At 39.0% G+C, this 144179-nt stretch overlaps 1 protein-coding gene across 1 annotated transcript; it reads right to left on the reverse strand.

Moving 5' to 3' along the window:
- Nucleotides 1-20472: 20472 nt before the first annotated feature.
- Nucleotides 20473-117378, reverse strand: LOC150085763 (uncharacterized). Its single transcript, XM_090374686.1, has 4 exons — nt 117082-117378; nt 93459-93568; nt 63935-64134; nt 20473-22296 (listed from the first exon to the last, which is right to left on the reverse strand). The coding sequence occupies exons 2-4, from the start codon at nt 93520-93522 to the stop codon at nt 20473-20475; spliced, it is 2088 nt and encodes a 695-aa protein (XP_090230812.1). The 5' UTR covers nt 93523-93568; nt 117082-117378.
- Between the last annotated feature and the right edge of the window lie 26801 nt (nt 117379-144179).

Raw genomic sequence — 144179 nt, forward strand, 5'->3', positions numbered from 1 at the left:
TTTTATCTCCATTACTTAGTTCTTAGTAACCCCCCCCCCCCCAGACAAATTTGTAGGTAAAATCAACAAATACAAAGTTATCAACAATTACACACAAAATACTTTGCCAAAGGAATAAGTTTATTATCACTGTTTATTTAAAAAAAAAAAGTCAACAGCAAACATGTCCAACTAATTTACATAATATTAGATATTTTATCCTTCATCCGTCATAAATTTTAGTTTCTATTTTTATTTATTTTTTATTTTCAGACAGGTCCAACAAGAAGAAGAGAGGAGTACCATCGACACGTTTCAAACAGGTGGATCCTTTAAGGAACTTCACTACAGGCGGACCTCGATTAACGCGATTAATTCGTCCCGCAAAACGGAAACGCGTTAATCAAATATAATAGGAAAAATTATAATTGGTCCTTGACCTTCTGGAATGTCCATAAAGAATTTTAAAAATACCTTTTAAAAACCTTAAATGTATATAATGTAAAAGATAATGAAAATAATTATGGAATTAAACGTTTATTGCATAAAACAGCAGTTCTTAAACTGTGCACTGGAGAATATTTAAAATTTGTGAGGGAAACACAGCGATACTCGACATCGGTCGGACACTGCGCGAACTACTAGCACGAGGTAGTTCACAGTTTCAGCATTTCTTATTAAGTTGTTTGGACCTAACTACTAAACGAAATTGTTAGGTATTTCTTTTGGTCTGGGTGCGCCTTGAAAAAATTACTGAGACATTAAAGGCACCGTGAACCGAGAAGTTTTGGGGAACCTCCGACATAAAATACACAATGAAGAAATTACTGTTGCGGAAATATTTGAACAGTGTTGACTTTCTCTTTTCATCAATCAATTTCCGATAGCCGACAACAATCTTCTCTGGGTCCTGGCGAAATAAATATCGCATAGAACCTCAAACTTTTCGTTTGAGATTCTAAGCGATACGAAAGATTTCATCTAATTCTTTTACCGCTATCTCCTTCGCGGTAACATTTTCATATGGCTCATTTAAAAATTTGAATTTTTAAATGCAACTCTGCATTGACTTTATTAGCAGGAGAGAAACGTCTTTTTCCGATGGTTGATGGAACACACCGAGGTGGGCAAGGCAAACGTTTGTTTATTGACCATACGACTCGCGGTAAGCTTAACCCGCGATTCAAATCTTTTTCAACTATCGCATAAAAATATTGCGTTAACTGGAAATTTGCATCGTGTAAAGTGAAAATTGGCATCATTTTTCAAATAGCGTTAACTGAATATTCGGTTAATCGAACTCGCGTTATGCGAAGCCTAGTTGAATTTTTATTTTTCAGTTAGGACTGAGAACAGAAGACACCATCTAAATAAAAAAAATAAAAAAAACCAAAAAAAAAAACCACACAAATCATTACAGGTATACTTGGGAAGACTTCAAAGAAGCAAGCACACCATTTTAGAACACCTTTAAGAATGTTGAATGTTCAGCTGTATATGCATTCACGTTTGGAGAAAAAAAAGGGACAAACACAATTTTCACTTTTCAAGAGCAAATGGAGCGTTTTCAAGAAAATTAAACTTTAAGAATATTTAGGTATAGAGATAATTTCGATGCTGCTACATTAGTACTAGTATACGTTACTAGTCAAGAACCTGTTATGGCATCATGATTCACAACCAAACTATCACTTTTGTAAGTTATAAAATCGATTTTAACTGTAGAATTTCAATGTAGAAAGATTCGCTTTAGTATCTAACACCCAAATACTGATTTGGAAAGTCGAAAGTGCATCTCCCACCGCAAAGTCGAACTAAAAATCAAACCGATCCAGTCCTTTTCAGTGAACACCTATGAATCATCTCTTGCATAACTATTGCTTGAAGTCACAGATATTTCTGTAGCTTCTTCTCAAGGAATTTCAAGTTTGAGAAACTTCCTCTAATCCCTTTAGATATGTATGATCATCTTCGTCTGAACTGACTGTAGTCATCTTCATCTGAACTGACCACAATCACCTTTATCTGAGCTGAGGTCAACTTTTGTTCTTATTCGAACAGTGTAGAAACTATTACTACAGTTTTACTACTATTTTTACTACGTATTACTACAGTTTCATCCACACTTTCTTTGGTAATCAAATAAGTATTGTTTGGCCTATCGTCGGTGGGCAGGTAGTGGTTTATTATGCCTTGTGTGTTTATTCTTTTTAGTATTATTACTAAAACCAACTGGAATCTCACGTATATACTGGTGTTCAAATAAAGTGCATCACCCCTTAAAATTGTAATTGTCCAAATAACGTAAGTATAGGGCAATATTTCTTACAGATTGCATCAGATGAGTTTGACACACGTAGGTGATCACGTAATGTTGCATCAGCTGTTACTTTCAGCTATATAAGCAAGCTCTGCAAGAGTTGCAGTCATTCCTTTCTTGTGTCAGGATGGCGAGTTACGTGCGGTTGACGCCAAGAAGAAAGAGTGCTATTGTTTTACGTGAGGAAGGATGTTCTTCGCGTCCTATTGCTTATAGAGTCTTGTAATCAGTCGACAGTGAGCAGATTTCTTTCCCAACCAACAATACTGGTTCTGCTGATAGGAAAAAAGGACGCAAACGAGTCTCTACTCCAAAACAGGACCGCGTTTTGATGTGCTTATGCTTTAAAAACCGTAAAGCTTCTTCGTCTGAGCTGAAACGAGAATGGGAAGAATATACACGAGTGATACAAGTGCAGTAACAGTCTGAAGACGCCTCTTCAAAGATGGACTTGGAACCCGTCCTAAGAAGAAGCCCCTCCTCACACAAAAAAAATGAAATTGGTCTAAGGAGCATGTCAAATGGAACCCCGAGCAGTAGAATTCAGTTTTCTTCTCGGATGAGAAGAAATTCGACGTGCATAGCTCTGATGGGAGGCAAACGATTCGCTGGAGACTTGGTGAAGAATACCATCTAGACTGTATGGTGTCTACAGTGAAATTCCCTGCTAGCCAAATAATATGGGAGTGCATTTCTTATCGCGGAGTAGGTCACCTGCAGTTTATAAAAGGTTCCTTAAATGCCAATGGATACCTGGCTATATTGGAAGGCAAATTGCTGCCAACCATTAGAGACCATTTCAACCTGCCAAGTAACTGCATCTTTCAGGGCCATTGTGCTCCTTGACTTCGGGTGAAAAGTGTAAATAGGCACTTACACTTTTAACAAATGTAATGTGTTTACATTTGTTACAGGTGAAAAAATGGTTGGAAGAACGGTCCATTACAACACTTAGCTGGCTAGAACAGCCCGGACCTGAATCCTATAGAGAACTGTTCTCGTATGGAATCTGCAGTTGTCAGAAAGAAATCAAAGACCCTTCTCGAACTTCAGGAAGCCATAATTCGTGTTTGGAACCACGAACTATCGGTTGATTATCTTCAGAAATTGATCTTGTCAATGCTTCGACAGTGTGTTGCTGTCATCAGGGCCAGAGCCGGTTCAACTAAATATTAGTTTGCACCTGGTGAACTTTTCATTTTGTTTTCCATTTAAAATTATAAACTGAAGCAAATTGAGGGTTTCTGATAGCATTTCAGGCATAATTGTCGTGTTTACCAAAACCGTTTATAAAGGTTGCAAATGCTCATTTTGGAATATTTTGAGAGTACCTATCAAATATTCCTTAGCTTTGTCTTAACTATTATTTATATCTTTTATTTATATTTATATTTGTGATGGTAGTCATTAATGTAACGTAGCATCGCGAAAAAGAGTTAGAAATGCGAAATTCCTAAGTGATTCTTTCTTTAAACACCAGCGTATATTTGTTTGCCCTGTTGAACTGAAGTAGGTGGTTAGATGGAAAGGTTTATTGTGGGTGCTCAGATTTTTGGAAAGTATTAGAGAACTATTCCTCTGGAATCAGCAGTAAGGCTAGCAGTGATGCTAAACCATAGCGGTGATTTGGCATGCACATCTGATGTAATTAACACAGCATTGGAACCGCTGAGGGTTAAGGCGAATACCAGGTAGTTTATGGACTCTTCAATATCTGTCAGTGGTGGGCAGTAGAGGGAGAGCAGGTAGAAGGAAAGAGAGTAATAGGTAACTTGAACACGTTGCAAATTTATTGCAGAGTGCATTACTAACCAGGATATCTAGTTGCCTATTAAATCCTATAGTGCAGGGTTTTGAGTTCACAACAGCAGGTTGGATGATTTTAGCATAAATTGGGTGTCCCATAACTTTATGTATGTACAAACTATTATATTTAGGTCACCCGGGTTCAAATCGCGTCATCTACGTGATTTGGACCCGGGCCTTTTCCACCCGGGTGTGGGAGGACGGTGACGATACCACTGTGCTGCGCGCGCAGACTTTAGGTATGTACATTGGTGGTCAGTGTTTTAGAGACATGGTTTTTGGATGCAGACCAGGTCCACCGAGTGGTTTTCAGCTGCTGGTTGGATGTCATCCGCCACAGTGATGGCGGATGACATCATATTCACATCTATGGGCGTTAATCTGCATCATTTTCAGTTGAGATTGCTGCTGTCTAGTGCTTGTAGGTTGATCAGTCAGGATCGTGTTGGTTTGGTTTTGAGAGAGACTATCTGAGGTTGAGTTATTGTTTGGGCGTTCATTCATCAGCAGTTCGGAGTTTTACTAGTTCAAGTGCTCGTTGGTATTCAGGGTAGTCCATATCCCTCACAGAGTGTCCTTGCTCGCTGTGCCTACGCTTAAAGTTCGCGCAACAGGTGGTTTCATCCCTGAAGGGGCATTCCGCAAACACGTATCCACCACAGGCACAGTGCCTATAAGTTGGGGATGAGTGCAAGCAGTGCTGAGAGGTATGCCCATAACCTAGACATAGGAAGCATTTTGTAACTACTGTGAAAGGCCTAAATTTATGGGCGCTACAGCCGATGAAAAGACGGTCCAAGGACATGATAATTTTAAATAATCTTGGTGAAAGAGAGAGGACCTGGTGGGTGTATGAGCTGGTTTTAGCTTTAGTTGTGAACCTAAGGGTTGTCTCCTATTTAACTTCTTCAAGTGACCATTATTAGCTAGATTTTTGTAAAACAAGAACTTGTCCTGAAGTTATATCATACACCAGCACTGTTGTATTGGTGTGCTTTGGGGGAGGGGTGATAAACACACTAGCTGAGTGGAATTAGGTAGCTGCAGAGATGTTATCCAGGTCCTTTTCTAGTACCTTCAAGGATGACTCCTCGGTTCCTTATTGGTCTTAAGGATTTGATCTTCACTGACTTGACATTATTTTTGAGGTTGATCTGGACCATTTCCCTCACCTTCCCGCTGGTTCTGAGTTGTGAATCCTCAGGGCCCGGACGTAGTTATCAGATCGGGTCTTCTGTATGGGGGCCTTAAGACAATGAGCGCTTCCTGTAGTTGAACTCTTGACCGCAGCGGTGTAAAATTTAGCTGATGAATTTTCAGCTAGATAGGACACCTGCTTGTGGTCAGCTGGAAAAGCTTGAAGCTTCTAGAAGGTATCAACCACATTTTTCAGAGTGTCTATGCATGATATAAGTTCGTCATTCACAGCTCGGAGCTGCCCATTTTCAATTAAAAGATAAGTTGTAATGGAGATCACGTCCAGAGTTCGTGGACGTGATTTTCGGTTGACAGTGGAGACCTGTTGCTATCATTATTTAGGTAGGCTACCAAATTTGTGTGTGTGTGTGTGTAATAGCACTCAAGCTGCTGTGGCTATAGTGCGCCTCCAAATTTTTGTGTAGCAGAAACTGAGGAGGGTGGAGCTGGAGTTGTTGGAGTGGTTGAATCAGTGGTAGTCCTGAATTCAGAAAGGGTTAAAGTGTTTTCGGACCTTTCTGGAACACGTCATGATTTAGCCAAGGAAGATGTCTTTGTGTGTGCTAGGTGCACAGAGTGTCAAGAAATTAGGCGCCAACTCAGCATTCTGATGGGCGTCTATAAGAGTTTGAAGAGTAGAGTAGATCCCTCAAAGAAATTGAAATGGGGGGGCATCAAGCTCTCAGCTGCCCATCTCAACACGACCTAATTCTTGTGCATCAGGCAACTTCAGGGCAAAATGCTCTGGTCCCACGGGAGCTAGTTATTGTCGGTGACTCTGTTGTCAGGGCGACGGGATATATATTGTGCAAAAAGGATAGGTGGAATAGGACCAGGGTATGTCCCAGAGGCAAAAGTTTATGACGTTTTAGAGCAGATATTATATTTTAAAGGCCGGATCACAATGTATACGTTGGCACTAATGATATTAACAATAGGAAATCTGCAGACCAACTTAACCACGCTTCTGTAGGCAGGAGGAGCAGTGCATAGCGCACACTTCTTGATTATACCGGGGTGTGAGCCCGTGACCACCAAATACGGAGGATGCGGAAAGGTCAGGGAATGAACACCGCATATCCCGAAGCAATATGGCCTTAGTTGCTAATTCTCCTAAAAACCAAATAACAAACAAATAAACAAACGACTAACTTAACAAGTACAAGTCAATGTTGAAAAAAAAGTCGCGAGTTAGAGTTAAATTTGAAAGTGTCTGCAATTTTGCCCAGACACGATAGGAGGGAGTATATGACGAGATCCTTGTCAATCATTTCGGCCCTGGAGAGATTGTGCAAAGCTCATGGGGTAGAATTTTTCTCAGCTTAGTCTGTGCTTGTTAACAGGAGAGATTGTTTCTACAGGGGTGGGATACACTAAAAAATAGAAAGGATGCAAGAATATTTGCTGTTGCTATCGAGGCAGTGTTAGGTGGGTCGGAAAACTGCTAGCTCGGGGGAATTCACAGACTAATGGATTAACGGTAGCCACAGGCAGAGGTGAAAGTTGTTGTTGTTATGTGGGTTGATGCTGCATAGTTGCTTTGGCTATAATGCGCCTACACATTCATTTCTTATATAAAGAAATAAGTCAGTTTCGTAAAGTTATAAATGATTAAAAAATGCAGTTTGCTTTAGGATTTTGAAAAATTCAGGCATATTTGCGTCGTCTCCAAAGTTATTGTTTTACCAAGATTAACCAAGGGTAGCAGGGTTGAAGTTCTGTCTTGTTTATAGTAGGAGCAGTCAATGAGAATGTGTTTAACAGTCAGATTTATATTACAACGTGGACACTGGCAGATTGTCCCCTGTGAGTAAATAAAGATGGGTCAGATAAGTATGTCCTATTCTCGTCTTGATGTGCGGACACTGGAGTGCCAAATTTTCGGATCATGTTTAAATTGAAAGATTTTATTATTAGTTTGAGAGTGCCATATTGCTGCCCATTCTGACAGGCATGCAGCCTGAATGGTTAATGCATAGTCTGATAGCGGAACAGGGATATTTGTGAAGTCCAAGGTAGTGGAATTTTGTGCAGCTTTATCAGTTATTTTATTGCACAAAATACCGGAATGTGCTGGAATCCAGCGGAAGGTGATCAGTTGATGACTTTCTTCAATTTGTAGTAATATGCTTATTTCGTCTAGATCAGGGTGAACTTTATGTGAGGAATTACATAAAGCCATGAGTGAGCTGAGGGAATCAGTGTAAATAACAGATTTTAAAGAACAGTCATAACAGATTTTGTAAAGCTAGTTTAATTGCATGTAATTCAGCTGAGAAGATACTGAATTCAGAGGAAGGGATGCTGAAATAACGGTACCCTGGAACACAGCAGCTGCTTCAACGTTTGAATTAGATTTAGAGCCATCTGTATAAATTGAGGTAAAATCAATAGTTTTGATATTTGATGCTTGTAAAATGTTCTTTCCCCATTGGCAGAGGTAAGTGTCACGAGTAACAAGAGGCGGAGAAGCCCATGGTAGTTGACTGCAAGTTGCTACCTGTTGTACGGAATGGATTGAAACATTGCAAACTTACATCAGTTCAAGAAGGCGAAGACTAGTTGGCTTTACTGTTAGGTTTATTTCTGAAGAGGTTTTCTAACTGTGGATTGAACAGGTATAACTGAATGGGATGCGAAGCATAACTTTGTATCTTAACAACATTTTATCTTGACAGCATACTTAAATAACAAAAGTTAGTGGGGCTCGTGGGCATCAATATAGAGACTATGTGCTTGCGATATCTGAATGCACCCTTCTTCACTAATGCTGGTGTCCTCCAAGGTTCAGTTCTTTCCTCCACTCTTTTCCTCTTGCATATTAGTGACCATTTTCCATTGACCGGAAATCCTATCCATAGTTTTGCCGATGATAGCAATATTGCATCCCAATTTCCAGTTTGAGAAATCTTGCCCTGCTCAATCAGCTTCAACTTTTCGAATATCCGCTACCAATTCCTTAAATGCCGATCTCCAGGTAATTCTCCAATGGGGCAAAGACAACTTAGTTGATTTCAATCCTTCTAAAACTCAGTCCTGTCTTATATCTCGCAAAAAGGATTCTTCTGCTCCTATGCTCATCTTTGGTGACACTCCGATTTCTAGGAAAGATAATATATCTCTTTTGGGGATTACTCTGACTTCTTTCTTGGCACAAGCATATTACAAATATTGCTTCCTCTGCATCTAAAAAACTTGGTTTTCTTTTTCGCTTTCGGCGTTTCTTTTCTTCCAAACAGCTGTTCACTCTGTACAAATCACAAATTCGCCCTACCATGGAATATTGTTCCCACATCTGGGGCGGTGCACCCAAAACTTCTCTCAGGCTTCTAGATTCCATTCAGAAGAGGGCAGTTAGGTTAATTAATGATTCATCTCCAACAAAGTCTCTTCACTCTGTCTTATAGACGTACTGTTTCTGCTGCATGCCTTTTCTACAGACACTTCCATGGGCACTGTTCTTCTGAATTGGCTTCTATAATTCTCTCTCTCTCTCTCTCTCTCTCTCTCTCTCTCTCTCTCTCTCTCTCTCTCTCTCTCTCTCTCTCTCTCTCTCTCTCTCTCTCTCAAAACAATCCGAACACGTGCCGCCACCAGCCAACTTCCATTTACTGTCCAACTTCAAACTCACAGAACCAACTTTTCATCTTCCTCATTTATTCATTCAACTACCGTTTTCTGGAACAAACTTCATTCATACATTTTTCCTGAAAATTACAGTCTACAGAAGTTCAAGTCTAGTGTCAACAAATATCTTCTTTCGTCTTCTCAACCTTCATCCCAAGCACGGTACTAAGTATTATAGGTTCTAATACCTCTTGTGTTTGAGGTTTTCATAAACAAAAAAAAAAAAAACCTACAAGCTCCAGACTGGAAATGCCTGGTGTCGATAATTCTAACCAACCAAAAATGATTAGAAGGGAAGCGCATTGCAATGACATGCCCAAAAACAATTAAAAAGGAAGGCATTGCAATGACATGCCCAACTTTCTTGTGATACACTCCCTCTCAACCCAGCCTGTGGGCAAGTTATCCGTAGATATTTGGAATCCATAGCTGGAATAAATGGTTAAAAAACTGCAATCCGGAGATCTCCTGATTGAAACAACCAACTCAAAACATTCTAAGTGGCTGCTCATACCAACGACATTTGGTGGGTTGCCAATATCTATCACTCCCCACAATACCTTCCTCGAACAGTGTTATCACAGTGTGGGACCTACTTTCAGTAACCGAAGAGGAACTAGTTCAGGAACTGAGCATTCCTGAACTATCAAAAAGTAATTAGCGCCAAACGTATAATGATCAAAAAAAAGATGTAAATTTTGTTCTAACACGATCCTTCATTTTAACTTTTAACACCCCAGATGTGCCATCCACAGTAAAAATTTAAACTATTTAAACTGCGGAATTCAGCCTTATATCCTGAATCCCATTCGCTGTTTTAAATTCCAGAAATATGGACATTCTCAGTAGACATGTAGAGTTGATGCCATTTGTCCTATTTGTGGTTCCAAGTAGCATTCACAAGCAGTTTGCCCCCAACTGTAAAGAAAGTCATCCAACCTTCTCTAAATCACGTGAAATGTGGAAAACAGGGAAGAAAATACAAAAATATAAATTAGAACATAAAGTTACAAAACATGAGGCACGCAGACAAGTTATGGTGACTATTCCCAATCGTTCTTATGCATCTCACACTCGAAGTTCTCAATCAACAGCAGCTCAAACATTACGTATCAACACCACCCAGCATATCTCTAATTAACTGGGTTAATTAGAGATATGCTGAATAAGCTTAAAATTTCCCCAAATAAGACCGGTATGATGCTACTGAGAGGAAAACTTGATTATAACAGGCCATCCTGACTGCGGATAAACAACAAACAAATAACCCTAGTCTCGCAGGTAAAATATTTAGTACACTATCAAACTCTGGAAAAGGCACATCTCAAACCAAAACCAGCGAAGCAACCAACACTCCAATCAGCATCCCAACTGACATTATGACAGTCCCGCAGAACAAAGAAAAACAGAAAACTACAAAAGACAGCAAGCAAACTGAATCACCCACCAATAGTATGTAAGTAGATGTACACTCAGATTATGAGGAACCCATACTAGAACTTCATGCAAACAACACTATGGATACTGGACGCCTCATCTTCTCAAAAAAAAAAGAGTGGAAAAAATGCTCCTCAAACAACAAAAGAAAAAAATTTAAAAAAATAAAAGTAATAAATAGATAAAAAAAAATGTACAGTTAAACTAGCTGGTATCAATAACCACTGCAATTAGCCATCGTTTTCTAAACACCTGCCTACAATATTCTTGAAAAACCAAATAGTGTTCTATAGAAGACAGCCACACAGCCTCAAACCCCTGTAAAATCCGGCTGTAAATTTCTTAATATATCTCTAAATTCGTCGTATAACGGACAATCATATAAAATGTGATCCCAAATTTCAAGGCTACCACATGAAAAATGGCTGCTCCTCTAATCTCTCTAATTAACTGGGTTAAAAGTACAAGTACTTTTAAAAGTAAAGTACTCTAATTAACTGGGTTGTTCAAACTCTGGAAAACTCTTGAAATAACTTATTTCTTAGAGAGCCATATCCTGTAATCAAATATGAGGTCTCCATACATGGGTAAAACCATCTATTCTGTTTATTATTACAATTAAAGCCTACATTAGGGATAAAATAGATATGTCGTTCTGCCAGTCAGGCTACTATCCCAACGAGTTTGCCAAGTTTCAATTAATTTCAGCATAATATTTTTCTTTTCCTGATTAATTCCGACCGTCAAATCGTTAGTAATATAAATGATATCTGTCTCCCTTTAAGCAAAAAATAGCAAAATGCTCTGTATAAGACTGCCAAATCTAATGGAACAGTTCCTGCAATAACTTGCAGAGCATAACGCTGTTTTGCAAACCTTCAATATTGTCAATAGCATAATTATTTGGATGGATATTAGCTTCTGTCTAAATTTCACTTTATTTATTGAAACATACCAAATCGATGCACCGTATTTCACTATTGGGAGAAATATAGCCTTGTAATAAAAGTTCAAAACTCTTTTGCCTTACCCCCAATCTTTCCGAGTGATTCTCGCAATAGAGGCAGTATAATTTTTAATCGGATTACTCAAATGCTCCAAGTGAGGTGTAAAAAACAGTTTATCATCCAAGATTACTCCTAAATATTTTACCTGCAAGACTAGGGCTATTTGTTTGTTGTTTATCCGCAGTCAGGATGGCCTGTTATAATAAAGTTTTCCTCTCAGTAGCATCATAACGGTTTTATTTAGGGAAATTTTAAACTTATTCATAGATGCCCGTACTACCAGATCACTCACTATTATTTCTAATCTGGCTTCAATCACCGTCCGAGATTTACTGGACACACATAAGACCATGTCATCAGCATAAGCCACTTTATGACAAAGAGGATACTCTTTTAGCAACCACTGGTTTAATACCAAATTCCAGAATATTGGTCCTAAGACTGAACCTTGTAGCATGAATCACATTGTGGACAGCCCCTATTAGCATTTCTACTAAAAATTAAATGCTGTGATCTTACAACGATTCTCCTACCTGTAAGGTAGTTCCTAATAATGTTGTATAACACATTTGGGCATGACAGACTCCTTAAAGCTGAAACGACACTTTGATACCACACAGTATCAAAGGCCCCCCCCCCCCTTCGAAATCTATAAAGAAGGCCATTACATACCTTTCATTAGATTCTGACTATAGTTAATGAAATCACTTATTGCGTCTTCTCTAGAACATTTTTCTAAACCATACTGATAATCAAAATTCAACTTTTTATCATTAAACAATTTTTCCAGCCTTAATAATATCAGACACTCAAATATTTTTTCTAGCTTAGCCAATAATGAAATGGTCTATAGGCACGTGGATCTGTCATCAATTTACCAGGTTTTTGAATTAAATGCCCAGAGCCTGGGCAGTGTTCAACCGCCAGAAATCATCTGCAATTGAATAATATTTAAATGCATCCCTACGAAAAGGCAAATCGTTTTATGACTCTCCACACAGGAATTCCTAAAACACTGGATCTTGAACTGTGGATGAATCACATTGCACCGTTCTCAAACACTGTGGCCCAAACATATCCAGGCAACTTACCAATCAACAACGTCCCAACTGATATGCTCGCCACCATTCGCATCACCAGGAAGTAGCTTATAACTGCTATAAATGGATTGCTGCCTACCGCAACTGCAGGCTCCGACCTTGTGCCACAATTCTATACTATGTGGAAGAAGTGTTGTTTAGGGTAATATTAAGGTTAATATTAGGATAATATAAGGTTAATATTAAGGTTTAAGTGCATTAAAAATATTATATGTACTCAAGTCATCAGGCTAGCTAACATTTGCAGTAACCATTTATTGTTCACTAATGCTATACAACTACTTTACAATGAGCTAATTAAAAACAGTATCCTATCTTTTTTATTAGCTAGTTTTAATATTGTTGCTCAATTTATCAGACATACATTTGGTTATATTATTCTTTCATCTGGTCAGTTCTAGTATTTGTACAGTTGTAATATTTTATGGCTTGGGGAGTAATAACTTCACATGATTTCCTATGAAAAGATCTTTTGGTTCTTTTACTCACTAAGTTTTTCACTTTTCTATTAACATTTACTTTTATGTTTAACAAAATACATCAAAATCACATAAACGGTAATTATAAGTTACTGGCCTTTATGGAGACTTTTATTAACAATTCATATCTTGTTTTTAGGTACTGATGCAAATAGTTTATTTACAACTTATACACCGATGAGCCAAAACATTATGAACAGCGAGCCGTACGCAAATCGAAACAACTGCAGGTGAACTACGGCGTTGACATTCCTCCACCACAATCGTCAAGTACGCACCAAGTGTACGAGAGAGTTGAACATTCTTTGTGCTCTCTCTTCTACTTCTTGGGGTGTAGACCGGTGCACTTTACTCCGTCTGTATCATGCACTCGTTCGATCAAAAGATTATGGGTCTCAAGTGTATGCATCTGCCCGACAAAGCGTCCTTCGGTGGCTTGACGCCGTTCACCATCAGGCTATCCGTATTGCTACTGGAGCTTTTAGAACATTTCCTGTCCAAAGTCTTTATGTCGAAGCCAAAGAACCATCTTTGTCCCTTCGCCGAAAACAGTTGTCTCTGCTGTACACTCTCAAGCTTAAATCCCTGCCAGACCATCCCACGTGGACACCCGTTTTTGAGTCACGATGGGAAAATTTGGACAACACTCGTGAGATGGCAAATCGTCCAGACTGACCTGTCTATTCAGAAATTTGGACATCACAATAGACAATATTGCCCCACCACCTAGGCAATCCCTTCCACCCTGGCATGCTCGTATTTTCACCTGCAACTTCTCTCTTACCAACTGGAGGAAGGATAATACTTCGTCTGCCGTCTACCTGTAGCTCTTCTCAGCACACCGATCTAAGCTTTCTGACTTCTTGTGAGTCTTTGCAGATGGTTCGACGTCAGAGATGTCTGTTGGATCTGCAGCTGCCTTCCCAGTGCTACGATATCTGAGCAGATCCCTGCCGAATGCAGGATTTTCACTGCTGAGCTGCATGCAATTGAACTAGCCTTGGACCACATACAAGCACGCCACTACCAAAAATGCGTTATATACTGTATACTGATTCTCTCGGTTCATTTCAGGCTTTGTCATAGACGAGACGCAGTCCTCTCCCATTCCTGTCCCGGGTACAGCAGAGGATACATTTCCTTTCTGAACTGGAATTTGATATTCGCTGCTGCTGGATCCCCAGACACATTGGGATCATGGGAAATTATTTGGCAGACTCCGCAGCCAAATCAGTGACCGTTATAATTCTTGTCTGTTAGTTCCCAATACAGACTACAGGCAAGTAATACGGAAGAAACTAGTTCCCAATGGTAACACTCTTGGCATGGACAGAAAATAAGTTTTACAAGATTAAGCCTGTAATCGAACTTTAGCCATTTAGTCTGTACAGGGACCATAAAGAGGAAATTGTTGTAGCTCGGCTCCGCATAGGTCACAGTCATCTGACGCATGATTTTCTGCTGAGGGCTTTTTTTCATTTCATTTTCATTTATTAACACACGACTGTACATACATTCTTAAGATACATATTAATCAATTTATATACAAAATTTATACTCTTATATATGCTGTAGCCCTTGTGCACATATGCATGTGTGTGTGTGTGTGTGTGTGTGTGTGTGTGTGTGTGTGTGTGTGTGTGTGTGTGTGTGTGTGTGTGTGTGTGTGTATCCTGGTACGAAGAGTAGCTCCTAGACATAAGCCCATCTCCACCTATTACCCTGTGATAGCTCAGAACCTCTGCAAAACAGGCCTGAAAAAAATGTTGTGTCAGGTCATTTCGCCACCAGGGACCAACCAACACCTGGATCAACCATTCTGTGTGTGTGCTATACTGCACAAATCTCGCACCCACCGGATGAAGCTGAGGGCTGATGACTGTCCTATGTGCGAGCATTGTGACACCATTTTAATATTGAAACGTATCATTATTGACTGTCCAAAATTTTTAAATGCACGCCGTTTGTGTTTTAGCGCTTTTAGCCATCTGACTGAGCCTTATACACCCAGTAAGATTTTAACTGACAAGACAATATGTCCGTAATTTTTAACTTTTTAAAAACTACAAAGCTCTATACACGTATATAAATGTTTTTTTTTAATAAGCATTATGTATATTTCTTTTATCAGATATTATTTTTATCTAAATTTACTTTCCTTTTAATCATTTATACATATTGATATATTACTGTTTATTTAACCTGTATCTTATTTAAATATTGTACTTGGTGCATCATAGCCTTAGTAGCCCATGCGCCATAAAAACCAAAACCAAACGAAATCCCTTTCTGTGGCGTACTTGTTCATTATTACTTTTGTTTTAACCATATTCATCTTTAATCCAAAATCCTTACTAACCCCGCATAACTGATTAAACTTTCTTAATCAGTTATGCAGAGTTAGTAACTGTAATTCTTCGGGATCGTGGCTTATGATCACAATTTCATCTGCAAATTGTAAATGGTTTGGGTCTCTCCATGCACATTGACTGCTCTCCTTTTCGAACTCCTTTCTCAATTTTAAATTTGCTACTGTCTTTATCTAGTCTAATAAAGAAGGTAGCATTCTCATATATTTTCTTCAAAATCATAATGTATCGGGTGTCTATGCCTTGCCTTTCCATACCCTTGTCTTCACACAGTACTACTGGTTAAACATTTGTTCGCCAACCACAACACATTAGATTTAGCACAGACTGATGAAAGAGAAAACATTAATCCACGTGACAAATGCAGCAAACTCCTGCTGCAATCAATGCTGAACTTGGTATGTGCGATTTTGCTCCTAAATATATGAAATGAAAAAAATAAATAAATAAATAAGAAAAGACAAACAAACACTCGCCTTCAGCAGTGGGAACGCACGATCCCCACACACAAGAAAATGAACGCCCATACCCATCAATGAATGTACACCACTTTTATGATAAAAAGATAGTTAATAAAGTAACCAGAAACTCATTACCTTTCAAAAGGACATCAGCACTTCTGAACGTCGCAAAGGATAGTATTTCAGTTATTAACCGCTGCCCAGAAAAATGTCACTGTACAGTATATCTCTATACGATTCGAAGCAGACAGAGGATAACAAATAGAGCTCATAATTATAAAGTATATAATGTAAAGTGACCAGACGTCCCGTATTATGCGGGACAGTCCCGGATTTCAGTCGTCTGCCCCGCATTGCAAACTGTCCTAGAAAATGTCCCGGATTGGACATTAAACATAATGCAAATCATTTGCATTAAATAATAAATTTTCTGTTTATACTCCGGGACGACCACACGGTCAGAGGAGTTCACAAGGTAGACAGAATACATGAAACAGCACCGTATTCAGCAGTCACGGGCTTGAACCCGGGTCACTCAAGGCACGTGAACTTATGCACCCGCGGTCCTGACCACTCGGGAACCAATGGTACAACGGAAAGAGTTTTTTCTGTAATAAATAAGGTGTGGACGTCAACAGAAAAACAACTGATCATAGAAACGCTTTCAGCGTTTCTATGATCAGTTGTTTTTTTGTTGACGGTATGATCAGTTGTTTTTTTGTCCCGGAGTATAAACAGAAAATTTATTATTTAAGTATATACAGAAATAAATAAATAAAATATATTTATTTATTTCTGTATAGTAAAAATAAATAAATTTAAAATTTAAATTGAAAAAATAAATAAATTTTCTGTATATACCCGGAGTATATACAGAAAATTTATTATTTAAATTAAACATAATGCAAATCATTTGATTTGCATTATGTTTAATGTCCAAACTACAAGTTAAGTGCAATTTTGCTAATTCTTGTGAAGGATTTTACGATGAAATAGCAAATAATGAAGAATTATTAAAGAAAAATTCACTCAGCAGAAAAATATATGTAATTATGTTATTTAATTTCTCTTGTTTTTATTGTTAAAAGAAGTATGTATTTTTATTATTAGTATTATTTCACAGAAAAAAACCTAACGTTTTTCACTAAACAAAAATGAAAGTCGATTAAAAGCATGACCCCTCTAATAAGTGTTTTTTTTTTTTGTTTTTTCCCCTTCTAATAAGTATTTTTCTCAGTTTGTCTTTAAGGCAACCTTCTGTTCGTCATGTAGCATAACACAAGGGGTACCTTTCCTGACTTAAAATATAACATTTCAAAATTTTAATATTTTTTAATATCCTATACATTATCTTTATTATCTTATTTTTATTTGGTCTAAATTCAAAACATCGTTTTAAATTCAAAATGAAGACAAATTTTCTTCAAGAGAAAATCACAATAAGTTTGCATTTGTCCAATTTACGAATATTAGGGGGTCTGGATCACACAAGTTGTCTGTCCAACATGAGGGGTACCTATACTGAATTTCAGCCTTTGTGTAAAAAAAAAAAAATATATATATATATATATACTCAAAAATATTGGTACAAACGTTTAGGGGAGGTAGGTAACATCTAAAGGAATGTGAATCGCATAGGAACCCATAACCGGAAACGTCACCGTAAGTCGGTGCACGGCGCTGTTCATCAGTTCGCGAGAGGGAAAATTTCTGGTTTACTCATTCAAACAGTAGTCGCCGCACGAAGAGCATGCATCGATATACGAACTGTGAGCTGGCAGACATGCACCTAGTGTATGGATTAGCAGAGGGTCCACACAGTGTGCGACCCCATGCGGCACAACATCGCTTCGCAATAAATGTATGGGCAGGTATGGTCGGTGACTGCTTAGTCGGCCCATACCTGTTACCATCCCGCATGAACTCGCTAAATATCGGATCTTTCTTGAACAAGTTCTACCAGGGTTACTTGACGATGTTCCAGCAAATGTGAGGTGCAACATTTAGTTTCAACATGACGGGGCGCCTGCCCATTATGGAAGGTGTGTTCGTGACCATTTGAACAGGCGTTTTGGGCGTCGATGGATTGGCTGTGGTAAACCCGTTGCCTGGCCCCCATGCTCACCTGATTTATCGAGCCTTGATTTCTTTCTGTGGGAGGCCCCTCAAATCTATCGTGTATGAATCGCCTGTGGAGACGGAAATGGATCTCGTGGCGAGACTCGTCTGCGCTGCTGCTATTGTCAAAGAAAATCCAGGTGTGTTCGACCGTGTCCGCCAATCCATGCTGCGTCGGTGTCACGCATGCATCGCGTCTCATGGTGGAACCTTCGAGCATCTGTTGTAACATCATGAAATGCATCCATCTCGTACTCCATTGTTAATAGTATGTCAAATAAATGTTTTCCACTAATTACTGTCTTGTGTCATTTCTGCTTCTTGTGCCTCTGCTACTATTTTCCCGTGACGTTTCCGGTTATTGGTTCCAATGCGATTCACATTCCTTTAGATGTTACCTACCTCCCCTAAACGTTTGTACCAATATTTTTGAGACACCCTGTATATACTGTATATATATGGGCTATATTTTTTTTTTTTTTTGATTTTTTATTTTTATTTTGGTGTGATATTTTATAAGTTCAGTTCAAAGAAGTATATTTATAGTAATTTATATTTTGTATGTGAATATTTTTTTATAAATAAAAAAATAAAATTTAAAAAATATATAGGTATATTGTTTTTTTTGGGGGGGGGATTGTAAACCCCCCCAGATGCCCGCATTGGAGTACCAAGGATCTGGTCACTTTAATGTAATGGCCACTAGCCTCCATAGTTTAAATAAGCAAATGTAACTGATAAAATTTTGAAGTTATTATGGTTGCTTCTTTGGGCGATGTGAGCGTGCGTTTTTTGGGTAGCATTGTTACATAGGAGCAGAATCGCACCTTGCCGAGTTCAACCTTGACTAAATACGAATTTGCGATATTTGTTACGTGGTTTTTTGTTTTCTTTTCGTAAGTCTTAGTAATATTACCACGTGGGCCGCTATAGAAAAGTTATGCGTACAGCTCAATCAACAGTTTCCATAAACGTTTAATTATATAGGACACATTGCATAACCAAGAGAGTTAAGGCGGCCATCAGACTGACCTGTCAGACTGATGTGGGTATTTGTGGTATATGAAACGTTACTGAATTAGGTCTAATGGAACTAGTGTAAATGTAGAAGCCCTGCTGTTTTGTACAGTGGAAGAAATGAAGTGAGTGCTGAGACTCTGTTTTATAATGTATTAATAGATATATAAATACAGTAATATTATTGAAGTCTTTTCTTTCAAACTCCTCTGAACCAATGTGGCAGTCCCAGAATAAAAACAGAAAAAAAAATATTATTTTATTTATTTATATATTCAGAGTGATAGTGGCCACTTTGAACACCCCTAACATCATGGCAGACAATTTATATATATATATATATTTTTTTTTTTTTTCATCCCTCCAAGCATTCTAATAATCATGTTCATCTCACAATTTGTTCTCTGTTATTCTCCAGAAAAAAGTACTTCAGCGTGACCTTCTATAGAGGTAAAGGAAATGACTGATATAAAAGGATTTGGCAGATTAAGAGAGCATGAGAAATGAGTGTATGTATTATATCTTAGAACCACGATGGCAAGTCTGTGCTTTCCAAGTAATAGTGTGTAAATAGTTGCTCATAAAATGAATCTAATATCATCTTGGGTGATAAGATCGGGCAGTGGAAGGAGACCCATTCATGTCTGACCAGGAGTGTTTTACAGAATAAAAAGCTCCAGTTGCCATGTGGCAACTGGAGCTTTCTATTCTGTAACAGCAATCTATGTCCACAAATACAGCACTGATACCAATGGAACGTGTGAAATTACACAAACCATTTCGATGCTTGTTATAAAAGAGCTCTTACTATAACTCTGGGTTGTCTGAGAAATCACGCTGCTTGAAGTGATGCAGAAATTCTTTACCCAAAAGGAAGACTTTCTGCTTTTTGGATGACAGTCCTCTTCATACTGCTGATATCATTCTAATTTATATCAAGAAGATTCAGAGATAGTCTTCTACCTATAAAATATATCTACTCCATTGCTGCACTTCAGTCCTTCAGTACTTTTTGAGCGGGTGCTGTATGTGCACTATTCATCATCTTCATATAAAGTAGATATAATGAATGCGTGCCCATTAAAGCAGTAGTATATTCTGACTACCCCTGTATTTTGTCTGTATTGATATTAACCATTGTTCTTTATAAATACATTACAGAGTGAATTCATTAATGTCCTTGAGTAAATTTTAAAATAAATTCTAATTTAAATCTCAGTTAATAATGAGGATATTATTTTCAAAAGCATTTCCTTAACTAAATGTTGGGTAGATCATAATACAAACAGTAATGTTTTCATTCAGTGCATGGTATTTATCGAAGCAGAACATACCATGGGAATATAAATTTAAGAACGTTCCATTTGCTAATACCATCTTCATATCATGTTCTTTGAACCTATTCAAAACACTAGCAATTTTTTTTTTTTTTTTTGCTTTTCTTTATATCATTCATTCTTTATTAACTATTTCATACAAAATGTCTGCCTCTGCTAGAAAGTTTTTGTACTGATTGTACAGTAAGTCTGTTTTAATGAAGATTAAGTTTACTGACTTAGAATTCATCATATTCCTTTAACGTTTTGTCATAAATACTGCAGTCACTATAGTGATCTGTAATTTTTGTTTCAGGAGACCCCCTTAAAATATCCGTAACAGTTTTAGCAGTTTTTATTGAGTCTAATGTACTAAGTGGATTGTCATTTCGTATACATTTTTCTCTGCAAAATATTTTCATTTTTGCTGAATTGATACAAGATCCTATACAGCTTCTAGAATATGATTTTGAAGACCATGTTGAACATTTCTGTAAGTCATTATTTTTAAAATTTACAGAGGGAATAGGAAATTCACAAGGTTCCCATGGTCTCTTGGGTTCTAGAGGCTCATTAATTAGTGTACCAATAGGTACACAGCTTGACTGCCCCACAAAGCCTTCAATGCCATGTGGAGTTCTTACAAAGAGCCAATCATTTTCTTTATAAAGCGCTGTTACCAGAGTACCCATTGGTAATGAACTCTGCTGAAATGGAGGACTGTTGGTAGCATGTGAGTGAAGACGAGAACACTGCATCACCACCATTGGAACATTAGCAGGCATTTCCATTGATGATTGAGAAAGAATATCATCAACATTTAAAGACAGTATATGATTGCCAGGTAAACTTCTATTATTTAGCTGCTTACTGAGTGATTGTTTTTCTGTGGACATATCCTGTTCTTCACTTAACTTACAATCAACATCGTTAACAATATAAGATAGACGTTGGCTACTGTTCTCATTGTTCTGTGGAGGAATTATGAAATTCTTACTACCATTATTACATTCTTCTGATGAATCTTTATCCCCAGAATTACACTGCTCTTTCAACCAAGAATGACTCCCAACCCATTCACTAATGCTGTTCAACCATTCCTGAATACTGTCTTCTGTTTTACCATTTTGATTTGGCAAACTCTCTAAAGATGGCAAATGATATTCTTCACCTGTATATATTTGATTTGTTTCAGGAGAAACTATATTGAGCTTTCTGTCAGTAATATTGGCACTCTGTTCAGGGTGGTAGCAAGAAATTTCATTACTGATAGTGCTTTCTAAAGCAAGCTGAATCGGTTTACTTGGCACCTTTTCACTGGTTAATGTAGTGAGCGGCTTAATGTTTAGCATAATTTCTTCAGCTGAAGAAGCTGTTTCTGTGGTGCAGTTCTCAGTGATAGATTCAAGATGCTTCTTATTTTCGGAGGAGCCTTGAATTACGACAGCATTTTGATTGTTTTCTTTACCCTTTGAGTCCACTTCTGTTTTACATTTATTTATATTTTTATGCTTAAATTTTACAACCCTCCACATATTTGAAGTGCAGTTGAGTTTTGGTTCGTCTAGAAGTTCTTTATTTGGAGGAAGTATACTGAATTCAGTATTATAACATGGTTTTCCCAATTCATCTTGATCAGTTTGTCCAAAGAACATTTCAGGAGGTCTTTTCACTGTATGTTTCGCAAACATATAATTATTCATGTATCGGTGATGAACAACAAAGTCAAGATGCTTGATGGGCGTTGCTGCACGTTTTTTTTCGAAAGAGTCAGTTTCTTTTGTTGCTCTTAAAGAATTATCCTGGCTTCTTTCCTTTGAGCTGCATTGATTTGGTGTTTGCATATCCGCAATTTGGCTTGATCGTTGAGAATTAATTTCCATACCTCTCAAAGGTAGTACACATGAAGTTGAAGAATGCAATCCCTCCGAATCATCCACATCACCTCCTTCATTTAATTGTCCACTATAGATTGATGATAACCCATATGCAGGATTTTCAGTTGTTTTTGAATAACAGTTAGTGGAATCTGTAGATTTCCAGTAATGAAGAGGAAATGGATCCTATAAAAAATGATAAACATGAATAATGTTAATTACCGACAGAAAAAAAAATTCAAAAATGAAGAATTCCTAAACTCTAAAAGCATTATAACTTTCCTAACTTTAAAGTTCTATATGTAATCCTACATATTTTTTGGGAAAAAAAAAAAAAAAAACATGTCCACGGTCACATTTTACACAAACACAATGTAAACGTACACCGATGAGCCAAAACATTATGACCAGCGAGTCGTTATGCAAATTGAAGCAACTGCAAGTGAACTACGGCGCATGCGCGGGTCGGGACACGGTATAAAAAACACCTGACACTGAACTCCGTTAATCAGTGTTACTCTTGTTCTTCAGATGGGAAAGCCAGCGGACTTAAGCGAGTTTGACAATGGCCAAATTGTAATGGCCATACGACTGGGTCAGAGCATATCCAAAACGGCACGGCTGGTAGGATGCTCACGGTCAGCCGTGGTTAGTATCTAGCGAAAGTTGTCCGAGGAGGCAAAACCCAAGAACCGCCAGGCGGCGAGGTGTTGGACGACCACGACTCATCGATGCTCAAGGTGAGCGAAGGCTCTCCGGATGGTACATGGGAACAGAAGGGCGACTGTGGCGCAACTCGCTGGTAATTGGAATGCTGGTGACGGGAGTAATGTGTCACAACTAACAATACATCGAATCCTGCTGAAAATGGGGCTGCGTAGCCGAAGGCCACTTTGAGTGCCCATTCTAACCACGGTTCACCGGCGACAATGCCTACAATGGCCACGCGAGCATTGAACCTTGAGTGATTGGAAGAAGGTCGTCTGGTCCAATGAATCAGGTTTCCTGTTTGCTCCATGTGGACGGCCGGGTACGTGTGCGTCGATTACCTGGGGAAGTGATGGCGCCTGGATGCACCATGGGACGAAAACAAGCTGGTGGCAGCAGTGTCATGCTTTGGGCAATGTTCTGCTGGGATACCCTGGGTCCAGTCATCCATGTACCGGGCACTCTGACGTCCGTTCCCAATAGGAGCCCAGCGGCCAATAAGCCAAAGGAACAATGGGCATCTTACACAACCCACGACCCACACACTTTTAAATCTCTGGCTTGACAGTGTTCTGTTTCCGATACAATGTGCATACGCGGAGATGGGAGAAACCCCAGGTGCCGTTTGACCCGAATATACCTTATACCTAAACATCGAGGAAGCTGCCAAAATCCTAGAGAATCCACGGATACAGGGGCTTGGGCTAGTTGCGGAGAAACCCAAGAGAAAGCGACCAGCGATCATAATTTTTAACGTTGACAAAGCAACTAAGCAAACCCTTAGCCATAATTATGAGAGCGTCCTTGGACTCAGGGGAGGTTCCCACGGACTGGAGATGTGCAAATGTATCCCCAATTCACAAAGGGGGATCGAAGGGTGACACGAGTAATTACAGACCAGTTAGTTTAACTTCTGTTCCGGGTAAAATAATGGAGTCACTGGTTAAAGATGCATTGCAGGATCATCTAGACAAGACTGCAGCAATAATTCAGACACAGCATGGGTTTGTTAAGGGAAAGTCTTGTCTGACAAATTTGATAGGATATTATGATGTGGTTACAAAGGAACTGGATGCAAAAAATAATTTTGATATCATATATTTGGATTTCAGGAAAGCCTTTGACACTGTTGCGCATGGAAAACTATTGTACAAATTGGAGCAGAATGATATTAAGGGTAAGTTGCTACAATCGATAAAAGGATGGTTAAGTGGGAGAAGACAGAGGGTGGTAATCAATGGGTGCTGCTCTTCGTGGACTAATGTTATTAGTGGAGTCCCACAGGGTTCAGTGTTAGGTCCACTGTTGTTTTGTATATTTATCAATGATATTGATGAAGGTATATCAGGCTTAATGTCGAAGTTTGCAGATGATACAAAGGTTGGCAGGGTTGTTAATGACAGTAATGGCAGTGTGCTACTGCAACAGGATCTAGATAATTTGGGCAGATGAGCTAAGAAGTGGCAACTGAAGTTTAACCTTGACAAATGCAAAGTACTGCATATGGGTAGAAGTAACCCCAGAGAAACGTACCAACTGTGTGGTACTACATTTAAGGTGGTAGCAAATGAAAAAGACCTGGGAGTAATTGTGCAGGCAGATATGAAGTTTTCTGAGCAATGCAGACAGGCTGCCAGGGCAGGTCATGGAGTTTTGTCAATGATATATAGGAATTTTGCTAGCAGGGAAAAGGATGTGATTATCCCTCTGTATAAGGCAATGGTCAGGCCATTCCTTGAGTACTGCGTACAGGTCTGGAGGCCTCATTTTAGGAAGGATGTAGATTTACTTGAGCGTGTACAGAGAAGGGAAACAAGATTGGTGAGGGGAATGAAGGGATCCTCTTACCAAGAGAGGCTTAAGTTCTGCAAATTGCAGTGGCTGGAGACTAGGCACTTGTGTGATCTGATTGAGGTGTATAAGGCCTTGAATGGGTTGAACACGCTTGAATTCTGATGAGATCCTTCCACTTGTTCAGATTACGAACCTAAGGGGGCATAAATTCAAATTAAGAAAATACAGATGTAGAATAGATGTGCGGAAATTTGCCTTTAGCCAGCGGGTGGTTAATTGCTGGAACAAACTTCCATCTGTCGTTGTGGAAGTTGATAGGTTGAATAAATTTAAGGAGGAACTGGACAGGCATTTGGAGGGAATAGTGTGATTTTTTTTTTTTTTTTTGGCTGATGCTGCATAAGCTCATACACTTGGTTTCTTGCATCACATGCCACTACTACTACTACTACTACTACTACTACTATATTACTCCGGAGATATTAAAAGAAGAAATATACCATAGAAATCTCCAAACTGATTTCCCAAACGCCGAAAAAGAGAGCATGATCATGCCAAAATACAAGACAAAATCAAGAAATGGGGAGCTACCAACTGGGTAGTAGAGCTTTCTCCCCACCCCCGGCTTGGCAAAATATCTTCACGCAAAACAGAGTTTATATAGAATGGGGAAGCCACCGCTTTAAAGAGCATGTAGCAGTCCCCACATGTTTTAAATTCTGCCGGTATGGACATACCACGCACACATGTGCCCAGGCAACATCAACCTGTGGGCATGCACAGAGAAAGGACACGAGTACAATACATGCCCCAACAAAATCAGCCAAGCCTGTCTGTGCAAACTGCAATGCCCAGAACATGGATCATAACCACTCCACACAGGACAGTAAGTGCCCTGTCTACTTAAAACAAAAGAGTATTTACTAAACAAGAACTGACTATGGGTACTCTTCATAAACGTTTTAATACTAGAGAAATCAAGTTTATTCAAATCAATGCACAGATGGGTTATGCGGTGGTAGATCAAATTCGGATTAAGGCCGATGAAACTAATACAGACGTAATTCTATTACAAGAGACATATACAAACAATAAAAAAGTGAGAGGATATCCACTCTCCTACAAAATAATCCGAATGGAAGGAGACACACCGTGGGCAGCGATCGCTGTTTGGAATTCCGAGATCACAGTAATGAAGGTCGCACATCTCTGCTCGACCTGGGCGGCGTGTGGGCAGCTCTTGGGGATTTTTATATATCTCTTTTTTGCAGACCCGGAGAAGATGTATTGTCAGCCATTAGATATTTGGAAACAGCTCTGGCGGAACTACCGACGGCGAGACTACTAATTAGTGCAGATGTCAATTGCCATTCTAGGCTTTGGCATAACAACACTGAAGACAGATGGGGAACAGGGAATGGACAGCGTCTGGAAGAATTCTTGGCTAATTCCACTCTTACAGTCCTCAACCTGCCCCACAATCTTCCCATATTCTCCAGCACCCTGTAGGAGACTCCCATAAATGTAACCTTTGCTACCAGATCAATGGCAGGCTACCTCCAGAACTGGGTGGTCCAGGAGGCTTGGACCACCTCTGATCACTGGGCCATTACCTTTGAAATGAAGTGCCCCATTGCCCGCATTCCCATCCAACGATTTATGACACAGAAATATGCGGTCGAATAGGCAAACTGGGCCCTCTTTCAAAAGACCCTGTGCGACCTCTTCCACCAGTTACCAGCAGATGATCCTAGGCTAAATGACCCTAAACTACATCAGCAAACTGTTATCAACCTCATTACCAGTGCGTGTGACAGCTATAAAGAAGAAAAATCCTACACCAGGCGCTGTTCCCTTGTGGTCCGCAGAGTTACAGAATCTTCGACGGGAGGTGATCCAGAGGAGGAAAATCCTCCAGCGTGCCAGGAGATCTTGGCCTGCCACTGAGGTTGAAGAATTAAGACAACAATACAGGAACATCCGAAATGAGTACACTGCTCTAATTAGAAAAAGAAAACAAAAACCATAGGAAGTTCTTGTCACCTCAGTTGGAAATCAAAACCTCTGGGAGGGGGGGGTATATAAGGTTACCACCAACAAACTCCCCAGAGGAGAAGTTATCCCGTAAATCATAACACCAACGGGAAGTACGACAAACACCTGGACCAGCTCGATAAATAATATTCTTGATGCAATCTTTAAGCAGCCAGCAATGGTAACAACCCGGGGAGCAGCTCTTGTTATGCAGAGAAAATGACGACTACGGCACGGAAACAACGGAACCACCATTAATTTGGAGGAACTGAACTTAGCAGTAGCAAGAATTAGGACATGTAAGCACCTGGTCTGGACAAACTAGAGCCAGAAATTGTTAAGAAACTAATTGAATATACCCCACACCCTATCTTGGCCACTGTCTCCAAGTAGGATATTTCCCAAGTGCATGGAACGTAGCAAGTGTACGCTTGATCCTAAAAAAATCCAAACAAGCCGTCAGATAGACCAGACTCCTACCGTCCAATTGCTCTTCTCTCCTGCCTTAGCAAACTCTTTGAACATCTCCTACATAGCAGAATAATAGCTCATTATGTCAATGCCAGTCTCCAGTCATAAAACCAGTATGGCTTTGTGACGATCAGCTGAGGACACCCTGGATAACATTGTCACAGCCGCCCAAAAGCTCTACCAATAAATATTTCCTTGCGATCTCAATTAATTTCGCCGGGGAATTTTACTCACTCTGGTGTTCAAGCGTGCTGGGTAGACTTCGATCCACAAACCTGCTCCAAAACCTATATCTTTGCATCCACAGCTATCTGTCGAACCGCAGCATAATTGTCAAAACACTCTGCAACCAGATCACCCGATCGATCTACAGGGGCTGCCCACAGAGGTCCGTGCTGGAGCCCCCTCTTCTGGAACGTCGTCCTAGACGAATTCTTCTATACCAACCTAGCAAACATCAATACTCAGGCGTATGCAGATGACCTGGTCCTTACCCTGGAAGCCGATAACAGAGCACAGCTTAAAGATATAGGAAATAGAGCACTTGCTACCCTACAGAACTGGGCTAATGAGTACAACCTCCAGATCTCACCAAACAAAACCTGCTCCATACTTCTTAAAGGAACGCTGGATATCCGGAGACCTCCACAACTAAAAATACAGGGCAGAACTGTCGAGCTTGCCACCGAAATGAAGTATCTAGGCCTAATCCTGGACAAGAACCTATCCTTTACTCCTCATCTGACGTATCTACGTAAAAAGATCCGTAACTACACCCCACTAGTAAACAGAGTCTCTCGCCGCGACTGGGGATTGAAGAAACGAACCCTTTACATATACTACAGAGCCATCTTCATACCAATAATCACATACGCAGCAGGAATCTAGTACACGAAGGCCATAACAGCAGTCAACTACAGAAAGTTTAAAACAATACAACGAGTAATGCTAGTGACCATCACCAGGGCGGTGTGCACGGTCAGCACCCACGCCATTCAGGTGCTGGCCGGTGTGCTACGCCTAGACCTTGAGGTCGTCAGATGCGGGTTGCTATATCACCTCTCTAAGGGCAAAGCAGTATCAATCATGGATTACACAACAGACTCAGCAAACAGCTAAAGCAGAGAAAAAACGCCTGGCCCACTACCTACAACAAACCTGGCAATCCAGGTTGACCAACTCCTCTAAAGGAGAGATTACAAGAAAGTTCCTTCCTGACACTACTAGGGTTTATCCGGAAATGCCGAAATGGTTCTTCCCTAGCCTCCATGCCACGTTCTTCTTAACCGGCCATGGGCCCATCAAAGGGAAATTACAAGCACTAGGCATTATTCATGAACCCCTATGCCACTGTGGTTCCCCGAAAAGACTGGGAACAGCGCGTCCTTGATAACGCCAAAGCCTACATTGCCTTCACGCACTTTGCTCAAGAATTGTTCACCCGACTGACGTAGGGCGCTTCCACGAACACAAACTTGAAAACTGTACAGTACCACCCACAACTCACGACGCAGCTTTGAATCATTGACTGGAGCCTCGACAGAGAGAGAAGTTCCATTAATGCACAGCAGAAGATAAGGAAACTGACACACCCAAACTCCATCAAGTGCCATCTGGCGATTCGACACGGTGTCCCTGACCTAGTTCCCTATAAATCCCCTTCCATAAGCCGGGAAGATACTGGTTTCTGTCTCCTCCCGTCCCCTTCGCTGCCTCCCCCTTCTTCTCCTGGTGGGGCCTGGGCCTGTCCAACTGGCTTTTTGGGTTCGCCTTCTCTATCGACCCCATACTTCTGTCTTCCCTCCCAGTCTCCAGTCTCTCCTCCCCACTCTGCCTAAACTCTCAGCGTACACCCCACACAATGTCAAAATTCAACAACGTCCAAAATTAAACTGCATTAATATAAACTTCTTTCGGCCTTACTTTTCCAGCGTTTTTTGCACCTATTTTTTATTTATTTATTTTAATTAATTTTATTTTAATTATTTTTTTTAAGGTCCTAGCCACTGAAATCTCAGGAAATTAGGTGGCAGGACCTGCCAGAGTGAAAATTTAAAATTACTGGGTACCTGGTCTGCCTCCACGAGGCATAGTGTGGACAACGTTGGGCACCAGCAGGGGTCTAGCGGCTAAATGGCCAGAAGAACAACGATACACGACACTGCACTTATAAAATCCATACACTCTTAAATCTCTGGCCTTTACAGTGAACTGTTACACCTACAATGAAATCAACGCGAAGATGGGGTAAATCCCTGGTGCCGTTAGACACGAACACACTATATACTATACACTATTCTTCAAATAGGCCTCTGGGGTTGGGTATACTCATACTATGATTTTTAGTGTTTTCCACCAACCATGGAATTAAACGAAAGACGAAAAACCCACATTTTTAAAATATTTAATATTTACAATAAATTATTTACATGGTTGGTGGAAAACACTAAAAATCATAGTACTATACACTATGCCTAAACATCATTGAGTGTACACACAAAGGAGATCCTCCTCAGTGCGTAAACTGTAAGCGTAGGAATAAAGGTAGAAACCACTCAGTGCGGGATAGCAGGTGCCCAGAATACCTTAGAGCTGTGGAGTTGGCAAAAAGAAAAACCGTAAATGAATAATACAACCCAAAATACTGCAACTATCTGTTTGGATACTTCTTCTGTGGAGATAAAGATTTTACGAATTAACGGGCAGAGATCTCGAGTAGCAGCAGATGAAATCCGGGCAGCTGCAATTGAATACAGTTACGATCTAATATGTATACAGGAGCCCTTCTTTTCAACGCAGCCCAAAAGATCATGGGCTTTCCAACATCCGCCAGAGTAATATCAACGAGTGTAGTCCCTCCAAAGACAGCAGTGGCAGTATTCAACAGTGAACTAGTCATTACCTCAATTACCGGACTGTGCTCCCCCAACATCACTTGTATTCATGTTTCTTCTAGGGGGTTTTTCTTTTTATCTTGCTTCTTTCTACTGCCCCCCCCCCGTCAGAAAATATAGAAAATGCTATACATGCGCTTTACAAAATCTGTTCTAAATTCGCAGCAAACAATCTTGCAATCACGGCCGACTTGAATGCAAAATCCTTGTTCTGGCACAGTGATCGTACGGATGCCAGATTCGAGGACATTATTTTGGCATACAATTTAAAATCTTGCACGAAAACCTTTTCTACGGTAAACGGGCAATCAAACATCGGTGTTACTATGTCTTCATTTAAACTTGTATATAAAATACATGGGTGGGACATAAAACCGGAATTAGTTAACAGCGATCACTGTGCCATCACGTTTGTTGTTAGGGCAGAAAATACCAATGAAGACTTGCCTGTGCATGACCTAAGGAGGTTCTACATGAACAAAATGAGATGGGATAAATTTAGAGCCTATCTAGGAACGATCTTTGGTTCGCATGACTTTGTGGAACTAAACAACCTCACCGCTCTTGAGTATGTTAACTTTGTACAGTACCATTTATTTGTTGCAATGTTGCACTCCACTAGGAGAAAGCAGATTAAAAAACCGTCGGTCCCATGGTGGACACCAGAGTTGACCACTTTGAGAGTTCAAGTACAGATTGCGAGAAAGGACTACCAACGAGGGAGGCACTTGTCGGAACAAGATGTACAACTTAAAGATGATTAAAGAGAAGAAATTTTCACAAGAAGATAGCGGAGAGCAAGACTAGATGTTGGCAAGATTTAGTGAAACATGTTGGTAATATGGAGCCATGCGGCCCAGTTTATAAATGAATGAGAAATAAATCACGTAGTGGGGATGTTTGAAATACTGTTGTTGATAACAACCAGGAAAGCACGGACTGGAAATCAACCGTAGAATCGATTGTTGTAAATCTTTTTCCCTTGGATTCTCCGGATCTGGATTCACCTGAACAGGCTGCAGTTCGTCTGAAGAATGAGAGATATACTGGATCCACGGACATTGAGCTTTTCAACATGATTGAGTTAGTGGCTGCAATGTCAAAATTAAATTCGAAAAAGTTCCCTGGAGAAGATTTAATAGAAAATCAAATTATAATCAAATTTTTTGAATTCCTTCCAAATGTATTACTTAATCTGTACAAAAAGTGTTTACTGGAGGGAACTTTCCCCAGAGTTTGGAAACAAGCATTATTGAAGATTCTCCATAAACCGGGTAAACCCAAAACAAATCCCAGGTCTTATAGACCCATTTCTCTTTTGGCCAACATGGGGAAACTATTTGAGCAACTTATATGCTCATGGAAAACCACCTCTGTTCGGATTGTCATTCTGGCAATCCGAACAGAGGTGAATTCGACGGAGGATGCAACTATCACAGTGATAAATTATATTCCTGATTCACCAAGCAAGTACGTATTAATGGTTTTTGTGGATTTTGAGGGCGCTTTCGACTCTCTTTGGTGGGAGAGTGCCCTCAGGTCCCTCAGGATGGCCTACTGTAATCACTACATTTCAAATACTGCGATCATATTTCACGGACAGAGCAATAAAGGTTCAAGTCAAACATCTTTCTTACAGTACTTCAGTGTCCAGACGATGCCCTCGGGGTTCTGTTCTGGGGCCTTCTCTTTGCAACGCGGTTCTGGACCAGTGGTTGCAGTAGCAAAGTGAAAGTTACATAAACGTGGCTCATGCCGATGACCTGGTAGCCGGAGTATCAGGTCAGTCCAGAAGGGTCCTTGAGGAAAAAATTCAACCAGTGTTGGATGACTTACAAAACTGGGCAAAACTAAATAAGTTGAAAATATTTGTAAATAAAGCCAACTTTATGGTTTTAAATCACATTTTGATTATAACCAACCGCCTAAAGTATTATTGGAAGGCACACAATTACCCTATGTTTCCAACACTAAGTATTTGGGTATCGTTCTGGATGACAGGCTGGGTTTCCAGATCCATGTAAATAAATTTAAGAAAAAAATTAAGAAATTTCCTGCGGCTATTATTCGGCTTTCCCGTAAAGAGTGGAGCTTGGGTAAAAAAGTGTTATATTTATATTACAAGACAATTTTCCTTCCCATTATTGCTTGTGCATGTGGAGTGTGGTTTCAGACTGTGTCTAAGGTTAAGATCAAATCAAAATTAATACCACTACAGAGATCTATGTTATTGACCATCATAAATACCCCAGAACAATTTCAAATAACGCCCTGCAAGTGTTGGCAAGAATTATACCTCTGAACCTCTATATACAATATCGAGGAATGGCTTAAAAATTAAAAAAGGGAATTTCAGTGAGTTGTCTGGATATTGTCTCTGATCTGGCTAAAAACTTTAAACAGGAAAAAAACCAGGATTTGGAATTTATTTATGACGGAATGGTAAAGTAGATGGGATGCAAGTGTATTTGGGCAAGTTACTAAAAACTTCATTCCGTGGGTTGAATTTGCAGCTAAAGGATTGGTTTTACTCTGCAATGTTTACTTCATTCTTGTTATCAGGGCATGGTTCCCTTAGATCCAAGTTATATGAAAGAGGGCTGGAGCCAGACCCTTTGTGCACCTTGCTATACAACATACCCAATCTAGATGAAAACAGTGTACTTCTTTTGGTTGATGATTCCGAAAGATTTGGGGTTCTCCAGAACTTCTCCTTCTTGGTGTTTACCAGAAGGAGGGAACTTAGAGCAGCTTTCTTAAAAAACGAGTAAGTTTTATGTATTTTTTAACATATTTGATACGTTAGAAAATTGATATACAATATTCACATTGATTTACCTCAGTGGGGGTAGCAAAATGGTGGTTATTGCTGCCTTAATCATATTCTCAGCACAAGTTAGTATAGATAAAAGAAATATGTAATTGGGTCAATGTAGGGCGTGAAGTTGGTAATTGGTTTTCCTTTAACTTAGGATCTGTGGTCTTCAGCTCTTCGATGAATTTATATATATGAATAAATGTTCATTTTCTGAATCATCTAGTCTCCTGCTGTTTTATTCTGAGGACCTGGAAATCTAAAAATTAACTTTTTCAGAAGTAGTTTACTTGTTTGTCTGGACTGTTGAAGTGATACAGGATAGGTACCTCATTGCTACAGCCAGTACAGTGGAAATCATACATCTTATAGCTTCTCATGATAAAAAATATACATATATGTTTATGTAATTAGTATGAAATTTTAAGAATCGGGCCACCTTTCGGTCTGCAGTTAACAGTCAGTAACTTTACTTCCACAGCTTCTGTGATCTCAAACTTTTGACCGGCTGTATATAAGGGAAACATTTAATTTTCTGGATTTTTCTGCCTCCCTCTGGCAGTTAGTTCCAGAGTTATGGATTTTCAAATATTGGGAAAATTTGTTTTTCCTAGAATGACTTGACCAAGTTGTGATTGTTATCTGGCAGAAAGTTTTAATATATGATGTACAGTACAGTTCCTCTTTCCATTGTGGATGAATATTTCAAGTTCAATTTCAAGGCCTAGCATGGCAAGTGTGCTCTGGAGTATCATGGATCAGGAAAATGGATATAACATTTAACTGCCGTTGAGTATTAAAAATTTCAATCTTGAATTTTATATGGAATTTTGTGCTCCAGAAGATCTATTGACTTTGAAAATGTGGTTAGTGTATGACGAATCGGATCTTAAGTGTGTTCTACACAAAGTGTGACATTGACCATTGGAAAACTTCCGTGGTCAAGTTCCAGTGGTCAGCAACTCGAAGAAACCAGCGATCAGACAGAACGAGTATAGCTTGAGTGAACAATTATTTGACGATAATGAAGATTGTGAAGACTTCCAGAAAATGACTGTCGGACTATTTAGGCTGCAAAGGGAAGTGGTCTCATTGTGGCTGCTGCTCGCAGTGACAGGTTCTATTCGAAGGGGAAGACAAATTGTCAACAGTTAAACTGACAAACTGTCAAGATGAGTTTTGTGCAAAAGCACCTTTTGTTTTGTTTTGTTTTGTTCTTGGTTCTTACGTACTTATTATTATTTATTATTTTTTTTTTTTGGTCTCAAATGTGCTGAGAATATTTCGGTTTTTAACTAAAATTAACTATAGTTAACTTAACGGTATTAACTTAAATACTGTTTTCTCAGAAGTAATGAGCTTTTGTGCAGTGATTTTGCCACTAGTTAGTTTTTTTATATTTTATTTATTTATTATTTTTTTATAATTTTTATTTATTTATTTTGTTATTATTATTTTTTATTATTGTTATTATTACGTTTTATGATTATTATTTTTATTTTATTTTATTTATTTATTATTATTATTATTATTATTATTATTATTTATTTTTTTTTTTTGCTGGTTCCCAGGTATGGGTAACCTGGGAGAGGGATTGCTGGCACCCGCCGGTATTGCCCTACATCCGGCGGGTGCGGGATTTTAGTGCACTGAGCAGTGACAGTGAATAATGGAATAACTCCTCGCGCTGGGAACGAGCATTAGGCGGCAGCTGCCCAGGTGTTGGCTGTTCCCTAGTACGAAGAGGCCTGACACTTTTTTTCAGGCCGTTTCACAGAGGTTTTGCGCTGTTGCAGGTGATCAAGGTGGAGATGGGCATTTGCCTAGGTGCCACCCTGACTCAAGAACATAAAAAACAAAAAAAAAAAAAAAAAAAAACACACCTAAACATCATTGTCTGCGCGTGTAGCACAGTGGTATCGTCACCGTCCTCCCACACCAGGTGGAAAAGGTCCGGGTTCGAATCTCGTCGATGACGCGAGGAACTTTAGTGGGCTTTTTTCACTCCGTGGCTGAGTTAGTCTGTCTCAGATGTCTCTCGCAGGGTACGAGCTGTTTTGGCTGCACGTGGAGGACCAACATCATATTAGGTAGGTGGTCATAATGTTTTGGCTCATCGGTATATGTTCATGTTCATATTTTGTTGCCTGTTTACAGTGCAGTACACTGCAAAGTTAATGTAGAGTTGTTAAAATTGGGAGGAAGAGACATAACACAAAAACTGGAAAGACTCTTCACAAAATGCATTAGTAAAGGTGTGACGACTAAGGAGTGGAATAATGCAATCATAGTTTTACTGCATAAGAAAGGAGATAAATTGGAAATTATAGACCAATTAGCTTGTTATCCCACATTTACAAGTTGTTCACAATGGTCATTACTAACAGATTAGAAAGAATACTTGATGAGAATCAACTGAAAGAGCAAGCTTTCTTTAGGACAGAATTCTCAATTATGGATCACCTTCACGCTAATGGAAAAAGCAAATGAATATAAAACGCCATTCTGCCTAGCATTTGTGGGTTTTGAAAAGGCATTTGACTCCATACAGCATAAGGCAATGTTTCGGGCACTGGAAAGACAAGGCATAAATACCCCATATATTATGATTTTGAAGAAAATATATGAGAACACTACCTCCTTTATTAGACTAGACAGAGACAGTAGAAAATTTAAAATCGAGAAAGGAGTTCGACAAGGAGACAATATCTCCGAAGTTGTTTACTGCTGCCATTGAGGAAGCTTCCAGAAGATTAGGCTGTTCGCAGAAAGGAGTCAATGGGAATGGAGAGTACATAAACCATTTACGATTTGCAGATGACATTGTGGTCATAAGCCACGATCCCAAAGAATTAGAGGAAAACCTTAATCAGTTATGCAGAATTAGTAAGGATTTTGGAATAAAGATGAATATGGCTAAAACAAAAGTAATGATGAACAAGTATGCCACAGAAAGGGAAATAATGATTGAAGGAGCAGTAATTGAAAAGGTGGAATCATATACTTATCTGGGACAAGTTATTAGCTGTAATAATGATAAATGACTGGAAGTCAAGAGAAGAATAAATTTTGGATGGATAGCATTTAGGAAATATAGTCACATACTGAGGAGCAATATCCTAATTTGTCTGAAACGTGAAATAATGAACCAATGTATACTACCCACCATGACTTATGGAAGTGAAACTTGGGCACTCACCAGAAGAATGGAAGAGAAGCTGAGAACTACACAGCGAAGAATGGAACGAATTATATTGGGAATCAGACTGTTAGATAAGAAGCGAAAGGCATGGATTAGACAGCAAACTCAAGTAAAGGACATTCTTATCAAAACTAAAGAACTAAAATGGTCTTGGGCAGGACAAGTAGCTTGAAGACATGATGACAGATGGACTAAGAAAATAACAGAATGGTACCCAAGAGGAGCTAGAAGAAAACCTGGAAGACAACGGCGGAGATGGATAGATGAAATTCATGAGTTTGTGGGTAGTAAATGGATGACCATTGCACAAAACAGAAGGAACTGGAAAGTTGCTGGGGAGGCCTTCATACTGCAGTGGATTGAAAATGGCTGATAATGTTGATGATGATGACACTGCAAATTATTCTCCATTAAATGGAGAATATTATGCTGAATGAGGCATTGTTTAAAACAATGCCTCATTCAGAAGCATTGGGTCGCTATAAGAAATTGACAGTTTCTAAATTTTTTTTTTTATAATCGAAACATCACACGTCTCTTCTTTGTTGCCTTCTGTTTAGTGCTCCTATTTTCGGTTTCAGCATAATGTAACTAACTATATTTCTCAGTGGGAGTCACTAACAGTATAGAAATTATATGCACTTTGTTTTTAAGTTAATTCACCGGCAAATAAAAAAATAAAAAAATCGTACCTACCCCTTGAGCAAACGTTGTAAATTCTCCGCCTGATGCGAGAAATAAATAAAAATTATGTCTCTCTCTCACATCGCCGTTCAAAGATGTACTGAAATTTTGTAACTTGAATAATCGGCCAATTTCAAATATCTTACAATAATACATAAGTAGAAGAGAGGAATACCTAAACACTTTTGCATAAAGTGGCCTCAAGCCATATATGTATCTATACTCTTATTTATTTTACCTTTCTCTTTCTAATCAGCAATGAAATGGGCTGTATAAAGTGCCCATCGTGGCCTATTTCTACCATTTTTACATGTAACTACAATTTCCGTTTGTAGCTCACATGTTTTTTCCCTTTTATTGTTGCTCTTCCTACGTATTTATACGTTATTAATATTGCACTAATTATTTACAATATATGTACTATGCACATCTATAATCTAATAAATACTTGGTAATGTTCTATTTCAATACTAGTTCTCTCTAAATATACATTCTGTGCCTCCTATATTCAATTATATTGCGCATTTTCACATATTTTTGACTTTATATCACTATAAATAAAGTAATATTTTACAATCGCTACGGTTTTGCTAAAACTTTTTTCCATCCTCATGCTTCCATTTTTATAATTTAAATATCATCAAATATGCATTTGGTAATAATACTTTATATACCTTCTACATTTGAAGAGAGATATTTAAAGATATTTGAATATTTAGATATTTATATTTTAAGACTATGTAATATCCTACTATTATTTATTATATTGGTTCCCTTAATAAAAATGTCTCTTCAATATTTTCTTTTTAAAATTAATTCTTTAATTTTTTAAAATTACTTCATTGGTTTTAAATCACAGAAAAACTTTCTTTAATTTCTATTATAAATTCTTAGTGGGTGACATTTACGCTACCATCTTGCCTGATTATCTTTAAATTTCATACTTTTTCTCCCTTATTTCTAAAGACATTTTCTTTTTCCTTTGCGACATATGTGTCTATGGTACACTTGTTTTTGAGGTTTGAGAGAGCGACCCGTTCATGGTCTTGCTAAAGCCAACAAGTTTCGCTTAAAAATTATTCTCAGGTAGCCAAAAGTACATTAATTTTGCTTGGAACTTTCTTAGAACCTTTAATAAAAGAAAGATATCAGTGCTAATGTACAGAATATTTAAAAATCTTACAAATGATGCTTTTTCCTTCAGAAATATTTAGAAAGGCAATGTTATTTCCTTCAGAAATAACATAGTCTTTCTAAAGTACAAAAATTACTCACAGGGTTTCCGTCTGTAGTTATAACAGACGTTTGGGTCTTATCAAAAACACAAAACAAAACTCAACAAGTTGGAAGTGAGAGACCCAGAGTCAGGAACCCATCTTCGAACCGAGGCGAGCACTTTGGTGACACAGGCTTGTTTTCTCTGGTCATGCTTGTAGCACCTTTTTCCCTATAACCATCGCTCCTCCAATCGTAAAATAGTGCGATGTGCTCAGCCATTACCTATGAATTAGAAAAGAGCAATGTAACAGTTACATGTAAAAATAGCAGATATAGGCCACGTTGGGAACTTAGAAACTCCTATGCAGCCCATTTCACTGCTGATTGGAAAGAGGAAGGTAAAAAAAAAATAAATAAGAGTATAGATACATATATGGTAAAGGAAAATATCTTTAGAAATAAGGGAAATTAAAAGACAATGAATATCAGAAGGAGAAAAAGTATAGAGTTTAAAGATACCCAGACAAGCTGGGAGCGCAAATGTCCCCCACTAAGAATTTATAGTAGAAATTCCGGAAAGTTATTACCATTTATTAAGTTTCTTTCCGTTATTTTAAGCCAATGAAGTAATTTTAAAAGAAAATATTGAAGGGACATTTTTGTTAAGAAACCATTATAATAATAGGGCATTACATAGTATTTAGATATATTTAAATTATGAAAAATGGAAGCATGAAGACGGGAAAGAAAGTTTTGATAAAACTGTAGCGATTGTAAAATATTACCTTATTTATAGTGATATAAAGTTAAAAATATGAGAAAATTATATAATATAATTGAATATAGGAGGCAGAGAATGTATATTTAGAGAGAACTAGTATTGAAATAGAACATTACCAAGTATTTATTAGACTCCAGATGTGCATAATACATATAGTGTAAATAATCAGTGCAGTATTGATAACACATAAATATGTAGACAAAACAAGAATAAAAGTCTTACGTAGAAGTAAATGGAATACGAAAAAAGAAGAGAGAGAAAAAAAATGTGAGCTTACAAACGGAAATTGTGGTTACATGTAAAAACAGTAGCTTTAGGCCACGATGGGCACTTAGAAACCTTTATGCAACAAGTTTCACTGGTGATTTAGTCAATGTAACTTTTAATATGTCAATATAACCTTTTGGAGTTGTACTCTTTTTTTTTTTTTTTTGAAATGCTCATTAAATGTCAGAATTTTATTTGAAACTTGTGATTTTATATTTCACAGAATTAAACCACAAAATTTATCTTTTCTTAAGCACTTGAACAAATTCAAATCTACACTACATTGGACCTTTGAAAGATGTTCATATCACACATCTTTTCTTAAGACTCTAAATAATCTTTTCTTAAGAAGCTGAACAAACTGCATTTCGCATAATTAATCTTTTCTTAAGCCCCCAGGTATTGGATAAAAGCAAATCTGCTCTATTGTTTCAAAAATTAATCTTTTCTTAAGACTATTTTCGCGAAAGAAGACACCAATCGGCACCTCCGCTTCAGATCTGTTAACTCAAACCCTAGTGAAGGGGTAGTCAGAAATTCCCCCGATCTACCACCGTACCAAGAAACGTTTTCAAGAGAGTGCCAAATGATCACTCCTCTATGCCGTTACGGAGGTCGAAATTCGAAATAATGGGGCAAAACAGGTCAAGTATTGTATCCAATTGTAGACTATTTAATATTTTAAGACACAAGCAGGCTTGAAATTACTCGCCTAACCATAATCGGGAACCAAAACGTCGCCCTCTTTCTTTACGTCCCTGTGTAGAACACTGGACACTAAACACTGGACTTGAATACAAGAAAATTGTACCTGTAGTCTAGTTTTTAAAATTAAAGATAGTAATAGTAATAGAGACATGTGATGCAAGAAAGCAAGCGTATGAGCTTATGTAGCATCAGCCAAAAAAAAAAAAAAAAAAAATCCACACAACCATTCCCTCTAAAAGTTTGTCCAATTCCTCCTTGAATTTATTTAAGCTACCAACTTCCACAACGGCAGATGGCAGTTTGTTCCAGCAATTAACCACCCGCTGGCTAAAGGCAAATTTCCTCAATTTGAATTTATGCCCCCTTAGGTTCGTAATCACAAGTTGTCACAAATTTCACTATACTCTAATTAAACAGTTCTTAAGACCACAGATATTGGATGAAGATAAATATAAAAAAAAATAAAATAATATTAAAAAATAAAATAATAAATAGAAGAAAATAAAAAAAATGAATAAATGAAAAAATAATAATATTAAGAATAACTAAAATTAAAATAAAAACTATGGGTTAAAAAAAAAAAAAAACTATGGTATCCATCTGCCATTATTAATTTGATTTATCATCGAGAAATGATATTTATGACCAGTTTCACAACCTTAGTGCCCTCTTGGGTAGCACAGACGGCCTCCGTAGCCGAGTGGGCAGGAGCGGGAGTGCAGTAGTACACGCTCTTTGAGTAGACCGGGGTTCAAGCCCCTGACTGCTGAATACGGTCGATCTGCCAACCCGCACTGGACCAACGTGGCAGATTATGGTCCATTTCCCTCAGCATGAATTGTTGAGGAGGCTTCCATCCTGCAGTGGGTTGATAATGGCTGCAATTTACTTTTTACTTTGGGTAGCATAGTTAGTAGAATTGCCGTCCTCCCCCATACCGGGTGAAAAAACCTGGGTTCGAGTCCCGTCGATGAGGAGAGGAATTTTAATGGGCCTTTTTCACAGCGTGGTTGAGTTAGTCATTCTCAGAAGAATGTAGCATAGTTTTTTCCTCCCGGAAATTCGGGTTTTTCGTCCTGCAAACGGAAAATCGACCACAGAACACAAGCAATTTACAGACAGGACATACGGAGCAATATGGCCTTAGTCGCTATTGCCCCTAAAACCCAATAAAAACAACAATCTTAGTGCTAAATGTTCAGAGGTTTGTTAGAGGAATCAGACGATGCGCTGAACGAGTCCATGGATCGTATTTTATATTCAGTGAAACATTTAGAGAAAACAAACAAGAATCTGAATGGAGACTTAGTCAACTGTATAAACGAATTAGAGCAAACTAGTTTTCATCTAGACAGCAGTAATGAACAAGAGAAGCTTTTTAATCACATTCTGAAAAATTCAGCTACATCTGATGGCATTTGTAATTCAGCGTGATTGTGACTCTTTAACAGATGGGGATATTAAACGGGTACTTTTTTCAGAGATTAGATCAAATTTATGTGGCTTTAAAGTTAAAAGTATATGAGAGGCATTAAGATTTTAGTTCTGTAAGTTCATAGACCTCAAGAAAGGAAACTGACTGAAGAAAACCAAACTTTAAAAGATTTTGGCGTCATAATAAAAGACATTCGCGACTGAAGCCTTGTATCATTTTACATGATACAGGACTTCGATTGATTTGGCCTTTGGGAAAGGGAATTATTAATCAAAATTCCACCTGTATTTTAGTCTCTACATCAACTTTCTCATTCTACTTACTGTCACTATATTGTCCACCATCAGCAGATATTAATTTATCACAAAGATATCTAGAATAGGTGTTTGCTATTTTAAATCCCATATATTTAATAATTACAACTGATTCAAACTCAAAATCTTTTTTATGGCTCAGCAGTGTCTTGGACAACAGAGGTAGGATTTTCGAGGAATTTTTATTCACCTACAATTTAAATCTGCACAACTTACCCAACCAACCGCACACCTTCTCAAACGTCCACGGAGAATCAAACATTGATTTAACCATTTCAACGTCCGCCATGTCCTCGAGTATCTCTGATTGGACCATACATACTGACTACACAAACAGTGACCACCGAGCAATCACTTTTAAGGTATCTCTCCTTCCAAATACTACAGGTTCCCCTCCTTTTCCTCCTTCTCCAAAAGATCTTAGAAATTTTTCTATCAAAACCATCAAATGGTCTTTATTTATCTTCAATTCACCAGGATTTTAACGTTGACACTCGCTGGTCTTTGAACCAGTTCAATGCCTCAGAGTATGCATTCTATCTATGTACAGGCTGCCTTACTTCGTGCTACAGAATACTCCGCTAAGAAGAAAATTAGCAAACATACTACAGTTCTACGGTGTACAGCTGAACTTTCCACTCTGCGCAAAAAAGTACGCAGAGACTTTCAACGGAGAAGGTCCTGGCCTGAACCAGAAGTCACCAGACTAAACAATATCTATAAAGGCCAGTGGAACGAATACGTAAATACAATTGCAAAACAAAAACTTGCCTCCTGGCAACACTTAGTTCACTCCACAGGAAATTCTGATCCCTGGGGTCTATTATATAAAATTAGCAAAAACAAGTATCACTCTCATGAAGTGTACAACACTGTAGTGAACAACGACATAGAAACCACTAACTGGAATGACACAGTCAACACCATCTTCGATCGCTTGCTTCCCCTGGACGATCTCACCACAGAAACTCTAGAAATATCATCTACAGAAATATCTATCAGGAATAGCAACTCAACCTACCGCTCCTCATATGAAACAGATCTCTTCACTCTTCCCGAGCTAAAGCTGGCCCTAAGCAAAATAAATATCCATAAATGTCCGGGTTTAGATCTTGTGAAAAATGCTGTAATTATCAAATTTGCCGAAATCTTTCCACAAATACTTCTATGTACAACAAATGTGTTACCGAGGGGATATTTCCTAATCTCTGGAAGGTAGCTTTGATCAACAACAAATGTCTTACTGAGGGGATATTTCCTAATCTCTGGAAGGTAGCTTTGATCAAAATTACCCACAAGCCGGACAAAAATAAATCTGATCCCAAAGCATACAGACCCATCTCTCTTTTGGTAAACCTTGGCAAACTATTTGAAAGATTGTTAGCACCCAGAGTAGCAAATTTAATTGAAGGTCAAAACTTAATGTCTCCATCCCAATTTGGCTTCAAGAAGGGAAAATCCTGTGAAGACGGCTTGGTCTCTTTAGTTAACCACATATCATCTTCGAGGGCTAAATATGAAATGGCCATATTCGTTGACTTCGAGAGAGCTTTCGATTCCCTCTGGTGGGAGAGCGCTCTCAATCGTCATACCAAAGCCAAGTGCTCTCAGCAACTGTTCCAAGTTATTAGAAGCTACTTCCAAAATAGACTCATCCAAGTAATCTCGAAACAGCAGTCTCTCTCAAGGACCATCTCAAGAGGATGCCCCCAGGGATCATTTCTGGGACATCTCTTCTGGAATATAGATTTGGACAGCTGGCTCACGCAAAAACCTAACAATATCTCTGCCTTCGTCTACACCGATGATTTGGTTCTTCTAATTCCAGGTCGATCGCGTCTTCAACTAGAACAATCAGCCAATATAACTCTTTCTGAGCTAATCAAGTGGTCAAGTATACATAAACTGCGAATATCTGCCACAAAACAAAACTCATGGTTTTTAAGGGCAAGTTAGATTACAGATGACCTCTAAATAGAAAGATAGACGGAAGGCAAATCCCTTTTGTTCCTGAATTAAAACATCTTGGCCTAATTTTAGATGACAGGTTAACCTTCTCCTCTCATATTAATCACCTCGCCTCGAAGATTAAGAAGTTCACTGTAGCAATTATCCGAATTTCCAAATTGGACTGGGGACTAAATAGGAAGACTCTCTTACTATATTATACAGCAGTAATCGTACTAATAACAACATATGCTTCGGGAGTCTGGTTTAATAGAGCCGTTAATGTTAAACTCCGTTCCAAGCTTATCTCCATTCAACGGATTATGCTGCTTGCCATGCTCCGGGCCTGCAGGACAGTGTCCTCTGCTGCTCTGCTTTGAAGATGTAGACCTGCATCATCTTCAAAGGACTATGCTATCGTCTAAAGCACGGAGTTCTCGGCATCTCATGCAACTTAACTGCTAACTTCAAAGACGAGAAACGGAAAATCTGGAATGAACTTATCAGTGTGTGGCAATCACGATGGGATTCCAGTACTACTGGTCAAGTCACCGGCTCTTTTGTTCCTGTAGTTACCTTCCCTCTCAACAAGAACGTCCGCCAATGGTTTCTCAATCAACTCCAAACTATTTAAATTTGGCTTGTCTGACACCAATCTCTGCTTGTGTGGTGCTGAGGAAACCTGGACGCACATTCTGTATCGCTGCAGCCTGTACCACGATGACAGATCTACACTACAAGCTGCTGTCAGCTTGTAGTGTAGATCTGAAGGAAATGAAGGAAATGAAGTCGCGCTGACTGAAAATTCTCAATTCTTCTCAGCTCTACAACAATTGTGCTCTGCTGTTTTCACCAAAAGAAAGCAACTCTTCTCAAGTTTATCAACATATCAACAACAAGGAACCAACCAAACACTTGCAATGTCTATCGATATTTCTTAAAACTGATATCGCCTGCCATCTACTTTTTTTTTTTTTTAAGCTGGTACCCCAGTTTGGGCAGCTGTGGATACAGGATTAGTTAACATCCATTGGTATAGCACTACCTCCAGTGGGTGCGGTTTTCGTTCTTCCTAGGACAGAAAAAGACTGCTGTCTTGTGGTTCCTGGACCGCAAGTAATACTTCTGATTAGTTGCGTGAACATGTTACATGTGAACATGTGATTTGCTGTGTGAACATGTTACATGTTCATTACACTTATAACATTGTAATTAACACGATTATATGTATATATCATTGTATGTATCATTATATATTGTATCATTATATGTATCATATACATATATCTATGTATGCACATAGCGGATTTGCCAGTTTCTGGCTAGGGGGCCGCTTGTTGTTTTTTGTTAATAAAGAATTATTGGAGAAACTTAATAGCCGAAATATGGTTGGTTCTGGATTTAAATGAAGAGGAATTCGTTGCACTTTTTACTAAGGGTAAACAGACATCGAACGGACGTAATTGGATTTTTAGAAGTATCCCTCAAAATTCGGAATCTCACTGAGAAGTCAGACCGTAACTTTTTTCGATGAAAAAGTCTCAGATATAAGCGATTTTATTTAGTGGCGATGCGTTACCGCTGTCTAGCATGTGGATATGGCAGAATAAACCTACACTGGTTTATTTACTGCAGATTTCCATAGTTTCTCGGATAAGTTGTTTGATGAACCTTCTGATTGTGTCGATCTCATAGTTTTAGGACTTTGTGATTAGTGTCTATTCCATGAACGAGGATTGAAAATGTGCTTGACCTTTTTTTTTTTTCTTTTTTAACCCGGTCATCATGGAATACAGGGTAAGGTTCATAGCACTACAGATGGTAGGTAATAAACGGCTGGGCAAGGAAGAAAACCATTGAGTTGCTAATTCTGCTTCTCACTGAGCTAAAAGGCTGATAACAACACAGAGAATACAGCTCAAAAACACTACACTACACTACACTATGCGAATATCTCTATTCAAATTCTGCATCTCATATGTCTGCACGGCATCACGACTCCGATATCCCTACAATGTCTGCGTTTTATGGCTTAACCAATATTTCAGATTCATCAAATTTGTTTACTACACTTCTAGTATTAGTGTACACGCAAGTATACTAGTACTTATTTCTGCTCTTAGTAATCCTAACACGGCCCATGTATTTGTTTGTCCCACGAGGACCCCTACCAGGCCTTGCAATTTCTAACATTTTGTTTTCCAAGCTCTGCATCTCTCGAGGATCACTTTCACCGCTGCCTACAGCTGCTGTCGATGTACGTATATAGGAGTAGGCTGTGTTCCTCCCCTAGCAGTTTTCCGACCCACTGAACACTGCCTCGATAGTATATTAACAAGTATTCTTGTACCACTTCTATTTAAGGGTATCCAATCGCTATGAAAACAGGCTCTCCTGTTTTCACAGATCATGCTGAGCAAAATTGTATCCCAAGAGGGCTACATAAAACTACTAGTCATATACAGTACTGTAATAACCTTTTTAATTTTACTATGCATATAAATATACTTATGGTAAATTTATCAACATCTTTACAAAGACCACCTGAAAATAGCAAAGAAATCAGTTAGCTTTGAAATGGAATATACTATGAACAGAATTGTTAAAATTAAAGTAGTAAAATTATTTACAATTGAACACAAAAAGAGAACTACAAATTTAAATATATTTTATAATAAAATGCTGCAAAAAATTAACAGTTTCAAGGAATTCAAAATACGCGATAAATTAACTTATATTTTATCCTGCGCAAATAATACATGGAAGAACAAGAACAAATAATACTCGGATGATTAATGAAATCAGAAAACTGTTTTCTGATTTCGTATCCAACAAAAGTTAATCATTTTGAAAAATATAAGGATTTAAGGAACAAAATAAATAAAATGATCATAAAGCAAAAGAATATATATTATAGAAAAACTTTCATGGATAAAAATGTCCGATAGAGAAATAGAACATAATTAAATTAATAATTTATTAAATAAGTAAAAGAAAATTTTTACATTTTAAAAAGTACATTTTTATGGCGCAACTTAGGCCATAATGATGTGCCATAAAAAATGCCTATTTTCCTTATATTTTGGATAGCTTAAGGTGGAACGTAATAAAATAGCAGCAGTACTTTTGTGATCATTTAAACTGATAATATTTTAAAAAATACGAATTTCTGGTTGTGCAAGTGTACACTTGTCAGTAATTAACAGTATTGACAAGCAGAACTCTGCTTGTCAATACTGTTAATTATCATTACTGTTAATAATTTTAATATCATCATTATATTCTTCTCATACATTGCAAGTGGGTTATAATAGCTTGCTATGCCTTTTATGCGGGAATAACAAAAAAAACAAACAAACATTTTTTTTGGAAATATAAAAATAGAATCTTGAGCCTCTTGGGCCCCATGTAACCAACTGGAGATACCATTACTGCCGGGATATAGTTTATTTGTCAACACAATATGTTTTAATGGTTGAATTTTTAGGTAACTTGCTGAAAATAAAAAATCGTATTAGCCTGACCACTCAGGTTACAGGAGTTTGTATCTAGACATCTGACAAGACTATTAATAATAATAACAAAAAGTAATAGTATTAATCATAGTCAATTGAAATGTGGATACCACCGTATTTTCATTTTAATGAGAAAAACATTAAATTGGTTACACTGCCATTTTTCTGCAGTCTTTGATTGCTAAATCTTGACACTGGATCCAAAGTCGCCATTCATAACTCAGCATTTTCACATATTTTAATGAGAAAATTATCAGTAAGACTTGAAACTATTGTGAAGCTGAATCTCTCAACAAACTGTTATTATTATTATTAGTTATTTCATTTTATTTATTTATTATTTTTTTCTGCATTGAGGCACAGAGAAGATATTTAGAATCAACTACAGGATCTTTTTATATTTTCCGTGTATATTAAGTGAAAACTGGATAGTCTGTTTAGAAATTAGAAATATTCGATGAGATTTTGCATTTTGTAGAAAAAGGAAACTGCTTAGATTTTCAGAGGATAAAATCTGCCTTTATTTATTTTAGAACAAAATAAACAGAAAACGTTGTTTTAAAAAGGGCAAGGGAAATTACCAAATAGTAATTTAAATACAGGGAAGTTTCAAAAATCTTTCAACAACTGTTATTTTTTTTTTTTTTTACATTGAAGTACACATAAAACTCAAAATCAGGCATTCACTTACTTTAAACTGGGGATTCCTTAACTTTTGCTGTAAGCAGACATGCACAGTTTTCATATACTGTTCTTCATCGCTCATCTTAGCCACACTGCCATTGTACCATTCTGGTCGAAAGAGTAAGCAGAAACTTAAAAGAAACATAAAAGCTAGCTCATAGCAAGAACACTTAAAGTAATTTTTTTTACATCTTACAGTTTTACAGTTTAATATGAATGCCGCAGATGAATCAACAGTTAGCGTGTTTATTTTTACAACGAATCATGCAGAAAAAGCCACAAATAAGATTTTATTTTACAACAAAGTAAGCACAAAAGTTTACTTTATAGGGGCGAGAGGAAATAAATAAAACCGCACGACTTTAAACCCGGTGTTCTTTAACTTTTTTAATAAGGAGGTATGCATTGCTCACCTTAGTCTCACTGCTAGATATCGCGGCAGTGAAATAACAACATCCCTCTGGGTTAAGCTATGAGCCACATCCCCCGAGCAATTATTAAAAATTGTGATCACCTCAATCGTTAAACCCCCCAGCACACTTACGGATTAACTCGGGACACTGAAGAAATGCAGAAGCAGTTAAACGAGTTAACTTCTGAGTTATGATTCTGAGTTATGATTGGTGACTTTGGATCTATTCACACTTAAATATATTCCGAGTAATGACATTTTTCACAGATGACAATTGCAATTCATGTTTAAAATGAATTGCAATTTCTCTTTAACACAGTTTGAAATAAAAATAACAATTGATGATGAACTTATGATGTGTAATCTCTCTCTCTTACTTAGTTCAAAAATGCATGTATATAATTAAAGCAATTAATCTGAAAGGTAATTGGACACGAGTTAATAATAAAAATGAAAAGCTCTAAAAATTCTTCACTCGTAATGGCAAGGTTAGGTTGTAATAATTTAGTTTATGCAAATAGTTGTTAAAACACTGCAGAGAAACATCTTTTAAGCTACAGTAAAACACTACACTGTGGAAATTCTGCAATCTACAGGTGTAAGGGAAAGCAAAATGAACAACTTGCAAATGTATACAGTATTTTAAAAATAATTTCTACTATTTTTCTTCATTTCTTCATAGAAATGTGACTTTTTTCCTAAGCTAATCTGAGTTAAAGACATTAACACTGACAGCAATTAAAAAAATAATTTTCAAAATCCGATCACGATGGAAATCGATATGTTCAAGACCATCATCTATGTTTTGGTTAGTTATGTTTGCTTATTTAGCATAACCAAAACAAGGGGGTGGCCGCGAGAAACGTTTTGAGTTATATTCGTTATATACTAACTGATTTGGCGCATTGGGATAGCCATTCACACTTTGCTGGATGGAAGTCTGAAATACGATCCTTTTTGGAGTTCACTGGCGCTGATGTCCCCTTGAAGAGGTAACGCTTCCGAGTTCTCAGTTCCGAGTTCTTTATATTTGTTATTCATTAACAAAAAAGTGGTGATCATTCTTTGGTGGGTGTGAATGTGAATCTCCTTAGCCAGGCGTCGAGCATTCGCATCTTACAAATTTTAGCCGTAAAAAGACAGTAGGAATTAGCTGTATTTTTAACGTGGTTTAGTGTTTCCTTCTTGTTTTTTTTTTTTTTTTTTTATGTCTTAATATGAGCACGTCAGTCCCTATAGTAAGGTATAATGATTTTAGATGCGGACATAACATAGTACATTATATTGGTCTCCTCCTCTTTTTGATTGATGGTTTCTTTCATCCCAACTTTTATTCTACAGTGGCGGACAATAAAACTGCATCACTTATGAATTTTGCAAATAATGTTTTTTGCGCTGCATTGTGGGTTGAAAAAATGTTCGAAATGCATTTGTTAGATGGGATATATATCTCTCTGAATGAAATCCAATGAAAAGACTCCACTTGATATACCTAATTGCCATATCTTCCCAATGGTTACACAATGCATAATTAACGGAAATATCAGAAATCATGCAGACCAAAATCATGACAACCAAATATACATTATATTGCATTTACGTGTACGAACTGAAATGATAAATTAACGTAATAGTATTATGTGCTGTAAATCAGCAAAATAAGTCATCAATATTTTGTTTTTCCTCCTCGAGCTGCAATTACAGCCTTGCAACGATCTGGCATAGAGTTAATAAACTTCTGGATATACGGTTACCCAATTTCGTGGTACCACACCCTGACAATGCTCTTCTGCAGCTGAGTCTTACTTGTTGGCTTCTTCTGAGCAATTTTAGATGACATTATGTACCAGCAATTTTCAATAGGTTCAAGTGTGGACTTTTGCCGGGCCAGTCCAACACTGTAATACCAGCATTTCTGAGGTATGACTGCACCTTAAGGGAGAAAAACGAGGAAAAACATTGGTGTAAGTATGTTTTCAGCCTTGTGAGACAAGAAAACAAACTCATCATTAATTCTAAATAGCATAAAACTTACCAATTTTGCTATGTGGCAAGGTAGTGAGTCCTGTTGAAAAATGCAGTTTTGGACGTCTGTGTGGTGATCCCTAATAATGGGTTTCAGGCACTCCTCCAAGATAGCAGTGTAGGTTTCTGCATTCACCATTCCGTCAATAAACTTAATTCATCCCACCCCTTTGCTTGTTATGCATCCCCAGACTATCTAGGTGGACCGGCGGGGAACTGTACAGTCGGTGTTATGCAGTCAGGATAGTATGCCTCCGATTTTCGTCTTCTGACATATCGCTTCCCATCCGAGCCATGCAGGTTGAATTTCGATTCGTCAGAAAAGATGACGGTGTCCAATTGCTCTTTTGTCCATGAAACATGCGTTTTAGCCCAAGCAAGTCGCTTCTTTCTCATTTGTTGTGTCAACAAAGACTTCTTCTTCTTGGGCCCATCGGCAAGCAGATCACATTCTGAAAGTCGTCTTTGGGTAGTTCGTGCACTTGTTTCAACACTAGAGGTCATCTCAAAGTCCAGTTTTAGATCAGGGGCACTAGCATGGCGATTATGAAGGCATAGCCGTTTCAAATTTCGATCTTGGGAAGGTGTAGTCACTTTCTTACTGCCCGATCCAAGTCTTCTCTTCACATCATCGATTTCACGCTTTAATTTCAGCACCCGGAATGCTGTTGACTGGTGACAGCCTATTTTATAAGCGATAGCAAGCGTAGAGGGCCCTTTCTGGGACAGAGCAACAGCTGCACTTTTTTTTCTTGTTGTCAACTGAACCATGCTTACACCTCCGAAAAACAGGTTACTAATGAGCGTGTATCCCCTTCCAACGCCGTATTTATAGAAACGACAGATGTAACCTTGCAATTACTGTCATGCAATAGAAGCGTTATCTGACACAATACCTTTGCTTTGCGACATGTGGACATGTGTGTATGGACATGGAAGGCCGTTGTCTTCCATTGAAGACAACTGCCTTCATAACATTCACCAACCTCGTGCACATGACTCACTGTCTAATACATGACCATGGTCATTTCCTGATTATATATCGATCAGTGCGTTTCGCAGGTGTGTCTTTTACGTAAAAAGATTTGACTTACTCCGTCATACCTATACATTTTATGTAGAAAAGCGTGCGCGGGGCTTGGAGAACAAAGCCCCTAGATATTATTATTATTATATCTCCCTGACTGGTGACAGGTACTGCTGCCATGTATACAGTATGGTTGTTATGTCTGGTATTACTGTTGGTCGAAGAACTCTCTGACTATCTTACAGGTGTTCAGGATTGAGACTTTCTGGACTTCCTTGTAAGGGTTCTCTGGGAGCCCTATTGCTGTTAGGCTGTTATGTAGGGTCGTTGGCACCATACCGGTGGTTGACACGGTGATCGAGATAGTCACTACTTGTAGTGACTATCTCGATCACCGACTATCTCGAGATCAGTGACTATCTCGATCACCGCTGGCTAAACGTCTCCCCCGTAACTTAAATACTTCCTGATTTTTTACTCATGGGTTTTCTAGAGGTTGCCAACGTTGGGTATCGCTATGTGATTCAGATAGGTAACCTTTTCCTTTTTGTCCACAAGGGATATATCCGGTCTGTTGTGCGGTCCGTTTTTATGGCGCGGTGGGTTGGGATCTCTAGTACTGCCTGGGATTCGTACTTGTAATACGGCACACTTTCTTCAATAAACTGGTATTTCCTTGCTAGCTTCTGATGTATTGGCAACCTGGTCGTGTCTAGTGTACTCAGTCTGATGATCACCTTTCATCCCGCAGTGATGTGTTGAGACTTTCTGCGGCCAGGTGGCATCGTCCACATGTGTCATCAGACAATCCGGGCTCCTTGGCGATGTATTTTCTGGTGTTGATTACCTGGCCTTAGATGACGAGCATGAATCCTTCAGTTTCGGGGAAGAGCGTCCCACTCGTGAGCCATGCATTGGAAGCCATTTTATCTATGTGATATTGATGGAGGTCATTGTACTGTCTGCCATAGAGTATCGTTTTTGCCCATCTTTCTAACTTCGTTTGGGTAGGAGGGGACTCCTCACTTAGGTTGAGTAGGGTATGCCGTTTGTCTGTCTTCCTTATGGCCTGGTAGATTGCTGCTGTGTTTTTCCGAAAGTAATTCTTCAGGTTATCGCTGTTTTCTGTTGTTCAATCAGGTCTATCAGGCCCCTTCCTTCCTCCTTCTTTCCGAGCTATTGTCAGTCTCTCCACGACTGACTTCGGGTGATGTTAGCGGTTCTTGGTCATGATTGTCCTTGTCTTTCTCATGATATCCTCTAGCTCGGTGTTAGTCCAATCTGCTTCCGAAGGAGTATGCTAGCACTGGGACTATAGGTGTTTATGACTTTAACTGTGTTTCCTCCGTTCAGTTTTGCTTTCAGCAGCCTTCTTAGTCTCTGATGGTATTTTTCGGTCAGGCAGGCCTTGATTTCCTTGTGCTCTAACTGTTGAGCCTGCATCATCATCCCAGGTATTTGTAGGTCTCTCCCTCTATCATACCAGTCTGCAGGAGGTAGTTTAGGCTAATTTCCCCTGAAGTAATCCGTGGGGCTTGCATTTGTCTAGACAAAATTCCATCCTTGTATCATTGCTGAATTCTTCTGTGATCCAGAGGAGTTGCTTCTCTATGGCGCATAGAACTGATGTCATCCAGGTGGGTGAGGATGTACGCGTTTTCCCTTCCTTCTTTGAGGTTACATTTAGTATTAGTATTAGCAATGGCCACATGGTGCAAGGAAGCCTATAGCTTATTCTGCACTAGCCAAAAAATAAATAAATAAATTAATAAAATAATAATAATAATAAGAAGAAGAAGAAGAAAATTTTAAAAAATATAAATAATTAGTAAAATAAAAGGAAATAGACAACCTATGCGTTTCCCTCCTCCCGTAGGTAACTATTCAGCTGACCTTTGAATTTCCCCAAACTGTCAGCCTCTACCACCCATGTAGGTAACTTATTCCGGTAATTTATAACCGCTGGCTAAACATCTCCCCCGTAACTTAAATTTATGGCCCCTAGTTCTATAATTATTTATAACCGTGAAAATTTCTTCGTCATTCATTTTACTTTTGTGTGCAACATTATCAAAAGCATTCCTTAAAATTCTTTAAATAAAGCATTCCGAGAAACTTTATTGGTCTTTTTTCACTCCGTGGCTGGATAAGTCGGTCTCAGGCGTAGATAGCAAAGTTACCCCTCCCCCAGAAACTGGGGTTTTTTCGTGAAGCAAACAGGCAAATCGACCAGAGAACACACGCAATTTACAGACAAAATAAATATATGGGTAGATGTAATCATTCACAGGGGGACCCAATATCATAATTTGTTGTTTACTTTTGCCTCTCAGAGCCTTAAACACCTCAATCAAGTCTCCTCTAAGGTGCCTATTTTCCAAGCTGTGCAACCCACATATTCGAAGTCTTTCCTCATATGGACGCCCTTTTGCCGATCTCACCAGGCGAGTTACCAGTCTTTGGACCCTTTCAAGAAGCTCAATGTCTTTCTTTAGGTGGGGTCTCCATACTTGAACACAGTATTCCAAGTGTGATCTAACAATAGCCTTATATAATGTGATTATGACGTCCTTATCTCTACTAGTAAACGTTCGATAAATCATCGATAGGACACCATGGGCCTTCCTTGCAACCTATCTACAATGCTCGGAGAACTTCATGTCTTACCGTAACCCAAGTTACTTTCCTCCACTTATACACTTAGTGGAGTTGAACACCACCAAGTGTATAAGTTATTTTGGGGTTACTGTTCCGCAGATGTAATAGCTTACACTTTGCTGGATTAAAGCACAGCTGCCATTTTTCTGATAATCCCTGCAGTCTATCTATGTCGCTGCTTGCCGGTGATCATTAACTACTCTACCAATATTTACATCATCTGCAAATTTAGACATCACGCCCTCTATCCCTTCATCGATGTCATTTATGAAAATCAAAAACGACAGTGGCCCTAATACTCATCCATGGGGAACCCCACTTCTTACTTCAACCCAATGTGAGGAACAACCATTTATCACAACCCTCTGCCTTCTGCCCTGAAGCCATTCTGCTATCCATCTTAGGATTTTTCCCTGTGATTCCAGCTTATTGCAAATGTCAAATTGTGGAAGAAGTTTCAAATCATTGTTACCTTGGGTTATGGATTATCTATAGTCTTGGGCAATTCATATAACAAATTTGTATAAAAAATTAGATTTTATGTGTACATTTTTATTATATTAAGAATAAGTTAAATCTTAGAACAAAAGTTGCCTTATATAGTGGACTCTCAACTTAATTATTTAGTAAATGTACGAGCACGAGCAAATCTATCTGAAGTAAAGGTAATAAATAACTTAATTAACAGGATTTTAAGTCTTATAATGGGAAAAAATATTTAGAATGGCCCGAATAAGAGAAAGCAGTTCTTGTTAAAATATAAAATCCTACATCTAGTTCAAAAATTGAAGTTAAATTTAAATTTGAAAAGTATTACACAATGAGCAAAGGAATTTTCCACAGAATTTTCCACAAAACATTCCACATGTTTTCCCCCGTCCTAGGAGAAAGGCATACAATGAATATAATAAATAATTTGTTGGCTAGTGTTGATTTCAGATTTAGAAGTTATCCTATTTTCAAATTAAAATATTTAATAAGGAAATTTTTGATTCTTAATGATTCAGTAGGTTAGAATTGCTTAAATATAAATAGTAATATCTGTTTACAGCGTGGAATGTATTACGTGTAATAATTTCATTTCTCTCTTTTTTTTTTATTTAATAACAAATGTTTGAAAAACTGTTTTATTTGTTCAATTATAACTTGTCAAGAAATTTAATTTTTTTAACAAGTTTACTTATTGTAAACAATTTTTTTGATGAATAAATTTTATTGTATTATTATTATTAGTAGTAGTAGTAATAGTAGTGGCAGTAACAGTAGTAGTAGTAATAGTAGTGTAAATGATGCAAGAAAGCAAGTTTATACAGCACCAGCCAAAAAAAAAAAAAACAAAGAATATGAAGAAAACCAACACTTTCCATTTCACCTGTTCATCCCCCTCTAACAGTTTAGCTAGTTCTTTAAATTTATTCAAACTACCCACCTCCCCAATATCAGCTGGGAGTTTGTTCCATCAATCAACCACACTCTGGCGAAAGGCAAATGTTGTTACGTCCGACCTGCGACGATCCTTCCTCACTTTGAATTTATGTCACCTCGTGTGTGTAGTCTGATCAAGAGGAAGGATTCCATAAGTATTAAGCTTTCTCAATCCATTCAAGGTCATAAATACTTCAGTCAGCTCTCCTCACAGGTGCCTAGTATCCAGAAGCCTCAATTTGCAAAACAGAAGCCTTTTCTGGTAGGAGCACTCTTTTTCTCCCCTCACCAATCTTGTTGCTCTTTTCTGCACTCGTGCCAACGGATCCATGTCTTTCTTAAAATGGTGTTTCCAGCTCTCTATGCAGCATTCAAGATGTGCTCTAACCATCACCTTATATAAAGGGATAATCACCTACTCTATCTCTTTTGGAAAAATTCCTATATATCATTGACAAAATGATGTATAGGAATCATGGTAGCCTGTTTGCACTGCTCAGGTTTTTTTTTTTTATGAGCATTAGCAACTAAGGCCATATTGCTCCGTGAATATGCGGTAGTCATTCTCTGACCTTTCCGCATTCTCCGTATTTGGTGGTCACGGGCTCGAACCCCGGTCTCATCAAGAAGCGTGTGCTACACACTGCTGCTCCTGCCCACCTGGCTACGGAGGTGCCGCACTGCTCAGAGACCTTCATATATAACTACACAATTACCCCAGGTATTTTTTTATTATTTATTATTATTATTATTTTATTTATTTATTTTTTTTTTTTTTCATTCTGGGCTGTCCTGAGTGTGGTACAACGCAGCTAGTACTGGGTCATCGTGGATTCCACAGTTAGTGGAATCGCCGTCTTTCCCATACCGGGTGGAAAGGATCTGGGTTCGAGTCCCGTCGATGATGAGAGGAATTTTTATGGGCCTTTTTCACAAAATGGCTGAGTTAGTCGGCCTCAGCGCGGTTAGCATGGTTTTTCTCCCTGAAACTCGGGTTTTTCATCTAGCAAATAGAAAATCGACCACAGAACAGTACACACGGAGCAACGTGGCCTTAGTCATTGATGCTCCTAAAACCTTAACAACGTTAATCTAGGATTGCTGCTCCCTTTTGTACGATATTTTCACACAGACACGGTAGAACTGCCATAAGTTGACTGGTACCGCCTACACATGATTAATGAGAAAAAAAATTTTTTTTTTTCTCTATACATTGCATTCACCGTATTCAAATTCTACATTCCCTATGTCTGAGTGGTACCACAGTTCTGATATCCCTAAAATGTTCACATTAAATTAGTAATCAATACTTCAAATTCATAAAACATATCTACAACCTCCCAGCACCAGCGTTCAAGTATGCAAATATTGAAATTTCCCTAAGCCATCATCTCAATTACCTGGAAGCATCTTTTTACAGCGATTAACAACTCACTGGCTGAAGGAAAACATTCTACAATCCACTCCATATCTCTTAGCCTGCTATCGCACAGCGACGCTGAAAAGAATCCGCCAGTGTTTTTAAATCCCCCAACTAACCGACGAATAAGATTAAAGAGGTGTATGAGCGTTGATTTTATTGGTATGTTGGTTGGGAGATTAGCACTGGCGGATCCGCTTCAGTGTCACGTATGGGAATGCAGCCATACATGGTTAGCAATGTTATGCGTTACACACCAAAGCAACTAAAGCTATGATGTGTATACTGTATCTGTAATTGAATGTTTTCTTCGATCGATTTACTGGACGAAAAATCCAAGTTTCCGGGAAAGAAATGGAGGGAACTCAGCCAAATTGTGAAAAAAGCCTATGAAAATTTTTCTTTCTTCCTCATTGATGGGATTCGAATTGAGGACTCTTGTCAAATGACCCGGTGTGGCAGGACGATGAATATAACCACTGTGCTACCGCGAGGGCTCCTATGCCTCTTCTCTCTCTCTCTCTCTCTTAGTTTGAATTTAAGGCCTCCTCAAGCATCATTAATACATGAAAATTTTGCCTTCCTTTATTTCGCAATACCCATTGGCCTCGGAGATGTTTCAGTGGTTATAATCACTGTCCTCTATCCACACCTTGTTGTAGAAAAGGACAAGGGTGAGAATCCTGTCAATGACACGAGGAACCTTTATGGGCTCTTTTCACATTCGAGGTTTTTGCTCTCCCGCCAACTCTGGTGTTTTGTGAAAAAAATGGATATAATACACATGGGAGGATGAGAATGTTCTTGGATAACCCCAACTTTCGTGTATATTGCACTTTTCGCCATCCCCACTCATATCCTCAAATTTCTATCAGATTCCAATGCATCGCCACGCGAGTAGTACAATGGTTATATCGCCATCCTCCCACACAGGGTAGTAAAGGCACGGTTTGAATCTTGACAGTGATGTGAGGAACTTTTATGGGCTTTTTTTTACTCTGTAGCTGAGTTAGTTGATCTAAGGCATGGATAGCAACGTTGTCGTTCCCCCACCCGAAATCTCGGCTCTTTCGTCCAGCAAAACATGGAAATCGACCTGAGAACACAAGCAATTTATAGACATATTACACTTGGGCAGATGAGTTGATTCTCGAGTGTCCCTTATATTTAAAATAAAATAAAATAAAATAAAACTTTAAAATAAAAATAAAAAATTTAAAATAAAATAAATTTTCTGTTTATACTCCGGGACGACGAAACAGTCAGAGGAGTTAATAAGATAGACAGAATACAAAAAACAGCACCGTATTCAGCAGCCACAGGCTTGAACCCCGGTCACTAAAGGCACGTGTACTTATGCACCCGCGTGCCTGACCACTAGGCTACGACTTAGTCCTTTACGTTAGATCCCAGCATCTAGATATCAATCAACTGGTCATAAAGTTTTGTAATTTATATTTTAGTAGTCGAAGCCTTAACTACTATGGGTCCCCATTTTGCAATCTGAAATTAGCCATCATACCACACATCTTTTGCTAGATTTGTTGCCTGTCTTTGGACTTTTTTTTTTTTTCGAATGCCTTTATTTTTTACGTGTGTGTGGCCCCATGCTTTATACTTGAGGATAGCACAGTGGTTATGATCACTGCCCTTCGTACCGTGTACAAAAAACGATAAAATTTATTCGACAAGAGGAACTCTCAATGGCTTTTTTTTTTTTCATAACGTGGCGAATTAATCGATCCCGGGCAAGGGTTGTATGTTTTTTTTTGTTTTTTTTTTTAATCTCTGGAAACTCCGAATTTTCATCCAGAAAACAAACCGAATTTACAGATACAAAATACTGCTGACCCTTCATAGAATACAGGGATGTAATGTTTCAAGATATGAGGCCTCACAGTTGCCTTAAAGTGTAGAGTTAAAGCTTCTCTACAAGTGGTTGTTTCATAAATAACTAATACAGGGGTCGGCAAACGTTTTGAGTGAATAGCCATTTTTGATCTAATTAAAAAAAAAAAGAGTTCGAAGCTCAAGCTGGGGGTTGGGGGAGTTTTTTTTTTAAGAAATAGAATAGAGTGGGAAGGTGTTTTATTAAAAAAAGTTTTTTTTTAAATATTATTTATTAATAATATTTCTAATTAATGTGACCTTTGCTGCTGAACGTCTTGAGCGAGTCTCTCAACATCAGGGAAGAATGCCGTAATTTTCATCTTTAAGCATTTTTAATATAGTTCATGTTCGAAAATATTTGCCCGCAGAAATTCTTCGAACCAAAAACTGAGAGAAGTCCAAACGCAAATATTTTCAAATTTATATGCGTGTCCGGTAAGCTACACCATGCATCGAACACAATTTGGTCTTGCTTTCCAAACTCATCTATCGCCATCCATTTATATAGAATTGCAAGGGCAGCCTTTTGCCTCTCCAAATCCTCAATTTCAGTTTTAAGGTATTTTAGTCTTGCACTCCACATTTAAGTCCTCTAACTCCATCTCAAACTTTGCTTCATGTGGGATAATACAGTAGTTAAAGAACCGCAGGTTGCCGACCCCTGAACTAATAGGACACTATGTCGCCCCCCCCCACTTGCTACTCGTCTGCTCAGAAAAATTCTATGCTGGTTTATCATAATCCCTATATATATATATTTCTTCATCTACCAGATTTAATTCAGCCTCCTCTGGGGGTAACTTAAACTCCCAGAGGAGGTTGAATTAACCGCCCTCCAGCTCTACAAATTTTTGACACCGCACCCTGTATCCCGGTGTGAATGACATTTAAAAAAGTCAGAAACTGGAGTAGACCATACGACCCTAAAGATCCCACTTTTAATACAAGCCCAATATGAACGCTACCATTAATTACAATCCTCTGCCTTCTGTGATGTAGCTGTCCATTCTACTTGTCCAGGGCTGGATTTAGACATGATGAGGCACTAAACCAAAGCATGTGAAGAGTCTCCTTCACATGCTTTGTAACCACTCCTAAAACTAAATGTTTAAGGAGTAATAGATCGGGGGGCTCACATCTGGTGCGTATGGACTTGGCACACCCAGGATCCTGAGCTGGATATCATCATTCTTCTTCTTTCTTCATGATTCCTTTCTGCTTTTGACTCTCTCTCTCTCTCTCTCTCTCTCAGGGTAACTTGGGAATTTTTTTTTGCTGGTGCAGCATAAGCTTCAGGCTTTCTTGCACCACATGGCTAATAATAATAATAATAATAATAATAATAAAAAGTGTTGCTGTGGGAAGTCGGGATAACTTTGGATAAAAAATTGTACAACACACCTACGTCACTACACTGATTCGTCTATACGTCTACACCAATAAAAAAAAATATATACGAGGTGCTACCCAATTGTTCCCGAAATTTGTTAAGGTTGCTCGGGAACTACGTCTAGTACGGACTTGGGGCGCTAGGTAACACTGCGTGCATCCTTTGTGAATCAGTGTGCCACGTGGCGCCGAGTTGGACAGAGTCATTGAATATTTATGCGCAGTTCTTTTGCGGTGTGTTTCGCGTAGTTTGCGATGGCTGATGTGAAAGAGCAACGTGCTTGCATCAAGTTTTGTTTCCTTCTTAATGATACAGTAGCAGAAACCCATAACAAGTTGAAACAAGCTTTTGTGACAATGCTTTAGGCCAGACGCAGACCTACTACTGGTTTAACCGTTTTAAAAACGGTCGAATGTCGGTTTATGACGACGAGCGTCCATCATCGAGCGCCACCCCGGAAAATGTCCCAAAAATTCGAGTGGCGATCGATGATGACCGTAGGCGGGCCATCCACGACATTTGTGGCATGTAGGACTATCGTACGGCACGCGGATTTGTCAAACGAGTTGAACATGAGAAGGATTACGGCCATGTTCGTGCCACGGTTACTGAGTGAAAACCAAAAGCAGCATCGCATGGAAGTTAGCAGAGATCTTCAAGAACGGGCCAGGAGTGATCAAAACTTCCTTTCTACGGCCGTCACTGGTGACGAGAGTTGGGTGTATGGGTATGACCCAGAAACCAAGCAACAATCATCCCAGTGGAAGAGCCGATCTTCGTCCCGAACGAAGAAAGCCCGACAAGTGAGGAGCAATGTGAAGTCCATGCTGATCTGTTTTTTGGACATTGACGGGATTATCCATAAGGAATTCGTCCCTACTGTCCAGACCGTCAACGCAAAGTTCTACTCCGATGTCCTTAAGGGAAGCCGTTAGGAGGAAATGTCCAGAGAAGTGGCGCACAAAGAACTGGGTCCTTCATCATGACAACGCGGCGGCTAACACATCTCTCGCTGTGGCGCAATTTTTGGCATCCAACAACATGACAATCTTCCTCCCCCCACGCCCTTATTCATCAGACTTAGCCCCCTGCGATTTCTTCCTCTTCCCAAGAATGAAAATCAAGCTGAAAGGTCGAAGATTTGACAGGTAGAGGATATCCAAACCGAATCGCAGGCGGTGCTGAACACTATGACGAAGAAGGACTTTTAGGACGCATTCAAATCATGGGAGAAGCGCTGGGATCGGTGTTTATAAGTATCATGATAACATATAACTGTACCTTAAATGGTATCATGATGATTTCCTTTAGAAGTGCAAAGCTGAACGTTCGCACTCTACCGTATTCCGTTGATCTGGTTACTCCTAGCCTGCACGCAGTTGCTTTTATATATTCCTCACAAGAGTGGCGTGCACGGTTCGCTTTTCCAAAATCTTAGAGGTGTTCGCAGACTTTTGATGTAATGTGTTTTATTTATGAAAGACTTTGAGAGAAATGTCAAAAGAACGACTCTCCCCTTTGAAGTTAGATTTTTCAAACTTGACTACATTTATGGCACAGTTCATGAATTTTAAATATTTGACTGTATTGTGAAACTACTGTAATTCACATGTTTGTAAATCCGTTTCAGCTTCTTGCTGCTTCACTCTGAAAGCAATAATGCTTCTCCTGCCAATGCTGGCGCATTATGGCCATAGATGCTGATACGTCAAAAAAATCCCCAATCAATCAACCAACCAACCAGGTCTAGAAGAGAGAGAGAGAGAGAAACTCCCATTGAAGATTTTCCTCCACAATTTGTTTTTTTTTTTCACTGCTAGTACTTACAACAAAGGGAAGATGAGCCGTTGAAATAAGTACTAACTCCATGTTTTTTGTTTGTTCGTTTGGTTTTTACTTACAGTGGCGGACAAAAAAACTGCATTACTTGTAACTTTTACAAATAATGTGTTTTGTGCTGCATTGTGGGTTGCAGAAATTTCGAAATGCATTTGTTAGATGGGATATATATCTCTGCGAATGAAATCCAATAAAAAGACTCCACCTGATATACCTAATTGCCATATCTTCCCAATGGTTACGCAATGGTAATTAACGGAAATATCAGAAATCATGCAGATGAAAATCATGACAACCAAACACATTTTATTGCATTTACGTGTACAAACTGAAATGACAAGTTACCGTAATAGAATTATGTACTGTAAATTTCAATATATTTTAGCCGACATTATGTACCAGCAATTTTCAATAAAGTTCAAATGTGGACTGTTGCAGGGTCAGTCCATCACTGTAATGCCAGCATTTCTGAGGTATGACTGTACCTTAAGGGAGAAAAAAACGAGGGAAAACATTGGTGTAAGTACGTTTTAAGCCTTGTGAGAAAGAAGACAAACTCATCATTAAATCTAAACAGCATAAAACTTACCAATTTTTCTGTGAGGCAAGGTGCTGAGTTCTGTTGAAAAATGCAGTTTTGGACGTCTGTGTGGTGATCCCTAATAATGGGTTTCAGGCACTCCTCCAAGATAGCAGTGTAGGTTTCTGCATTCACCATTCCGTTAATAAACTTAATTCACCCCACCCCTTTGCTTGTTATGCATACCCAGACCATCTAAGTGGACCGGCGGGGAACTTTACAGTCGGTGTGATGCCGTCAAGATGGTATGCCTCCGATTTTCGTCTTTTGATATATCGCTTCCTATCCGAGCCATGCAGGTTGAATTTCAATTCGTCTGAAAAGATGACGGTGTCCCATTGCTCTTTTGTCCATGAAACATGCGTTTTAGCCCAAACAAGTCGCTTCTTTCTCATTTGTTGGTCGACAAAGGCTTCTTCTTAGGCCGATAGGCATGCACAACACATTCCGAAAGCCGTCTTTGGATAGTTCGTGCACTTGTTTCAACACTAGAGGTCATCTCAAAGTCCAGTTTTAGATCAGGGGCACTAGCATGGCGATTACGAAGGCATAGCCGTTTCAAATATCGATCTTGGGAAGGCATAGTCACTCTCTTACTGCCTGATCCAGGTCTTCTCTTGACATCACCGGTTTCACGCTTTAATTTCAGTACCCGGGATACTGTTGACTGGTGGCAGCCTATTTTATAAGCGATAGCAAGCGTAGAAAGCCCTTTCTGTGACAGAGCAACAGATACACTTTTTTTTCTTGTTGTCAAATGAACATATGGAGCCATGCTTACACCTCCTCAAAACAGGATACTAATAAGCGTGTATATATACCCTTCCAATGCCGTATTTATAGAAACGGCTGATGCAATACCTGGCAATTACTGTGTGATGCAATACCTGGCAATTACTGTGTGATGCAATAGAAGCGTTATCTGATGCAATATCTTTGCTTTGCGACAAACAAAATGACTGTAATTAAACAATATCTTATACGTTTCACTACAAATGTTACTTTTTTGAAGGTGATGCAGTTTTTTTTTTGTCCCCCACTGTATTTGGCATATATGTCTGAAGACTGGTAGATAAGGAATGCAAATGTTAGTTCAGTTTTCGGATTTTGGAACGGGTTGGTTGAGTTTATGTTGGTTGGAGGCACTAATAGTTTGTGATGACATGAAGATGGGGAATCCATTATCCAAGGCCAGTTTGCAGATGGAAGACAGTTCCTGCTGAAGCGTCCTTTCCTTTTACAAATCTGAATTGGTCCTCAAAGTATACGACTTGAGAACGCTGAACTGTGTGATATACTTATTGGGAATAGGTTTGCAGTGAAGTTGAAGAATGTATTTAATTCTTCAATCCCATAACGTCATTGACATATCTTCCACAGCACTTGGGCTTGGACGGTTGCTTTTGCCAGGAACTGTTGTTTGGCATCGCTGTTCACATTTTCCAATGTGCACAAAGATGAATTCCAATGTCACCTCCTTTCCCTCCCGCAGTGGTGGATCCAGTAGTATGACAATTTCATTACAATACGTGATAGTTTTTACACCTCAACAGAAATAAAGGCATTTATTACGTTGCATCAAATTTAGTGTAAAGAAACTGTACAATATTTGTTATTTAAAAACAATATAAGAATGAAGTCGTTAGAGTGTACCATTTCATTTTTGTAATCTTAATGTAAAACTTACTGTAATTTCTGTCCCTTGCAGCGTGTAAAAGGAACACTGACGATTTTTACAATAAAACTCTCTTCTGTCTTTTCCCCAAGCTATATTTTTAATATTGTCAGAAGCTTCAGTACAAGAGTAACAGTCCCTTTCTAGAAGATTGTGAGGAGTAACATGTTCATCAGCAGATCTTCTGTTTTGAACAGAATGAGCCGCATTACCTGAAAAAAGATGTTTTCGTATGACAAAAATCTGATCGGTTTGTGTGCGGGTGCAAAAAAGATACAGAATAAACAAAGAGAAAAAAATAATAAAATAATATTCTTCAATATAAAAAACAATATCTAATGGCAGTATTAAAGAGCCTGTTACTTATTTTACAAAAAAAAGTAAGAAAAATCATTACGAAATTCCGTATTCAGTCTGATTAGAAAGCATGTCTTCTATCAAGGATTTCTAAAATTGTAATTCCTTGAAATGATGTTACGAACGAGAATCGGTATGAGCAAGCATCTAAACCAGTGGTTCTCAATGTTTTTTGCCTCATGCACCCTTTTCACCATATGTTTGGAGAAAGGGGGATTGATGTCATCCCCCTTTCCGAGATGACCTGACTCAAAAGGTGCATTCCAAAAAGATTTAAAAAAAAGTGAAATATTTATCTTTATTTTTAATTTAATATATGAAATCCAATAAAGTGCGATGTCCTGTAGATTATGTACAATCTGTAGAATTGCAGTTTGTAGAAAGATCAATATTCCAACAGTTTGAGTCTATCAATCTGTGGTCCCAATTTCCCCCTGAAACCCTAAAATTCCCCCCTGGGAGGGAATTCCCCACTGGTGAGAATCCTTGATCTAAACTTTATCACACATACAGCTTCTGTAAACGTTTTTAATTTGTATTTTATGCTGCAACACTTGATTTAAATCGACTCAAACTCTAAATACAACTAAAAGAAGAATATATATATATATATATATATATATATATAACAATCGTATAAATATCAGTTGTAATACATACTGAGTTGGCTTTGCATTAGCGACGTTCCCTTGTGTGGGAATGGATTGGTCTGTGTAGCTGGTGAAGGTTCAAAGTCGGGACGGCTGATATAAGATTGTAGTTCACACACATGGAGATCTGTTTTTAAGTATTTGTATGGAAGAATGTGTTGGCGTTGAGATTTATCCGACTTCAAACGTGGAATGAATGTTGTCTCAACAACAGCCAACATGGTTTAGTACGCCCCTTCTGTGGTGTCACAAGTCTACTGTGATTGGCTACAGCGGTCGAATAGCCAGCCAAAGGTCACACGTGAAACAGCACGTATGGTCGACGCCCGTGTCTCGTCTCGTCTCGTAACACAGCAGCGACGAATCACAATAGCCCAGTTAATCATCCAGTACAACGTAGGAACAACAAGACCAATATTAACATGGACTGTACACTAGTGTCTAGTGTATATTGACAGCGATACCGAGATTTTCCCCTAATTCAGGGGCGTAGCTATCGTATAGCAAAAGTGAGCAAAGCCTAGGGGCCATACTTATCCAGGGCCCATAAACAGATGCAAGTAGGGGCCACCCCTACTACGCTAGGGCCTATAGACAGACGCAACATATAATGAAAATATATTTCTCACTGAGCTCCTCAACAATGTTATACATCTAGAATAAGGAAGGAATTCTTCTTATATCTTATACCCAGGCGGCTGGAGTCTTTATTTTGCTTTTACAAATGCAACTTTGTACAATGATCAGACACCCGTTCGGTTACTGTATGTGTATGCGTCATATAGTATGGTGTTCGGGATTCCTCATCTTGACAGGAGGACAGGGGGAATAAGCCCCACCGTATACGAACATTTAGCCATATATCTCCCCCTTTAGCCACATATCTCCCCTCAGTGGTCAAAAGTTGTTAGTTGAAATTCAAGTTTGTTTAAGTTCAAGTCATTATCAAAACAGCAACTGACATACAAAAATGTATTTTTTATTATTGCTATTTGTATTTAAAATATAAAGTTTAAAATTAAATTAATGAAATTTTTTGTTAAAAAAAAGGATGAAAAGAAAAAGGGAAAGAGTGGAGCCCAAAAAAGAACAATGAAGAAAGCAAAAGAACAAGCAGTCAATAAATTACCTAAATTAGATCATTTCTTTACAAAACACAATAATGAATTATGTCCGGAAGAAGGTAAAGAAAAGACCAGTATTGAATCGGAAAATGCGGGAAAGAATGCTGCTGGTGTAAATATATCTGCGGATCATTTAAATCCAGCGGGGTCATCAAACGAAAACAATTCAACAATCATAGATATGCCTTCGTCAGAAATTAGTGTTGAACACACTGCACCGTCTTCACCCCCCCCCCAATCTTCCACAGACTTAACATGGCAGAACCACATCTCTTTAACTATTGATCCTACGACAAAATAAACATTGTTACCGTGCTCGGCATCATAGAACCCCCCCCCCCAGGCAAAAGTACAGTAATTCCGTGTTTCTAGCTTTTTTTTCCACTTGGCTCCTCCCCTCGGCATCTTTCCAAGACAATGGAAGCAAGCGAATGTAAAACTCGCCTTGAAAAATACTGCTGAGCAACCTGACTCGCCAAATCGTATCGATCGATTGCGCTGTTACCAGTTATAAGTAAACTGTTTGAGAGACTGCTATACACAAGGATTAGCCAACACTACCGAACAGCTGGACTTGAAATGGCAACTCAATTTGGCTTTAAACCACAATCATCTACTGTGGAAGCCCTAAGAAATCTACTAAACTCCGCAACGTCACGCGGCAGCAAATACTTTCTTGTCATATAAATTGATTTCTAGGAGCTAAAAATATCAACGTCCCTGTTACAAGAGGTAATCAAGAGCTTGATCTTGTATACTCTACTCTTCAACTTCAAGAATAACGTAGCAGCAACATTACATTAGATCTGATCACAAAAGTATACAACTGCAAACAGCAATTTGCTGTGGGAATCCTCGTCCCCCTCTGGAAATCAACAGAAGAATATCATCAATTAAATTCCTTCAGAAAGAAAAGTTTTTACAACTCTTGAAATATTACCCGTGGGAGTCTCTCAAAAATATATCTATTCAGAACGCTACGTTTCTACTAATAAAATAGTTGAATCAATTAAAAACAGAGTCGGCATCCAAACTCGTAAGGATTTCTTTTCAATCCAAACCGTGGTTCAAATCCCATCTAAAACCATACTTTAAAAGGAAACAAAAATGCCACAGGCAGTGGAAGAAGTGCGGCACTTCATCAACGTACATAAAGTATAAAAAGAGCAGAGCATTGTTTCAGCTCAAAAAAATTCAGGCGTACAAAAATTATTTACTGTTCAGGCTCAAGCATAATAAAAGAGGACTTTCTTCAAAAACCTTGTAGCATGACAGGACTTTGGAATGGATAAAATTCAATATGGAAACATGCAATTTTGACATATGCACTGAAGATATGCAAAGCAGATTTAAAGAATTCAATTCTTATAAACACGCAAATCGCGTGCAACATGAAATGCTTCCTAATCAAGCCCTGCTAATCAACCAACTTGTAAACAAGAATACAGTTCAGAAAATTATTAACAAATTACGAATTGATAGTAGTGAAGGCCCTGACGGCATCCCTAGTTTTATTATTAAAATGTCCAGTGCATTCATCATTGATTCTTTAGTTCATATTATTTCCAGGTGCATTTCCCAGCCATTCCTTCCAAGACTATGGAAGACTTTTAGAATTACCCTGATTCCAAAACAGGCTAGTAGTAATAACCATATAAGCTATCGTCCAATTGCTGTATCGTCAATAATCGCTAAAATTATTGATAAGATCATGCTGCCATATCTTCAGGATGCGATCTTCGCTAATGCACCTGTCAACATAAAGCATTTTGCATTTTGGTCCTAGAGGGCGCTCCAACAAGCCTAGTTGACACCATTGTGCGCATCCAAGCTGCGTTTCAGGATAAAGCACATTGCGATGTCTTTTACTAGACATCAAAGGTGCTTTCGACAACACTAATCACAAGAAAGCCATTGAAATATTAAAAAAATCATTTCCTCATTGACACAATGGATATATCCTATCTACAGTACAGCCTAAATCACAGAAATCTCATCTTCCTCACTAATACCGATAATATTCTCGTCACAACCACAACAGGCATTCCTCAAGGAGGTATTCTTTCCAGTGCTATATTTTCAGCATCTCTACAACCACTTCTACAAGAAAATCGAAATCTGCTGGTTTATGCCGGTGATTTAGAGTTGTTTATTATTTCCAAATCCTGTGATGACATTAGCCATGATACGAATTTACAGATGTGCGGAATCATCAAGTATCTAAAGAATATCAATCTGACTATAAATGCAAACAAATCTGCTCAATTAACTTATTCCTTACAGAAACAACCAAACCACATAGAAATTAAAATTGCAGCTGTTTCAATTCCAAATGTATATGCTCACCTAGGAGCATATAGGAGTTGTTTTTGACAAAAATCTTTCCTTTAATTCTCACTATGTATATGTTGCTAAAAAAATTCAAAAAGCAAAATGGCTGATCAAGCAAGAAACAGCAGCGATTCAAAATAGAAAAACAGTCATAAACCACGTTCAGAGATGCATTTTTCACATTCTGTCTTATGCCTCCGAAATCTGGTCTGGTTACCGTCAAGAAATTCCTTGCCCTAGAGTATTATTGGGTTCTTAGATGGCTGAACAGTAAATTTCGTTTTCCCCATACAATATCCAGGCAACAGCTTTATAAAAACTTAAAAACAAAGCCTCTTCAACAGATGATCAACGAGTCTGGAGTCATGCTTCTTGCAAAGTTAACTACCTCTGCAACCGATTCACCAAACTTAGCCAACATAATAGCTCCCACCAACAGAGAAAATTCAAGAAACCAACAATTCAAATCCATCCAAACTCTCCAGACTAAAACAAATGGACAGGATGTTTCCCAATGCATCCCTTCACCTCATAAATTATCACAACATTGATTGTAAGAGGTTGCTCAACTCTGAAGCCTAGAGGAGTCACATTTCCAATCAAATTATGAGAAATACAAACAGCTGCCTGCCTGCAACCCAGTAACTACATCCGAGAGCCAAATTTGATGTTCTGCAATATATATTTTTGATCATTATAATTCATATTCGTTATTAATGTATATATAGAATATGCTACATATTTGTTTTATATTTGTCTCCTTTATACTAAATTTATGCCCCTAACCTAGTGCTGTGATGGGCTTGCTTTATTTGCAATAAATGAATATTTATTTTGCTGGGGCGTTCGACACCATTTGGTGGCCGAGCATCCTGGCGATGGCGAGACTACGGCGGTCCCACACGCCAGAAAACCTCTACCAGATGATCAAATCCTATTTTTCACAGAGGACAATAAGAGTCATCGCACTTTATGGGGAAACTAAATCAACTGGTCCACAGCGGCTGCCCCCAGAGCTCTGTCTCGGCCCGCTCCTGTGGAACATGGTCCTTGATGAGTTCCTGGCCATGGACCTGGGCGAAGTCCACTCCCAGCCCTTTGCGGACGACTTAAATCTTGACGGTGGCTGCAATCAGCAGGGCCCAACTGGAGGACAAGGCGAACCAAACCCTGAGGATACTTCAGGAGTGGACACAGACTCACCTACTGAAAGTATCACCGACCAAAACGTCTTCGATTTTGTTCAAAGGAACACTTGACCTACGCAGGCCACCACAAATCAAAGTGGAAAATAAGACTATCAAACTAGTGGACCAACTAAAACACCTCGGCCTTATCCTTGACTCTAAACTATCATTCAAGTACCACCTGACATACATCAGAACAAAGATTAAGAAATATTCTGCACTAGTGGCCAGAATCACAGGACAAGACTGAGGGCTCAATAAACTCACCCTGTCACTGATTATAAAACAACCTTCCTACCTACGCCTCTCCAGCCTGGTTTCAAAAAGCCGTAACCGCCGTAAATCGACGAACACTGGACGCCACTCAACGTTATTGGTAATAATTAGACATGCCTTTTTGGCATGTCTAATTATTTCTAAAAATTTCAATTATTTTTGATTTTTTTTTCAATGGGCAAACACTAAAGCATAAAACAGCTTTTATTAATAAGCGGTAATAAACTTTGCCAACCAAATAGAAATGCAAGAAAAATTACATCTTAGCATAGCAGAATTTCGGTTGTAGAGAAGGCGGACACAATAAAACTGCTGTGAAATCGGAAATCATGGTTAATTCTGAATATGAAATAATTGCAGTTTTTCTTCTTTTATTTCGAAAACGATCCTCGAATCCTTTATGTGTGGGAGTGCATGTGTGCCATCAGATAAAATGCCATTTTAAATCCTTTGTTTCAGCTTCTGTGTCATACCTGCCAAGTCAACTTTACCTTCTCGCTGCGCGACCGCTGACAAGTGTCGTTCACAACCGTCCTTGTAACCACTCCCTTCCAAGCAGGTTCCTAACAGATGACGTCAAAACTTATGGCCTACAGACAGTTGCCACATCGAGAAACCAATCCAGACCTTGACCCTTACGTTTATTTCAATGTGAAAGTTCATAGCTGAATGGCCTAGACAACGAAGAAAATCTAGGGCCGTGGGTTGACCGGCAGTGTGTCTCCTCTCCGACGAGACACCAGACAAGCTTTAAAGTGCCGGGTTTACCGGCCCTTAGTAAGTACACTTGACTTCCTCCAGAAAGTAAAATTAGTATGGAAGCTTCATAGCAGCGTGTTCTATTCGCGAATTTCAAGGTTAGGGCTGAACAGCACAATTGCAAGAAGACAAGCGACACGCGATTGATTATTTATAAAACGTCCAAAATACAATGGAGACCTTGAAAAACAGTTGACTAGTCTGTCACTTATCACGCATATTCGTTCGTTTGTTCGACTCCAATCGTCGGACTCAGCAGTTTATTTTTTAAGTCCACTACACAGATTACAACTCGAATTTAGGTACTCGATATAAAATACAAAATTACTTTAATGCGTTATGTTTTATATTTAAATATGAATAATCATAAAATTAACAAATAATACATTTAAAAATGCAATAATCATTTCCGTCATAATTGCAGAAATTATTATTATTATTATAAAACTGTTTCACCTTTATGGAATTTTTTTTACTTCCCGCGAGCTTCTTATAGAGACTCTTTGGCACTATGCCGGTTGTTGACACGGTGATCGTCTGCGCGATAGCACAGCGGTATCGTCACCGTCCTCCCCACACTGGGTGGAAAAGGCCCGAGTTCAAATCCCATCGATGACGCGGGGAACTTTTATGGGCTTTTTTCACTCCGTGGCCGAGTTAGTCGGTCTCAGGCATATAGATAGCAAAGTTTTTTCCTCAGAAAAAACTTTGCTTTCTACGCCTGAGACCGTTTCATAAATAATCAATTGCAATTTTTCATCCAGCAAAACAGGCAAATATAGCAGAGAACACACGCAATTTACAGACACAATACACACATGGGTGTATGTAATAATGTACCAGGTGACCCTAATATAATAGTTTGTTTTGGTTTGGTTGACACAGTGATCAGGATGGTTATTACTTGTTCCATATGTCACATTTCTTTGACTTCCTGTCTTACGTTTGTGTACCCCTGATATTTTCCTCGTTCGTTTCCTAGAGGTCTGGTATTGGGCACCATGTCAATCAGACATAACGGTGCCCAATACCAGACCAATAAATAGGTAGCGCTTTCTTTCTTGTCGATGAGGGTTATGTCTGGTTCGTTGAACAGTATTGTCTTGTCCGTTTTTATGGCACGGTCCCAGTATAGTTTGTGAGTAGGAGTCTCTAGTACGGTCTGGGGTTCATTCTTATAATATGGTACGCTTTCTTTGATCAACTGGTATTTTTGCACTGATTCTGATGCATTATTCTGGCTACCTAATCGTATCCTGTGATTATACTCCGTCTGGGTGATAACTTTGTATCCGACTGTGAAGTGCTACATTGTTTCTAGGACTAGGTGGCATCGTGGACGTGTATCATCTGTCAATCATTTCCAGGAACTAGAAGATATACATTTGTCAATGTATATCCTCTAGTTCCTGGTGTTGATTACCTGGTCATGGCTGGCGAGCATGAACCAGTCCATCTAAGGGAAGAGCTTCCCGTTCGTGAGGCATGCGTTGGAAGCCATCTTATCTATATTGTGTTGATGGAGGTCATTGCAGTATCTGAAATGGACTGCTTCTTTGCCCATCTTTTTTTTTTTTTTTTGTTTCTTCTGTCTGTGTGAGAGTGGGCATCCTTCTTAAGGTTGAGTGTTGATTGCTTGTCTGTCTCTTTCTTATGGCTTGGTAGATTGGTGATGTGTTTTCTGGAAGTGATGCCGCAGGTTTTTAATTGTCTTCTTCTCTTGTTCATTGGCGTCGATCAATCCCCTCCCTCACTCCTTCTTTCCGAGCTATAGTCAGTCTCTTGATGGCTGACGTCGGGTAGTGTTGGTAGCTCTTGGTCATCATTATCCTGGTCAATCTCATAATCTCCTCCAGCTATAAGTCCAATAGTGCAATCTATGATCACAAAGGATCATAGATTGCACTATTGCAACTGGGATTGCGTAAGTGTTTATGGCTGTGACAATATTCCATCAATTTAGCAGGCTTCTCAGTCTCTAATGCTATTTCTTAGTCATGCGGACCCTGGTCTCCTTATTTTCTAACTGGTCAGCCTGGATCAGTCTGATTCCTAGTATAATTCGTTCCATTCTTCACTGTGTAGCTTTCAGTTTCTCTTCCATTCTGCATCAACCCGAGATATTTGTAGGTCTCGGCCTCTGTCACAGCTTCAATGTCTTCACCGTTCTTCAGCTGGTCGTTTTGTCCGCCTGGAAGTCCTTTATGCAATCCATGGGTCTTTCATTTGTTTAAGCAAAATTGCATCCTGATGGCAGTGCTGAACTCTTTGGTGATCCCAATTAATTGCTGGAGTTGATTCTGAGTTGCGGCATAGAATTTGATGCCATGCATATACATCAGATGAGAGATGATGTACAGGTTCTTCCTCCCTTCTTTCAGGTTATATCCATCCTTGCTGCTATTGAGCATGGTGGACAGTGGGAGTGCTACACAGAATCACAGTGTGCTCAGGGCACCATCCTGGAAAATTCCTCTTCTAATGGGGATCGGTCTGGTCGTGATGTTCTCGACCTTGATGGTGGTACTCCATATTGCCATGGTTGGTTTCAGGAATTTGTCGATCTTCAGTGTCTCTATTATCAGGTGAAAGAACTCTGTGCCCCATAGCAGGCTCAATCAGCCAGCTATGAAGCACAGAGGCGAATGCCTTACGGTATTCGATATAGTCTGTGTACAGGTTGTGGTGCTTCTTGTAGGCTTGCTCCATTCATGCAGTGTCAATGGTCAATTGTTCCTTGCATTCTTCGCTCATCTGCTTACATCCGTTGTGCTACTCAGCCATGACATTCTTTACATGAGATTCTGTACATGACAACGTACAGAATCTTGTACGTTGTTGGGAGACAGGTTGTTGGTCTGTACTTCATCCAGTTTGTGGTGTGTTTGTCTTTCAGGTAGGTGATTCTTTGAATCAGAAACTTTGGGCTGTGTCTTGGTGCCTTATCATCTGGGCGAACTGCTTTGCTATGTGCTTTTATGTGCAGCTAAACTTCTTGTACCACTAGTTGTGGACATTATCCATTTTTGGAGTTTGCCAATCGATTGTTGTACTTCTACATAGTGGATGTTATCCATTTTTGGACTGCCTCATCGATTGTAGTACTTCTCAGAATCTCTAATTCTGTCAGCTCTTGTACGTCCTTGATTTTCTTCCATTTTATATCTATTGGGGGCCACGGCCGTTATGGCTATCTTTACTGCTCCACAGGTTCCCCCAGAACTCCTCGAGTACCTTCTGATTGGGGGGTCCATTGACTTCCTTCTCCTCTTCTCCGATTTTCCTATTCAGGGCTCTCTGTTGTCTTTTTCTAATATTCTGTTGTCTGTATTCTTTTGGCACTTTCCCTGTAATAGCGAAGTCTCTTGCTCAGTCCAAGGTATTTCTGCTTGAGGGTGTCAAGGTATTCATCGATCCTCTGATTATACAAGGTGTGATCATTTTTGTGGACTGGTGCAAGAGCTTATCTTAATTGTCATCATCTGAATCTTCTGTGGATTTTCCTTCTCGAAGTACTCTCCCTCTTAAATGCATCTTGCAAGCCATTTTTCGAGACTGCGAAGTGCTTCCGTTGGGGTCTGCGATCATCGTTGTGTCGGACGCGAAACGCTTGTCTTTCAGAGATTTCTTCAGACGTGGAAACAGGAAGAATTCACACGGGGCTAAGTCTGGTGAATAAGGGGGATGTGGAAGAACTTCGGCACTTATGGCAGTGATCACTGCCTGCACAATATTAGTCGTATGGGGCCTGGCATTGTCGTGATGGAGAAACCACTTCGTATCGGAAAGTTCTGTCACACCGTTGATCAAGATCAACAACATTCGTCTTCCCATAGTTTTGCTAGGATTACCACTCCTATTACAATTACCAATTAATCAATTACCACTCCTAGAACAATTAGTGGTAATTGATTCCAGTCTCAATTTTATTCCTCACTTGACAAACTTATCATCAAAATACGTAGATTTACAGGTACAATTGTTAGGGTGTCCCATGTTGAATGGGGGCTCTCCAGAAAAACTTTAAGGATCTATTACAATGCAGTTTTCCTCCCTCTAATCACGTATGCTTCCGGTGCATGGTTTCACAGGGCACGGCTCAAACACTTCAAAGCAAAACTCGCCTCATTGCAGAGAACCATCTTGCGGTGTTTAGTTAAGGCATGCAGGACAGTCTCGACGCAAGCTTTGCAAGTATTAGCCGGAAAATTACCTTTAGACTTGCAAGTTACCTATAGAGGATTTTTATACAAACTGAAAAACCTGATTGAGACAGAATTTCTTGGAATAACCATCAACCTTCAAGATGATGCTAAAAGAGAAAGAAGGAGACTGTGGAACGAGTTAGTGAACATCTGGCAGTCTTGATGGGATACAGCTCCCGTTGGTGCAACAACGATAAAATTTATACCACAAGTTTAATTTCTCCTTGATAAACATATTCGATTGTGGTTCTGCATGGACATATTCACGTCCTACCTATTGACAGGACATGGATCGATGAACCAGAGTCTTTTTAGGTTTAATTTATCACAAACAGACCTCTGTTCGTGTGGAACCCTAGAGAGTTGGGATCACATCTTGTTTCATTGCTCCCTGTATGACGATCTTAGACTTCTTCTTCAAGCACTTAATAATTTTCAACCAGGACAGGAGTCGTCTCTGCTTCAAAGCTCGGAGTCATATCAGATTCTTCAGGCTTTCGCTCAAGACGTATTTCTTCGAAGGCGTTCAGTGTCGACAGGTCTCAACAGAATGCAGCACAATGGTCCTGCTCATGCATAGCTGGTCAGATCCCCTTTAATAATATAAAAACTCAAATCCTCAAGAAGTTATTTTTTTTTGGTTTTTTTTTTTTTTTTAGGAGCATTAGCAACTAAGGCCATATTGCTCCGGGGATAAGCGGTGGTCATTCCCTGACCTTTCCGCATCCTCCGTATTTGGTGGTGACGGGCTCGAACCCCGGTCTAATCAAGAAGCGTGTGCTACGCACTGCTGCTCCTTCCCACCTGGCTAGAGGCGCCTCCTCAAAAAGTTAAATTTTTCCTCGGCCTGCAGACAAAATAAGTTCTTTCTTTCTCGTTTTTTTTTTTTTTTAGTAGCATCACTTTCTTTCTTTTATGTATTTATTTATTATTATTATTATTTCTTTAGGAGCACCACTAATTTCTTTTATTTGTTTATTTATTAAATTATTTTTTTTAAAATTTAATTTGATGCTGTCGAGGCAGTGTTAGGTGGGTCGGAAAACTGCTAGTTGGGGGGAATACAAGGACTAATAGATTAACAGTAGCCACTGGCAGAGGTGAAAGTGATTCTTGCACTGCTTCTATTGGAATGAGCCACAGCCTGGAAAATAAGATGCAGGATATTTCAGAGACTGCTGGGAATCATTGGGGTACAAATAAACACATAGGTTGTGTTAGGGTAGCTAAGAATAGAAACAGGTGCATGCATACTTGCGTGTACACCAATGCTAGGAGTTTGGTAAATAAATTTGATGAATTTGAGGTATTGCTCAAAACATCAAAGGCAGATATTGTTGGGATATCAGAGACGTGGGGTCACACAGATATAAGGGATGCAGAACTGCAATTTGGGGAGTACAACGTCTACAGAAAGGATAGACAGGATAGGAAGGGGGAGGGGTTATGCTATTAGTTAAGAAACACATAAAAAATCCAAGGAAGTGAAGCCAGTCGACATGGGTGGACAGTACAATGTCGAGTCAGTTTAGTGTGACATAAGCATAGGGAAATCAAAATTGAGAGTAGGAGTGTGCTATAGGCCTAATGACTCTGATGAGTTTAATAAGATATTGTACAGGGAAATGGAGTGGGCCAGTAAATCAGAGAGTCTTATAATGGGGGATTTTAATTTCCCAGATATTGACTGGAATTTGTGGGTTGGTCACTCACACACTAACAGGGCTTTTGTGGATTTATTGGATGATTGTTTTCTACATCAGCATGTTCGTGAGGCAACAAGAGGGAGCAATACTCTTGATTTGATTATCAGTAGTGATTCGTCATGCATTAAGAATATTAATTTGATATTAATAAACTATTAATAAAATATTAATAAAATATTAATTTGATATTAATTAACTTCGATTAAAATTTTTGGCTGCATACACTTCGATCGCCTCTTCATATGACAACGATTTTGTAATTTCAATTTCTATAGAGAGAACAGAAAGATAATTCAGTCATTCCTGTAGCATGGTTGGTCGAAATCTTGTTTTTTTTTATTATTAATAGTTTAGAAAAGTTTCTTTCAGCTTCACAACTCATTACTGGTAAATGTCATGTAAATTTTTAGGATTGTTGTCAAATCTGGGAAACCTCTATCAAGTTTCTTTGATATATGGGCTCTAAGATTTCAGTGCATTCCAAGCTTTGTTGTGCAGTGACTAATCTCAAATACCCTTTGAATTGATGACACTCATTAACCAGTTTGTCGTCGATGTCATCGTTGTAGTGGCATATTTTGAGTTTTGTTTTGAGTTATCTTCGTCGATGTCAGTATTTTGTGTCAAATCAGCAAGAAATTTAAATCTTTTTCCAATGCGTTCATATGATTCGCTCCTCTTCATTAATTGTATTATCAAACAATCCAAGAGACTATTCATAACTTCTATCCGAAATTAATCTCTTCCATCCGAAATTAATCTCTTCCTCTTAATGAATTACTGCTTTTCGTATGAGGTATGATCTGAAAATTTTTTTGTTACAATTCGCTTCTCGATGTTAGAATAATTTCTATTGATTTCATTGCTCATGTTTATCACTTTTGTTTCATATTCCATTAATCTTTTTATCTAAATTTTCTCTCAATTCTTTGTCCATTATAAAGCTGTTGCACGGCTAGAATAGCTTTATAACGGGCAGATCATCTTGTTACACTTAGACCCTTTAAAGAAAAATCTAAGTTATCATGTGTGTTCTCGTAGATGTACGAGACGAACCCGAAAAGAAAACTGTTGCAAAATACCGAAGTGGTCAATCAACATGGGCGCCTCGGTAGCCAGGTGGGAAGGAGCAGTAGAGCGTATCATATGCTTCTTGATTAGACCGGGGTTCGAGCCCGTCACCACCAAATACGGAAGATGCGGAAAGATCGGGGAATGACCACCGCATATCCCGGAGCAATATGGCCTTAGTTGCTAATGCTCCTAAAAACAACAACAATCAACAAATTCAGGTTGCTGAATTTGTTGATGAGTTGATGAATTTATTGGTGAGTTGCGCACGTCACATATTCTGCATACTTATTAATGTTTTTAGAGAGTGCTCGCAGCCCTTTGTCCTCGCCGCGAATTTGTTCAATGGTAGGTTACAATGTCAAGAACTTGTTTCACTTTTTTGAATAAAGTTACAGATATATCGTTTTCAGTTGGAAAAAAAGTTAAACATCCCTCATAGGGTTTTCCGTTATAACAGTAGCGCACAATAATCGCCAACTGAACAGTGTTTGTAACATCCGGTGTAGAATCTACAATAATGGAGTAGTATTTGGTGTTTGGTTTATTTATTTGATTTATCACTTCATTTTGTACACGTTTTCCCATTACTATATTGCGGTGCCGAGCGCCGTAGGACACGTTCGTATCGTGATACGACCTCTGGCCCTGCACCTTTGGGTCACGACACCGTGAGACGCAGCACATTGGGCTGCAGGAGTATTCTTGTAAGCCATTTCTACAGCATACGGCTAGCAATAACTTAACTATACATGGAAGCAACTGCGAACCACATAAATCATCACCAGCCATTTTCAATCCACTGCGTGGTGAAGGCCTCTCCGGCAACTTTCCATTCCTTCTGTTTGCCCACGAACTCTTGAATTTCCTCTTCCATCTCTGTTGTTGTCTTCCAGGTTTTCTTTTAGCATTCAGAATGGAGCCCAAGCTCCTATTGGGTTCCATTCTGTTATTTCCTTAGTTCATTTGTCATCATGTCTTCGAGTTATGTGTCCTGCCCAAGTCCATTTCAGTTCTTTAATTTTGATAAGAATATCCTTGGCTTGTATTTGCTGCCTAATCAATGTGTTTCTCTACTTATCCAACAATCTGATTCCTAATATAATTCGTTCTATTCTTCCCTGTGCAGCTTTCAACTTCTCTTCCATTCTTTTAGTAAGGTAAGTGCCCAAGTTTCACTTCCATAAGTCATGGTGGGGAGTATACATAGATCCATTATTTTACGTTTCAGATAAATTGGGATATTCCTTCTCACTCTATGACTGTATTTTCCGAATGCTATCCATCCGAGATTTATTCTTCTCTTGACTTCCTGCCATTTATCATTATTACAGCTAATCATATATCCAAGATAAGTAAATGAATCCACCTTTTCAATTTCTGCTCCTTCAATGATTATATCCCTTTCTGTGGCATACTTGTTCATCATTACTTTTGTTTTAGCCATATTCATCTTTAGTCCGAAATCCTTACTAATTCTGCATAACTGATTAAGGTTTTCCTCTAATTCTTCGGTGTCAAATGTCATTTTCAAATCGTAAATGGTTTACTCTTCATTCACATTGACTCTTTTCTGCGTCAAGTCCAATCTTCTGAAAGCTTCTTCAAGGGCAGCAGTAAACCACTTCGTAGATATTGTGCCTCCTTGTCGAACTCCTTTCTCGATTTTAAATTTCCTACTGTCTTTGTTTAGTCTAATAAAGGAGGTAGCGTTCTCATATTTTCTTCAAAATCATAATATATGGGGTATAAATGCCTTGTCTTTCCAGTGCCCGAAACGTAGCCTTATGCTGTATGGAGTCAAATGCCTTTTCATAATCCACAAATGCCAGGCATAATGGTGTTTTATATTCATTTGCTTTCTCCATTAGTTGTGACATTATGTGAAGGTGATCCATAGTTGAGAATCCCGCCCTAAAGCCAGCTTGCTCTTTCAGTTGATTTTCGTCAAGTATTATTTCTAATCTGTTAGTAATGACTCTTGTGAACAACTTGGGATAACCACCTAATTGGTCTATAATCTCCAATTTCTGATTTATTTCCTTTCTTATGCAGCAAAATTATGATTGCATTATTCCACTCCTTATGTCTTTTCTAATGTATTTTGTGTCTTGCTAGTTTCTGTGCCATGTCTCTTCCTCCTAATTTTAACAACTCTACAGTAATTTCATCTTCAGCCGGGGCTTTTTGATTCTTCATTTGCTTCAATGCATGTTCTATCTGATCAGGAAGGATATCAGGTATGTCTTATGTGTTGCTAATTTATGATCCATCTTTCCCACTGGTGCTATTATTCCCTTTCTCCGTATGTAATACTTTATAGTAGTCTTCTGCTTTTTGAATTATGCCTTCTCTGATATTTATAAATATTACACCATCACTGTTCTTCAGATTCAGTATTATTTGTCTTTCCGTATTGCTGCTGATTTAAGTCCTTTGTTTTTCCCTCAATGCTTGTTCAACTTTTCTTGTGTTAAATCTTCTTATGTCCTCTCTGAGTCGCTTTCTAATGACTTTGCACAACTCAGAACACTCAATTTTTGTCCTTGTCGCTGTTAACCTTGCTCTTCATTTGTCGTCTTCGGTTCATCATAACAAGTGTTTCTTGACTAATTTTTCCTTCTTTGGATTTCTTTTTTACTTATAGGTTTCTTGGGCTTTATCACTTTCAGAAAGTTGTTGTATTGCTAGGCGATATTTTTGTCCTGAAAGGTCAGCAGAAGCTCAAACTTGTTCTTATGTTCCAGTACATACTGCTTTTTTTTCCTCTTCTGTTAGCTCAGAGACCGTATTATTTACTGGAGTCCGTTTTTTTTTTCCTTTCCTTCCTTACATCTATATCAAGTGTGCATCTTATCATTCTGTGATCACTTCCAACATTTACCTTGTTCAGGACGGTAACATCGTTCCCAATATATCTTCTGTTAGTGAGTACGAAGTCAGTTTCATTAGTTGTTAATCCATTTGGTCTTTTCCATGTCCACCCTTTCCTTGAAAAAAAGTGTTCATTTCTGACATTCCTTGAGATTCTAAAAATTTTATAAGTCTTTCACCTCTTTCACCAATTCTAAAATTGCTTATAGTTTCCATTTGTGTGCTGTTTTGTCTCTTTCCAACCTTAGCATTGAATTCCCCTATAATGATGGTGTGGTGAGTTTTCTGTTCATCTAGATGTCTCTCAATTTCGGTGTACGTTTCTTCAACCTCTTCATGATCATGACTCGATGTTAGTGCATATATCATTATAACCTTTAGTTTGTAGTTCTTAGAAATCCATAGTAGCAGTCTTTACACCCTTGGTGATGTACTTTCGAATTCCAAAATGTTGTTTTTAATATCTTTATGGACCAGAAATCCAACTCCACCTTCACTCTTTTCAATGTTTCCATTTGTGTACAGCAAATGTCCACTTGAACCACATAAATATATCCCACTAAACCCAAGTTAAATGTATTCCCAATTCAACTTCCCTTTAGCCGGATCACAAAAATGCCCGCGGCCACTCCAACGCCATGGAGGGAAGTCAGAGAAGAAAGAGACAGCGGTCTTAACCGATTGCGGTTAAAATATCTTACTTTTGCAAATTTTACAAACACATATGACTATGTGAACACATTGCTAGGGCTTCCTCCATGGGCCTTGGAAGGGGCTAGTTCAAGTGAGGGGGTACTTGAACGTGTCCCTCGAGTAGCGATCAGGAGACGCCTCCAGCAGCAGTTATGGAAAGTTTGCGCGCTAAGCAAAAAACCTTTCACTAGTTCAAGAATTAAATGATCACCTCTTGACCATCTCTAATGATCACATCTAATGTGTGCTGTAGGTGTTGTCTTTCTTGAGGATGGTTTTCACTTTTCTCATAATCTTACTTCCGTTACCCCGTCGGTACTGGGTAAATTGTTTTAACTCTTATCTCTTCTATCTTCTACTGTAGCCGTCTTTCCCAGGATTGTGATTCCTTGTCTTGCGTTTTGTTTTCTGTTGATCTCTGCTTGCTCTTCCTTTCATCCTGGTGGCTGCTACAGCGGCATAGTAAATGGCTGTGCGGATAGTGTCTAATGTTACTTAGTTTTTGTTGACGTAATCCCATATTATTCTCCTATTCAGGTGGTTTGTGACTTGCAGGATTTTGATGGGTCTCTGCTTCGTTGTTGTTGAGATAATCTGGTATTATTTGCTTTGCGAGGTGGTCCATAGGATTCTGTTGGGTCTCTGCTTTGGTATGATGTGGTTCTTTGTGGGGTCCGTTTCCTAGAATTCTGCTAGGGCCTTCTTCAACTCTTCCTCTACTATGCTGGATATCGCGCCTTCATCTGTTTCAAATTTAGCTGCTTCAGGTTGTACTTCTTGTACTTGATGAGTCTCCTCCTGCTCTGCTTTGGTTGTGTCCATATCCGTTTTTCTTTTTAGTTGGTCGCTCAGATCCTGCTTGATTTTTTTTAAAATTGCAAGAGCTATCAGATTCTTCGTGATGATGAATCGATCGTCTGTGGTCTGCTACGCGCTGTTCGGTAACCCGAACAGTCGGGAAGCGTCCTAACCACTTTGTATGTAGTTTCATTCCTGTACATTGCGATGTCTGTCTCTAGCTTCGTTACTTCATAGTATGCTCGCATGATGAAGGTATTCATTTCGATTCTGCACTTCAAGCGCTGACTTCTTCCTTCCTGGGTGGTCAATAGCACAGTTTCGCAAGAAGCACTTCCAGTTGGTTTGGCTGGGTGGTCCTCCTGGGTGACAGCCATACTGGAGGCAGCGTCACTTGCTCCACTGTCGTCCGCGGGAGACTCTCTCCGACTTTTCGAACCGACCCCTCTGCCTAAGGCCCGAACGCAACTGACTTCATCTTGTACTACAGTTTGCACGCGTAGCACAGTGGTATCGTCGCCATCCTCCTCACACATGGTGGAAAAGGTCCCGGGATCCCGTCGATGAAGCGAGGAACTTTAATCGGCTTTTTTCACTCCGTGGCTGAGTTAGTCTGTCTCTCAGGCGTAGATAGCAATGTTTTCCCCTTCAGAAACTGAGGTTTTTCTTCCAGCAAAACAGACAAATCGACCAAAGAACACACGCAATTAACAAACATAAGACACACAGCACGGCAGATAAATTTAATTATTCGTGTGCACAAAAAATAATAGTTATCCTGTCCCACACTCCAGGTGGTATGTCCAATATTTCTACTTCTCATCTTCATCGTGCTAAGTTGGACTTGTTTAGCTTTGCCTTTTGCAGCCAGTGGTGGCAATTATTATGAGCGGAACTAAATGACGCAAACCCCAAATGACTCGGTCGTAACGTCGACCTTGGAGATGTATGTCCGTTAAAGCAGCCAGTTTCTTTCCGCGATTTTTTTCTTTTATTATTATTATTGCGATTATATTATTTCTCCCAGATTGGGGGTTCCATCCCGTGATCGGAACTGCTAACAAGTACACAGGATGGTTGTTATGTCTGATGTTACTGTTATTTGAGAAATTCTCTGACAATCACACAGGTGTTGAGGATTGCGACTTTCTGGAATTTCTTGTAGGTGTTCTCTGGGAGGTCTATTGCAGCTAGGCTGTTTGGTAGGGTCTTTGGCACCATATGGTCCTTGAGGTTGTCACAGACATTCTCTCAGATATGCCAGACAAGCTGTACTTGCTACCTTCGAGTCTAAAACGCTGAAGGAACTGATATTCGTGTGAACTCAGTTCAAGTGGACCCAATTTCGGCGAAATCCGGACGGTCTGTGACAGCCAAATACTCTGCTTGCACCTTCACGATGGTGGGATTGTTAGTAATCCTGGGTATAACCTCCATGCTCAAGCACATGGTGGGTGTGAACCAACGTAAGCAGGGGTCGAGGTGTGGCGCCCACACCACACCACATGGAGGAATGCTGCCCCCTCTGTGTTACCAGGCTAGGTGGTAGATGACTCTCATCAACCGGTGTAATACCACCACTTTGCTTATTGGAGGCTTGAAGTGGGGAACCCATGTTTAGTCGCCAGAGCTAAGTTCCGGTCAACCTTTCCCTATCTCTTCCATCATGCAGTATGATTGATGACTTTTGAGGTTATGATGAACATTGTGGCGAGATCCAATCTTCCTTACATTTCGAGGGTACAGCTCTAAAACGGTGTTCGCAGGCCGGCCGCTAGTTAGAACACCGTACCGAACCTATTGGTAACTCTCTAAGGGGCTTCCGGATCAGCTAGTGTATAATCTTGCTACCTCTACTCTGCCAGATAGTGACTGGAGGGAGTCCAACTAGTGTGTATGCGAGGGGGGGGCATTGTCGAGGCCACGTTATGTCAAGGATCTGGGTATATTCTTACCACATGTACGCCATATCCAAAAATTTCATTACCTCATACAGCATGTCCCACCCACTTTTTCTTACTATTGAATACACCATGAATTGTCAAACTAATGGAGGATAAGCTAATGGAGTAAGCTTATCTACGAAAAGATCTAAACCTCCCAAACACTTCCTAATTCATTTCACAAATATACGTGGACCGAATTCCAATCTCAACGATGTCCATTTCCACTTGCAGTCTGCCAAACTCCATGTACTTTTTCTGACAGAATCTCAGTTATCAGTTGATTCAACTACTGCTCATCTCAGTTGCCCAAATTATTCGCTGTACGATTCCTTTCGCCTCAAAGGTGGTACTTGTGCATATGTCCATTCCGATATTCCCTGTCAGAGACTTGGTAATTTGGAAATTCCTCTCTTTGATCTCCTCTGGCTTAAAATCTCTCTACCTCATTGTGTCAAATTCATCTGTTGTCTCTACCGTTCTCCCAACTCCACTAATCACTTGGAGCTCTTTGACTTCCTCTCTTTGCAACTTGACTTTCTCCAGTCCAACTTTCCTAACAGTGAGATAATTTTCCTTTGTGATTTTAATGTTCACAACTCCAGCTGGCTTCCATTTTCTAGTTACACTCACCCAGCTGGTCGAGATGCTGAGGCTTTTGCAATTACTAATGACCTTGCACAGATTGTTCGTTTACCTACAAGAATACAGAACAATTATAACCATACAGCCTGATCTTTTTCTCACAAACAACCCTTCTAAGTACACGGTCGAAATGAGATGTCCTTTAGGCACCTTAGATCACAACTTGGTGATTGTCTCTTCTCCAATGGAGCCTCTATCTCATGGCTATTCCCAACTTCGTATTGTTTGGCATTACAAGAACGCAAAATGGGATGACCTGCGAGATTTCTTTTCTTCTTTTCCTTGGTCGGATTACTGTTTTAAAACTTCTGATGTAAACGTTTGCTCAGATTGTGTCAGTGAAATTATTCTTGCAGGAATGGAGTCCTTTATCCCACATTCCACTCTAAAATCTCATCCTTTATCTAAACTTTGGTTTTCCAATAAATGTGCTAAGGCTGTTCAAGAGAAGAACGTTGCATATCGTAATTGGCTTGTTTCTAATTCTTCAGTTTCATTTTCTGCCTACACAAAAGCTCGCAAGAATTGTAGAGAAGTTATTAATCAGTCCAAACTAGAGTTTGAACAGGCAAAGGGTAAGAGTAGAAAACTTGCTTCTTGCCCTAATGGTAGCAGAGCATTTTGGTCTCTTTCCAAAGATATTGGCCGCAACTTTTGCCCACCTCTGTCCAAACCAGATGGTTCTGTTGTCACTTCAGCCAAGGATAAAGCTGACTTGCTAGCATCCCATTTTCCCTCCAACTCGTGTGTTAATGATCTTGGTAAAACACCTCCCACCATTCCCAACACGCTCCATTCAATTCCTGTGGTCTTCTGTCAGAAGAATTTTGACGAATCTTGATGCTAAGAAAGTTCCAGGTCCCGATGGTATTTCTCCACTTGTTCTCAAAACATATGCTCCTGAACTTACTTCTATTCTTTGCCGCTTTTTTTCACTTTATTATTCCAAAGGTGTTTTTCCTTCTGCTTGGAAATTTGCTCATATCCAGCCAGTTCTTAAAAAGGATGACAAATCCCTCCCATCCAATTATCGTCCCATTGCAATTACTTCTACTCTTTCTAAAGTAATGGAGAAATCAATTAACCGCCAACTGTTAAACTACCTAGAAACCTCCCGTCCGATTAACGATCGCCAGTATGGATTCCGTGAGTGTCGATCCACTGGTGATATTCTGGCTTATGTTACCCATTTATGGACTAATTCAATGGTAAAGTTCGGTGAAATACAAGCAGTTTCTCTTGACATCTCAAAGGCTTTTGGTCGTGTTTGGCATAAAGGTCTTCTAAACAAGCTCGCGTCTTATGGTTTGGCAACTGTGTTTTGTAATTGGTTATCCAGTTTTTTTTCTGATCGCTCACTGAGGATGATGGTAGATGGCTCTCTCTGTCTTCTAACTTCTCCACTAATGCTGGTGTCCCCCAAGGTTCAGTTCTTTCCCCCACTCTTTTCCTCTTTTATATTAATGACCTTCTTCCATTGACTGGAAATCCTATCCATACTTTTGCCGATGATAGCACATTGCATTCCACTTTCCATTTTGAGAAACCTTGCTTTGCTCAATCAGCTTAAACTTCTCGAATATCTGCAACCAATTCCTTAAATGCCTATCTTCAAGTAATTCTCCAATGGAGCAAAGACAACTTAGTTGATTTCAACCCTTCTAAAACTCAGTCTTGTCTTATATCTCGCAAAAAGGATTCTTCTGCTCCTATGCTTATCTTTAGTGACATTCCGATTTATAGGAAAAATGATATATCTGTTTTGGGGATTACCTTGACTTCTAATCTCTCTTGGCACAAACTCATTACAAATATTGCTTCCTCCGCATCTAAAAAACTTTGTTTTCTCTTTCGCTCTCGGCGTTAGTTTTCTTCCAAACAGCTGTTCACTCTGTATAAATCGCAAATCCGCCCTGCCATGGAATATTGTTTCCATATCTGGGGTGGTGCCCCCAAAACCTCTCTGGCTTCTTGATTCCATTCAGAAGAGGGCAGTTGGTTAATTAATGATTCATCTCTAACAGAGTCTCTCCACTCACTGCCTCATAGACGTTCTGTTTCTGCTGCATGCCTCTTCTACAGATACTTCCATGGGCACTGTTCTTCTGAATTGGCTTCTATAATTCCCGCTCTCTCTTTCAAAACAATCCGAACACGAGCCGCCACCAGCCAACATCCATTTACTGTCCAACTTCAAACTCACAGAACCAACTTTTCATCTTCCTCGTCTATTCATTCAGCTGCCGTTTTCTGGAACAACCTTCCTTCATACGTATTTCCTGAAAATTACAGTCTACAGAAGTTCAAGTCCAATGTCAACAAATATCTTCTTTTGTCTTCTCAACCTCCAACCCAAGCACGGTACTAAGTACTATAGGTTCTAATACCTCTCGTGTTTGGGGTTTACATAAAAAAAAAAGAGAAAAAAAACCATACGGTGGTTGACACGGTGATCAGGATGATCCTAACTTGTTGCATATGCCACATCTCTTTGATTTCTTGTCCGACTTCCTGATCTTTTCCTAGTGTGTTTTCTGAAGGTTGCCAGTGTTGGGTGCTATGTCATTCCGACAGGTAGCCTTTTCCTTCTTGTCGACAAGGGTTATGTCCGGTCTGTTGTGCGGAATTGTCTTGTCCATTATTATGGCGCGGTCCTAGTACAGGTTGTCTGTGGTTCGAACTTGTAATACCAGTTGATCTTTGATGAACTACGCGTGTAGCACAGTGGTATCGTCACCGTCCTGTCTACAGAGGGTGGAAAAGGCCTGGGTTCGAACCTCGTCGATGACGCGAGGAAGTTTAGTGGGTTTTTTTCACTCCGTTGCTGAGTTAGTCGGTCTCAGGCGTAGATAGCAAGGTTTTTCTCCCCAGAAACTGGTTTTTTTCTTCCAGCAAACAAGCAAATCGATCAGAAAACGTACTCAATTTACAGATAAAATAAATATATGGGTAGATGTAATCATTTACTGGGGACATAAATATCATAATTTGGTTTTTATGTTTTGTTGGTATTTCCTTGCTAGCTTCTGGTGTATTATCCTAGCAAGGTGATGTGTTGGATCGTTTCTGAGGCCAGGTGACATCGTCTACAATGTGTCATCTGGCACTCTCGGCTCCTTGGCAATGTATCTTCTATAGTTTCTGGTTTTAATTTTCTGGTCTTGAATGGTGAGCATGAATCCTTCAGTCTCGGGGAAGAGCATCCCGCTCGTGAGTCATGCATTGAATGGCATTTTTCTATGTGATCTTGATGAAGGTCATTGTAGTGTCTGCCATGGAGTGTTTTCTGTGTCCATCTTTTTAGCTTTGTCTTTGGCATCTGGGCGAGAGGGAACTCCTTGCTTAGGTTGTGTGTGGAGTGTGCCTCTTGTCTATCTTCCTTATGGCCAGGTAGAGTGCTGCTATGTTCTTCAGCTTAGCTATCGCTGTTTTCTGTTGCTCGATGAGATCAGTCAGGCCCTTCCTCTCTCTTTCTGAGTTATTGTCAGTCTCCACGATTGACTTCGGGTAATGTTGGCCACTCTTGGTCGTCATTGTCCTTGTATTTTTCATGATATCCTCCACCTCAGTTTAGTCCAAAATATAATTACTGTTATGTTATGTTAACAATCTATGTTAACACTGGGATTGGATAGGTGTTTATGGCTTTAACTGTGTTTCCACCATTCGACTTTGCTTTGAGCAGGCTTCTGAGTCTCTGATGGTATTTTTCATTCAGGCAGGCCTTGATTTCCCTGTGCTCTAATTGCTGGGCCTACATTATTCCTAGGTACTTGTAGGTCTCTCCCCCTGTAATGGCTTCGATCTCTTTACCAGTCTGCAGCTTCGACTAACTACACTAATTGGACATAAATAATGGGATACTTACCTAGTAACGGGTAGGCCCACCTTTCGCTAGGATAAGAGCAGTCACACGGCGAAGCATTGAGTCCACTAGTTCACGAAAGCGTTCCACAGCTATTTCCATCCACGCTTTCCATAATTCCGCCGCATTCCTGGGTGGAGGATCCAAAGCTCGAACCGACCTTTCCACAGCATCCCAAAGATGCTCCACAGGGTTCATGTCCGCTGAACGGGGAGGCCATTCCATGATGATAAAATCTACGGAATGCTCTTCGAACGAACCATGTTCTAGTCACCACGGCTCTGTGGAGAGGTGCATTGTCCTGCTGGAAGAGTCCATTGCCCTGTGGGTGCACGATGATCATGAAGGGATGCACGCCTCAGACCATTACCGACTTTCCACCTGCCTGAACAGTTCCCTGTTGACATGACGAGTGCATTACTTCGAGAGGTTTCCACCAGATAAGCACCCTTCCATCCGCTCGAAATAACTGTAAATGGGACGCATCGGACCAGGAAACCCGTCTACAATCATCCAAGGTCCAGTGCCGATGTTCTTTCCTCCAGTTGAGGCTTAGAGTCCTGTGTCGTGATGTTAACAATGGGACTCTGGTGGGTCGGCGGCTCCCATAACGTATTGCAGTTAATGATGGCCTTGGTGGAGACGATTTTGGCACCTCCCTCGTTGAAGTCGGCGTGGTTTGTGCCACTGTGGCTCTCAGGTTGACTGACACAATGCCTTTGTGTAGACCGAATTCTATCCTGGTATCATTGCTAAATTCTTTGATGATTCGGAGTAGTTTCTCAGTTGCCGCATAGAGCTTGATCGTCCATGTACATCAGGTGGGAGAGAGTATATAGATTTTTTCTTCCTTCTTTGAGTTTATATCCATACTTGCTGTTGGTGAGCGTGGTGTATAGCGGGTTGAGTGCTAGATAGAACCACAATAATCTCAGGGAATCTCCCTGAAAGATTCCCCACCTGATGGTAATCGGTCTGGTTGTGAGGTTCTCAAACTTGATAGCGGTACTGCATTTCGCCATGATTGTTTCTAGGAAGTTTGTAACTGTCGAATTGACTTTGTAGATCTTCAGCGTCTCTATTAGCCAGCTATGAGGCACGGAGTCGAAGGCTTTACGGTAATCGAAGTAGGTCATGTAAAACTTACGGCGCTTCTTGTAGGCTTTAGCATTTTCATAGGCATATGATGCAAGAAATCAAGCTTATACAGCATCGGCCAAAAAAAAAAAAAAATCCTTCCCACATCACACCGGTCACTCTAAATGTTTGCCTAATTCAGCCTTAAATTTATTTAAGCTATCAACTTCCACAACAAGAGATGGACGTTTGTTCCAGCAATCAACTATCCGCTGGCTAAAGGCAAGCTTCCGCACATCTATTCTACAACTGTCTTTTCTCAATTTGAATCTATGTCCCCTCAGGATCTTAATGTGAGCAAGTGGAAGTATCCCATTAGCATTGAGCCTGCTCAAACTATTCAAGGCCTTGCATACCTCAATCAGATCACCTAGCAGGTGCCAAGTCTCCAGGTGCTGTAACTTTCAGAATTTAAGCCTGTCTTGATAAGAGCAACCCTTTGTTCCACTCACCAACCTTCTTGCCCTTCTCTGTACTCGTTCTAGCAATTCTAAATCCTTCCTAAAATGAGGCCTCCAGACCTGTACGCAGTACTCAAGGTGTGGCCTGGCCATTGCCTTATACAGAGGGACAACACCTCCCCGTGTCTACTAGCAAAATTTCTATATATCATGGACAAAACTCCATGACCTACTCTAGCAGTACGCTGCACTGCTCAGAGAACTTCATATCTGACTGCACAATTACCCCCAGGACTTTTTCTTTCTCCACCTCAGGTTTAACATTGACAAATTCAGTACTTTGCATTTGTCAATGTTAAACTTCCGTTGCCACTTCTCAGCCCATCTGTTTAACGTTTCTCTAGCCTGCTCTATAACTGCGGCATCTATGGTTAATTGCCCCTTGCATACTTTGCTCATCCGCTTGCATCCTTTCTGGTGTTCGGCCATTACGTTCTGGCTCTCCAAGTGGTCTGATATCTTCTTGGTTATGCAGCTGGTCAGGATTTTGTATATCGTTGGGATACAGGCGGTTGGTCTGCATTTCGCCTGGTTTCTTGTTATCTTGGTCTTTAGCCTTCAGATATGATTTCTTGAGTAAGAAACTTTGGAATTGTTTCTGGGTGTCTTTATCATTCGTGTGAACTGCCCTGTCCAGTAGTTGTGGATGTTATCTATTCCTGGGGCAATGATGATGTGATCATTTGGTGTTTCTGCACATATGCCATTTTATTTCGCACTTTACGACTGGTCTAAAAATGGCTTATTTTTGTGACGTGCCAGTTCTGGGAGTTCCTGATCGACTATTTTACTTCTTCCTCCCGAATCTCCCACCTCTTGTACCTCCTTGATTTTTTTCCATTCCAGGTTATTATTATTTCTCCCTGACTGGGGGGGGGGGTTTCCACCCCGTACACAGGTATTTCTACCAAGAACACAGGGTGGTTGTGATGTTTGGTGTTACTGTTGCTCAAGGAACTTTCTGACTGTCCTACAGGTGTTCAGGATTGCAACTTTCTAAAGTTTCTTGTAGGTGTTCTCTTGGAGACCTATTGCTGCTAGGCTGTTATGTAGGGTCTTTGGCACCGTACCGGTGGTTGACACGATGATCGTTATTATTAAAATGTTTATTAATCAAAACCCGATACAGATATTAGTTAAGGTGAGACAAATTTGCATAGGAGATAATATTTTACATAATATAAAGTGACCCTAATTATTTGTGCAGATATTTTACACCTAAAAAATTAAATATAAAGCTGTATTGTCCACCCTGTGATATTTTTGCCAGAAGGCAGAAGCTCGTGATGAAAAATACTCGATGCATTCCATCAGAAACAGCAAAATCTTCTATTGGTGAGGTGGAGGCTTTGATGTGTGCTGTAGTTTACGGGATGATAACCAATGATGAGATCGTTTGGTGTTTCTGCACCTGTGCCATTTTATTTCGCACTTTACGACTGGTCTAAAAATGGCTTATTTCTGTGACGTGACAGCGGCGACAAACCAATTGACAGTTTCTGAAATTGGTTGTTCAATTCAATAAAACGCAAACGACTGACTTCGTCGGCGGCATTGAATCTTTCCTACAAACCGCCCGTCATGTTTAGCTTGGAGCCGAATCAATGGCGGGCTACAGTTCGTCGTCATCAATGTCATCGGTCTCTCGCGAGATGCGTAATTAAGTGCCTCATCATCTGATCAAAATTTTCGAACCATATTTGGGGTGCAGTGGTATTGTCACCGTCCTCCCCACACCGGGTAGAAAAGGCCCCGGTTCGAATCCCGTCAATGACGCGAGGAACTTTAATGAGTTTTTTTTTACTCAGTGGCTGAGTTAGTCGGTTCAGGCGTAGACAGCAAGGTTTTTACCTCCAGAAACTGGGATTTTTCGTCCAGCAAAACAGACAAATAAACACACGCAATTAACAGACAAATAAACACACGCAATTAACAGACATAAGACACATAGCACGGCAGATGAATATAATGATTCGGGTGGCCACCAAAAATAATAGTTTGAACCATATTTGGGCTGTGCGTTTGCTCGCCGTATCTTCTCCGAGTGTTTGTTTATCTTGCTGAGTGAATGTGTAGCGTTGCTTCCCCGTTTACATTCGTAAACGGGGAAGCAACGAACAGCTGTACTCGGAGCAGCCAGTTTTGGTTATACATATACTTCCCTATTTTATCGAACCGCATTTCATGCTTGCTGGACATCAGTGGCATTGTACTTTCCAAGTGCATCTGCAGATAATCGCCATCTACAATGGCTTCTGCATTTCAATTAAACTTGAAAATAACGCGCAGACTTTTTTAGTCACCTGATACATAAGTATCAGTCGACAACTACGTATATGACTATTTTTTTTTAAATCTTTCATCTGTTGATTGCAATTAGCAAGCAGCAAGAGATTATTATTAATCTCTCTCTCTCTCTCTCTCTCTCTCTCTCTCTCTCTCTCTCTCTCTCTCTCTCTCTCTCTCACACACACACACACACAGTTCTAGCTTTAGAAGAGAAGTTTCTGAATTAATCAATGACTGTACGCTTTATCTTATAATACTTTTGTGGATCTGTGTTTAATTTGCTATATATTTCTAATGTACAGTATTAACAGCCTTAGCTGTATTAACACGTATTAGCAGCATTAGCAATAATGGCAGTTTAACAATACTGTATCAGTAATATACTAAGAGTATTAGCAATGTATTAACAGTCTTGTTACACTATTCCAGTTGGTAACTGCATTTCGGGACAAATTATTATTTTCTTCTCTTCAATGACTCTGCCGTACTACAAGGTTACCAACATTAGCAAGGTGAGAGGAAAACAAAGGTGCATGTCACTCCCTTAAAACTGAAACAGGAACAGGGTGTGACACTCTGTGTATATCACAGTTAAAAGAATCAGAATATTTCGTACAGTTATTAATTACACCCAAGGAGTGACATTTCAGTATGAGAAAAGAATTGCTCCACATATAGTAAAAGGATTTCTAACCCTTCTGTTAAGCCAATGGAAACCCTTTTTTTTTAATATACGTTTTTAATATAATAATTCGATTGTTGATAGTTGTGATCATAACAGGTGGCATCAAGGAATGAAGAAATTTTTTTTTTTTTAATTTAAGAAAAGCGACCATTTGGGGAAATTGCGCTCATTCTTCGGCCTGGGCGCACCCGTCCAAAAGATGCTACAGACGACATTAAGTGCAAATAAAATATCATCCACCAGAGTGACACAAAGGGAGCAACTTGATGTGCGCCGCGTCTGGAGTTGGAAGGCAACATGCGCGCCCTTGCACCGTTAACTTGATTCGTTTATTGGTTGAACTGAATAGCGAATTTATATCTCATAGAGGCAATTTAACAAACAGAAAAAGAACCCTGTATAGGGGAATTCAGCAATTTAAAACTATGCTTATTTTATACAATGCCTATACTTGTGTATTAATAGAAAAGAAACACTAACTGGTTGAAGGCTCCTTTTTTTCTGAATGCGTCCACAGTCGTGCACGACAGAGATGAGACAGCATGCTCTTCACACCAACAGAAATTGAGTCTTACCGATCGGAGCACTAACTGAATGAAAAAAAAAAAAAAAAAATTATAAATCATTAACAAATCTATAGAAATGAGTGGTGATGATGTATTTTCTAAGATAATGATATCGCAAAATAAAAGTCGTTTCCATTACTGTATATAATCTTCAATTAAAAAGTTAAATTCACAAAGGAAAAATCATCACATATACTGTATTATATATAAAGTATTTCAGAGGTGTTTTTCAGGATTCGTTCGTGTAAATCTATTTTGTACTCTTGATTTTATGAACATTATTCTGCAGATTTTTTCTTTTAAAGTTAAAAAATTACGATTGGAGATGTGAAAAAGGTCGCCCAAGAAATGGACGGATTATAAAATAGATGATCCTTTCATCATCCACAATCAACCATCGTCATAAGGTCATTATTCTGGGAAACTTAAACCTTACACTGCCAGTCTCAAAGAAGCTCCTGGATACACTGTCCTTGAACATGTGAGATATGAGCATTGGTCTTACTGATGTTCCTCCCTCACATGGCGAGGCCACCCTACAGCGCATCTTCTCAAACTGTTCGGTTAAAGAAACCCTGGCCATAACCGATAACTTCCTCCCGTCCAATCACTGCCATAATATTACTACAGACACCTAAGGATGAACGCTCGACAGTACAAGCTTCAAACACTGTCAGGAGAATGTACAATCAAAAATATATCAACATTGGAAAAGTTATTACCCTTTTCCAGCTTTACCTATGGAACATACTTGCTGAGCTGAACATCAATGAAGCTGCCTACTGGCTTTCGAGATGGACGAGTTCATTGCAAGGATCACAATGTTCAAAATATGCAACCTTAGTCCCCACCCAAAGCCATAATGGAATGACCTCCCGACAAAGGCCTTTAAGGGAAAAAAAGGCAGGCAATGCCTCCTACAAGAAGTCGCCTTCAGAAGACTCATAAAGCAAGGATGGATTTCCAGAGGAGCAAACAATCAGCTAATGACAATTTCGTGAACGGCCAGCTGTCCAAGGGTAAACATGTGTGGTCCACAAGTCATATTTGTATCCCCTCCTGTCGTTAGATGTCCAGGAATAGTGAGCATGTGCTGCGTTTTAAGAGAGATAACTGCCTGTCCGAAGATTATCCCTGAAGTGAAGTGAAGCGCTTAACGTTTTGTCACCTACCAGTAATATTCAAATTTCAGAAGAACTGATAATAAAAGTAATAAATTAACTACCTTACAAGTCCACCATAGGAACTGACGCAGTACCTCTTTTTAGTCTTAAAATTGCTTCTTATATCATCAGCAGCGAGCTCAGCCATCTTTACAACGAAGTACCCAAACATGCATAGGTACCTTCAAGCTGGGAGACTTACAGAGTCGTGACAGTTCCAAAAAAGCCTCACGCGAAAACCCCCGAAGTTCAATCGCTTCTCCCTTCCCGAAATGCCTCGAGAAGTGCATCTATAACGAGGTTACACTCGCGATTACCCATTATGAACGTACCCAATATGATGCGACGCATAATAAATCGACTGTAATCTGCCTACAGTCCATAACACAGAAAATAATTTTCACTCCTGGAATGACAACAAAGATCTTCGCCCCATTTTTCCGGACATGAAATCTGCTTTCGACTCAGTTCCAAATCACACCCCTTCTTGCCTTACTTGAAAGATTTTACGGGTTAACCGGGGGAATATACTCGAGATCCTCAAAAGCATTCTATTTAGAAGAATGCTTCACTTCCTTCACAGGTAATGATATTACAGTCTGTAAAAGCGTAGATGTAGGAATCCCACATGGTGGCTCTCTCTCTCTCTCTCTCTCTCTCTCTCTCTCTATTGGCTGCAATATTCATTCCATTTATAGATCAAGTTCCAGAGTTCTTATCGTATGCTGATGATATCGTGTGCTACTTGCCATGCAAAAGCCGTGTTGGCGATTCACTCCTCAGAATCTGTAAACAGCTATCTAAATATGAAGGAGTTTAATTATGCATGGGTAATGCACACACACATACATAATTTCTACTACCAGTGCAGTTTTAATTATATCTCATATTGGGAATACCTTCACAACGAGTTGCCACTGCATTGCACTATCTCGAATAAGTAACGCTTCACATATGGAGACGATTATTGTTATTTATTCTCGGCGGATACCACCACCACCCATACAGCACCGTTTCGAAGCTTATTCAGTTCTCATCGGTGGGTGGGCAGGTACCCTGTTGCTGCAATAGTGACAACCCAGTTATGAAGGTGGTATCCGCCGAGAATAAATAAAAATAGTCTTCTCCATAGGTCACTTATTCAAAGCAGTGCAATACCATGGCAGCTCGTTGTGAAGGTATTCACAATATGAGATATAGTTAAAACGATGCATTAAAACTATGTTGGTAGTAGAAATGGTGTGTGTGTGTGTGTGTGTGTGTGTGTGTGTGTGTGTGTGTGTGTGTGTGTGTGTGTGTGTGTGTGTGTGTGTGTGTGTGTAATTAAACTCCTTCATACTCTTAGGCATTTAGGCAAGAAATATCTTTTAACTTCCTAAATACATTCTGTAAGTATGCCAAATTTTTTGGCCTCTCAGTTAATCCAGAGAAGTCAAACTATCTCATCTTTACTCCAAGTCAGATGGCATCTACTGATACTGTATCATTCTTACTTCTGGAATTAGCGGGAAATGTTCTGACTCCCACTGACTGTGTCAAATTCCTAGGATTAATATTTGATGCGAACCTCACATATAAATAGCAAATTCAAGCTCAGTATTCCAAAGCCTTTAGGGCCTTCTGGGGAATTAAAATAGATTTGTGCAAAACTCACAATAAACAAATTTTCATTGATGGAATCTACTGGCGATCACTGATCAGATGGGAGGTTCCTAGATAGTATAATAGTTGACGGTTAAGTTTTTCCCATTACTTTAGAAAGAGTAGAAGTAAGTGCAATGGGACGATAATTGGATGGGAGTGATTTGTCACCCGTTTTAGAAACTGACTGGATATGAGTAAACTTCCACGCAGAAGGGAAAACACCTTTGGAACAAGAATGTTAAAAAAGGAGACACAGAACAGAGTAAGTTCAGGAGCACAGGTTTTAAGAACAACAGGAGAAATATCATTAGAACCTTGAGCTTCACAGCATCAAGAATGTTCAAAATCCTTTTGATATCCTTTTGACGGAAGACCACAGGAGGCATCGATTGGAGTTACTGAGAATTATAGGTGGTGGTTTACCAAGATAATCAATACACGAGTTGGAAGGAAAGTAGGATGTTAGCATATCAGCTTTATCTTTGGCTGAAATGGCAATAAAACCATTTGGTTTTGACAGATGTAGGAATAGAGATGGGCAAAAGTTGCAGACAATAGCTTTGGCAAGAGACCAGAATGCTCAACTACCATTTGGACAAGAAGCAAGTTTTCTACACTTAGCCTGTTCGGACTGATTAGTTTGGACTGATTAATAACTGCCTTACAATTGTTGCGAGCTCGGATACAGGCAGAAAATGAACACGGAGATTTGGATACAAGCCAATTGCGATATGCAACATTCTTATCTTGAACAGCCTTGGCCCATTTATTGGAAAACCAAGTTTTAGATAAAGAACAAGATTTTAAGGTGGTGTGTGGAATAAAGGATTTCATCCCTACAAGAATAATTTCACTGACACGATCTGAGCAAATATTGACGTCAGAAGATTTGAAACAGTATTCCGACCAAGGAAAAGAAGAAACCAAATCTCGCAAATCATCCCATTTTGCATTCTTGTAATGCCAAACAACACGAAGAGACCATCATCAAGTTGTTATCTGAGTTGGAAGGCTGAGAAGATGAAAGAAGATACGTGTTGACATTACATGGCGAGTTTTGTTTGCGAGAAAAATATCAAGCGCGTTGGCTGCATGGCTAGGATTGTCTGGTATTCTAGTAGGTAAATGAACACTTTGTGCGAGGTCATTAGTGATTGCAAAAGCCTCAGCATCTCGACCAGCTGGGTCCGTGTGACTGGAAAATGGAAGCTAGTTGGAGTTGTGAACATTAAAATCACCAAGGAAAATTACCTCACTGTTAGTCAAATTGTACTGGAGAACGTCGTTTCATAGAGAATAAGACAAAGAGTTCCAAGTGATTAGTGGAGTTGGGAGAACAGTACAGGCAACAAATGAATTTGACGGAATGGGGTAGAGAGATTTTTAGCCAGAGAAGATCGAAAAGAGGAGATTCCAAATTGCCAAGTCTCTGACAGGGAATATCAGAACGGACATAAGCACAAGTGCTACCTTTGAAGCGAAAAGAATCATATAGCGAATAATAACCCTATATTTAATCACGGCCAATTGTATGTAGCAATGTCTCGGGTCAGATCATTCCAGCATGTTAAGATAAGCATGTTAAGATAAACCAGAAGGGCATGTTAAGATGCCCTTCTGGTAACCTCCAAAAGTTACCAGAAGGGCACAAAAATACAAAAAAACATGTCGTTTTCAAAGAAGTATTATAGAGACTGTACTACATTTTAAGTAGTTGGGCCGTGAGTGTCACGATACATTTTTACACTCCCACAATGACTTTTCCCAGAAAATTGAGGAAGTGTAAGTGAAGAACAGAGTAAGAGGTTTCAGGAGGATATTAAAGACATGGAGATGAGGTACCAGGGGAGGTGATCAGTTACCTCGCTGTTAGTTCTAATGTTTTAATGATTAAGTCCTAAAATTAAGAAAACGACAGTATCTGCCATTCCAAATTGAGAGCAAGAAAGGACTTTGAAATTATAATTAGGCTACAATTTCCCCTGGGGGCAAACAAAATATATTTGGAAAATTTGATGTTCATCCGACGTTTCCTTTTAAGTAATTCTAGAACATCCAAAATATACTTATATTTATTTAAACAGATTTCCGTTTTTATTAACTTATGTACTATCATACCACTTTTGAAGAGATCTAGGTTCTCTTCTCGTTGTATTTTGTCTATGGAAACAGGGCGAAAAGCGAACCCAGCTCCCTGTGCACTCAACGTGAATGCTTTTACGTGCTGTTTTTATCCGTTACTGCTACCAACTTGTCGTGTGATCAGGTACCAGGAGAGACTTGGAAGGGCAAGAATTAATTTGAGGTCTTTTCTTTCCACGATTGAGAGAGGGCTATATATGTATATTTCTATTTATTTACACTCAGTGATCACTGAATTATAACCACCCCCATAACTGGCAGTATAAAAAGCAGAACAGCTTCATACGCTGGAGCAGTGGAAATTCGCATCTGATCGTGTGAATCAAAAAAGTAGCAGTTATGGACCTAGTAAAGGTATCACGGAGTTTCAAAAGATGTTTTTTTTTATTAACCCCCAAGGCTGAGAAGATGAAAGAAGATACGTGTTGACATTAGACTTGAATTTCTGTATATTGTATTGTAATTTTCAGGGGAGTTCGTACTTCGGGTGCTTCCATATCAGAAACAGCACATCTAGTCAGTTGCTCACGGCCCACTGTAGTTAAGGTGTGCAAAGAATGGTGTCAAACGGGTCAAACCACCTTCCGACGACAGAACTGTAAAGTATTACGCAAGGTGGATGTTAGTGGTGAGCGAAGGGCAGAGCGCGTTGTACCGGCTGAAAGGCAGGTTACTCTGCGACAGTTGACATCACAATACAACATGGGAATAAGGATAAGGTGTTCGTTGTCTGACGGTCCCAGGGGTTTCCCCCATCTTCGCGTTGTGTACTCTATCTGTGTGTCACAATACTCTGTGAAGGCCAGAGGTTTCAAAAAAGTGTAAGTGCGTGTTAGTGTTGTGTAGTGTCGTGTTATGTTGTACCTCTGACCATTTAGTCGTTGGGCCCCCTAGTTGGACCCTCCATTGCCCACCCTTAGCCGCGTGGAGGCAGGTCAGGCATAGAGGAACCGCATTTACTTTGGCATGCCCTGCCACCTAGTTTCTGAAGATTTCAGTGGCAAGGGCCTGTTATATAAAAAAAGTGAAGTTAGAGTAAGGGGGTCTAAGACTGAAGAGACGGGCGGAAGGTAGAAATATGGGGGAGAGAGAGAGAGAGAAGAAGCTTCCAGAACAATAGAGATGTCTCTATCAGGCAAAGAAGGTGAAGGGGGGGGGATAAAAGTGGCAGTGCTGGAGTACAATATAGGGACGTGGACATGTGTATATAATGGGCGGCACCTAGAACTCTGCCTCGTATCTCTGTGAAGAACAGTATCACTACAAATGGGCCAGATATGTGTGTGACGTAGGTTTGTGTGTATTATGCGTGTGTTCTCTTGTTGTGTCTGGCCGCTTGGCTGCCCAGAAGTATCAGTCACCTGGACAGATGATTCTGGGTACTCGTCCACACCACGGGCCAGTCCCAGTAAAACACGTACTGTCTCAAAAGAGACGCTGATCCACCTAGTGTTGCCAGAAGGTGGGCCAGGATCCTCTGGGGGCCCGTTCCAGAGATGGGGGGGGAGAGAAAAAAGAAAGAAACCACTCGTGGTGCAGGTTATGAAGAAAAAAATAAATAAAGAAAGAAAGAAAGAATAAAAAAAAATTAATAATAAATAAATAAAAGAAAAAATAATAAAATAAGAAAAAAGAGATAAAAAAATAATAATACAATAGACAGATAGAAAAAATAACAAGTGATACTGATTAAGAAAAAAAAAGTAATTAATAAAAATAGACAATAAATTTCAATAAGGCCACATCTAAATGGCAAATTAAGCAGAAAAAAATAATCATAATAAATAAATAATAAAATTTTCAAAAATAATAATAAAATTATTTGGTGCATTTGAAAAAAATTTTAAAAAATAATAAGAAGAAAAAAAAAAACCCGAATGATGACGTGCCGCACATTTAGACGTATGAGGTTCCACAGCGAATACTGTACTATAAAAAAGACGCTGGTTGGACACTGGAGGACTGAAAACGAGTGTGCTGGTCGATTGAGTCCAAATACCTGGTGCAACACGCGGACGGACACCTTCGTGTGTGGTGCAAGCAACACGAGTCCATGGACCCATCGTGTATGATAACCAGACAGATGGCGGTCGTTACTTAATATGGGACATGTTTTGCTGGCAAAAACTAGGACCTCTAATGCGATGTATATTTTATTTATTATACTAGCAGTTCCCTGCCAATAACTGACACCCCTGCCATTATACAATACCGTACATAAAGACAAGATGCATAAATCCACTGATACAGTGCATAAATCCACCGAACAGTGCATAAATCCACTGATACAATGCATAAATCCGTATATTTAGTACATAAATCCACTTAGTCAAGTCCAGTTGATAAATGATGTTCCAACAATTCTTCTCAAAGACGCTCAGGAACTACAACCCCATTAGACATGAAGCTCACTAAAACGCCATCAGTTCGTCAATTATAAAAAGGTGCACAATGATTAAGTTCAAACTTAACAAAGATGCCACCAAAAAGAAGAATCCACGTAGCTGACTTAATTCAATGAAATCCCAAAGAAAGTCTGCCAAGATGTACCTCATGTAGAGAACACACCAAAGATGTGTTCTCTACATGAGGTACATCTTGGCAGACTGTAAACACTGTTAGCAGCAACTCCAGATAAACAAAACTAAGCTCATCGTCATCAACAGTCCATTAAGTGTGTATGATCACTAAATTAGAATATAGTTCAAACCGAAAATCTTGGCAGCACACAACTCAACAGAGGAGATGCATTTGGGTGAAGAGCAGACACCATTTTGGGTGAAGAGCAGAACATTTGGGTGAAGAGCAGAAGAGCAGCAGAGTTGAGGAAGGGAGGAGAGCAGAGCGGGCTCCCACATCCTACGTCTATTGTTCTAATAAATATTAACGTGTTGTAATGCACAGCCTGTGAGATCCATTCAGATTACAAGGCAGTGTGCTGCTCCAATTGGAGCAGCACACGTCGCATATTAAAAACCTCTTTTGCAACATTCTGAAAGTTTGCTTCGTTCCAACGAGGGTTCTTTCACAGCAAGAATGCAAACCGTTTATCTGCTCCATCAAACTTGATCTTAAATCAGTGTACTCCTGGCAATGACAACGCATGCTCCCAACTTTCTGTATCTCCACAATGAATGGGGTAGGTAAGAGTAACCCTACGTGGTTTGAACACAGCGACCTTTCAGATATGAAGAGATCATTCAATTTCCTAAAGAAAGACCCGTGACCAGTTAGACGAAATATTGTTTGCAAACAATGCAGACATTATTTGCAATGCTTTAAAAGCAGTAGCGACTAAAGGTATATTGCTCCGTCTTTCCTGTCTGTAAATTGGGTGTGTTCTATGGTCGATTTTTTTTTGTTTTTAGACGAAAAATAACATCCTTTCAAAAAGGAAAGGTATGTTGGAGTTGGAAATAAAATAAGACGTAAAGACGATAGTAAAATTGAAAAATCAAAGTATGAAGGTTTCGAGCATGTAAAAGAAATAAGAAGCCGATTGAGAAATTTTTTTTTTTTTTTCTTATAAGAACCCCAAACACGAAAGGTATCAAAACCTATAGTACTTAGTACTGTGCATGGGTTGGAGAAGTATGGGTGGGGGGATGCCGGAAACTTTGCTCTAGAGACTAAACATGGGTTTCACCACTTCAAGCCTCCAATAAGCAAAGTGGTGGTATTTCACCGGTTGATGAACGTCATCTACCACCTGAAATTACTTATTTGATGTAAGAGTGGACAGCAAAGAGTGGGAATAAGGAATTCTTCACATATATAAATACAAAGAAGAGAAGAACAAACCAGAGCGGACCCTTATGTAACCAGCAAAATGTAAGGTATCTGGGGAACAGTAACCCCAAAATAGCTTATACACTTGGTGGAGTTGAACTAAAGCCAGTAGTATAGAAAAGGGACTTTGGTATTACGATGCTGTCAGATATGAAGTTCTCCGAGCATTGTAGACTGGTTCACGGAGGGCCCATGGTGTCCTATCGATGATTAATCGAACATTTACTAGTAGAGATAAGGACGTCATAATCCCATTTTATAAGGCTATTGTTAAACCACATTTGGAATTCTGTGTTCAAGTATGGAAACTGCACCTGAAGAAAGACATTGAGCTTCTTGAAAGCGTCCAAAGACGGGTAACTCGCCCGGTGAAAAAAGGGCGTCCATATGAGGAAAGACTTCGAATATGTGGGTTGCAGTTGGAAAATAGGCACCTTAGAGAAGACTTGATTGAGGCGTTTAAGGCTCTGAGAGGCAAAAGAAAAATGAATGACGACGAAATTTTCACGTTTATGAAAGGTTGTCTATTTCCTTTTCTTTTATTCATTTTTTAAATTTTTTCTTACTTTTATTTTATTCTTTTTTTCTTTTTTTCTTTCTTTCTTGCTGTTGCAGCATAAGCCGTAGGCTTCCTTGCACCATGTGGCCATTGCTAATACCAAAAGGGAAAATTTCTATGGATAGGTATACAGTTTTTTGAATAATTTCCACCCCTGAGGGCCGTGCCCCTGGGTTCCGCGACCCGTTTGACTTGGAGAGTGGTTGTTTTTATAGCTTACAATAGATTTCTGCCTTTTGTAGTTTTCATTTAAATAAATTTTCTGTTTATACTCCTGGACGACTACACGGTCAGAGGAGTTCACAAGGTAAGAAACAACACAGTATTCAGCAGTCACGGGCTTGAACCCCCTGTCACTCAAGGCACGTGTACTTACGCACCTGCGCACCCGACCACTCGGCTACGGTGGTCTATATTTAAAGTAGATGGTCATCATTGGCCTTGATTCTTTGGCTTGCACAGTTTCATATTACATAATAGTTGTAAATATTGTATATAGTATAGTTACTTTTATCTTATTTGATTTGTAACTTTTAGTTGCAAATAGTTCTCATTTTATTTATACAAACTGCCAATCATGCCTGGAAATTCAAGTGAACATAATCCTGATGGGCTCATTCAAGACCAAGAACTGCTGTCAGCCAGATCCGATGTAACAGATGATGAAATTAATGAAGAAATATTTTCACAAATCGAAGAATTAACTGAAATTGAGGTTTTTACTGGCAAACTCATACGAAGGACTCCTGTGAAGGGAAGATCATCGTCGCTTTCTAGTCTCATACAAGGGACTCATACCCAAAAGCGCTCTAAAAAGACAGACCAAAAGTGATGCAAAAGTCAGTGAAATATCTATGATAAAGAAGGATAAAGTGAGTGAGTTTTCTCAAAAAGGAAAGAATGTTGGAGTTGGAAATAAAAGAAGTAAAGACGATAGCATAATTGAAAAATCAGAGCATGAAGATTTCGATCATGTAAAAGAAATAAGAAGTCATTGAGAAATTACTTATTTTATGTAAACAGTAAAGTGTCAAAGGCAACTATGAGAACTATAATGAAACTAGGGAATGTGTTAGAAACAAAAGCAATGGATGTCTATATGGAGAACTTGTTATTAAAGGATAGACTTAAAAAAGAGAGCAGATGACTTCTGATAAAACCTATGCATGTGTAGTAAAGGATATCAGTGATTCTGATAGTAGTCCACCAAGAGTTATGACAATAAAAGTACAAGTAATAAGTATAAATATAATGAGGAAGTTAAGATAGAAATTTTAAAATCAGTGAAAGTTAAAAATATTCGTACAATTAGAGATAAAGGAGTACTTGAGGCTGAAAGCGACAATGATATTTCCCGAAGTATACTCAGTGCCGAGAAAAATAATGGCAAAAGTAGTAGTCCACGATGTAGAGAAAGACTTGCAACAAGAGGACTTTTCGAGGCAGTTGTGTCTCTGAAGAATTTTAAGGTAGTAACGTAACAGAACAAGAAATTAAAAATAATATGCAAATTGCGTCGATAAAGAAACCTGAACTGGTTAATACAACCAACTGGATTTTAGAAGTGAAACCTGTAGTTTCGAAAACAGGGTATATACAAATATATATATTTTTTTTTTTTATGTAAACCCCAAACACGAGAGGTATTAGAACCTATAGTACTTAGTACCGTGCTTGGGTTGGAGGTTGAGAAGACGAAAGAAGATATTTGTTGACATTACACTTGGACTTCTGTAGATTGTAATTTTCAGGAAATACGTATGAAGGAAGGTTGTTCCAGAAAACGGCAGTTGAATGAATAAACGAGGAAGATGAAAAGTTGGTTCTGTGAGTTTGAAGTTGGACAGTAAATGGATGTTGGTTGGTGGCGGCACGTGTTTGGACCGTTTTGAAAGAGAGAGCGGGAATTATAGAAGCCAATTCAGAAGAACAGTGCCCATGGAAGTATCTGTAGAAGATGCATGCAGCAGAAACAGTACGTCTATGAGAGAGCGAGTGGAGAGACTCTGTTAGAGATGAATCATTAATTAACCAACTGCCTCTTCTGAACGGAATCAAGAAGCCTGAGAGAGGTTTTGGGGGGCACCACCCCAGATGTGGGAACAATATTCCATGGCAGGGCGGATTTGCGATTTATACAGAGTGAACAGCTGTTTGGAGGAAAAGTAACGCCGAGAGCGAAAGAGAAAACAAAGTTCTTTAGATGCGGAGGAAGCAATATTTGTAATGTGCTTGTGCCAAGAGAGATTAGAAGTCAGATTAATCCTCAAAAGAGATATATCATTTTGCCTAGAAATCGGAGTGTCACTAAAGATAAGCATAGGAGCAGAAGAATCCTTTTTGCGAGATATAAGACAAGACATAGTTTTAGAAGGGCTGAAATCAACTAAGTTGTCTTTGCCCCACTGAAGAATAACCTGAAGATCGGCATTTAAGGAATTGTTTGCAGATTTTCGAGAAATTGAAGCTGATTGAGCAAGACAAGGTTTCTCAAAATGGAAAGTGGAATGCAATGTTCTATCATCGGCAAAACTATGGATAGGATTTCCAGTCAATGGAAGAAGGTCATTAATATACAAGAGGAAAAGAGTGGGGAAAGAATTGAACCTTGGGGGACACCGGCATTAGTGGAGAAGTTAGAAGACAGAGAGCCATCTACTATCACCCTCAGTAAGCAATCACAGAGAAAACTGGACAACCAATTACTAAAAACAGTTGGCAAACCATAAGATGGAAGCTTGTTTAGAAGACCTTTATGCCAAACACGATCGAAAGCCTTTGAGATGTCAAGAGCAACTACTTGTGTTTCCCCGAACCTTTCCATTGAATTAGTCCATAAATGGGTAACATAAGCAAGCACCAGTGGACTGTAAAGATAAAAATGGAAATCCAAATTGTCATAATTGTAAAAGTAAGAAAAGGACTGCAACTCATACTGCTGTAGATGGAATTTCCCCGAGTATGTTGGGACCTTGAAAATTTGGAAAGAAAAATAAATTATGGCTAGAAATTTTAAAAAATAATTCAGCTGAATGCACAAAGAGCTAGGACTGTTGCTACAATTGAATAATGTTATGGAGAAAAGAATAATAGATATTGCTCTGTTGCAGGAACCATATACTGTGGAAAATTAGGTTACAGACAATCCACAAAAAATATAGAGTAATAAGTGAAGGAGTCAGCCAAAAGCAGCAATAAGAAATGAACGATTGGTTGTTTCAAAGGCTGTAGATTTGTGTAATGAGTGTATTTGCTTTTTTTAAATTTATTGGTTGATTTGGCATTATATATTTTATAACATTATATTGTCAATATGAATTAAGAGAAACCTATTAGATAGTTATTATTTAGAGGAAAACCCTGCAACATTGTAATTGCCTTAGATTCCAATGATAATTCCCCTTTCGGGTATGGGGAGAGCTCTGGTGATAGAAGAATAATTCTGGAAGAATTTTCTCTGCTTCCGGGTTGGGAGTTGTCGACGTGCTGGGGCATCCTCCCATTATTCTACAGTAAATGGACAGTCATATACAGATGTGACTAAGATTAAGAATTGGAAAGTGGTTGAAGATCTGACTACCAGTTATCACGCGGCATCACTTTTCAGATTTGGAACATGGAGAAAAATGTATAATGCTGATCATCTAACTAAGACAGATAAGTTTTATGCAATGTTTATGAGATATGTTGGTATAATAGATGGGATAGTTGAAGTGTTTCTCAATTTGTTGAGAAATTACAATAAATAATAATAAAGGTGTCTGATAGTTGAATGGATAAAATGAAACTAGCTAATCGTCCAGTTTTGGTGGAATCATAATTTAAAAAAAGTTAAGGAAAGAGGTTATTGACTTAAGAAGATTGTTGCAGCGAAATAGGAGAATAGGTAATTAGAGTTACTGAATGTTTAAAAGACAATGTTGTTGTAGGGTTTTAGGAACATCAGTAGGCCACATTGCTGCACGTATATTGTCAGTAAATTACGCGTGTTTGTTATGGACGAAAAACCCGAGTTTATGGGAGAAAAAACCATGCTACCCAAACCTGAGACCAACTAAATCAACCACATTGTGAAAAAGGCCCATAAAAATTCATCCCTTCACCGACTCGAAATCGGATCTTTTGCGCCCGGTGTGGGGAAAACAGCGATCCTACCAACTGTGCTACTCATGAGGGCATAAGGTACTGTATAATGAAACACAAAGTTTATATGGCTAAACAGCTTTAGCATTAGCATTAGTAGAGGCATTTGATGCAAGAAAGCAAGCTTATGCAGCATCAGCCAAAAAAAAATAATAATAAATAAATAAAAAATAACGACTTCCACTTCATCCCTCTGTTCGTTCGAAATACCTGTCCAGCTGAGCCTTAAACTTATTTAGGCTATCAACTTCCACGTCAAGGGATGGAAGTCTGTTCCACCCACCAACCACCCGCTGGCTAAAGGCAAATTTCCGCACGTCTATCCTACATCTGTCTTTCCTCAATTTGAATTTATGCCCTCTCAGGTGATTATTCTGAGCAAGAGGAAGAATCCCATCAGCATTGAGCATGCTCAAACCATTCAAGGCTTTATACGCCTCTATAAAATTACCTCGCTGGTGCCTAGTCTCCAGACACTGTAATTTGCAAAACTTAAGCCTTTCTTCGTAAGAGCACCCCTTTGTTCCATTCACTAATCTTGTGAATGGAACTACATCCTTCCTGAAATGAGGCCTCCAGGACTGTATACAGTACTCTAGGTGTGGCCTGACCATTGCCTTATACAAGGGAATAATCACCGCCTTATCCCTGCTAGAAAAATTCCTATATATCATTGACAATACACCATGAGCTACTCTTGCAGCCCGTCTGCACTGCTCAGAGAACTTCATATCTGCCTGCACAACCACCCCCAGATCCCTTTCATTCTCTACCACTGTCAGTGTAGTACCACAGAGTTGATACATTGCTCTGGGGTTGCTGTTTCCCATATGTAGTACTTTACATTTGTCAATGTTAAATTTCATTTTCCACCTCTCAGCCCATCTGCTCAACCTTTCCAGATCCTGTTGCAGCAGCATAGTATCAGTAGTGTCCTTGACAACCCTGCCAACCTTCGTATCGGCTGCAAACTTTATCGGCAGGAGTGTTGACTGTGCAAGGTTCAAAAGATCCTTTGTATATTTTCAAAATTATAACTGAAAGATATAAATTCAGTAATGTTACTTCCACAGTTGGCAGCGAAACTCAGCATACTGTAGGATGTTGAGTTTCACAGGACGATAATGAACAGGATAGTCAGATTCAGCAAGAGATATTAAGTCATAATGAAAATTTTAGTAATGGTAGAACACAATGTTTAACATTAGCATTAGTAGAGGCATACGATGCAAGAAATCAAGCTCATGCGGCATCAGCCAAAAAAAAAAAAAAAAAAAAACCGCTCCCATTTCACTCCCCCCCCCCCCAGTCGTTCCAAATGCGTGTCCAGCTCAGCCTTAAATTTATTTAGACTTTAGCTTCCACAACAAAACCACAACAAAAGATGGAAGCCTGTTCCACCAATCAACTACCCGCTGGCTAAAGGCAAATTTCCGCACATTTATTCTATAACTATCTTTCCTCAATTTGAAACTGTGCCCCTTCAGGTTCTTAGTCTGAGCAAGAGGAAGAATCCCATCAGCATTCAGCTTGCTCAACCCATTCAAGGCCTTATACACCTCAATCAGATCACCTCGCAGGTGTCTACTCCCCAGGCGCTGCAATTTGCAGAACTTAAGCCTTTCCTGGTAAGAAAGTTCCCTCGCCAATCTTGTTGGTTTTCTTGGTACTCGTTCTAGCAACTCTACATCCTTCCTAAAACGAGGCCTCCAGACCTGTACACAATACTCTAGGTGTGGCCTGACCATTGCCTTGTATAACGGGATAATCACCTCCCTGTCCCTGCTAGCAAAATTCCTATATATCATTGACAAGACTCCATGACCTGCCCTAGCAGGCCGTCTGCACTGCTCAAGGAACTTCATATTTGACTGCACAATTACCCCCAGGTCTTTTTCATTTTCCACTTCCCTGAGTGTAGTACCACAGAGTTGGTACGTTTCTCTTCGGTTATCGCTATCCATATGCAGTACTTTGCATTTGCCAATGTTAAACTTCAGTTGCCACTTTTCAGCCCACTTTCGCAACTTATCTAGATCCAGTTGGAGTAGCAAACTGTCTTTACTGTCGTTAGCAACCCTGTCAACCTTTGTATCATCTGAAACGTGGACAATAAATCTGATATCTGCAATCTTGGACATTAAATACATCATCAATATCATTGATAAATATACAAAACAACAACACCGGCCCAGCACTGAACCCTGGGGAATTCAACTAACAACATTTGTCCACCAAGAGCAGAGACCATTGATTACCACGCTCTGTCGTTTCCCACTCAACCATCCCTTTATCCATTGTAGCAACTTACCCTTAATGCCATACCTCTCCAATTTGTACAGCAGTTTTCCATGTGCAACAGTATCAAAAGCTTCCCTGAAATCCAAGTATATGATCTCAAAATATTATTTTTGGCATTCAGTTCCATAGTATCCAATCAAATTGGTCAGACAAGACCTCCCTTTAACAAACCCATGCTGTGTCAACTATTACTGCAGTCTTGGCTAGATGATCCTGCAATGCTTCTTTAACCAGTGATTCCATTATTTTCCCCGGAACACAAGTTAAACTAACAGGTCTGTAGTTACTTGTGTCACCTTTTGAACCCCCTTTGTGAATTGGTGATACGTTTGCATACCTCCAATCCATGGGGACCTCCCCTGAGTCCAAGGAAGCGCTCATAATTATGGCTAAGGGTTTGCTTACTTCCTTTGCTACCTCCTTTAACATAACTGGATAGATCCCATCCACCCCAGGTGCCTTCCTTAATTGTTTAACTTCAACAATTTCTCCTCCACTTTGCTCTCAGTTATTACAAAATCACTTAGCTCCCTGTTAGCGTTTGATAAACTTCTGGCACTCCCCTCGTTGAATGACTTCTCATATGTGAATGTAGATGCAAAATACTCATTGAGTTTGACAGCTACCTGAGCATGATCATCAGTAGTCAATTCATCTATGTTAAGTGGTCCAATCTGATTCATCCCTTTCGTCTAGAGTTAACATAAGTAAAGAACTCTTTGCTGTTTTTCTTTGCATCCTTTGCCAAAGATTTTTCGTTATCTGCCTTCGCCTGCCTAACCCCCTTTGTGACTTGATTACAGAGTAGTTTATACCTGCCATAGGCTTCTGTGTCACCTGATACTTTATATGCATTTCATACATTCTTCTTCTCTGCCACCAGCCCCATTAATTAATCTGACATCCATTTAAGCCTAAACCTTGAACAGTCTTTCTAAGTTGGAATGAAAAGCCTAGTAGCCTCCAAAATTAAGTCCCTGAAGGCTTCCCATTTAGAATTCAACGTTGGTAACATCATCATCATTTGATCCCACTGTACAGAATTTAACAAACTGTCTGAGTCCATTACAGTCACCTTTACGAAAGCAAAAGCCCTTCCCTTTAGCCTTGATGATAGTTACATCTTTAAATAATTCCCACATCAGTACATTGTGATCACTGCCACCCAGTGGTTCCTTTATCAGCAGATTCTTAATGCATGAATAATCACTGCTGATAATCAGATCAAGAGTACTCTCTCTGGTTACCCCTCGAACACGTTGCTGTAGAAAACGGTCATCCAATAAATCTACAAAATTCTTGCTAGTGTGTGAGTGACCAACCCACAAGTTCCAGTCAATATCTGGAAAGTTAAAATCCCCCATTATAAGACACTCTGATTTACTGGCCCACTGTTATTTCTCTGCAAAATTGCTCATTATACTCGTCAGATTCATTAGGCCTATAACACACATTGCTCTCATTTTTCCTTATCCAGTGCTTATTTCACACCACACTCAACACTGCATTGTCCACCAACATCAATTGGATGCAGTTCCTTAGATTTTATGCGTTTCTTAACTAACAGCATAACCCTCCTCCTTTCGTGTCCTGTCTATCCTTCCTGCATACATTGTACTCCCCAAATTCAAATTCAGCACTGCTTATATGTGTGTGACACCATGTCTCTGATGTCCCAACAATATCTGTCTTTGATGTCTTGACTAGCTCATCAAATTTATTAACTTTACTCCTAGCATTGGTGTACCTGCAAGTATACTGCGCCTGTTTTTACAGTTAGTTATCCTAACACAGCCCATTTATTTACTTTTTCCATGATGACTCCCAGCTGTCCTGGAAATCTCCATTACATTGCTTTCCAGGCTGCTGTTCATTCTAATAGAAGCAGTGCATGAATCACTTTTACCTCTGCCTGAGGTCACTGTTAACCTTTTAGTCTGTGTATCCCCCCCCCCCAAGCTTTATTGACATCTGTTGAAATTGCAGAAGCAGTGGACCATGCTAAGGAGGGTACATCACCTGTTCTGGATATTATAGAAGTTGTAGTGCTTGAAAGAACATATATATTGAGGCCTACGTTATATTTAAATAGGTACAATAATTGTTTGGCTGAAGGTGTCTTTCTTCAGACATTTCTTCAGACATGTCTGAGGAAACTAGATACACTGAGATAACTCGTATAGTAAGCAAGGGATGTCCTCGAGGCTCGGTGATTGGCCCTTCACATGGAACGTAGTAATGGATGACTTTCTGAAACGACAGTATTCTAATGTTGAATTTATAGCCTATGCTGATGACCTGGCTGTCTTGATCTATGGAACTTCAAAGTCTAAAATAGAATTACGTGCCAGTGAAATATTAGGAAAGTTAATAGACTGCAGCAGGATGTATAAACTTGAAATAGCTTATAGGAAAAGAGTCCTAATATTGCTTTAAGGACGGCTAGGTACGATATGGGAATCCGCTAGTTAGAGCACAGGGAGTCTCCCTGCATTATGTTAAAGTTATTAGGTACTTGGTTTTTGTACCTAAGTAAACTAACAACATGCGCTCTCCAGACCTTGGGCCAGGAAGAGCGCATGCTAAGTTTCTTTAAAATAAGATAAGATCATTGTATGCTAAGCTCAGAAGAATTATAAGAGTTGACTGGGGAATAAAGAGAAGATCAATAAATCTTCTCTATGATTGCTTATTTATCCCCATAGTCACATATACTTCTGGAGCTTGGCCGCATAGAGTAGATAAAGAGTATTATTCAAAAATATCTAAATCAAGTGCAGAGATTTGCTCTTCTAAGTACAACTCGAGCTTGCAATTGTCAAAATAAGCGCTACAGGTGGTTGTAGGGAGATTGCCTATAGATTTGTTAATTGTCGTTTTGGTATGATGTATTTAGCGAAGAAAAATATATCTGTCACTGTATTAGAAATAACGTCTTCTCCTGATACAAATCGATTGTACACAATAAATGATTTAAAGATAGAGAATAAAAGTATCCCGGAGTATAAACAGAAAATTTATTTATTTATTTATTATTATATACACATTAACTGAATTATATGCTTTATGACAACAGAGATGGATAGAAAGTATTAGGCGTAGGCAAACCTATACCTTTTTGCTAGAGTAGATATTATTGATGTATAGAAAAGATCATGGCTCCAGTTTGGAATGCATGCAGCTTTTCTATTAACTGGACATGGACTGGCATTAATATTATGTCAGTTAGGCCTTATGGATAGTACTAGATGTACCTGTGGAGAGGAAGAGACATTAATACATGTGATGCTTGATTGTCCTGAGAATGCTGATTTAAGATTACTGTTAGAGTTATCACTTGGAAGATTGGATCGCGAAACTTTGTGGTTGATGTTTGTCGATAAAATAAGTTTTACATATTTTAATAATTTCGTTCATAATGTTTTCAAGCGAAGGATATTATCAGGACCGGATTCTAATGTTTGTATGCCCTAGGTACTTTTACTCTGAAAAGAGAAGTAAAATATTTCTTATAATAACTTACACTGACTGCGAATTGCATCTTTTCATGTAATGCAAGTATGAGCAGTTGATCAGCGCATGCACGTGAATGACTGTTGTCTCATGCTTATCTTTTTAAACTGGCTTGTTTCGTAGAGAATTAAACGTGCATTCTCCTGTTCAAAACAGTACTCACAAATATGTTTATGTTAGTTTGTGGTGTGACATTTTAAGAAAATAGTGTGAATTTTAAAAGAAGGCATTGGAAAAATGTGTTTTCTTCTTTGCTCATCAATGTGTACCCTTGTGCTGTTGTTAACCTGAAATAAGTTCATTTCCATCGTTTGTGGTGTTACCTTCCAAAAATGTCGGCTGGAGTTTTCGAACGTAGGCAGAAAAAGAATATATGTTCCGTGTCAACCCATGTGTGTATCTCTGGGCAGCTTGAATTTGCGTTCTGCTGTTAATATGTAAATAACCCCAGGGGCTCACATCTGGTGAGTATGAGCTTGGCATACCCAGGGTCCTGAGCTGGATATCATCATTCTTCTCTTTCTTGGTGATTCCCTTCTACTTTTCTCTCTCTCTCTCAGCGTAACTCGGAAATTTTTTTTTTTTTTTTTTTTTTTTTGGCTGGTGCGGCATAAGCCGCACCAGCCAAAAAAAAAAAAAAAAAAAAAAACATGTGATTTTCATCATAACCATGTGATTTTCGTGTGTATGGTTAGGGTCGAGAATATGGAATATCGAGTGTATTTTGCAAATTTCTCATCCGGTAAGTGCAAAAAGGGTTGAACATGAGTAAAGTGAACTTTGCTTTTGAAATTTTATCAGTCGTTGTGATTAATAAACATAATTACTGTGGATAGAGATATAGTGTAAAAATAAACTGTTGACGATAATAACTTAACTTTTTAAAAATGTTACACACACACGCACACATAGCAATTCTAAATTTAAGGTTTTTAACCCTATAGAAACTGGTAGTGTCCGCTTTACACGTCACATAAGGTCAACAAGCATGATGGTGGCCATACCTCTATCAAAAGAGAAATACTAAGTTTAAGGTTTTTCATCCCACTTACAAACATCGCGTCTGCTTCGTGGTCCCCCTTATTAAGTTTGTAAATAGTTTGTGTGCTTTTGTTAACTTTGCTCTCTGAAAATTCTATAAGCGCCAGTACTAGAGAGTGTAAAATTCACTGTTGACAATAAAAATTATCATCTTAATACTTTCGGTATGTTTAAGGAGACTTTAAGAAAACGCATTTGACACATACACAACTTTGAAAAGAAAAAGTCTAACTAAGTTAATGGTTTTTCATTCCCTAAGCAACCATATAGCTACGAATCATTGTCAACACTAATTGCTTAGACAGAAATGAAATTCTGAGGCCCAGAGCTTTTGTGTGATTGAGCAAAATAATCTTTTAAATGTTAAACTATTGACAACTGCTTAATTTTAAATCTTAAACTTCTTTACTTTGGAAAAATATTTTACACATCAAGTATATACAGAGGTTTGAGAAAATAACATAATCATTGCAGATAAACTTGATAAGGCTTCGAACAAACACATAGGTTTATTTTTCAGCTTTTCAAAAACAGGTATTAACCTTTTAACAACTGCTTAATGTTAAATTTTAATTTGGAAAAATATTTTACACATCAAGAATATACAGAGGTTTGAGAAAATAATTATCATTGCAGATAAACTTGATAAGACTTCAAGGAAACACACAGCTTACTTTTTCAGCTTTTCAATAACAGGTGGAAGTTTGGTCAAGAAAAACTTTAAGAATACAGATAATTTTATTTTCAGGTCTCATCAACAGATGGAAACAACAAGAAATTGATCCATTAGCTGAGAGGAAACGTCACCGCTTGTCGTCCACAATGATCCCAGTTCGTGCACCGATCCAAAAAAAAAAAATTAACAAATTGAAAATTAAATTCCGAAAATTTGAGTGAAAAACAAATTTTTTTATTTCCAAATACCATTTCCCACAAAATCGGTTCATATTGTTGGGACCCGCATCCTCCAGGGCACCCGTCCCCGCGAAATCGGTTCAAATACTCCTTCATTACTACTTATCGGATACTCAGAATTTACATGCCAGGATGCCTATATTATCAAATATTAATGAAAAACATTTCAGTATAGTTAGGGAAGGACGTTACATGGTTGTTTTCCATTAAGATTATTACTAAATATAATTCCACTCTTATGTCACGTGAATTTAATAATATTGTTTATTAAGCTATTCGCCTAAACTACTATACATTAAGGTAAACGCTTATTTTACAACCACCTGTAGCGCTTCAGGTATCTTACCGATACCCATCATCAGACCGCGCTGTTGAAGTCTCAAAAATAGGTTACAAATTTGAATACAATTACCAACATTACAATTACAATTATCAATATTGCGATTACAATTACCAATATGATGAACATTACAATTACAATTTGCAAATAAATAATTCTAAGTTTGGATTATTTTTACAATAAAACCAGATATTAAATTAGAATAAATTCTTACCTGCTTGACAGACTACTCTTGCCGATGCTCCCAGAAACCTGATGTGCAGTTAATTTACAGGTGAGGGATTAATTCCTATAGCCAATAGAATTTTTTATCATCGATCCGGATTATTGTGTAATGGACTCCTGAGGTGACCTTTGCTCTCCTACTCTGGTTTTCTATCCTAGAACCAGACTTTTTTCAGGTGACTTTTGCTCTCATACTCAAAGGTTGGTTTGCAGGCTGTTTCCGGTGGTCTGGAAGGAGCTGTATGTGGGTTACTCCTCTGGACAAGTGGCCTATTTTCTTTTATTGGTTTCTCATTTCTTCTTCTATTTTCTTTTTAAAAACAGATGAAAATATTGCGTGTTGAACTCGATTCCCTGTTTTCTACTGATGGCTGAGGTTCCAAATATTTTTATGAGAAATGCTTCTGTTGTATTGCCTATCTGTAGAAAGGATTCTCGTGTTCTTGAAATCCCAAGTGTCACCACTGACAATCATGGAGGGCTGTGTCGGACTGTAGAACTCTCCCATATTGTACATCTTTTACTCTGCATTGTACACTTCTGTATGATTCTCCTATTTACACCCACACTTGCAGTCTATTTTTTTTTTTATAGGACCTCTAGGATTGTTGTTTTGCGATCTGCTTAATGGAGGCTGAACTTTTGAAAAAGGTGAAGATACCAAATTTTTTGCCTTCTTTAGCTATTTTTCATAGTTTTTCATTAACTATGAAAATAGTTAATGAAAAACATTTTGTTCTATTCATTTTGGCGAGCAGTGTGCTGCGCGCACACTAGCGAGTCTTCTCGAAAACCGTTGTGAAGTCACAAAAACCCCCAGGAACTGCTTGCCGCCGACACACTCTTCAGTTAGATACACCTGGCCATCTAAAGCATATTCACAGCGAACAACTGTGGACAGTAATGCATTTTTCGGCTGCTTTCAGTATTTTCGGAAATATAGTAAACAAGAGCACAGATTACAAATTCTGCTTCCCCCCCATCCATTCCCCCAAGATTTGAGGGAGAGGGACAGCTCAACCATATCGAATCAACTGTCGGGCCTCCCGAGTCTTCGGGTTCTCTGCAACCTTCGGCGTTATCGGACCTGACGGTAGGGTGGTGTCGTCATATTATAGGGGTAAGTTTCTTCTTTCTCTGTCCTGCCCCTGTTCAAAATCTTTGCAGTTCAAGATTTTCTCTTTTACGCAATTCATGTGTTGTTATGGCGGACCCCAGGGTTTCCACCGTTAACCTACTTTACGCAATAACAGTTATTTTCCTTATTATGGTGTCATATCATTTATTTTTAAGACAGACTTGATATCGAGATGGTATTATCCAGCCATTTTAATCTTGCCCAGGATTAAAAGAATTACGAGTATTAACTCGTAATTTTAGGCCCTCCTGAATGTTCAGATAATTTTTGTTAACTTTACATCTCTCTTAGTCTGTTTCCATTTACAATATAATTAGAAATACAATCTGCAACGTAATTAGAGATGCCTGAATGGAAATTGCAAAAGGGATGCACTTAAAGTTTGGTATTGCTTCAGTATTATTGAAAAAGTAGCGCGCATCGTGATTCATTGTCAGCCACCGCCAGAACGGCTGACTTCCAGGCTTGTCTAGACAGTAATAAAAACACAGACACACTAAGGGGAAAAAAAAGAAGGAAGAAAGGAAGATATGAAACTGGAATCTATAACTAAACTAAATGCAAAAATAAATACATCGGTTGATTAAAACGGCACAACAGTAAGAGAGCAAGACAAAGCCTTACCCGAAATCAGCATTCACAAATAGCAGGAAGAAGGACTGCTGCAGTGTCAAGTATCCACGACCAAGTGAGGCAAGTCTGTCAGGCAGTCAGCTCGACTCACTCGAAGTGCCTTGCGGGGTGTTCACGGACACGTTTACTGACTGGTAAGGCGCTACGTGAGTGTGCTGTAGGCTGGTGGTTGCGATACATACCGGTACTGCGGGCACTGGCCTCGGACGGCCCAAAGAGTTGGACGGCAGCACTGTCTCACACTCACGAGCAACCAACGGGTCGAGACAGACAATTTAATGCAAATAGTGGCAACAGAACTGGTAAGTCTGTCTCCTGGCCTCGCGTGTGACGTCCAGGCTAATGGCGGCGACAGGTTCCCTCTTTAGAGGACACAATGAATTTTAATGTCTTTTTTTTTATTGCCATTCCGAGAGGCCTTTTTGTTTCTTCTCTTCAAGCGTGGCCCCAGCAGCCATCATAGAGCAGCGGCTTCAAATAATATCGCAGTTCCCGAGTTTTGTCCGAGCTAAATAAATACGGAACGCATCTGAAACAAATAAAAAAAATTATGCAGCCGCTATCGTTTTAAATATAAATTTCTGTAATCTGACGATGCAACGAAAGAAAAAAAAAAAAAAAAAGAAAAGAAACTGCTACCGCTGTTACTATTATTATTGTTATTACTCATTCGTAGCGGTCATAACATTTAGTTTCCAATGTAGTGTTTTCTTTAATACAAAGAAGATTAACAGATGTCCACCCCCGCCACATACCATAAAATCAACTAAATTTTTACATATCTAAACATATGCGAATATTTTTCACTTAAATCATTTTTAATTTAATATACAAAGTTACAAAGGAAATGAATGAATAGCACGTGGTTATCCAGGCATAAAAGTCAACTCTTTTAAGGTGACGTCGTTTACGTGAAACCACATTCCTCTGAGGAAATTCTGAGAGATAATCCAAAAGATAACATATGTGAGATAGAAACTGTTTCAAATTGTATTTATAATTGATTAAAATTTTAATTCTCTTTTCATATGCCGCTGACAGATTTAAGCTGTTCCACTTTACCCTATTTTGCGTTGAAACCCATCTTTTTTTCTTCTTTGGAATAATTACAAATAGTATTAGTATTAGAAATGGCCATATGGTGCAAGGAAGCCTAAGGCTAATGTTGCACAAGTCAAAAAAGGTAAAATAATAATAATAATAAAATGAAATAAAATAAATAATTAATAAAAGAAACGGAAATAGACAACCTATACATTTCCCTCCTACCGTAGATCGAATGTCCAGCTGACCTTTGATTTTCCCCAAACGTCAGCCTCTTCCACCCATGTAGGTAAATTATTCCAGTAATTTATAACGCGCTGGCTAAAATAAAAGTTCGATGCAGTCTAAACATCTCTCCCCGTAACTTGAAATTATGGACCCTAGTTCTATAATCATTTATAACAGTGAATACATCGTCCTCGTTCATTTTACTTTTGCCTCTCAGAGCCTTAAACACCTCAATCAAGTCTCCCCCAAGGTGCCTAGTTTCCAAGCTGTGCGATCCACATCTTCGAAGTCTTTCCTCATACGAACGATCTTTTTCCGATTATATGGGACTAGGTCAAATTCTTTGCTTAAATCTAAATAAACAATGTCGAAATTATTCCCTAAATCCAAATTATGAATGATCCTGTCAAAATAGCTAACCAGATTTGTTAAACATGATTTTTCCTTTACAAAACCATGCTACGCATCCTTAAGAATTCCATTTCTATCTGAATGTTCCTGAATTCCATCTCTGATCTTTGCCTCCATGATTTTCTCTACTACTGAAGTTAGACTGACCGGTCGGTAATTTCCCACTACACTCTTAGAACCTCCCTGCCTTTATGTATTGGAGTTATATTGGCACTTTTCCAATCCAACGGAATTTCTCCTGAGTTCAGTGATGCTCTCACAATTAGCCTCAATGGTTCAATACACTCCTTTGCCGCCACCCCTAAAATTATAGGATATATGCCATCGACGCCAGAGCCTTACTCACCTGTAGGCTGAAAAGTTTTTTCAATAAATAATCATGTGAAATTTCAATATCGTTAATTACTATTTTTCAACTTCACTCCCATAATTTCTCATTGACATAAAGGGTTTTTCTTCTTTAAATATCGATGCAAATAACTCTTGAGTTCATCTTGATTTCCTATCTGATTTTTCCTATCTGAAAAATCAGATAGGAAAAATCAGCCTATCTGATTTTTCCTTCTCTTCGCTGCATTTGTATATGTGAAGAATTCCTTATCCCCACTCGATGCTCTCTCTTTGCCAGCGATTGCTCATAATCTTCCTTTGCTAGCCTGACCTGTAGCGCTAGGGCAAATAAATTTGTAGCTGTTATAGGCTTCAGTAGTTTTTATTTCTCTGTAACTTTTCCATGCCGCCTTTTTCTGCTCAAGTAATCTGGCAACTTCATTATTCATCCATCTTGGAATCGTCCTCGTGGAGTACACGAGAGGGATTCCGAGGAGGTTTCAATGTACGCATTCAAGGCTTCTGAGATTAATGTTTTAAAGGTATAACATAATTTAATTGTCGCTTTCTGTGAGATATCTACCTAGTTAATACAGGCCATGCAGCAGCTTAAGCCATGGTAATTTCCTTTCCTGAAATTATAATCCTTTACTTTTCCTTTAACGACTGCTGCCTCTCTTTTCATCATCCACCATAGAACTCCGCAATCAGTTCCTACCAATGTTTCCTGAGCTGTCAGCCGTATTATATCATCTGGTTAATGGGCCATGATCAGATCTAGAATATGCTTTTCCCTAGTAAATTCCCATGTTGATACAAATAACAATCATCTAGTTGATTTAAAAATTTTGTCCCCCATATCGAGTTTCCTTCCCTTATCACCCATAATAAAACATTTACACTTACTTCCCCATTTCATTTGCATGTAGAAGCTTTCATCTTAATCTTCACAATCACTTGGCCTGTAGATTACTTCTACTCTCATTATACCTCTGCTTTCAACTATCTCACACCATATAGATTCTACACTAGCATACGAAATGTTTGTATCCGGCAAAGCTTTCATCGCGCTCAGGCTTCTTTTGATAAGAAGCATGTCATAAGAAGCATGTCTCCATCATCCCTTCTATCTGCCCTACCCTTCCTAAATACATTATACATACTGTACTGAAACTCGTCATCCCTGTCTCCGGGTTTCTGTAAGCCTTATTATCTCAGCGTTACTTTCCCTGACCAGCAGTTTGAATTCACTCATTTTATTGAAGTTATTTAAGCCTGCTTCCCTTGCTTTAGCTACCCGCTCATTTGAAACATGTTGCCCTCAGAACATCTTGCTAATATGTCTGTTGCGGTAACAAACAAGAACTCTTGAAGTATATGCAAGCGTTATTTTGAACAATATTATCAGATATACAGGGTGTTTCAGTTAAACGTTTCAGAACTTCTAAGAGGGGTAGGGTACATCCTGACAACTCGAAATCATATAGCAATGTGGGGTCGGAAATGCTTTCCTGAAGCGGTGTTGTACACAGAAGCACCATAAAGAAAAGAGACCGTAAGTGAGAAATCGTTTTAATAATACATGAAAAGAAGCAAAAGGTACATGGATTAAAGTAAGTGTTCGAAGTTTCTTCCACGGGCTACAATGCACGGCTCACATCTCCGACGCATGGACATCCGAACATTCTGGAATACTCCAGGCGAATTTCGAATTTCTTCGGCAGCTACTGCGATTCTTGCAACCAGCTCCTCAGCATTGTCAACAGGGGTGTCATAAACTAGCGATTTCATATGACCCCAGAAATAAAAATCAAGACATGATAGGTCGGGTGACCCAGCAGGCCAACGCACGGGACCACCACGTCCGATCCACTGTTGACCAAATGTGACATCCAGGTAGTTACGAACATCTCCGCTATAATGGGCAGGGGCTCCATCGTGTTGGAACCACATTGTCTGTTGCGTCGATGCAGAAATCTGTTCAACTCTCAAAAGTTGTGGCAATACTTGCTGCAGAAAGATCAAGTAGATAGGTCCGGTTAGACGACACGGTAACAGGTAAGGTCCGATGAGGTGATCTCCCATAATACCGGCCCATACATTGACCGAAAATCGAATCTGTGCTGCACGACGTCGTATTGCATGCGGGTTCTCGACCGCCCAGATATGGTCGTTATGCGTGTTGAAAATTCCTTCCCTTGTGAAGGATGCCTCATCGGAAAACAACACTTCAGCAGGAAAAAGGGGATTTGTAGCACATTTTCCAAGGTACCACTGTGCGAAAGCAATACGAGGTGCATAATCCTCCGGTTGCTGTGTCTGGACACGCTGCACGTGAAACGGATGCATGTCTTGTTCTCGGAGAATCCTCCAGACGCTGCAATGGGAAACCCCGACTGCGTTTGCTAGACTTCGTGTACTCGTTCTTGGATTCCCCTGTACATGCTGCAGCACATTCTGTTCGACGGCTGGAGTCCGTGCTGTTCTTACCCTGTCCCTGTCAGCTCTTTCAAATGAACCTCTCTCAGCTAACCTCTGGTGCAGTCTTGCAAAGAAATTATGACTGGGAATACGCCTCGTCGGATATCGTTCCGCGTACAAACGCTGTGCGGCTGGCCCACTACAATTTGCAGCCCCGTACGCCAAATGCATATCGGCTAACTCTGCGTTCGTGTAATCATCCATCCTACTAACTTGGCGTTCTTGTTCAAGAAATTCGAAATTCGCCTGGAGTATTCCAGAATGTTCGGATGTCCATGCGTCGGAGATGTGAGGCGTGCATTGTAGCCCGTGGAAGAAACTTCGAACACTTACTTTAATCCATGTACCTTTTGCTTCTTTTCATGTATTATTAAAACGATTTCTCACTTACGGTCTCTTTTCTTTATGGTGCTTCTGTGTACAACACCGCTTCAGGAAAGCATTTCCGACCCCACATTGCTATATGATTTCGAGTTGTCAGGATGTACCCTACCCCTCTTAGAAGTTCTGAAACGTTTAACTGAAACACCCTGTATATTATCCCTCCTATAGTGCCTGGCAGAATTGGAGATACAGAGTCATTCTGACCTAACTCACGGCATTTCTTCAGCATGGTCCTATATTTGTCTAACTAATCGTCAGATTGTGTGTGATAAATACTACTTGAATGATTTACAGCAGCTTTTTTACCATTTCATCTGTGACTGAGATGCTGTCTCAGTCACAGATGAAATGGTGCCTGCGAGATTCTGGTGTATGTATGTGTGAGTTGACGAATTACTAGCAATATCGGGAGGGTGTTTGAACCAGCTTAATGGCGTCATCATAGGAAAATTTAATTTCTAGACGGGCATTGTTTAACTTCCGGTTGTGTTTCTTTTGTAGCCCGCCAGATGGCGCTACTTACTCCCAGTTGTTTTCTTTCATTTGGTGGTGCTGATTGTTCAAATTTTTTTCTCCCTTGATCGCATTAGCGGTATTTCATAATTTTATTTTCAATTTCATTTTTATTTTTTCCTTGAAGCGGTATCGAACTTGGTTCGGCAATGTATCCTCACGGCTGACGGGTTCTCATTAGTTTCTGATCAGAAGTTGCCTTTGAATGTAACAGTTATAACATCAAAGCAGGACTTGTGATTGTTATGAAAGTTAATTTTGTGAGCAATGCATTCTGTAGGTTTTGAAAATGGGTTCTTGTATGCAGGATGAAAATTTTGTGGCATCTGGGTCAATGTATTGTTGTTGTGGGTTCCGCTGCCATCATATTGTGTGTAGACATTTTCACAAAAGGGCTGGCTCTTTCTGCGGGATGAAAAGCTGAAAAAATCTGACTTGTGGCTATTAAAGTTAGAATTTCTACTCAAACAATTTAAGTGTTGGCAGTGGATGAAAATCTGATATGTACAAAATCCTTCTTAAGTGTATATTTTGACCAGCAAATAAGTGTTTTCTGGAACTACTTAAAATGAGAATTTCCAATGTAAAAAAGTTTGAAAATCAGGCTAAGTTTATTTTGTCTACATCTTTAAAACCAGTTAAGTTTTGTCGGCATTAACCTCTTTAGCAGTTAATTTTAAAGTTTACTGATGTGCCTTTTTTTTTTTTCCAAACAAAAGTGTTTTCTGAAACTAAAAATTTCCAATGTTAAAGTTTAAAATTAGGTTACGTTTATTTTGTCTCCATCTATAACACCAGTTAAGTTTTGTCAGCATTTGATTTTTAAAGTTTATTTTGACAATAGTACTTATCCTTAAAATGTTTATCGATACAATATAAAAACAAAAATTTATATTAAATTCTGTAAATATAAATATGAAAAATAAATGAAGTAATATATTGACTTACCTAATTTAGAATGGTTTTCGTCTAGATTTGGCATTGGAAAAATCTTTCATAAGCCAGAAACCAGATATATTGTCTTACGCGGATGATTTAAAAATTCTGACCACCATCCAAGCAAACACAGACCCCTCTAGGATCACAGAGGCAATTACTAGTATCCTCCTAGCACTAGTAGGCTACCTTGAACAATTTGGCTTAACATTAACCCAGCGAAATCTAAGTTCATACTCTACTCCCTGAAGAAAGAAACAACAATCATTTTGAATCATGTTGAATCTGAGTTTTGTGTCTTTGACACAAAACTCAGATTCAACAAGCACATTGACAAACCCATCCAACTGGAACCACCTGCTCTATCATTGCCCTCTTTATGCTGACCTATGGGAAATCTCTACAAGACCGTATAAACATCTTCTCACCTGGCAACGAAAAACATCTAGTAGAATCTGCCTCACACCTTGGAATCCTATAACAATTTGCTTCTGATTTATTTGCTAGAAGAAAATTCTGTTGGCCAATTCCGCTTCAGCTTCACCTCCTACAGTGCCTCCAGCACCTTCAATAATGTCAGCCTCAACAGTGAGTGGTGTCTTGCAAAGATAAAATATTGTCACCTTGAATAGCTCTTAGAAGATGACATAGAGCCAGTTTTTGTTTGTTTTTTTTTTTACTTTTATCCCCTCAGGCCTGGGCAACCCGAGGATTGCTGGCACCCATTGGTATTGCACTGCCTCCAGTGGGTGCAGGATTTGTCCAATCTTAGACAATTCACTTTTTTTTTCTCTTTTTTTCTTTTAAATTTATTTATATGTATTTATTTTTTTAATATATTTTATTAATTTTTTTTAAATATATTTTATTCAAATATATTCAATTCCTTCGAGGAATCTATCCTACTCTTCAAACTCTTATAGACGCCCATCAGAATGCTGAGTTGGCGCCTAATTTCTTGACACTCTGTGCACCTAGCACACACAAAGACATCTTCCTTGGCTAAATCATGTCCTGTTCCAGAAAGCTCCGAAAACACTTTAACCCTTTCTGAATTCAGGACTACCACTGATTCGACCACTCCAACAATCCCAGCTCCACCCTCCTCAGTTTCCACTAGAACTACTTCTTTGTGCTCAGCCTCGGATCAATCGATTGCCTTGGACCTTGTACCATGCACCTTCAAAAAAGACTAGCCATCCCACCCTCATCAGGAGACAATACTACAGACCCAACTTCTAGCACACCACCAAGTAATATCTCTGCTCACAAAAATTTGGAGGCGCACTATAGCCACAGCAGCTTGTGTGCCATTACACACACACACACACACACACACACACACACACACACACACACACACACACACACACACACACACACACACACACACACACACACACACACACACACACAAATTTGGTAGCCTACCTAAATAATGATAACAACAGGTCTCCACTGTCAACCGAAAATCACGTCCAGAAGCTCTGGACATGATCTCCATTACAACTGATCTTTTAATTGAAAATGGGAAGCTCCGAGCTGTGAATGACGAACTTACATCACGCACAGACACTCTGAAAAATGTGGTTGATACTTTCTACAAGCTTCAAGCTTTTCCAGCTGACCACAAGCAGGTGTCCTATCTAACTGAAAATTCAGCAGCCAAATTTTACACCGCTGCGATCAAGAGTTCAACTACAGGAAGCGCTCATTGTACAGAAGACCCGATCTGATAACTACCAAAAATCCAACATTTCCTCCTCGTCCGGGCCCCGAGGACTCACAACTCAGAACCAGCGGGGAGGTGAGGGAAATGGTCCAGATCAACCTCAAAAATAATGTCAAGTCAGTGAAGATCAAATCTTTGAGACCAATTAGGAGTCATCCTTGAAGCTACTAGCAAGGACCTGGATAACATCTCTGCAGCTACCTAATTCCACTCAGCTGGTGTGTTTATCACCCCTTCCCCAAAGCACACCAATCCAACAGTGCTTGTGTACGATATAACTTCTGGAAGCAAAAAGGACAAGTTCTTGTTTTACAAAAATCTAGCTAATTATGGTCTGTCACTTGAAGAAGTTAAATCGGAGACAATCCTTAGGTTCACAACTAAAGCTAAAACAAGCTCATACACCCATCACGTCCTCACTCTTTCACCAAGATTATTTAAAATTATCATGTCCTTGGACAGTCTTTTCATCTGCTGTAGTGCCCATAAATTTAGGCCTTCCAAAGTAGTTACAAAATGCTTCCTATGTCTAGGTTATGGGCACACCTCTCAGCACTGCTTGCACTCATTTCCAACTTGTAGGCACTGTGCCTGTGGTGGACACGTGTTTGCGGAATGCCCCAGCAAGGACGAAAACACCTGTTGCGCGAACTTTAAGCGTAGTCACAGCGAGCAAGGACACTCTGTGAGGGATATGGACTTCCCTGAATACCAACGAGCACTTGAACTAGTAAAACTCCGAACTGCTGATGAATGAACGCCCAAACAATAACTCAACCTCAGATAGTCTCTCTCAAAACCAAACCAACACGATTCTGACTGATCAACCTACAAGCACTAGACAGCACCAATCTCAACTGAAAATGATGCAGATTAACGCCTATAGATCCCGCACTGTGGCGGATGACATCCGACCAGCAGCTGAAAACCACTTGGTGGACCTGGTCTGCATCCAAAAACCATGTCTCTAAAACACTGACCACCAATGTATATACATGAAGTCTGCGCGTGTACCACAGTGGTATCGTCACCGTACCCCCCCCCCCCCACACACCGGGTGGAAAAAAGCCCAGGTTCAAATCCCGTAGATGACGCGAGAAACTTTAATATGCTTTTTTCACTCCATGGCTGAGTTAGTCGGTCTCAGGCGTAGATAGCAAGGTTTTTTTCCCAGAATTGGGGTTTTTCGTCCAGCAAACAGACAAATAGACCATAGAACATACGCAATTAACAGACACAGCACGGCAGATGAATTTAATTATTCGGGTGACCTAAATATAATAGTTTGTACATACACAAAGTTATGGGACATCCAATTTATGCTAAAATCATCCAACCTGCTGTTCTGAACTCAAAAACCTGCACTAGGATTTAACAGGCAACTAGATATCCTGGTTATTAATGCACTCTGCAATAAATTTGCAACATGTGTTCAAGTTACCTATTACTCTCTCTTTCCTTCTACCTGCTCTCTCTCTCTCTACTGCCCACCACTGACAGATATTGATGAGTCCATAAACTACTTGGTATTCGCCTTAGCCCTCAAAGGTTCCAATGCTGTGTTAATTACATCAGATGTGCATGCCAAATCACCGCTATGGTTTAGCCTTACTGCTGATTCCAGAGGAACAGTTCTCGAGGATCTAATACTTTCCAAAAATCTGGGCACACACAATAAACCTTTCCATCTAACCACCTACTTCAGCTCAACAGGGCAAACTAATATACACTGGTGTTTAAAGAAAGAGAATCAATTAGGAATTTCATATTTCTAACCCTTTTTCGCGATGGTATGTTACATTAATGACTAGCATCACAAATATAAATATAAATAAAAGAAATTAATAATAGTTAAGATAAAGAAGCAATATTTGACAGGTGCTCTCAAAATATTCCAAAATAAGCATTTTCAACTTTTATAAATGGTTTTGGTAAACACGACAATTATGGCTGAAATGCTATCAGAAATCCTCAATTTGCTTCAGTTTATAATTTTAAATGGAAAACAAAATGAAAAGTTCACCAGGTGCAAACTAACATTTAGTTGAACCGTCTCTGGCCCTGATGACAGCAACATAGTGTGCATAGTGTGCATAGTGTTAGGGTCGGGTGCCACCTGTGGTTTCCCACATCTGCGCCATATGTACACTGTGAAGAAATACAGAACACTGTAAATGCCAGAAAAAGTGTAGTGTGTTGAATGTGTAGTTTTGTGTTGGGTTCTGTTGTGTGTCCTGGCATTTGGCCGCAGGGCCCCTGGTGGAACCCCACGTTGCCCGCACACACCACTAGGAGGGAGCCAGGCTGCCCATTATTCTCTGGCAGGTCTCCGTCAAGGTCGCCTGAGCTTCCTGAACGGAGACCAATTAAAAAAAAAACATATAATAATAATAAAAAATAAATAATAATAATAAAAAAATAATAATAATAAAAAAATAATAATAATAATAAACAAAAAAAAATAAAATAAAATAAAATAAAAAATAAATAAATAAAAAAAATAAAAAATAAAAAAAAATAATAATAATAACAAATAAATAAATAAATAAATAAAACACCGATGATAATAAAAATAACAATAAAATAAATAAAAAAATAAAAATAAATAAATAAAATAAAAAAATAAAAATAAGTAAATAAATAATAAAAATAAATAAAAAATAAGGTAGAGTGCGGCAGTACAGGGTGTACGGAAGAAGATGGGGGATGAAAGTAAGAGTAAGGGGATGTAGGTAAGGGCACCCCGTAAATTGACAGTGAATGATAGCAACACACAGTCGAAGCATTGACAAGATCAATTTATGAAGATAATCAACCGATAGAGGTTCCAAACACGAATTATGGCTTCCCGAAGTTCGCGAAGGATTTTTGATTTCTTTCTGGCAACTGCAGATTCCATACGACAACAGTTCTCTATAGGATTCAGGTTCGGGCTGTTTCCAAGCCAGCTAAGTGTTGTAACGGTCCATTATTACAACACTTAGCCAGCTAAATGTTGTAATGGACCGTTCTTCCAACCATTTTTTCACCTGTAACAAATGTAAACACATTACAGAAGTGCCTACTTACATTTTTCGCCCAATGTCAAGGAGCAGAGTCGCCCTGAAAGATGCAGTTCCTTGGCAGGTTGAAATGGTCTCTAATGGTTGGCAGAAATTTGCCTTCCAGTATAGCCAGATATCCATTGGCATTTACGGAACCTTTTATAAACTGCAGGTAACCTACTCCGCGATAAGAAATGCACTCCCATATCATTTGGCTGGTAGGGAATTTCACTGTAGACACCATACAGTCTGGATGGTATTCTTCACCAAGTCTCCGGCGAATCGTTTGCCTCCCATCAGAGCTATGCACGTCAAATTTCTTCCCATCCAAGAAGAAAACTGAATTCCACTGCTCGAGGTTCCATTTGACATGCTCCTTAGACCAATTTCATTTTTTTTTTTTTTGTGTGAGGAGGGGCTTCTTCTTAGGACGGGTTCCAAGTCCATTTTTGAAGAGGCGTCTTCAGACTGTTACTGCACTTGTATCACTCCTGTATATTCTTCCCATTCTCGTTTCAGCTCAGACGAAGAAGCTTTACGGTTTTTAAAGCATAAGCACTTCAAAACGCGGTCCTGTTTTGGAGTAGAGACTCGTTTGCGTCCGGTTCCTTTTTTCCTATCAGCAGAACCAGTATTGTTGGTTTGGAAAGAAATCTGCTCACTGTCGACTGATTACAAGACACACTATGAGCAATAGGATGGGAAGAACATCCTTCCTCACTTAAAACAACAATCGCACTCTTTCTTCTTGGCGTCAACTGCACGTAACTCGCCATCCTGACACACGCAACGAATGACTGCAACTTTTGCAGAGCTTGCTTATATAGCTGAAAGTAACAGCTGATGCAATATTACGTGATCACCTATGTGTGTCAATCTCATCTGATGCAATCTGTAAGAAATATTGCCATATGCTTACGCATTACCCATATGCATTAGCATTAGCATTAGCATTAGTAGAGGCATTTGATGCAAGAAAGCAAGCTTATGCAGCATCAGCCAAAAAAAAAATAATAAATAAAGTAAAAAAATAAATAAAAGATAACCACTTCCACTTCACCCCTCTGTTCGTTCGAAATACCTGTCCAGCTGAGCCTTAAACTTATTTAGGCTATCAACTTCCACGACAAGGGATAGATGTCTGTTCCACCTACCAACCACCCGCTGGCTAAAGGCAAATTTCCGGACATCTATCCTACATCTGTCTTTCCTCAATTTGAACTTATGCCCTCTCAGGTGATTATTCTGAGCAAGAAGAAGAATCCCATCAGCATTGAGCATGCTCAAACCATTCAAGGCTTTGTACACCTCTACCAGATCTCCTCGCTGGTGCCTAGTCTCCAGACACTGTAATTTCCAAAATTTAAGCCTTTCTTCGTAAGAGCACCCCTTTGTTCCATTCACTAATCTTGTTGCTCTTCTCAGTACTTGTTCCAGCAGCTCTACATCCTTCTTGAAATGAGGCCTCCAGGCCTGTATACAGTACTCTAGGTGTGGCCTGACCATTGCCTTATACAAGGGAATAATCACCTCCTTATCCCTGCTAGAAAAATTCCTATATATCATTGACAATACACCATGAGCTACTCTTGCAGCCCGTCTGCACTGATCAGAGAACTTCATATCTGCCGGCACAACCACCCCCAGGTCCCTTTCATTCTCTACCACTGTCAGTGTAATACCACAGAGTTGATACGTTGCTCTGGGGTTGCTGTTTCCCATATGTAGTACTTTACATTTGTCAATGTTAAACTTCATTTTCCACCTCTCAGCCCATTTGCTCAACCTTTCCAGATCCTGTTGCAGCAGCATAGTGTCAGTAGTGTCCTTGACAACCCTGCCAACCTTCGTATCGTCTGCAAACTTGGACATTAAGCTTGATATACCATCATCAATACCATTTATAAATACAGAGAACAATAAAGGACCCAATACTGAACCCTGAGGGACTCCACTAATAACATTAGTCCACGATGAGGAGTGTCCATTGATTACCACTCTCTGTCTTCTCCCCCACAACCACCCCTTTATCCATAGCAGCAATTTGCCTCCAATGCCACACTGCTCCAATTTGTGCAGCAGTCTTCCATGTGCAACAGTATCAAAAGCCTTTCTAAGATCCAAATATATGATATCAAAATTATTCTTTGCATCCAGTTCCTTTGTGACCACATCATAATATCCAATCAAATTGGCCAGGCAAGACTTCCCCTTAACAAAACCATGCTGTGTCCGAGCTATAACTGAAGTCTTGTCTAGATGATACTGCAGTGCTTCTTTAACCAGTGCCTCCATTAATTTTCCGGGAACAGAAGTTAAACTCACAGGTCTATAATTACTTGTGTCAGCCTTTGATCCTCCCTTGTGATTTGGGGTCACATTTGCACATCTCCAGTCCATGGGTACCTCCCCTGAGTCCAAGGAAGCTCTCATAATTATGGCTAAGGGTTTGCTTACTTCCTTTGCTGCCTCCTTTAATATAACTGGATAGATCCCATCCACCCCCAGGTGCCTTTCTTGTGTTTATCTTCAACAATTTCTCCTCCACTTTACTCTCAGTTATTACAAGATTCTCTAGCTTACTGCTAGAGTTGAATACACCTCTGGCATTCCCCTCGCTGAATAAATCCTCATGTGTGAATGTCGATGCAAAATATTCATTTAGTTTGTTAGCTACCTGAGCAGGGTCATCAACAGTTGACCCATCGATATCAAGTGGACCAATCTGATTCATCCCCTTCCTTCTAGAGTTTACATAAGTAAAGAACTCTTTGCTGTTTTTCTTTGCATCCCTTGCCAAGGATCTCTCGTAATCTGCCTTCGCCTGCCTAACCTCCTTTGTAACTTGGTTACAGACCAACTTGTATCTATCATAGGCTTCTGTGTCACGTGTTAATTTGTATGTATCCCATGCATTTTTCTTCTCTGCCATATGCCTCATTAGTTCATCTGACATCCATTTAGGCCTAAACCTTGAACAGTATTTCTTAGTTGGTATGTAAAGCCTAGTAGCTTGCAAGATAAGGTCTTTGAATGCTTCCCATTTTGAATTTGCTGTTGGTAACATCATCAGTTGATCCCACTGTATAGAATTTAAATACTGTCTCAGTCCATCGTAGTCACCTTTACGAAAGCAATACCCCTTCCCTTTACCCCTAATGGTAGTTACTTCTTTGAGTAACTCCCACTTCAGAACACTGTGATCACTGCCACCTAGTGGTTCATTTATCTGCAGATTCTTAATGCATGAAGAATCACTACTGATAATCAAATCAAGAGTATTACTCCCTCTAGTTGCCTCCCGAACATGCTGATGTAGAAAACAATCATCCAATAAATCCACAAAAGCCTTGCTAGTGTGTGAGTGACCAGCCCCCAAATTCCAGTCAATATCTTGGAAATTAAAATCCCCCATTATAAGACTCTCTGATGTACTGGCCCACTCTATTTCTCTGTACAGTTTCTTATTATACTCATCAGAGTCATTAGGCCTATAGCACACTCCTACTCTCAATTTTGATTTACCTATGCTTATGTCACACCAAACTGACTCAACACTGCCCTGTCTATCGATGTCGACTGGCTTCACTTCCTTGGATTTTATGTGTTTCTTAACTAATAGCATAACCCCCCCCCCCTTCCTATCCTGTCTATCCTTTCTGTAGACACTGTATTCCCCAAATTCCAGTTCTGCATTCCTTATATCTGTGTGACACCATGTCTCTAAAATCCCAACAATATCTGCCTTTGATGTTTTGAGCAATAACTCAAATTCATCAAATTTATTTACTAAACTCCTAGCATTGGTGTACACGCAAGTATACATGCACCTGCTCTTCCTCTTAGTCACCCTAACACAACCCATGTGTTTACTTGTATCCCCATGATTCCCAGCAGTCTCTGTAATATCCTGCATCTTATTTTCCAGGCTGCTGCTCATTCCAATAGAAGCAGTGCAAGAATCACTTTCAACTCTGCCAGTGGCTACTGTTAATCTATTAGTCCTTGTATCCCCCCAATCTAGCAGTTTGCCGACCCACCTAACACTGCCTCGATAGCATCAGCAAACATTCTTGCACCCTTTCTATTTAAGTGTATCCCATCTCTGTAGAAGCAGTCTCTCCTGTTAACAAGTACAGACCAGCCTGAAAAAAATTCTATCCCTTGAACCTTGCACAATCTTTCCAGGGCCGCAATGATCGACAGGGCTCTCATCATATACTCCCTCCTATCGTGTCTGGGCAGAATTGCAGACACTTTCAAATTCACGTTCACTTTATTTGAACACCAGTATATATGTGAGATTCCAGTTGGTTTTAGTAATAATACTAAAAAGAATAAACACACAAGGCATAATAAACCGCTACACGCCCGCTGACGATAGGCCAAACAATACTTATTTGATTGCCAAAGACATGAATGAAGGTGTGGTATGCACGACTGTAGTAATAGTTTCTACACTGTTCGAATAGGAACAAAAGTTGACCTCAGCTCAGATAAAGATGATTATAGGCAGCTCAGGCGAAGATGATCATACATATCTAAAGGGATCAGAGGAAGTTTCTCAGACTTGAAATTCCTTGAGAGGAAGCTATCTTCTCAAGGAAGATAGCTATCAGAAATATCTGTGACCTCAAGCAATAGTTATGCAAGAGATGATTCCTAGGTGTTCACTGAAAAGGACAGGATCGGTTTGATTTTCAGTTCGACTTTGCGGTGGGAGATGCACTTTCGACTTTCCAAATCAGTATTTGGGTGTTAGATACTAAAGCGAATCTTTCTAAATTGAAATTCTACAGGTAAAATCGATTTCATAACTTCCAAAAGTGATAGTTTGGTTGTGAATCATGACGCCATAACATGTTCTTGACTAGTAACGTGTACTAGTACTAATGTAGCAGAATCGAAATTATCTCTATACCTAAATATTCTTAAAGTTTAATTTTCTTGAAAACGCTCCATTTGCTCTTGAAAAGTGAAAATTGTGTTTGTCCCTTTTTTTATTTTTATTTTTTTCCAAACGTGAATGCATATACAGGTGAACATTCAACATTTTTAAAGGTCTTCTAAAATGGTGTGTTGCTTCTTTGAAGTCTTGCCAAGTATACCTGTAATGATTTGTGTGTTTTTTTTTTTTTTTTTTTGTTTTTGTTTTTCTTTATTTAGATGGTGTCTTCTCTGTTCTCAGTCCTAACTGAAAAAAAATAGTGAAGTTCCTTACAGGATCCACCTATTTGAAACGTGTCGATGGTACGCTTCTCTTGTTGTTGTTGGACCTGTCTGAAAATAAAAATAAAAAATAAATAAAAATAGAAACTAAAATTTATTATGACGGATGAAGGATACAATACCTAATATTATGTAAATTAGTTGGACATATTTGCTGTTGACTTTTTTTTTTTTTTTTTAATAAACAGTGACAATAAACTTATTCCTTTGGCAAAGTAATTTGTGTGTAATTGTTGATAACTTTGTATTTGTATATTTTACCTACAAATTTGTTTGAGGGGGGGTTACTAAGAACTAAGTTATGGAGATAAAAATAAAAACTTTTCAAACTGAACTACTAGCAATGACAACTAATTGTTATTCCTTATGTCCATACTGGTTGGTGTCACAGATATTGTATCAGATATGCCAGACACAGAGCCGGCCCGAACAAAAGCGGGGCCCGGTGCAAAGTTGACTTGTGGGGCCTTGACACAAATTTCGTACAACAAAATAATTTATTGCATTTTGATATTTATTACATTGCACAAATTGGTTTAGTAAGGATTGCATGAAAATGATAAATAATTAAATTATTTTAATAAAATTAACATTTCAATCAGAAAAAAAATCTTTAATAAATTAATAAGAAAAATAATTGCTTCATATACTTATAAAATACAATTTGGTATGCGACTTAATCGAATAAGGTCACAATATGTGATTTTGTTTCATTTTCTTACATGTTTTAAAGCAAATTCGTTGATAATATCATCATAATTTAGTTTTTTCGCTATTTCGGATTCGATAGATAAAATGGCTAAGGAGGTAAATCGTTCTTGACTAATGCTAGATCTCAAGTAATTTTTTATTATTTTCAATCTTGAGAAAAATCTTTCTGCAGTTGCGACGGTAATTGGTAAGGTTAATATAATTTTCAGAACAGGAACAAAATTTGGATACAATTCAAATAAATTATTTTTCAGTAAATATTGTAATATTTGTAATATTGTGATCCTGGAAGGCAAAACTCGACGGCAAATTTTGATTTCATTAAATAAATCAATCAACCAATATCATCTTGCAACGTCGCATTTAAGTCTTTGCAACATTTAAGAAGATCGTTTTCAGTCAGTTTTTGAATATTATCCGAATTATATAAAAAAACCATATGATGTCTCATATTCGTGATAAATTTCGAATCTTTTCTTAAAAGAAATAATCGCACTATCGATTATGACTAGAAAATATTGAATTCTGAAATATTCTTCGCCTGATGAAATAGGCTGATCGGTTCCTTCATAACAAAATTGCTTTGTTTCTCGTCCAGTTCTTTGATTCTTAAATTCAGATGTCACTTGTAATTCTTCAGCTATTTCCTTTGCAGTTATTAAAGATTTGAATCCCGATTCACGATACTGTTAAAAAAAATTTAAAAGGCCTTTTAAATGTGAATTTGTAGTACCGATATCTATATTTAAATTTTGAAATATCTTGCTCACAATATTTTGTTCCGAAGTCGTTTCTGTAATAATGTAGGGCGCCTGCTGGCCAGTGTTTAATACGAATATCAAGATTCCCAGGCAGTTTTCTGGCACTAAAATGAGAAACCAGAAAGACTAGGACTTTATATGAGCGTCTAGCGTTAAATTAGGACAAAATCCTGTGCTCTAAAACTTACCCAGATGGACGTTGGGCAAGAATGCAGCAACGAGAATTGCTTTGTGATGATTAAACTCTGAGGCCTTTTGTGTATTGGCCTTTGAGCCCGCCTTTAATGATGGTCTATTTAAATATTTATGTGTATGCAATCAAAAGTGTATATTTAGGAATAGTCCTGGAGAAAGATAGATCAACAAACAAAGTGTAGTTTATTATACAAATGTGGACTTGTGTATTTATTTACAGTAAAAGAATTAATAAGTAAAACAGGGAATTAAGATTATGTTATGTTGTAAGTGGTAGCTTTACTCAAGATGGCTTTACATTTAACTAGTTAATAGGTAAGTGGTAGTGGTAACATGGCATATTTCTGCCGTTCTGACTACGTTCTACATATAGTTTCGATAAACAATCGTTGTTAATATAAAAATAAGTAGAAGAGCATCCAGCTATTCGAATTTATAGGCGAATGTGTCACATATAGTTTCCTTTATCGCTACTGGAAACGCAGTATCCAGTAGTTGGTACAATAGATGACTTATTTTGGCCTTAATATAGAAAACGAATGTACATCTGCGTATTTATCTGGGAGGTTGTTATGTGATATTAGGTGGGAATATAATAGTGGATGTGGTTGTTCTGTAATTCCAACTTTCTAGGCGCTGTTTGCTTTCCTTCATCGCTCATCATGGAAGATTTAATAGGCCTTTTCATACACGCCCAGAAGAAGAAGTCCTCCTCGTTTTTCCCATATTCCCAATATATACATCCCTCTCCCCTTTGGAGGGCCCCTCCTTTGATTGGTTAGGAGCCTATTTCTGTGGGGAAAAGCAAATCTAGGATCACCTGTCCTCGTAATTAGACACGTTTAATTTGAGAAATCTATCGTGAGAAAGGAGTAAATTATTAATTGATATACGATGATACTTCTGGGTTATACCAAGGTATTCTCTTCATACAAAGTCTATTTACCTCTGTCCATTTTCCGACAAGAGTCAATTCGCAGTAATCAGTTCGAATTTCTTTCAAGAATACCTTCCTGATTCCGATTTACTCACTGGCCCCCACAGATTTTGCCACTGTATACCTGAGTTATACTAACGTGGCACTACTTAGCTGATCCTATCGAATATCGGCTTCATGCAGTGGATCGACTGAAACTATGTGAGTGAGATGGAAATTCGATTACTGCTTACTAAGAATAGAATCGGAGAAAACAACTTTCAACCCGGCCTTATTACTCCACACATATAGTGACTGGCAAAAGTAATGTATGGCTATTTATGAGAATATTTTACGATATAAAATTGTTCACATTTTTATAATTTACTTCATTCAGTATGTCATACCAAATGATCAAACTTAATAAAAATTCAAATGAAGTAAGTTTATTTTCGATTGACTGGATTTCGTTTTCATGTCACTGGTATGTTCATAAAGGTATTTCAAAGCTAGAGAAAATTGTGGTACTTGGTATCTCACAAATTTCACACTTTCGAGGCGACATTCTCACCTTGTTTCTGAGCGTGGTTTTGGTGTAAGATGTTTGACATGCTCTTTTAATATATCCCAGCGTATCACAGAACTTACAAAAATATTATATATGCTTTGTAAAGTCCCAAAAAATGAATTTGCAAGAGAAGATAATTTTGAAATGTCTCCAAGAACTAAATTCAAATTATGACTTCCGCAGGGCATATACTGTGCTTTGGAATTCTTTTGCAGGATAAGTGCTTGCACGCCTTTATATAAACCTCTCATATGAGCTCCGTTATCGTACCCTCCTCGACAGTTCCCTAAATCTAATTCCTCCTTTTCTAATATGCTTTCAATTTTCGCTAATAACCCTTTTCCTTTTACTGTTTCAAAACAAATAAGTCTTTCTTGTATACTTACATCACTTTCAGAGTTATCTATATTAACATATCTTAAAATAACAGATAATTGTTCTTAATGGCTTACGTCTGGAGTGCAATCTAATAAAATTGTGAAAAACTTAACTTTCTTAACAGTATTTATTATTTCCTTTCTAACTTTTTAGCCAAAGCAGAAATCAGTTCATCTTGTATTAGCATTAGCATTAGCATTAGTAGAGGCATATGCTGCAAGAAAGCAAGCTTATGCCGCATCAGCCAAAAAAAAAAAAAAAAACCACTTCCACTTCACCCCTCTATTCGTTCGAAATACCTGTCCAGCTGAGCCTTAAATTTATTTAGGCTATCAACTTCCACGACAAGGGATGGAAGTCTGTTCCACCAACCAACTACCCGCTGGCTAAAGGCAAATTTCCGCACGTTTATCCTACATCTGTCTTTCCTCAATTTGAATTTATGCCCTCTCAGGTGACTATTCTGAGCAAGACGAAAAATCCCATCAGCATTGAGCATGCTCAAACCATTCAAGCGTTTATACACCTCTATCAGATCACCTCGCATGTGCTTAGTCTCCAGACACTGTAATTTGCAAAACTTAAGCCTTTCTTCGTAAGAATACCCCTTTATTCCATTCACTAATCTTGCTGCCCTTCTCTGTACTCGTTCCAGCAGCTCTACATCCTTCTTGAAATGAGGCCCCCAGACCTGCATACAACACTCATTGCCTTATACAAGGGAATAATCACCTCCTTATCCCGGGTAGAAAAATTGCTGTATATCATTGACAAGACACCATGAGCAACTCTTGCAGCCCGTCTGCACTGCTCAGAGAATTTCATATCTGCCTACACAATTACCCCCAGGTCCTTTTCATTCTCTACCACTGTCAGTGTAGTGCCACAGAGTTGATACGTTGCTCTAAGGTTGCTGTTTCCCATATGTATTACTTTACATTTGTCAATGTTAAACTTCATTTGCCACCTCTCAGCCCATCTGCTCAGCCTTTCCAGATCCTGTTGCAGCAGCATAGTGTCAGTAGTGTCCTTGACAACCCTGCCAACCTTTCTATCGTCTGCAAACTTGGACATTAAGCTTGATATACCATCATCAATATCATTTATAAATACAGAAAACAATAATGGACCCAACACTGAATCCTGAGGGACTCCACTAATAACTTTATTCCACGATGAGCAGTGTCCATTGATTACCATACTCTGTCTTCTCCCCCTCAACCACCCCTTTATCCATAGCAGCAATTTGCCTCCAATGCCACACTGCTCCAATTTGTGCAACAGTATCAAAAGCCTTTCTAAGATCCAAGTATATAATATCAAAGTTATTCCGTGCATCCAGTTCTTTTGTGACTGCATCATAGTATCCAATCAAATTGGTCAGGCAAGACTTCCCCTTAACAAAACCATGCTGTGTCCGAGCTATAACTGAAGTCTTGTCTAGATGATCCTGCAGTGCTTCTTTAACCAGTGCCTCCATTAATTTTCCTGGAACAGAAGTTAACCTCACAGGTCTATAATTACTTGTGTCGGCCTTTGATCCCCCCTTTGTGAATTGGGGTCACATTTGTACATCTCCAGTCTGTGGGTACCTCCCCTGAGTTCAAGGAAGCTCTCATAATTATGGCTGAGGGTTTGCTTACTTCCTTTGCTGCCTCCTTCAATATATAATTGGATAGATCCAGGTGCCTTTCTTGTGTTTATCTTCAACAATTTCTCCTCCACTTTACTCAGTTATTACACGATTCTCTAGCTTACTGCCAGAGTTGAATACACTTCTGGCATTCCCCTCGCTGAATAACTCCTCATGTGTGAATGTCGATGCAAAATATTCATTTAGTTTGTTAGCTATCTGAGCAGGATCATCAACAGTTGATACATCGATATCAAGTCGACCAATCTGATTCATCCCCTTCCTTCTAGAGTTTACATAAGTAAAGAACTCTTTGCTGTTTTTCTTTGCAGCCCTTGCCAAAGATTTCTTGTAATCTGCCTTTCCCTGCCTAACCTCCTTTGTAACTTGGTTACAGATCAACTTATATCTATCATAGGCTTCTGTGTCACGTGTTAATTTATATGTATCCCATGCATTTTTCTTCTCTGTCATATGTCTCATTAATTCATCTGACATCCATTTAGGCCTAAACCTTGAACAATATTTCTTAGTTGGTATGTAAAGCTTCCAAGGTAAGTTCTTTGAATGCTTCCCATTTTGAATTTGCTGTTGGTAACATGTTCAGTTGGTCCCACTGTATAGAATTTAAATACTGTCTCAGACCATCGTAGTCGCCTTTACGAAAGCAAAAACCCTTCATTTTACCCCTGATGGTAGTTACCTCTTTGAGTAAATCCGACTTCAGCACACTGTGATCACTGCCACCTAGTGGTTCATTTATCTGCAGATTCTTAATGCATGAAGAATCACTACTGATAATCAAATCAAGAGTATTACTCCCTCTAGTTGCCTTCCGAACATGCTGATGTAGGAAACAATCATCCAATAAATGCACAAAAGCCTTGCTAGTGTGTGAGTGACCCACCCACAAATTCCAGTCAATATCTGGGAAATTAAAATTCCCCCATTATACGACTCTCTGATGTACTAGCCCACTATACATTCCCTGTATAGTTTCTTATTATACTCATCAGAGTCATTAGGCCTATAGCACACACTCCTACTCTCAATTTTGATCTCCCAATGCTTATGTCACACCAAACTGACTCGAAACTGCACTGTTCAGCGATGTCGACTGGCTTCACTTTCTTGGATTTTATGTGTTTCTTAACTAATAGCATAACCCCTCCTTCCTGTCTATCCTTTCTGTAGACGTTGTACTCCCCGAATTCCAGTTCTGCATTCCTTATATCTGTGTGACGCCACGTCTCTGATATCCCAACAATATCCGCCTTTGATGCTTTGAGCAATACATCAAATTCATCAAATTTATTTACCAAACTCCTAGCATTGGTGTACATGCAAGTATACATGCACCTGTTTCTATTCTTAGCTACCCTAACACAACCCATGTGTTTATTTGTACGGCAATGACTCCCAGCAGTCTCTGAAATATCCTGCATCTTATTTTCCAGGCTGCGGCTCATTCCAATAGAAGCAGTGCAAGAATCACTTTCACCTGTGCCAGTGGCTACTGTTAATCTATTAGTCTTTGTATCCTCTCAAGCTAGCAGTTTTCCGACCCACCTAACACTGCCTCGATAGCATCAGCAAATATTCTTGCTCCCTTTCTATTTAAGTGTATCCCATCCCTGTAGAAGCAGTCTCTCCTGTTAACAAGTACAGTACAGGCTGAAAAAAATTTTACCCCTTGAGCCTTGCACAATCTTTCCAGGGCCGAACTGATCGACAAGGCTCTCGTCATATACACCCTCCTATCGTGTCTGGGCAGAATTGCAGACAATTTCAAATTCAACCCTATTCTATGAGATAAATAGGAACGCGATGCTGATTCTACGCACCGATCCAAATGTTGTTTCATGATTGGGTCAAATCTTGCAAGTAATTCTACAAGACCTAAGAAATTACCGTTGTGTGGTTTGTATAAAGCATCGCTACTGCCCCTGAACGCCAAATTATGCTCTGATAAATATAAAATTGCAGCCACTATTCGTTCACAAACACATTTTAAACGCTGTGTTTCGTTTTTAATTATTTTTTCGTGTTCTTTGTCAATAGTGTTTCTAAGTTTCAAATTCTTTTCAAGTTGTAACAATTTGTACATAGTTTGTAAATGATATTCTGATCTTTCGTGACTTTGTAATCGCGAACTTAAATGTACCCAATCGTTAAGTCCAGTTAAACGCAGAGAAGTGGTATTTGAAGAGAATAACTTACACGCATTACACAATGTGGCATCTTTGTACTTTGAGTAGAGGAACCACCTTCGTTCTTGACGTTCCCCATTCGTTAATTTTCTTAAATAATAATTTTCAGAAAAACTTCCGTTATTTTTATCTTTCGGAAAATCGTAGTTTTTTACTTGTGTCACGCCATTTTGTACGATAGCCATTCTAAATTTATCAGTTACAATTTCGGGCCGAGTACCAGGATCATTGATATCGACATTTTCATCTTCGTCGCTTTGTTGATTTTCTAGAAGCTGCGGTCCTCGGAATAATTCATTTTGTTCTTTGTTCGATGCTGACAAAAAATCCTCCGTCTGTACGTTTCCCTCTGCTTCGTAATTATCTTCCCGTTCTATAGTTTTCTTATCATCACTTTCCTCTTCATTAGGACGAGAGCTGGCTTTATGATGATCAGGATCGTTTTCGTGGATGTCGCGCGGCGTAATTTCATTTCCGCGAGTTTGATCTTCCAGTAACTGTGAATTACGCGTTTCTTCAGTTTGTTGCACATTTTCGGTTTTTAAAAATTTTGCAAGGGAGTTAATTTTCTGTTTATACTCTGGGACGACCAAACGGTCAGAGGAGTTCACAAGATACACAGAATACAAGAAACAGCACCGTATTCAGTAGTCACGGGCTTGAACCCCGGTACTTATGCACCCGCGCGCCTGACCACTAGGCTATATATATATATATATATATATATTTGTGGGGAATATTTATTCAATAATTTCAAATGAAACTGCAATAAATTATTATTTTTATTTGTAAGGAGAGATATTTTAAATATATTTGAAAGAAAATATATTTTTCCGTGTTCTTTGGGGAATTCTTGGCGGGCTTTCAGATAATGTTAATAACATGATTATTGACATTTTATTTCTTATATATATTAAAAATATGGCCATTTTATGGCGATGTCGCTAGATTTTGCGACAGTATTAAAACAAAACAAAAAAAAAAAAATGAAACCATTTTTATTATTAGCAAAATCAGTCAGCGGCGCGGGGTTTTGTGCGCTCGCACCATTCGCACCCCCCTCGGGCCGTCTCTGAGGCCAGAAACAACTAAACAACACATAATATACACAAACATAACACTACACGTTTCTGGCCGCTCTACAGAGTTTTGTATCATCACAGAGTAACATGGCGGAGATGAACTTATGTTCCTGGAGCCGCCGTACAGAAAATAATACTATACAGGTCTCAGTCAGGGTAACTGGGAAATTTTTTTTGCTGATGCAGCATAAGCCTCACGCTTCCGTGCACTATATGGCTAGTAATAATAATAATACAGTATATCATTATCAATTGATCGAGGTAATTGGCCAGAAAACATGACAATGAAGCAATGCGATTATTTGATTCAAAATCATCCTATTGAAATTAAATATTGAGAATATCCTTCCGATTAAAGTCAAAGAAAATTTTCAGACGTTTATTATATGAAAATTCTTAAAAAAGGAGGAAAAGATCGAAGGTTACTTTATTCTTTATCGCAAAATTCTGTATTTTGCTTTTGCTTTTGTTGCAAGATATTTGGCGATTGTAAAAACCAACTAAGTAATCACTTTGAAGAAATTTATTTGCTAGGTAAGCATGAAACAAGTGCAGTACATATTAAAAATCATAAAAAAATGGTTAGATCTGGCACAGTCACTAAAGACAAACATTACAATCGACGCTAGAGAACAGCGATTATATGATATATAAAAAAAGGTATTGGTATTCGGTAATTGAAAGAATAATATTTTTACCAAGGCAGTGCATAACGTTCGGGGATCTTCAAAAGATTTATATGAAAATAATAATGGTAATAACTTTTTAAAACTTACTGAAACAATTGCTAAATTTTATTCAGCTATGGTAAAACATATTCGCCGTGTTCTGATTCAGTAATCTGAATCGAAAAATATCGGCATTATTTGGGTGATCAAATGATGAAATTATTGAAATAATTTCACAAAATATTATAGATAAAATACTAGAAATGACTAGATAGTTTGCTATGATTTTGGATACAACGTCAGATGTAAGTCAAGTTCAACAGATGACTGTGATACTTAGATTTGCATTTAGAGACATAAGCACTATGAAAGTTGAAATAAGCGAACATTTTGGATTTTGTCCTGCCCGTGATTCTACCAGACAGGGTTGCTTGAGTATATATCAAATTTACTTCTCGAGTAAATCTAAATATTCAGAATTTACGTGGCAAAGGCTGGAATGTGAGCGGAAAATGCAAAGGTTTACAAAAAAAAAAAAAAAAAAAATTGAAGTTAATTCTAGAGCATTTTTCATTCCAATGGACCAGGACCTCTACACTCGGGGACGGGTAGTCATGCACCCGGATTTCCGAGTGAAACCCCTTTCTTTCCCTTTCCTACCTTTTTTTTGCCAAAAAAAAAAAAAAAAAATCTACAATTTCCAAATTCCCAAACTATAAGTGTAATACGATGAGGCGAGAAATTCTTCCCTTTCTCCCCACCCTACGACTACTCAACTCCCCCCAGCACCACGCTTTTGAAATACGGCAATGGAACGTGCCCGGGCTATAAAAGACGGCCTCGACACGTATTCACCCTCCTTTGAAGATGGTATTAACGAAAAGCCCCCACAGGCTTCAGGACATCATCTCCCTTTATGCCAACAATTATTCCCCATGCAAGGATTTAGGACAAAAGCTGGCTTTATATAATTGCAATTTCAACCAACACCTTCTGAATTACACCTCTCCCGGATGCAGCCGTCCCTGAAGAAAACCCCAGGTAAGAGTATTCTTCTGCCTTAAAATAAAATATATAATATTCTTAAATTTAATATTCCTTTAAATTTTTCAAAAATAGCCTATACTATCCTTTTCAAAAAATCCACAAAGTTTATTTTAAATCCATAATGAGATCGCAGATCCTCTACAAGGAAAAATTACAATAAATTATTAGCATTTGTCCGATTTTACGAAAATTAGCGGGTCTCGACTACTCAAGTTGTCCGTCGAACCCTAAATCTTGTAAACGACGCCACTGAGGCTTCCTTTGAAATAGTTGATTTTTTTCGGAATTGATCAGGAATTACGTTTTTTTCTCATCGTCAACCCATCGTTGGAATGTACTTCAAAAATATATAACTAATTTAACACTTAAACCTTTGTCTGACACTCGATAAGAAAGTTTAGAATAGAGGCCAAAACCGAGAAACCAAATAAAAGAAATTTACGATGCTTTATTTGGAATCAATGAAGACGGAAATAGATATGGATACAAGGAATCATGCTAAATCAATAGCCTTAAAAATAACATCATATGTTTCTTTATTCAATTATAATTTGTCATGATATTTTAAATAAAATTAATCCGGTAAGT

Source organism: Mastigoproctus giganteus, chromosome 5 (genome assembly GCF_048544385.1).
Source record: "Mastigoproctus giganteus isolate SK-2022 chromosome 5, ASM4854438v1, whole genome shotgun sequence".
Lineage (NCBI taxonomy): Eukaryota > Metazoa > Arthropoda > Arachnida > Uropygi > Thelyphonidae > Mastigoproctus > Mastigoproctus giganteus.

What these genes read in the sequence shown, in the direction of transcription:
- LOC150085763 (XM_090374686.1), bottom strand. Translation starts at nt 93,522, where the DNA reads ATGCTGTCTCATCTCTGTCGTGCACGACTGTGGACGCATTCAGAAAAA. An exon ending in AAAAAAGGAGCCTTCAACCA is followed by an intron (nt 64,135 to 93,458) that starts GTTAGTGTTTCT and finishes ATCTTTTTTCAG; the next exon opens with GTAATGCGGCTCATTCTGTT. An exon ending in TGCAAGGGACAGAAATTACA is followed by an intron (nt 22,297 to 63,934) that starts GTAAGTTTTACA and finishes CATTTTTTATAG; the next exon opens with GATCCATTTCCTCTTCATTA.